We start from the raw sequence: 112,940 nt of genomic DNA, 5'->3' as shown, positions 1-112,940 counted from the left end.
AGTTTTCACTTGACCTCGACCTCATTTCATGGATCAGTGAACAAGGTTAAGTTTTGGTGGTCAAGTCCATATCTCAGATACTATAAGCAATAGGGCTAGTATATTCGGTGTATGGAAGGACTGTAAGGTGTACATGTCCAACTGGCAGGTGTCATCTGACCTTGACCTCATTTTCATGGTTCAGTGGTTATAGTTAAATTTTTGTGTTTTGGTCTGTTTTTGTCGAGCCTTCGACTTTAGTCGAAAAAGCGAGACTAAGCGATCCTACATTCCGTCGTCGTCGGCGTCGTCGTCGTCGGCGGCGTCCACAAATATTCACTCTGTGGTTAAAGTTTTTGAAATTTTAATAACTTTCTTAAACTATACTGAATTTCTACCAAACTTGGACAGAAGCTTATTTATGATCATAAGAAAGTATCCAGAAGTAAATTTTGTAAAAATAAAATTCCATTTTTTCCGTATTTTACTTATAAATGGACTTAGTTTTTCTGCGAGGAAACATTACATTCACTCTGTGGTTAAAGTTTTTAAAATTTTAATAACTTTCATAAACTATCCTTGATTTGTACCAAACTTGGACAGAAGCTTGTTTATGATCATAAGATAGTATCAAGAAGAAAATTTTGTAAAAATAAATTTCCACTTTTCCGTATTTTACTTATAAATGGACTTAGTTTTTCTGCAAGGAAACATTACATTCACTCTGTGGTCAAAGTTTTTTAAAATTTTAATAACTTTCATAAACTATCCTGGATTTCTACCAAACTTAGACAAAAGCTTGTTTCTGATCATAAGATATTATTCAGAAGTAAATTTTGTAAAAAAAAAATTCACTTTTTCCGTATTTTACTTATAAATGGACTTAGTTTTTCTTCCAGTTAACATTACATACAGTCTGCAGTTAAAGTTTATAAAACATTTATTAGATTCATAAACTATCCTGGATTTTTTACCAAACTTGGAAGCTTCTTTCAATCAAAAGACAGTATCGAGAGGGAAATTTTTATTGATGTTTTTCCTCATTTTTGTTGAGTCTGCGATTAACAGCAAAAGTAGGCGAGACACTGGGTTCCGTGGAACCCTTACGAATTTTTCTCATACCATATGCAATAGGTCTATTATATTTGTTGTATGGAATGATTGTTAAGTGTACATGCCTAGCGGGCAGATGTCATGTGACCATGACCTCATTTTCATGGTTCAGTGGTCAAAGTTAAGTTTTTGAGTTTTGGTCTTTTTATCTAATGCTATATGCCATAGGTCAACTATATTTGGTGTATGGAAATATTTTATGATCTTTATGTCAGTCGAGCAGGTTTTATTTAACCGTGACCTCATTTTCACGGTTCATTGCATAGTGTTAAGTTTTTGTGTTTTGGTCTATTTTTCTTAAACTATAAGTAATGTGTCAACTATATATGCTGTATAGAAGCATTGTTAGATGCATGTACCTGTCTGCCTGGCATGGTTCATCTGACCTGGACCTCTTTTTGAAGGTTCATTGGTCTTTGTTTAGTTATTTTGGTTAATGTTAAGTTTATGTGACAGCTGTACTAAAACTTAGCTTTATACTTAGGACTATCAACATAATATCAATGATTAGTATAGAAGGCGAGACATTTCAGCGTGTGCACTCTTGTTAATAATTCCTTGATATGAAAAAAACGTTACCTGATGTAAGCGTTTCTTTTGTTTACATTGAATATGACGTCATAACTTAAAGAACTTTACAGCTAAATCCCTAACAACAGAACCAAAATCAGTAACGTTTCTTTTATCAACATGTTTGAATAAAAACAATAACTCATACAGACTGCGTCCCTATTCACAGGTTATGCCTGCCTCATATTAGTTCAACTACCCACGAAGCCCACGAATAATAATAAATCCACAGTAATATGAATAAGTTTCTTTTTAGTTGCACATTTTTATACCTACAGCACAGTTTGTTTTCTTCTTTGAAAATTACTTGTAGTTCGACCAAAAGGGACAGAATAATCAGAAATGATGGTGGAGACCAAACGACAGAAGCTGAAGATTCTTTGCTAATTAAAACCAGGTTTTATCCACCATTTTCTAAGTATGAAATGCCTGTTCCAAGTCAGGAATATGACTGGTGGTTTTTCCATTTGATTTAATACGGACTATCCATTTTGAATTTTCCCCAGAGTTTGGTTTTGTTCGGATTTTACTCTTTGTAATCAACTTTAATTAATAAAGGCTCTGCTAAATGGCTTCGATTTTACACCATCTATTAAAATAATAGCATTATCCTTCAGTTTCTGAAAGAGGAATTATTGTGACAATGATGGTTTTTCTAGTGTTGATAAATTAGGATATAAGAATGATACAAAACATTTAGGTTGAACAGATAGAAAATGTGGTATGAGTGCCAATGAGACAACTCTACATCCAAGTCACAATTTGTAAGAGTAAACCATTATAGGTCAAAGTACAGTCTTCAACACCAACTAGACCACTTTCAAATATATGCCCTTTCTTGTTAATTTTCTGTCAACAAGGTATGTGTTACTAAATCATAGTAAGAACCAATTGTTTGATGACTACATTAATAAAATTGAGAATGAAAATAGGGAATAAGTCAGAGACAACAACCTGACCAAAGAGCAGATAACAGTGATGCCACCAAGGGGTCTTCAATGCAGCGATAAAATCCTGCACCTGCATGTGGTCCTCAGCTGGCCCCTAAATAAAATTGTGTACTAGTTCAGTGAAAATGGACTTCACACTAAACTCCAAAACATAAATGAACTAAAATTGAATAACATTCAAAACTAACAAAGGCCAGATGATCCTGACTTGGGACAGGCGTAAAAATTCAGCATAGTTAAACATGTTTTGTGAGATATTAACCCTCCCCATACCTCCAGTCAATGAAGAACTAAGAAACACATAGTAATATGCACAGTAAAACTATGTTTATTTTGCCAATTTGCCTCCTGTCATATGGTGCACCTGTAACTCATTTATAAAAACATGAATGTGTCCCAAGTACACTTGCACTATTATTTTCTATGTTCTGTGGACCATGAAATTGGGGTTAAAAATCTAATTTTGCATTAAAATTAGAAAGAGCATGTCATAGGGAACATGTGTACGAATGGACGGACGAACAGACGAATGCACAGACCAGAAAAAATAATGCCCCTCTACTATCGTTGGTGGGGCATAAAAGATTGTGTCCAGATTGTGTATACAACTAAACTGGACTCTTATAGAGTGGTAGGTTACAGGTTCTATCTATAGATCTAAGGACTTAAAAATAGACAATTGCTGCTTTCCATCAACCATGGGGCATTAAGAATAAGTAATGCCAGAGTTAGAAAAAGTGTACCAGTTAGAAAAATTGTACCAGTTAGAAAAAGTGTACCAGTAGATCAAGACACAGTATACTGAAATACTCAAACATTTACTTAAAGCAGAGACAAGTATACATCTGTCGATACCAAAAGTCAGTGGGTGTTTAGCCGGCTACACAAAATAGTCACTTTTTTAATTAGCGCTAATTTCATAAAGAGTTGTGCTATTTTGTCAGTCTTTACTTAGATTTTACAGTAATTTAATTACGAAAAGAAAGAAATGTAGAAACATTTAAAATATGTTACAACAGAGACATTACAATTGGGTGATACAGATGATTACTTTGTCTAGGTTAAACATTCTACTAGCAATTTGTAAGAATGGTTGGCTGGAGTTGCTTTAGTTGATTTGGTAAAAATGACATTGACTGGCACTACAGCCCTTGCATGGTCTGTCTTGGTCAAATACATATCTTAGCAATATTAAATATAGACTGACCAAACAAAAAAAGGTCAATAACAGATCATAGCAATACAAATATTGATGAAACAAAAATGTTAAAAGTAAATATGGATGCAAAACATTGTTTTGTATGGTATAGGGGTGGGTTGAGATCTCAAAAAACATGTTTAACCTCGCCACACTTTTGCGCCTGTCCTAAGTCAGGAGCCTCTGGCCTGTAGTCTTGTATGATTTTTAATTTTAGTTTCTTGTGTATAATTTGAAGTTTAGTATGACGTCCATTATCACTAGTATAGATATTTGTTAATGGGGCCAGTTGAAGGACGCCTCTGGGTGTGGGAGTTTCTTGCTGCATTGAAGACTTATTGGTGACCTTCTGCTGTTGTCTGTTCTATGGTCGGGATGTTGTCTCTTTGACACATCCCCCATTTCCATTCTCAATTTTATTCATTGGGTGTTGACAACCTTAAAATGAGGAATATGAAAGCCATGATGTATGATGGTCCCTGGGTATTATGGTAATGTTTATGACAAAGTTTTTGCATGGCTTACTGTTGTTTTATCATGCCATATCTTCCCTTTGAATGTTACTATGTGTACTAGTAGTTTTGGCAAAATCTGCACAGAAGCCTAGAGGAAATTTGTCAATTGTTGACCATTTAATTTCATGGTTCACCAATACCTACAAATTCCATGGAAATAGTTGATCAACGAATAATACTGAATCCACAGTAAATTACTTTATATAAGGCCAAATAAAAATATATGTGTGGTTCCAGTTACCCTACCGTCCCTACTTTTTTGTCTTAAAAATAGCATACCCCAAAGACTTTATTGTCATTTTTCATCAACCACTGTTAAAAGTCAGAATGTTGCTCCCATAGACTCCATGTAAAAACATAAAATAAAAAAAAATCTTTACCTTCCTATCCTTACTTATTTTCAGATGTAACTGGAACCACACATACTATTTTATTTGGCCTAAGGCAATACAAGAAACAGCTTTATATAAAATACAGACAACACATTTTATTATTTACAGATGAAGTAACAAATAATAGTACAACTTCTTAATGGTTAAAATAACATTGTAAAACATGATTTTCATCTCATAAAATAATCTCTTCTGGTCAACTTAATGTTATGGTAAAAAATGTCTATTATTATTATACCTTACATATATTTCAAACAATTCTATTGGGTAAAACGTCATCATGTGACATGGAATAATTCAGTTAATTTTCCTTCGATTGCAAGGAAGAACGAATAACCCTAAAAATTTACACCAGTGTTGCACCCTCAATAAAATAATCTTCTTGTGTTGACAATTTTGGATATTCACCTTTTCAACGGGCCATAATTGTATATTGTTTTTTAAAGAAGGGGTCTTGGACCAAAATCTGAACATATTTTCTGGGCAATTTCAACATGCAAGACGTAAATAAAAAAACATTGAGGGTATATAAATAAGACACAGCCAAACAAAAAATATGTGAATTATATTCACCAGGCTAAATATAGAGAAAACATAACAAATATTCAAAAACTGCCTTCAATTAACTATTGCAGTACTTCCTTGGAAACTTTTTCAAAGGGACACAACAGAAATTATATTTCAAACTTTTAGACACAGAACACTAGTAGAGGGTAAAATTTAATTTTAGCTTTTATTTTGTATAAATCAAATACAGAATTAAAACGGTATCAAGGATTTCATAATTTTTGGAGACATCATTGATGAGCAATAATTTACAAGCTAAGAATGCACTAAATATACATTGTGTATATCTAAATTAATAGGAATTTTCAAGTTATATTAATCACTGGCAGGTCTTCTCTGTTAATCTTTGGATTTTGGACAAATATGCCAAGTGATTTGAAAATGGTTATATTTTTTCGAAATATTTTCTGTCTTTGAATAACATATCTATTCTCTTTCTTTAGGACTAATTATTTATAGAATGATTCTTTAAGATGCGATTTGGAAAATATAATTAAGGAACGGACAGATTTTGTTGTAACCATGCCAAAAGGTATAGTCATTGTAAAGTAAAACAGAAAATAAATCGGCCTTGTTAATCATAAACAGGTTGATGTTTAAAGATACAATTTGAAAGATGAAATAAGAAAAGAAACCTTAAGGATGTACTTAGGTGAGGTTTTGGATTCGTGTCAAATGCCCCATAACACCCATTTATTTTTTCATATAAGACTTATTAGCTAATGAATGGTCATTTACCAAAATTTAGAAAATTCTTGATTTTCTTTCTTTTGTTTTGAGACCCAATATACCAATGCAAATATAAGGTAAAAGTCCGAGTCAGCCTTTTCCCGCCACATTTTCAATCTCAAATATCTTGAAAAGGCGGTCCATGACCTAACAATATTTTTAGCTTATTTTAATCCTTAATTAATGCTCTACCAGCTTATAGTATCAATTTTAACTTCTTAATTTATTAATTTTCACCTAACCTCACCTAAGTACATCCTTAAATTTTAAGCCTATTTTCTACATGTTCTCTTTACAGTAAGTCTTATTTTATCAAGTACTGTGGATTCATTATTATTCGTTGGATACCAATTTTCGTGGCTTTAGTAGGTATAGGTGAACCACGAAATTAAATGTTTAACGAATAAAACGTTTTCAATGCAGACTTCAGCAAAACCATGAAATCAATTATCCACGAAAACATGCAAGTTATCCTTAATCCACGAAAACATGCAAGTTATCCTTAATCCACGAAAACATGCAAGTTTTCTTAATCCACGAAAACATGCAAATTTCCTAAATCCACAAAAAGTAGTACCCACGAAAATAAATGAATCCACAGTAACAATTATTAACCAGGAAATACTACAAACTATTCAAAAACTTCGTTCAAATTTTATCGTCTTCAGTATAATTAATTTAATTTTAATTTTGGCACCAATATGAGACTATGATTGTCCTTTTCACTTCATAAAACTTTTTATTTTAAAAATTTCTAACACTAACAAATGTGAAAATGTACATCAAAATTTATATTTACAATAATCAGAATTTTAACTATTAAGTAGTGCATATGATTAGAGCATATACAGGGTTCTCGCTAAGGTGAGTCCATGAGTCCTGGACTCATCAAAATCTGTCTGGACTCACCATTTTCAAAACTGGTGAGTCCACAGATGCATCAAGATTAAAATATTTTGTATAAACTGAACACAGTTAAACACAAATATGAAATATCATCATTTTACAGCAAAAGTTAAAAGTAATCTGAATTTAATGTCATTCTATTGCTCTGTTAGACTAAAATATTACATTATATTTCAATAAAATATCTTCTTCTTGCTGTTAGACTCACCAAGGCCAAAAATGACGAGTCCCTGGACTCGCCCATAAATCCTTAGCGAGAACCCTGATATATAGATGTGTGATAAATGGTTATTTGGCAATTTTTTTCTTCCAACATATAACAATCTATTCTTAACTAACTTTAACCCTACACCTAGGCCTGTAACTATATCTATCAAACTCTTACACAAGCCATGACCCTTAACCTAAAACAACCCCTGACCTACTAGGTATTGCTTTTTGTTAAGTGAACCCTAATCTGACATCATAGATGCCATTTTAAAGTTTGAATTTAGCAAGAATCTATAGGATATATTTGTCAAATAAAACATCTGTTTAACAGTACATATTTCTTAATTAATCTATACACATACAATATGCTTTCAGCACTTGCTTTCATATACGTTTGACACAACTATCACCATGGCTACAACTTGTTCTTTTTTCACAATGGTTATTAAATTTGTTAGGATATATCACAATAGTAAGTTTTTCTGTACATATGTTGTATTTCTTCCACCAATAAATAGACTCTAAAAATCCCTATCCCTGCCACGATTGTTATGTCTGAGGTTTTATACTTATAAAACCTTGTAAATTATCTCCTCTACAGGTTCATTCTAAGTAAGAATATGTTACTTATGGACAAAGTGTGACTTAAACATAAATAAGACAGCTACTCAAAGATACTTTTTTTTCTTTCTAATGTAAGTTTGCTTTAAAATACGGAATCAAGAAGGACAATTAGTTTTTTAAGCGATACATTATTCTTACGTTTCTTTTGTTCTTGGTTCATATTACATTCAATTATATCTAATCATTCAACAAAATGTAAATTAAAACAAAATTTTAATGAGATGCTAGGATTACTAGATTACAAGTAACTTTAAAACTGAATAAAGATAAAATAGAATAAAAGTTTCTAAAGTCTTCAATTTTGGAATTTTTTTATTTTTTTTTATAATTTTTAGAATATATTTCTAGTATTTTTTGCACAAGACATTGTTTTTTCTCTTTGCCGACATAATTATTCAAATGTGCATTTTATCAGCAGTAACCTAACTTATCAGGAGTAATAAAGTATGACATTGTTTTTAATCATGGGAAATAACTGCAAATTAACACTATTGTCAGTATTGGGTAGAATGTCTTAACAGATGTTTAAAAATTTTAAAAGATTAAAAAGTTTTAAAATTCAGTGTCAGAATAAAATAGAGACTGAAGCATCCAAATAGTCACAATAAGGCAGGGACTTTAGAAACAAACAAAATTCATAATATGGTATTAAGGATGTACTTTGGTGAGGTTTTGAAATTTGTGTCAAATGTTCGGACTCCTTGGTGTTTTTCCATACAATACAATGTAAAATATTTTGCCCCATAACGCCCATTTATTTTTTCATATAAGACTTAATCATGTTAATAGCTCATGAAAGGTCATTTACCAAAATTTAAAAAGATTCTTAATTTTCTTTCTTTTGTTTTAAGACCTAATAATACCAATGCAAATATAAGGTAAAAGCCTTTTCCCGCCATTTTTTAAATCTTCAATATCTTGAAAAGGAGGTCCATGACCTATCAATATTTTTAGCTTATTTTTATCCTTAATTGATGCTCCATCAGCTTATATTATCAATTTTAACTTCTTAATTCATTAATTTTCACCTAACCTCACCTAAGTACACCCTTAATATTAAAATTTGCACACTATAAAATAAAAATAAAAATCAATAATAAAACAACACACTTTGCTAAATATTTACACTAACTAAAACAAAAATAAAATCTAAGATACAAATTAAAAATTAAAAAAAAATCATTTTATTATTTGCATTGTCCCTGTAAAAAATAAATGTAGAAAAAAACAATCCTTGTTTAATTCTTTCACTGAGACGAAATCATATTTGATCTATCAGACCTTAACACTATAGTTTATAGTTTATAAAGTGTAAGGATTTTGAGACAACCCTGAAAATCTCTGTAACATTGTCATTGTTAGAAAAACTTAGTTTAACAACATTAATACACATAATTTTGCACCAAATAATGTCATTGCTATTAAATTACAACATCGAGCTATGTGATACTGCATTGAAATGAATACAGCAATTTTGACTTTGTTTGGCGCCAAGACTCAAGAGAAAAAAAATTCTCACAATTTTTTAACATGAACATAATAGAAAATATTTGAAGTCGCAGGCCAAAAGTGTTTGTTTGATTAGGTCAACTGGCACAAATTTGAGGTCAGTAGGATTTAAATTTTCCTGAACTTAAAGTTCATGAACAGGTCAAGTGTTTATGAGGTGTTACAAATTAGCATGCATACTTATAACTTGAATAGTCTTTGAATCAAATCTGATCACATGATTCCAACAACCAAATAAAAATTTGGAATAGACTCTTTATGTATCTATTTTGATCACATGATTCTAACAACTAATTAAAAATCTGGAATGGACTCTTGGTATAATTTTGATCACATGGTTTCTAACAACAAATTCAAATTCCTATAGGGACTCCGTACATATGTTCTTTTCGTTATTTTAACTTCACACATACATAATATCTAAATTTATATAATTATCATTGTTATTGAAGTAGAGAATTGAGATTCTATTCAAAATTTGCTATGTTTTGTGCCTGAAAACCAAAACATTTTAGAAGTCCCAAGTATTTTATTTGGATCAGTTAAATGTATGACTGTTGTCTGCAAAATTATCACAATAAAATACAGTATGTAAAATTAAAGGTCAACATATAATAAGCTAAATCACTTTCACTGGGTGTTTTTATCCATCTGTTCTGTACATACATGTTTGATCTAAGGGCTGTTCCATTAAAACATCAGCAGGACCCAGGGAAGGCACTTTGTCATTTCAACAAGATGTGATTGTCAAATACATTTTTGTAAATTGAAAATGTAAGTGATTTTCTAAAACTGCTTTTATAGGTGATAACCCTAAGTAAAAAATAAAGTGCCTTCCCTGGATACAATGAATGGTTTTTTTTATGAAACAACCCTGAATAAATTATTTTCTTAAAATTTTAACAAATAAGTTAAAAGTTAAATGACATATATACAGATTTTTTATATTATTTTTAAGACTTGATATTTTATTTATCAAATATCAAATTAAAATGTGTTTTTTGACATTGCCTGAAAATGTTCTTAAAAGTATTATTCATAAAAATCTATAATTATTTCTTTAAAAAAAAGAAACAAAAATTAAAACAATATAAATGTTAGAACTATATTTTTTATAAACAAAATTCTAAAATGGGAAAATCAAGCTTTTAAACATTTGCATTAATGAATTTAAAAAAACAAAAATACATACAATTAGAAAATTATCACACAAGGATTAACTTTTATTTACAAAATATTTTCATCTTAAAGATTAAAAATTTCTCTTGACCACATGTTGGGTTCAAATAAAACAAGGCTCACTCCAACTTTAACTACAAAAGTATCACTAAATGGATGGCTTTAATCTTATTGCATTATAATTCATAATTATGGGTAAAAATAAGAATAAAATTATCATAAAATCATCAGTTTCTTCTTACGGAATAACAATTCATAAAACACAGAAAAAACAAATGAATCCCAAATAAAATCATAATAAAATTGTCATAAAACCAATGGTTCCAGACCTTCTTTCACCTGATTATTTCTGAGATTCGAGTAGTTCCTTCATTTCTTTGAAAGTATCGAATAACTGGTCCATAAACAGACTGGAATTTGTACCCTTAGTTGATGTCTTGGACGAGACGTGGAAGAATAACTTCCTGTCTCCCGGAATCATGTACGACACTCCATAGCCGTCATCTGACACAGGACCAAAACCACCTCCAGGACACAGCTAAAATAGAATATGTTACGTCAAAATATAAATAAAATTGGAAATCTATAAATGAATAAATATACACATCATAGATATCAGGCTTGAAATTTTGTACACCAGAAGTGCACTTTTATCTACAAAATAATCATCATTGAAGTTGAAGAGCATTGAGGACACTAATTCTGAGAGGTTTTGAGAATTACAGATAATCTCTTTGTTGGGTAGAAATACTATATTTATCGAAAAATTTCAATGTTTCATTTGCAAATTGAGAAAAAACAGAAAATTGTTTAAAGAGAATGTCGGATTTAATTTTCTGCAGCTTTTGTTTTTGAAATTATATTTCAATTTATGTTGATTTTTATAAATATTTAGTACATACCACATCTTGAAATTCGATATTATTACAGTCAGGACTGGTGGCTATCTGTTGTTGTGGTTGTTGGCTGGTAGACAGGGTCCATGGTATGGTCAGGGCATGCTTCAGAAAATCACATTCCTGACAATAAATTTTTTTAATTATTTATAAAATTTATAAAAAAAAAAACAAGAGTGCACATGCTGAAATGTCTCGCCTTCTATACTAATCATTGATATTATGTTGATAGTCCTAAGTATAAAGCTAAGTTTTAATACAACTGTCACATAAACTTAACATTAACCAAGATGACTAAACAAAAACAAATGAACCTTGAAAATGAGGTCAAGGTCAGATGAACCATGCCAGGCAGACATGTACAGCTAACAATGCTTCTATACAACATATATAGTTGACCTATTACTTGTAGTTTAAGAAAAATAGACCAAAACACAGAAACTTAACACTGTGCAATGAACCTTGAAAATGAGGTCACGGTCAAATAAAACCTGCGCGATTGACATAAAGATCATAAAATATTTCCATACACCAAATATAGATGACCTATGGCATATAGTATTAGATAAAAAGACCAAAACTCAAAAACTTAACTTTGACCACTGAACCATGAAAATGAGGTCAAGGTCACATGACATCTGCCCGCTAGATAGGTACACCTTACAATCATTCCATACAACAAATATAGTAGACCTATTGCATATAGTATGAGAAAAACAGACCAAAACACAAAAATTAACTATAACCACTGAACCATGAAAATAAGGTCGAGGTCAGATGACACCTGCCAGTTGGACATGTACACCTTACAGTCCTTCCATACACCGAATATACTAGCCCTATTGCTTGTAGTATCTGAGATATGGACTTGACTACCATCACTTAACCTTGTTCACTGATCCATGAAATGAGGTCGAGGTCAAGTGAAAACGGTCTGACAGACATGAGGACCTTTCAAGGTACGCACATATCAAATATAGTTATCCTATTACTTATAATAAGAGAGAATTCAACATTACAAAAAATCTGAACTTTTTTTTCAAGTGGTCACTTAACCATGAAAATGAGGTCAAGGACATTGGACATGTGACTGACAGAAACTTCGTAACATGAGGCATCTATATACAAAGTATGAAGCATCCAGGTCTTCCACCTTCTAAAATATAAAGCTTTTAAAAAGTTAGCTAACACTGCCGCCGCCGCCGGATCACTATCCCTATGTCGAGCTTTCTGCAACAAAAGTTGCAGGCTCGACAAAAAATTGATGAGGTCTAGAAAGGCCTCACTTGCACAATTTTGTGTGAGCCAAATAAACAAATAATTAATTCTGATATAAACTTAGTTGAGGGCCACACTGATTTTATGTTGAAGCAATAAAAGCACTGTTCCTTTGCTTTTTGTGTTTTTTTCCAGCTGTGCATGTATTTATTTCTCTTGTGTCATAGATGGATACCCCATATTCCATGATTTTATATTATCATTTTATTTCTCTTGTGTCATAGATGGATACCCCATATTCCATGATTTTATATTATCATTTTATTTCTCTTGTGTCATAGATGGATACCCCATATTCCATGATTTTATATTATCATTTTATTTCTCTTGTGTCATAGATGGATACCCCATATTCCATGATTTTATATTATCATTTTATTTCTCTTGTGTCATAGATGGATACCCCATATTCCATGATTTTATATTATCATTTTATTTCTCTTGTGTCATAGATGGATACCACATATTCCATGATTTCATATTATCATTTTAAAATTATAGAAGTAGATTGATTGATTGTTGGTTGCTTTACGCCGCATTAGCACAAAAAGGCTATATCGCGGCGATATAGAACAAGAAAAATTTATGATGTTGTAAAGGGTCTCACTTGCACAATTTTGTGCGATCTAAATAACCAAATAAATAATTCTGATACAACATAGTTGTTTGCCTCACTATGATTTTGAGATGAAGTAAAGCTCTGTTCCTTTGCTTTTTGTGTGTTTCTTTGCTTTGCATGTACTGGTTTTGTGCCATGGATGGATACCCAATATCCTTTGATTTTATATATGCCATACATAATAGGGTTTTAAGTTTTGATGCCAGGAAAACATTGAGGGTATTTCTGTATTATATTGAAAATTCTAAAAAGTAAAATCACAAAAATACTGAACTTAGAGGAAAATCAATTTGAAAAGTCCATAATCACATGGCAAAATCAAATAACAAAACGCATCAAAAACGAATGGACAACAACTGTCATATTACTGACTTGGTACAGGCATTTTCAAATGTAGAAAATGGTGGATTAAACCTGGTTTTATAGCGCTAACCCTCTCACTTTGATGACAGTCTCATAAAATTCTGTTATATTTACATTGATGCGTAACTAAACAGACACAATAAATAAAATATTCTCTTATGTTTGACATGTTATCTATTTCCCAGACTAAAAAATATTTCTCATATCTAAATGAACAAGGACATACAATTTTGATTTTTTTGTTTTTTTTGTTTTACTAATTTTTAAACCAGTGAGGCGTATAGGATAAACCAGGTATTGTTATTTAGTTTACATTTTCAAAATTTGATTTGTAGAAGTAACTTTAAATTTTTCAGTTTGTAAGTTTTCATTTGTATGAGCGCCAAAATTTTTCATGAAATTTCATGGAATTTCAAATTTATACATTTTTTCAAGCTCTTAGGCCAACTAAAATTAATTAGTAGATTTTCATCCAAATTTTTGAAAAAAATGGGGCGGGTGGGAGGATTTTATTTTTTAAATTTTATTTCATATGAAACCCTTTTGCATGTTTTGTGACGAGTTTTTCATATAAGTGTAATAAGCTTATATCATGTATTGTTAAGGCCGTACAGTGGCCTATAGTTGTTAATGTCTGTGTCATTTTGGTCTTTTGTGGATAGTTGTCTCATTGGCAATCCTATCACATCTTCTTTTTTATATACACAAGTATGAGGAATCTTACATAATTTTTCAAATTCTTAAATAAATATATCTAATTGCGGCTTTAAAAACTTAACAACAAAAACGTGTGAGAAATACTCTCTTCAGTTAGACTACCTACACCAAATGTATTTGGGTTTCTAAACAATGGTTTGTATTCCCATAAAATGAAGCAAATGCATTGGTATGCAACACAATTATGAGTACAGAATAAAATGAAAACTCAGAGAGTGTTGAAAATAGAATCCGGGTCCGTTCGCGCCCATTCACGTTCGCACCCGATCACGTTCGCGCCTTTTCACTTTCGCACCCTTCACGTTCGCGCCCAATTTTTATTGGTTTTGTGTTTGATAACTTTATAACCAAGTTTTGGCAATTGTATTCCTAATAGTATATTTGTTGTCATTCTCTCAAAATAAAGTGACACAACGTGTTTTTTGTGTTGAATAAATCTTAATCACGTTTTGGATAGTGTATTGTTAAAATATTTCTAATCATTGTTTCTAAATAAAGTGAGATTCTGACGACCGAGATTTTTGGGTGGAATAAATCTTAAATATTAATCAATTTTGTTTAGTGTATTGCTATAATTTTTAATTTAATTGTTTCAGATCAAAGGAGCCAATCTGTCAAAAAACAATTATCTTTTGTGTTTTTCATTTAAAATTTTCAATGTTTTACTCATACGAAACTAAATACATGCAGTATTTACATCAAGGCAATTTAAAACAACAATCATGATTAAGATTTTCTAATTATTCAACTAGAACTTGATTTTAAATTGGGTGCGAAAGTGCGAGGTGCGAACATGTATTGGGCGCGAACGGACCTGATACCTTGAAAATAATAGGGTTGGTACTTTATATGCAAGATGAAAATATAATTATCATGTAAAACATGAACTTAATAATAAAAAAAAAGTTGTTGTTTAATGACTCTTTTTGGGTGTATTGGGACATTTGCTGTTTGTCAACATAAAAAAACCAGCCATGGGTAAAATAAAGGGCTTGCATAAATAAAATGCATATGTTAGTCGACTTTTTAATTTCAATAAACGGTCATAAATCTGACAAGTTCGTGCTTGTATTTCAATATCTATAATCCAGTCATGTTTTCTGTATCAATGGTTTCCACGAATCTTGCGCTTTGGGTATCATTTACAGTTTAAATTTCCTGAGACAAAGTCATTGCATAAATAAAAAAGTCCGCAGTTTTCTAATCACAGAAATTTGTGACATACCGCGATTTGCAGTCTTGGAAACAGCGTGTTTCTCTTAACACCAATATTTCACGTCATTCTCGTTATCAATCTTTACTCTCGGAAGATGATGTTGTCATCATAGAGCAGCAGAAAGGTCGACTTAATCATTTTTGTTAGATTTACTTGAGGTACAAAACCGAAATTTGAAACAGGAAGCTTTGAGGATGAAACGAAATTTTAACGGTTACCGGTAAGGGAATGAACGAAATCCGGAAATCGTAAATTTTATAAAATAAAAAAATTCGGGGCGGGACGATTTCAGAGGGGCGGGCGGGGATGAAAATCTATCAATTAATTTTAATTGGCCTTACATAATATTTATTTTTGTAATGCATTAGAAATAATAATAACAGAACTGTAGGTGAAGTTTTGTAATCATCAAATTTGCAACACTTAAACTATAGTAATGTTATTCCTTAATTGATCAGGCTATTCCAGAAAATTTTTTATGGGGGGTTGGAATGCACATTATATTAATAATACATGGGTGATGGGTATCAGAGTAGCTTTTCACACTATAATGCACTATAAGTCTCAATTACAATTGTCTGGGTGGCGGGTGCTGACAAAAAGTGCCTTCCAACCCCCCATACATTTTTTTCTGGAATAGCCCTCAATTGATGCCTTCTGAATATCAAGTAGCAAATATTTTATGCATTGATATTAATATTTTAAATTGAAGCAGCTATACATTAATAAGTAATTATCTTTACTAAAACTTACGTATCCCATTCCTTTACTGACAACATATAAGGCAAAGAGATGGCGATCGATAGCTTTTCCATTCATGGCATCACGGTACTGAGTCTGATGGATCTCACAGGCACGTTTTAACAGAGTGATCTTCTCTTGGGCAGATTTATCTTTGTCAAAGTATGCTCTGAAAAAGGGTAGGTGAAACATCGTCTATAAAACAAGGCTGAAAATGTGGCAAGTAAGAAATTCATTGAAAAAAAATTCAGCAAAAAATATTTTACTATAATATTCAATTTATCAAAAATTCAGCACATAATATGACTTGTCAAATTTATATTGTATAATTTTCTCTTAAGGAGGCTCGCGGGTATAAAAATTCAGCAAAAAATATCTTTTTTAACTCATCGGTGACCTATATTTTTTATTATTGTTTTCAAACAAGCTGTACATAAACTAAAAAATTGTAAAATTTAAGCGGTTTCTGTAATTTAGTTCTTTTTTTTATTTCGATCAGAAAAAAAGGACATCAACAAAAATGTATGCTTTTTTCGGAGGCAGATTGTGAGCTTAAATGAATGGAGACCCCATATCTTTATTTTATACTGCAATCAGCTATTTTACTATACAGATAAAGCTATATGTATAAACGTAAGCTTTATACGTCAATGACCTCAACTAACCTTTAAGCCCCGCCTACTTACCAGAACTACTGTATTTCATCAACAACATCACGTCACAACCATGACAACGTGTAGTAACAATGGTCAAACTTTTATTAATTTTAAACTTGTTATGTCTTCAGATTGGTAATTTATATACCATGTTTATCAAATGTTATTAATTAAGTTCATTTTCCCTTTTAAATTCATTAAAATGTCAATGTCTTACCGCCTGGACTACGCTCATAGGGAAATACCCCAAAATGGTACCCCAAGAGGGAAATTCCAAACGCTTTTTTTTAACAATATATGTTACATATTTAAAAAAAAAAAAAATTAAATTTTGTATCGATTTCAGTATAAAAACAATATACGTACAGTCGGAAACCAGGTTGAAATAGAACAAAAGAATTGAAGCTCTCTATTAGAGAAGGCGATAAATGTTTACTGTATTGTTTACTATAGTGACAAATTTTTAAAAAGTTAATAGAAACAAACAAAACTGCAATTTTCTTCTCAATTACGAGGTGTTTTATTTCAAAAACACCATTTGCATAAGTTTTCAATTTATCTAGTACATAGTTAAGCAGAACAGTTAGATATCAAGTCGACGACATGGGTATCTTTCAAGTTGGATGACAAAAATGCATAACCTCCGATTTTTTTGAAAAAATTACCACGGACGGAAAAGATATCAATCTATTAGTTCAGTAATTTTCGTGTCTGCCCTTCCATTATGTGACTGAAGAAAAAATTCCAAAAAATAGGTAACAATTGTATCGAAAAGAGAAAATCGAGTGAACCTTTTTATGTTAGGGCGTGTTTGAGTTGAGTATTTTGTCTTGATATCGTTCAAAGTAAGAATATTTCATACATCGTCTCGCTTCAGATTCTATCATTTTTATAAATTAAAGCTACAGGTTGACTTTATAACACAAAAAAATAACAGTACTAAAAGATGAAATATATGGGTCAAGTGAAATACCTATCTAATGAGTCACACAAACAGGGAAGGTGTGTTCGAATAGCTATTTTTTTTTTCTGAAAGTACTTGACGACAGTCTTACAAATCTTCATTTCTTAATCAACCTCTCTTTCAGATGATTCCAGGAGATAAAAGATATAGTTCAAAGTGAGCTATATTTGTTTATTTTATTTTCAATCAGTATGATTTTTGTAAAACAGTTGAATCTCCATTAATTTTCTCTTGACAAACAAATTTTGACTCTGATTTTTATACATACCTGACAAATTCAGTAGATTCTGATGTCACAGATCTGACTGTGTCAGTCCTCCCCAGTAAGTACAATCTAGTCATGGATGACTCATATGTCAAAGCAAATTTCCCAGCATTCCTATAATAAGTCAGTTGAAGAGCCATCTGTATGTAGGCATCAGGACTGATCTGAAAAAAGGGAGGTAATAGCTCTTAAAGTAAGAAGATGTGGTAGGATTGTCAATGAATCAACTTTGCTACAGAGACAACTGGTGTAGCAGTTATCAACAAGTAAAACTTCAAGCTACTGCTCACAGATGATACCCCCCACCCAAATATTTTGGCAAACAGGAATTTGTTGAGTGATGAATCTAAAAACCCATCACATGGTATAGCTGACTTATATTAACCTTGAAACCAAATATCAGAAATCCTTGTATTAAACTTCCTAAGACAAATGTGAAGAAAATTTTCAAGTTGTCTACTCATGTGTAAAATGATATGAGTGTTCCATTAACAGGAAGTTGCTTATGGCTGTATGGTATAAAACTTCACTTATGGTTACAGACGTCTGTTGTTTGTCATTACATATAGCCATAATTTCAAATATAACCCCCATACTTTTGATTTAAAATTTAATTGTACAGGCAAGAGATAACACTATTAAAATTGAACAGCCTCGAGAAAAAAAATAACCATTAAAGAACTCCAGTAATTATATTCAAATTTCAAAACATAATTATTATGTCTTACCTTGCATGATTTCATAAATCCTTTGCCATAAAGATTGAATTCCTTCACAATGAGATCTATATCATTTATATTCTGTAAATAAGATATATAAATATACCAACAAATTATTTATCGTCATGATAAATCTCAAAACCATAGATGTTAGAATTAATCACAAAGATACAGTATATATAATTCATAGAAAAAAAATGGGGAATGTGTCCATGGGACACAGATGGATGATGCCCCCACTTGCATGTAAGATTGCAATGAGACATTACTCAACAACAGTAAAATGCCACTACCAAAATTCAAAATTGATCTGTGTTTTGTGGTACATGTAATAAACATTGTTTATAAGTTTCATAACATTTGCTTGAGCCAAACTTAAGATAAAAATGGAAACGAAAACTTCAGAAATTTTTCCTTTTGTAAAGGGGCATAACTCTAGAATGGTTAAATACGCTACCCAAATTCAAAGATGATCTGTGTTTTGTGGTGATAAGTATTGTGTATAAGTTTTATAAAAATTTATTTGAGGCAAACTAAAGTAAGAGATCGGAAAGGAAAAAAATCAGAAAGTTTTACATTTGTAAAGGGACATAACTCCAGAATGGTATACATAATGCTACCCAAATGATCTGTGTTTTGTGGTAATAAGCATTATGTATAAGTGTCATAACATTTGGATGTGGCAAACTAAAGTTAAAGAACGAAAACGAAAAGTTCAGCAATTTTTCCATTTGTAAAGGAGCATAAATCTAGAATGGTAAAAGTGACGCAACCCAAATTCATATTTGTTCAGTGTTTTATGGTAGTTAACATTGCGTATAAGTTTCATAACATTTGGTTGTTGCAAACTGAAGTTAAAGAACGGAAAGCAATTTTGGGACATACAGACGTATGCACTGACAGACAAATTAAATTTTTAAGAAGTAAATCACAACAAATGTTGCTGACCTCACAGTCACATGACAAAATTATGTTTTCGATAGACCAAAACTTCAGCAAATCAGAAGATTAGTCACATTCAAAATTAAATTATCAAATTATAACTGGGCAAAATTTGCTAATTGCTGAAATGACAACTGAACTATATACAGTAATGTTTTTATACCTGAGTAACAGTTAACTGAGCAGATTTTATGGAAGCAGCCAAATCATTGGTCATCTCCCAGACAAGTTTCTGTGGCTTCACAAATGATTGCTGGGTATCACTTTCTATAAAATGGCCTTTCTCATCAAAACCACACAGGTGTAGTGATCTAAAAAAAAAACAGTACAAGATTAAAGTTATTCTTCGATTTTCAAAGGAGTAGGTCCAGTAAGGGCCGATTTCGGCCTCAATTTTCAAGTTCATCTAACGAAAGATTTTAGACACTTTTTAAACACCTGAATGTCTATTTCAATTGATTCAATTAGTTTATGTGAAAGATTTTAACTGATTAAGTCATTAAAAACGCTCCTATTCAAGCTTAAATATTAAAAATCTATCAAATATGCCAAAAATCGTCACTTTTCAGATAGTTTTTGTCAAAAATGAAAGTGGCCGCATCCGTGTTCATCCTCAACCTTTATATATATTGTGTATTATCATTAAATACAACTTACATTACAATATTATGAATGAACACGAATGCGGCCACTTTTATTTAAGACGGAAACCATCTAAAATTTAACTAAAATGCTAAAATTGTGAAGATTTCAGTAATTTAGCATGACTTAATGATGCTAGTACCCAATATATGTGCATTGCATTGTAAAAAAGAGCCCACAATTATGTAGCAGAAGCATTCTTCTTTTCAATGAATATCTTAACGATTACATTTTCACAATTTTCTAAAACAGCTACATTTTGGGGCCAAAAAGGGGTCTTACTGAACCTACTCCTTTAAACGTTACTTTTGAAAATATTTTTTAAGATACTGTCAAGTGAAAATGAGTAAGTGTCTCGTTCTTAAAATGTGCATATCATAATTCATCCTATTGAACATAAATTAAGCCGTAAGTTTTCACATTTGAATTGTTTTGTATTTGTTTTTTTCCAGGACTATGCAGAATGTGCTTTTCTCATTGTTGAAGGTGGTACAGTAACATAAATATAGACCTGAAAGAAGTATATTGACTGAGGACAATATATCCATATTGACCTCACACAAAGGTTATAATTGTTATATTATTCATTTCCGATCATATTTGTATAAAAATTGTCAGTGTAATATCTACAGTAATTTGATTTTGTTGGAATTTTACAGATATCATATTGTCTCCTATTTTTGATGATTTTTTTTGTAAATCTTATTTTTTAAAGATTTTTTTCTTTAAATAATCGATCGTAAATATACACTTTTTAAAAGTTTTTAACATTATATGAAATTCATTACATGACGTCACAAAGTAATATATAGGTTTTTAGATATTCTAAAAATAACCGTGCTTTTTGCTATCTGCCGTTTTCTCTCTACCTTCGAAAATATAGTTTAACATGTGACTATCCCTGAACGAATCAAATTAGCTAAAATATACAAATTAATAATATATTTAATTATCTCTCCTTGAGGTCTGACTGGTACTATTATACTTCTTCATACACTTGCTTAAAAGTTTCATTGAAATCCATTTAATTGAACTGAAGTTGCACAATATTCTACTCTAGTCTTATTTTTAGGAGGGGTCACCGTGCTGCCCAGTGGGAGTAGGGGAGGGGTGTTAACAGTTGTAAAGAACTTACTCCTCAGTCCTTGTACTCAGCTAGATGTGCCAAAACTGGAGCATCAACATAGGAATGTTCACAATTGAGTCCCATTCTACTGTTAGAGGGTGGGGGAGGGGTGTAGACAGATTTTAAGTACTTACTCCTCAGTCATATTGTACTCAGCTAGATGTGCCAACACTGGAGCGTCAGCATAGGAATGTTCACAATTGAGTCCCATTCTACCGTTAGGGAAGGTGATCAGGTTGAGGGACTTGTCAAACCAGATTGACTTTCCATCACCACACATTAAAAACTTGGCACGGCTAGAAAAATCATCTCTGTTTTCATGGTGAAGAGTTATCTAAAACAAATTAAAACAAATAATTTATGACACAGAGATATGTCTTGCCAGTAAGTAATTTTGCTAGTATACTGCAAATCTTGTAATATTTTATAACATGTAAGCTTTGCAAAAGTGTCAAAGTTTATGGAGCATGACTTAGCAGATAATACCAAATAATCTCCATGGAAATGACACATCCCAATCTAATTTTCTTGTTCTGTCTATCATGTCAATGCTTCCTAAACTATCCTGTTTAATCACAGATGATAATGGGTATGTTCCTTTTGTTGTAACTACTATCACTTCCCCTTTTCCCAAATGTGACCTACCAAATCTTATTACTGGCATTGTACTAACATGAGCAACACGACGGGTGCCACATGTAGAGCAGGATCTGCCTACCCTTCCAGAGCACATGAGATCACCCCCAGTTTTTGGTGGGGTTCGTGTTGATCAGTTTTCAATTTTCTTAGTTGTGTTTTGTGTACTATTAGTTTGTCTTTTGGTCTTTTTTCTTTTTATGCCATTGGGTTGTCAGTTTATTTTAACTTATGAGTCTGAATGTCCTTTTGGTATCTTTCGCCACAACTTATGAGTCTGAATGTCCTTTTGGTATCTTTGCCACAACTTATGAGTCTGAATGTCCTTTTGGTATCTTTCGCCACAACTTATGAGTCTGAATGTCCTTTTGGTATCTTATGAGTCTGAATGTCCTTTTGGTATCTTTCGCCACTCTCTTAATAAATAATGTACAATAAAATAACTATTTTTGTATTTAGTGAGTCATTATTGCAACCTATAAGAATTTATCAACCCTGTTATGATTTTCATTTTTAATGTGATTCCAAATATCAGAGTCCCTATATGTTTATACTTACACAGAATATAGCTGATTCGACAATATCTAATGAGTCTTTATTGACACCTGTGGAGAACTGGTCAGCTCTGACTTTGGCCCATGTTGGACGTTCTATTCCTATTAATATCAGAGTCCTTATATGTTTATACTTACACAGAATATAGCTGATTCGACAATATCTAATGAGTCTTTATTGACACCTGTGGAGAACTGGTCAGCCCTGACTTTGGCCCATGTTGGACGTTCTATTCCTGTTAATGATCAGAGTCCCTATATATTTATACTTACCCAGAATATAGCTGATTCGACAATATCTAACGAGTTTTTATTGACACCTGTGGAGAACTGGTCAGCCCTGACTTTGGTCCATGTTGGACGTTCTATTCCTATTTATGATCAGAGTCCCTATATGTTTATACTTACACAAAATATAGCTGATTCAACAATATCTAATGAGTCTTTATTGACACCTGTGGAGAACTGGTCAGCCCTGACTTTGGCCCATGTTGGATGTTCTATTCCTGTTAATGATCAGAGTCCCTATATGTTTATACTTACACAGAATATAGCTGATTCGACAATATCTAATGAGTCTTTATTGACACCTGTGGAGAACTGGTCAGCCCTGACTATGGCTCATGTTGGACGTTCTATTCCTATTTATGATCAGAGCCCCTATATATGTTTATACTTACACAGAATATAGCTGATTCGACAATATCTAATGAGTCTTTATTGACACCTGTGGAGAACTGGTCAGCCCTGACTATGGCCCATGTTGGACGTTCTATTCCTATTTATGATCAGAGCCCTATATATGTTTATACTTACACAGAATATAGCTGATTCGACAATATCTAATGAGTCTTTATTGACACCTGTGGAGAACTGGTCAGCCATGACTTTGGCCCATGTTGGACGTTCTATTCCTGTTAATGATCAGAGTCCCTATATGTTTATACTTACACAGAATATAGCTGATTCGACAATATCTAATGAGTCTTTATTGACACCTGTGGAGAACTGGTCAGCCCTGACTTTGGCCCATGTTGGACGTTCTATTCCTGTTAAGGCTGGTATAGATTTCTCAGAGTCTGATATACTATCTGATTAAAATAAGGAGAAAATATTATTAAAATATTCCCTCAGGTAAAGTTGACCTTTGCTGGATTGATGATTCTTTGTTGGTCATATAGCTCATTGTTTAAGCCTTTATACATCATTAGCTTTCAACTTTTAGAGTTTTAAGTGTTCCTGATGAAGCTCATGGCAGATTTTATAATAAGAAAAGGAATTGCTGAAACTGTGAAACAGACTGTGTAATGAAGTAATGCATTAAGTTATTTAATAAAATGTGTCTTTCTGAGAAAAATAAAAATAAAATTGCACTGTGTTTTTGTTTCTTTTAGATTTTGAGGGTTTTCAATTTAAAAATGTTGGACATGGAAAAGACATTGTGACATACTTGTCTGACATCTAGCTTATTTGGAATGGAATTTTAACGAATAAGTGGAGCATAATAACATGGACTTATATCTTAATAAAAAGTCGTCTTTTGTGTTTTAATCATAATTTTAAGGCAGATTTTTTATTGTAAAAGACTAAAAAAGGTAATAAAAAATAATATTGCGAACGTCACGTCTACTCCGTCCATTGTGGTATGTCACGATCACAATTTTGTTGTTGGTTCTCAGACAGCCCATTGCAGTTATTTCTATCTCGAGTTTTATAAATAATTGAAAACCCAATCCCTATTAAATTTTGATGACGTAGGGGGGTCAAAAGAGGAATCAATATCATTGGCTGATTTGGTTTTTTTTGCGAACGTTACTGCTCTACGTTTCCGTCCAAAACAGTGTCACGTGAGCAATATCTATTTAGATTTGTAACTCTCCTGTATAGGAGTTACAATTTTGCCCTTTGCAGAAAAGGACACAGAGTCAGTTCTCTCACAGAATGGGGAAACAAAGAAGGTAAGTTGTCTGTAATATCATTATATAAGGACCTTGTATGTATTCCGTCCATCAAAGCAACATTCGCATCAAATCAATGAATCATGTTATGTCATGATAATATCGCATGAAGAAACTTTAGTTGCGGTTTTTCATCTCCCAACTACATTTGACCATATTTTACATACAGTTGAGTCTTCTCGTTCATCGAAGGACATGTAATGTACATTTCTTTTAATAATTTGATGCGAACGGTATAGTATGAACATATTTTTATGTAGCTATTGTTATTTTGGGACAGTTTTTCAAAAAGTGTTGGGATCATCGTTCTCAGTCTGAACAGTAAACATGTACATACATTCGATATTCAGGGGATTCAGGGGTATCTCAGCATAATCATGGGTAATCAGTTTAAGAAGATGGTGACTTGAACTGATTTAGCTAAAATTAAAATTATGACAACATATCTTTAATTAATATACTGAAAGCATTTAGCAAACAATAATGTAATGATTGAAGTAAATTTGAAGACAGTACTTCAACAGATTCTCAAAATATTAAAAATCATTCACTTTTTAAATTGTATACCAGTAATATTTTCAATTTATTATCTTTCAGATGAAGCCCTCTAGAACTAACACCACCAGAACTTACAGAGACAGAAAACATGTTTTAAACAATAAAATATTTAGCTTCTAAAGGCATTTAGAAGTATTTTAGATTTTTGAATGCAGATGCATCATGCTTTAAATGGGGAGGCAAGCTGTTCTGAAGACTACAAAAGACTTTCTTTACCACAATCCATGGTGAGGCATTGATCACTATGGTCTATACATTTTCACTATGCGAATTTGATGATTCTTCTGTTTAATGTTTCTGGCAGAACATGATACAGGCATTTTGGCTTATGCTTCATAATTAATCCATATACCCCTTTTAATTTTGAGTGTGAAAGGTAAAAGGTTAAATCCCCAGCTGGATAAAACAAAAGAAATTAAAATTGGTCTTTGCTTCTCTTCCAAGCATACAGCATCTATGAGAAGGAGCAACGGCTAGATCAGAAATATAGGCTACAGAGTCGGTGTTATGTGTTAAATTAGAAAATTCTGTTCAGTGTGTCGGTCTAGCACAGAGCAGCGACCATATATCTATTGACTTGTTCTCATCCTGTTGTGCACCTGGTTGCCACTAGTACTGTACATATAAAAAGTAAAATCACAAAAATACTGAACTCAGAGGAAAATTCAAAACCCTAATCAAATGGCGAAATCAAATGATAAAACACATCAAACGAATGGACAACAACTGTCATATTCCTGACTTGGTACAGGCATTTCCTGTTTGAATGGTTTTACACTAGTCATTTTTTGGGCCCTTTAAAGCTTGCTGTTTGGTGTGAGCCAAGGCTCCGTGTTGAAGACCATACTTTGACCTATAATGATTAACTTTTATAAATTGTGACTTGGATGGAGAGTTGTCTCATTGGCACTCATACCACATCTTCTTATAACTATGTGCAAGATGCTGAATATCTTCCTTAACCTATTACCTCTCAGAATCAGTATTGGTTTTATTGCAGGTAAAAAAGCTTTAAACCAAAATTAATGAAACTTGGACAAGGGTACAAAAGAAGAAAATGTGGGTATCCCTGTTTCCTTGGCAATCATTCAATTATCTCTTACATTATTACTCCTTTTTTGAAGAAATACGCCCTACTGATATTAAATTTTCAGAAAATATAAATTTTTTTCATGAAATGCCGTTATAACTCAATAGGGTTATTAAGAGAAAAATAACATACATATGAACTGTTGACTAAAAATTAAAAAACTGTAATAACATATGTATGTTACATGTTTCAAAGGGCTAATATGCATCATTGGTTTTGTTAAAATGTGTACAAGTTCTATTGATATTATTATTGTTTTTATGTATACTAAACTATAGAAAGATATTTAACAGTTCATAGTTTGCCAATCATGCATAGTACACCTATGTTGTTTCAGAAAAAATATGCCTGTAATAACTGAAGGGCGTTATTACAGCTTCTCTACATCACTTCAAAGCATTTGCTCAGACATTCATCTTACTTAATCACAATGTATTTTAATTTATTGTAAGAAATAATTATCAAAGCATGTAATGAGGTTCTGCACAAGCTTCCCAGTAATTCCAAAGTGTCTCACATAATAAGTTACATTCCTTTAATAACTGAGCCTTGTTAGGCCAACTAAAATTAATTAGTAGATTTTCATCCAAATTTTTGAAAAAAATGGGGCGGGTGGGAGGATTTTATTTTTTAATTTTTATTTCAAAATTTGAAACTGGAAGTTTGGAAGGAAACACAATTTTTGACGGTTACTGGAAACGGAGATGAACAAATCCGGAAATCAAAATTTTTTCAAAATAACAAAAATCGGGGTGGGACGATTTCAGAGGGGCGGGCGGGGATGAAAATCTACCAATTAATTTTAACAGCTAAGTTTATCCCTTAAAAGCCTTGTCTCATTGACTATGTATTTAGTTTATACTGCACAAAGTTTCAAGAACTCCCAAGTGTCCACTAAAATTTAAATTTTATGATTTATTTACAAATAACAAACATATGTTATTACAGATTTAGAAAATTTAAGGAATAAAAAGTAGACAACTCATAAAAATATCTGTAATTACACATGTAAGATATTTTCTCTAATAACCCTATAGAGTTAATATATCCCTGACTGTCTATTATATTTTATCATGAAAGTAGAAGACAGAACACAATACGGTAAAATCTGTCTTACAGCTGATATCTATATGAAAGTAGGCGACAGAACACAATACCGTAAAATCTGTCTTACAGCTGATATCTATATGAGATATCAAAATACGAGTTCTTATTTAAATTGCAATTCTCACCAACTCGCATTGTTCACATTAATAAAAACCTCGCAATAATTTCTGAATTTACAGTTATTTATAATTAACATTCTATTTTTAACTTACCTAATTCTGAATCAGCATCCTCTATGATCCATTGTAGAAGTTTTTCTATATTCTTGGCTTCTAAAATTTTCCCCTGATTGTCATATACATCTATTTTATACATATGCCCTTTCCTATATACTACTAAATGCTGAAAAAGAGGCAAATATAGCTCATGTGTATAACGAATACGAATACCAATACTTTATTCAACCAATTAGTGGCCCATAAAGGACATGTTACATAATGATTACAAATAGACATAAGACTAAGTAAAAATACAAAAACAATAAAAAAAAAACCAATAACAATAATCATTATTAATGCCAATGATAATACAGATTAAACTATAACAGTTGTTGTCTTATAGTTAAACATCTATAACAAATTAAAGCCATAGTGTTGCATATTTCTTCATGTTAACATGAAAGGTGCCAAATAATTTTCTGTATTTACATTTTTTAAATTATTACATATTTTTAAAGCATAATTCAACATTACTTGTCCTTGATGTTGACAAGTATAATGAACTTTATTGTAGCAGACATAAGATAGATATTTTTCAGTAATTTACTTTGTAAGCGTGTAAGCGTGTAAACTGAAAACCTCTAATCAAAACAAAATTGATTATTGATTTTAATAGCAACACAAAAAAGCACTATAAACAAGAATGTTTCCATAGTACATGGATGCCCCACTCGCACTATCATTTTCTATGTTCAGTGGACTGTGAAATTTGGATCAAAACTCTAATTTGGCATTAAAATTAAAAAGATAATATCATAGAGAACATGTGTATTAAGGTTTAAGTTAATTGGACTTTAACTTCATCAAAAACTACCTTGACCAAAAACTTTAACCTGAAGTGGGACAGACAAACAAACGGACGACGAACAGATGAAGGAACGGATGGACGAACGAACAAACGCATAGACCGAAAACATAATGCCCTTAGGTGGGGCATAAAAAACTCATCAAAGATACATTGTACCAGGCTTATATTTTTGTACACCAGACCATGTTTCGTCTAAAAAAGACTCATAAGTGACACTCAAATCAAAACGTTAAAAAGACCAAATAATTTTCGAAGTTGAAGAGCAATGAGGTCCAAATATACCAAAACTTTTGCCAGGTTTGATAAGTAAAGCTTTATTTTTGCTGCCAATTTAATGAAGCTATAGAACATGGAGAAAACCACCTATCTTTAGCAGAAAAAACTGACAGTCCTATTCATGTGGGATCAAAAGTGGGGTTTGAACTCACAACCTCTGTGTTTTTGATATCTTCTTAGACACATGTGGAGCAGGATCTGCTTACCCTTCCGGAGCACCTGAGATCACCCCCAGTTTTTGGTGGAGTTCATGTTGCTCAGTCTTTAGTTTTCTATGTTGTGTTTTGTGTACTATTGTTTGTCTGTTTTTCGTATTCTTTTTTAGCCATGGCATTGTCAATTTATATTCGACTTATGAGTTTGAATGTCCCTTTGGTATCTTTCGCCTCTCTTTATTGACCACTAATCCACCAAAGCTCTATGATGTCCATATTGAAAACAAAACTGTAAATTCAAAAAAAAAAATGCATTTTTGACATCTTTTAAATATAGCAGGAAAAAAATATTTCCTATGATAAGATTTTTACTTACTTTAGATAAAGCTGTATCTACATGGTATAATGTGTCATTGTCTTCACCTGGTATTCTAAAAAAAGAAATACACAAATAGTCATTTTGAATTGGGTATTTACACTCATAGAATGATCCAGATGTTTGACAAGGGGTGTAATTGTCACAAAACAGAAGATATCTGACGGAGGTGCTATACTGAGCAAAAAGTTTGTTGGATGATTTAATGCTAAAATTAAATTCAAATCCCCCCTGAATCCGTCACTGACACTACAACACAGGTAGACTTAGTCATTTCTACCTAACTATGCCTGAAGTAAGGAGTATGAAATTTATTGGAGTTATAAACTGACAAGTGTACCATTTGTATTTTGGAACACGAACAGACATACAATTGTGCTATACTCTTCATTAATTCAACAACACTATAATAAAAAATCTTTGCTTTTATTTTAAAGCCCTCTTTTTCTAATTCTGCAAAGTGCCTTCAACAAATCTCTGAACAAAAAAGAAATTTCATATCCTAATTTAATAAAATGCTTCGCTGAGCACAGCCTGATATGACCGCAGAGGTTGAACCCTGAACAGTTGGGGCAAATTTGGACTCAATATTCAAGCTTGATACTAAATAAAATTGAGAATGGAAATGGGGAATGTATCAAAGAGACAACAACCCGACCATACAAAAAACAACAGCAGAAGGTCACCAACAGGTCTTCAATGTAACGAGAAATTCCCTCACCAGGAGGCGTCCTTCAGCTGGCCCCTAAACAAATATATACTAGTTCAGTGATAATGAACGCTATACTAATTTCCAAATGGTACACAAGAAACTAAAATTAAAATACTACAAGACTAACAAAGACCAGAGGTTCCTGACTTGGGACAGGCGCAAAAATGAGGCGGGGTTAAACATGTTTATGAGATCTCAACCCTCCCCTATACCTCTAGCCAATGTAGAAAAGTAACAATACGTACATTTAAAATTCAATTCAAGAGAATGTAGAAAAGTAACAATACGTACATTTAAAATTCAATTCAAGAGAAGTCCGAGTCTGATGTCAGAAGACTGTCTAAATTTGGATTGTGATCATACTTTTGACATAATATAGGTTTCTGATACAAAATAATTGTGGTCAAAGATCTTAAAACTCTATTATGCAATATTGTGCAATTGAAGATTTGAAAATTTTTGAGGAAAAAAAATATGAACCCCTTAATAAAATTTGAAAAAAAAATCCCCCATCAATTTTTTTACCCCCCTCCCCTTGTTGCAATTACCCCCAAACTCAATCCCAGCCTTCTTTTTGTAGTATGAAACCTTGTAGTACAATTTTAGAGAGATCCATACACTTAAACAAAGTTATAGTCTGGAAACTAGAAAAAATGCTTGTTTTTGGCCCCTTTCACCTTCATGTTTGAGGCAATTACCCCCAAAACCAATCCCACTCTTCCCTTTGTGATATGGAACATTGTGGTACAATGTTAGAGAGATCCATACACTTACACATAAGTAATTGTCCAGACCCTACAAAAATGCTTGTTTTTGGTCCCTTATTCCTAAACTGTTCTTCTGGTAAAATTTCATGGAGATCCATTCACTTAAACTAAAGTTATTGTCCAGAAACCAAATGTGTCTTCTGACGAAGACGACAACGACATCATAGCATTATTCGAACCCCAAAAAAATTTTTGCAGTCGTATAAAAATTTGTGCTGTAGAAAAAAAAGCTCTCACACTGACTAAGCCATACAAACAGAAATGTTACTACTAATTGACTGTGCAGGGGAGGTAACTGCTAACACCACAATACATTTTTGAATTGTCCGTCCTCTTAACCATGGAGATTTATCCTCATGAATACTGTAAAATAGGAAATTTCGCTAGGGCTTCATTTTGTGAATTAAGATAAAATCAAAAAAAATATCCATTCATAAATCTAATCCTTGAGAGGGATCAGAATAAGGGTCCATAAAAGCACAAAAAAAAATAATTGGCAAATTAAATCGTGAGGCCATCCTTAACAATTTTTTTGTTTGATGTTGTCTACCCATGCTTTGTAGGTAGGAAAGGAGGCATATTTCTTTTTTTTTAGCCAACAACATGTTTAAGATAATAAACAATGTAACAAAAAATTTGAAACGAGTTGTGTCATTAAAATTTTCAGGTAGGCTGCTTTTTTGGCGAATGGGTAGGCATCATGAAACAATCTTATTTTTATTTTTGGCCTGAAGTTTAAATTCTGTGGAATATGTTACATGTTATGTATATGTATGGTCGTATGTGTTTTGTAGTTGTCATGAGAGTTGTGTACTTTTGTGTAATGATGCACTTATCACATGCTGTTATCTGGCTCTTCTCAATAAACGTGCCATGGCAATAGATGTGTTTTTGTTGCTCTCAAACAAATATAAACTTAGCGGCATGGGGAGGCAAGTATATGTCCCCCCATATACGTAATATGGTGAAGGAACCAGGCAATACCTTGTTGTAGAGAAAACTCTCTCGTACTGGGCCATGCAGACAGGGATGGTCCTGCGTATCAACAAAGGTTCTAACTTTTCTCTGTCTATTAACTGTTTAAATTTCAGATACTGGTAGGCAGCATTGGCTGTTCTGTAATATAACAAAAACAATGTGTAAGAAAGACTTAAACGTGGCAATGTAAAAAATAAGCTTTAATATAGATAAACTTTATATTTCCTACCGATGTCCCTAATGAAAAATATTACAGTTTTGAAATAACCTCATTCTACTTTTTCAAATAACTTTTCTTGTTTTGCTTTTAAGATCTAAAGAATAAATAGTTATTCTTTTTCTCTATTTTCCAATTTGAGAGGCTAAATGAGGCTCAGGCAGTTAGTTTACTCATTTGAATTGTTTTTTACTTGTCATTTTGGGCCTTTTATAGCTGACTATGAAGTATAGGTTTTGCTCATTGCTGAAGGTCGTACTGTGACCTATTTAGTTGTTAATTTCTATGTAATTTAGTCTCTTATGAAGAGTTGTCTTATTGCCAATCATACCAAATCTTCTTATTTTTATTTCTAATACATGTTTTTAAATGATTTTTTATTTAGAGTTCCTTGAAAAACAGTTTCAAGTAAACAAAGGTTGAGCACATACTCATAATTTTGAAAGGCGTGAAAGACTGTTTTTTCTAATTTTCCAAATTCAAGGGCCAAACAGAGTTTTACACTGGTGCCAGGTAGACCTGAAACTTGAGGTAAAGCATATAATCCATCTTACCTTGCAGTTTGGAATGTAGTAGGCATGAAGTAACTCTGGTCCATTATATAGTAATTACTGTTAATAGGCAGGGGACTTCTTCCCATTAAATAAACATACTTTTCCCTGTAAATAAAATAAATATACTTTTTCACTATTTCCAATTCATATTAAAATCTTACTTGTCCTTTTTGTTTGTTTTTCAATTGAACCAAGCCTTCTATTAGAAATTGGAACAGTTTGTGTCTTTAAAGTCCAGTACATGTACCAGTATTATAAAAAAGTTTGCAATATTCAATTAGTCAATTAAGGAAGCTGGCTTGTGATGTTTTGGATTTTTTGTCAGATTTTCGGAATCCTCTGTTTTTATCCATTTGAATGCCTTGAAAAAATTTGCCCGGTGACCCCCATTTTTCTTTTTGAAATTCTTTAGCATGTATAATGATAAGACATCTGTAAAAGTCTTATAAAATTTTAATTACTTTTTAACAGTTTTTGAGAACGTCAACTTGTCAATGATAAAGCTATGAAAAGTCAAGAGAGAATATTTTCCCGCCAAAATTTCAAAGGCTAATATCTTGAAAACAAGCACGGTGACCTATATATTTTTTTTGCTCTTTGGATTCCTTTATTAATCCCCTATCTATATAAACCTGTGTCTTGAAAAGTTAATTACTTTGAAACTGAGAAGCGAACTCCCTTAACATAAACCAAGCAAGTTGGTTTTCTCTTTTGAATTGTTTCACATTCTTTCATACTCCGACCTTTTATAGTTAACTATAGAGCATAGGTTTTCTCATTGATGAAGACCCTAAGTTAACCTTAAAATTTTAAATCATTGTACTTTTGTCTCTGGTATATAGTTGTCTTATTGGCAATCTTGTAGGATGATTTATGAAATTTGTGGTATAGAAGTGATGTGACACTGACTGTCTATAGATTTTTAAGACAATTCAGAGCTTGACATATTGTATCTGTGACACTTTTCTACTGTCAACTTCTAAATCTTTTTTGTTTTTTCCTGTCATCGGGTTGTTAACTCTTTGACATATAGATATAAGAAGATGTGGTAAGAGTGCCTATTATATGCCTATTAAACATTGCCTTTTATGATTAGTTTTTTTGCTTGGCCTTAATAACCTTACCACCAGTCAGTGACATAGTTCTGTGACCACCATGACTTCAGCATCAAAACTCTCTGTAATTTATGTGCCAAACTCTTTTCAAACTCTTCAGCATTCTTACATATACTCTTCCACTCTTTGGAATCTTCGTCATACAAGGGGCGTAGAGATTTGAGCAGTCTACTGAGTGTTTCCTGAACTGTTGGGACTGGCATTCTAGGTAGACTTCGTTGGCAGCTGTATAAGCTTGGACTATAACCACTGACTACTTTAACCATAACTCCCCATAGTATAGTACTGTATGATTGTGTTTTAGGTTGTTCGTCTGAAGAAATTATCAGTAAATCCACAAAATGAAGTGTATGTTTATAGAGTTATCTCCCCTTGTATCATGATCTGTGTTCACATTGATACCATATGTATAGTGTTGATTCATTCATGTTTGTGAGTATTAATTTTCATGGTTTGAGGTAAACTTGGAAATTTGTGTATATTCAATTTTGTGGTTTTGGCAGTCTGCATGAATTCCTTTAGAAAATTTGTTGAAATCTGTTTAAAATTTAAATTTGCGGTTCACCTGAACCCACCAAGTCCAAGAATATTAATGAATCCATAGTAATAAATTCAGCAAGATTGAGTGGTACTCTTAGAGTTGTTCAGCTTATAGAATTTAATATGCATATGTGAATAAAAATAGTATTTTTTTCCAATAGAATTATCTCCCCTAATAATAAATGATTTTAATTGTTAATTGCTTAAAGTTCAGTGGCAATTATCTCTTGCATATTGTGGATGGACCTTACAATGGAAGTGGTGTATTAACATTGGTAGATTAGTAAAATTTATAATAAAATTCAGTAAGATTGAGTCTAATAATAAATTAATTATTAAGTTTTATTTGGTTTCTATAATTATCTCCCCTTGATGTTAAATTGTACAGGTAACAGGATATAGGTAAATATCAGGGAGGAAATAAATATAGTACTCACACATCCAACCTCTGTAGGCAAGAAGTCCTCTCAACATGAACCGCCTCGCATACAGAAGGACGAGGAAAAACACAAAACCAACAACTGCAGAAACTATGATGGATTTCAGGATTAATGGACAACCTGTAAATAGATTATAATAATAATAATAATAATAATAATTCTTTATTTAAAGAGGGTTACACAGTTAGCCATAAAGCTAATCTTCCCTGAGGCCCTCATGAAATACAATGACATATAACAAACAATTACAAAATATCAAACAAACACACATACATGAATAATGCAATAAAAAATTGTTATGAAATATTCAATTTTCAAAACAGGTAAAAGTTACAAATTCATATATATGACATATATAGTGTTGTTCCTCATTTAAAATACAGCTATTAGGACAGTGACAATATAGTTTGAATTGCATTTCATGTATGTTTATATAATATGATACCAAAAAAAATAATTTAAACAGTGTAACATTCATTAATTTACTTATGAAGTGATGTTCCAATAATTATTGATTACAACCATAAATTGATTGATTATTGAAATTTTCAATTAACTGTTTATAATTTTCAATCAATTGGTTACAATTTAAAGTAACTGTAAAGAATGTCTTAAACCATATATATACTAAACATTGTATACAAGTATTCCATAATTATTATTCTACTTAAATAATATCTAATATGCACAAGTAATCATAAACAAGAATGTGTCCCCAGTACAAGGATGCCCCATCCACACTATCATTTTTTTACGTTAAATGGACCCTGAAAATGAGGGGAAATCACTAATTTGGCATTAAAATTAGAAAGATCATATCATAGGGAACATGAGTACTAAGTTTCAAGTTGATTGGACTTCAACTCCATAAACTACCTTGACAGAAAACTTTAACCTATAGCGGGACAGAGGAAAGGGGCAAACGAACAGACATACATCCAGACCACAAAACATAAAAAAAGTGTCACTAAATTTCTAAATTATTTGCATATAAATCTAAGTTGATTATTACCTACAAACTCATATGCAGGCTGTCGATTATTCTGATTATTCATTTAAAATTAAAATAGACAACTTTCAAGTTCTATTCATTTCCATCAAAAACTTTGGTTTTAGTGAATGTCATATGTTGGTTTTAGGGGCTTTGTCACTTACGTTCTAATGTTGAGCGAGTGGTTGGAAAACTATAATGCTATATTGTACGAATTATTTGTCAAATTGAATTCTCAAAATTAACGATCAACACTGCTGTCATTATGGAATTGTGATTAAGTACCTACAACCATTATTTCTTGTTTATCCTGCACAATGACGATCACAAAGATGCTTCATTATTGTTAATAGTGCAAGGATACAGGCGATCCCCTCTTTCTGGTAAATGACTTCATAAAGGCGCCTATAATTGATATTTTTTTTCGTTGAAGGATAAACTAGAAAGTGGTCTATTGATTCATCAGAATAATCAAAAACATGTCTCAGTTCAATTTTAAAGCATGAAAGGGAGAAAATTAATTAAGTATGTACCTTTAGGAATATAATATAAGTGTTACATACATGGTAATAGGGATACAATATTAAAAACATGTACCTTGGGGAATATATAAGTAAGCAGGTAGTATAAGAAGTCTAGCATTGATAGGTCTGACTAAATCCCAGTCACCAAGCATGCACACAGACAGACAAAGTACCATGAAACCAAGGTTCCATATAGAGGCTGGCCATGTTCCATTCTTGAGAAGATTTCTGAAATTAGATCAAATTACATCCTTTCATTTTCATTGTAATTAATTAAATATGGTACAGGACAGATCAGAGTCCAAATTTGTTACACCATTTGCTTGTTTTGTTTAGAGATTTTAGAGTACAAATGTAGATGCTTAGGGCTCATGTTACTGGAAAATTAGGGCAAGAACAAAAGAAGTTGTTTTCCCTTAGAACTATCAACTTGCTTTTCCTGCCAAGACAAAACTTGGAAAGTGATATTTAGTTGCCCTGTTTTTAAACTGTCAGAGATGTTTTTTATCAGTAATTTTAATTTTCATCAAGTTGCAACAATTTTTTATTCAAAAGTAAAGAAATTCTTAGACAAAGACAACTTTATTCTTAAACAAAAATAGAAAGCATATATATATATTTGACATTGTAAATTGTAGACAAAAAAAAAATTTGATGGAAAAAACTTTTTCATCTAATTATTTCCTGGTGATGATGATGGCCATACTTGGCAAAAGATTCAGACATAAAATAACCTTAAATAGCTATGTATATTTGTTTTTATATACATTATATATGCTCTCTGTAAACATGGTAAACTTAAACTAAGCCAAGAAGTTTTCATGCATAGTGATATGATATTTTTTGTATAAATCAGGTCATGACCTGCATTTTGACATTAAGGGGTTGAAAATTAGGGTGACAACCCTACATTTTGACCTTTTCATAAAACATTGATTGGATATCCTATTTCATAAAACTCAACTATGAAAGTGGTGCTTATTCTAATGGAAATTTAAGGTGGTACCTAACACTACAGGGAGATAACTCTGTAATATCAGCTTAACGTTTTAATTACGTTGCGTTGTGAAGGCAATATAAAGCTTCTCAATGATCAAAATTAGTGTTAGTCAAACTGCTATATAACCAGTGTAATTTTTCTGATAAAACGCTTGGTTCAATTTTTTTCAATTTTTTATATTTTTGTTAAAGGGTCAAAATAAATACTTTGTAAAAATTTTATGAAAATTAAACGAGCCAAATTAATTTTAGTGAAAGTGTTGGGTACCACCTTAAATGTCTTTTTTCCACAAGTGAAACCTCTAACAATTTGTTGCTAAGATAATAACAAAGTAATTGGATATCTTTAGCCTGTTTGGATACATAATATCCCCATTGCATTTCCATTCTAAAATCTAAATATATGGAGTTTTGGTTTATGTTGAAAACTTCCTATTCGTTAATAACAAAATTAATGACAACTCAGACAACTTGCGATCAAATTCCAAACAAATATTTATGTAGCCTCGGGGTTTTCTATCGAAAATAGACCTGGTCCTATAAAATCTCCGAACAATTGATCTTCGCCATTCTCTAAATATGTCTTCTTGGTATTCCTCCCCTGATTGGAGTTGGTGGACCCTTGGTTCTTTCGCTGCAGAACACGCTTCTGCCATTTAGCTGTTTGTAGACAAGTGTTCAAACCGCAATTAGTTTTTGTTGTCTGCTAGCTAAGTGCTTGTTTGATAGATTTACACAAGAAACGAATTATTCAAAACTAAAAATATTGTACTCTGTGTTGTCTTTAAATTATTTAAATACATGTTTTGTATTTCAAATTTCTAGGTTTCGAATATTTTTTCTATAATAAATTAGGATAAATCAATTAATGATCTATGCAATGGATAATAATTCCCTTCATTCGTTTTTACATTTCTGTAAATCTAGAAAATATAAAACTGAACATAAATTGTTACAACCCGATGAATAGAGCGTTTGAATAATACATATTGAAACCTTCAAGATTAAGCTTTTAAAAGAGAAACTTATTCATAGAAATATACTCTCGACACCAAATGAAATCGTTCAGAAATGTATTTTGAATCAAATCTCTCTGCATCCTATTGAAATCAAAACATAAAACAAAATTAAAAATCAAGATTAATATCACAGTTTGAAGCAGTTTATTGTCTGAAACCCAGATCATAACAGGCGGAGACTTTACATAGTCACGTGACCACACCAAAACAAGGAGCTGGTAATCGGGGAACATCCGATTACACTGTGATTCCCTGTTCACAGACAAAGCAAGGAAAAGATCAGTGATCACATTATAAAATCGAAGTATTTAACTAGCTTGAGCAACACTCTCTAAACTGTAGTTTATCATATAGCACTAGGTAATTGATTTTGCAGTATTTAAATGCGGTTCACCTTAAAAAGCCGCCATTATGGTGATTGATTACTTCATGTACACCATGTGTATTTTTGAATATGTTTTATGTTGCATGAATTTCCTTCATTTTTATTTTTTCATTTTTTTTCTTATCTTAAGTATTTAGAATATTTAATAAAACATACTTTTTAGTAACAAATTAATTGAAAATATATACATGTAATGACAGTTTGAGAACATCATTATGCAGAAGATGCAACTCAATTCACAGGACTCAGGTGGAATCTGGGTTTGTTCGCCCTGATTCACAATCGCCCTAGTACCTGATTTTTTTTCAATTGTTTCCAGTCACATAATACTAAATAAGTTAAAGTTTGTTGAATAATTGACAGAATATTATTGCCGCAATCTGATCAATAATCAATCGATTCATCATTTTCCCTAAATGATATGCAGAGTAGAGTATTGGAATACAATGACAATGTATTTATCTTTATTGATATTTTGTTCTCAGTCAATCACCAATGTATGCAGTTATAACTATGACTAGTCATCTAGTCTGAGAGTATAATAATAAACAGATAAATGAACATGTAAATCCGTATAATGATTTACAGTTTGTTCATCATTGTTTTTCTTAATTTCAAGCTGAATATTTTATCAAAAAAACAAAAAAACATTTGTTGTTAAGGCCACACCAATTTAATTTCTTGTTCTACGGATTTTTGGGCGAAGCTTCAAAAGTAAAGGCGAGCGATTATATTTTTTTTTGTTAACATAAAATAGTAGGTTTTGACAATATTAAAACTTGATTTATCACTTGTACTTTGGCATTTCTTTAATTTATGAAGTATTTTTCCCCGTTCACCAATAAATAATTGAATAATTAGATTTGGTATATGTATGTGTGCCAATTAATGAGACAATTCTCCATCTAAGTCATAATCAGGTTGGGAACAACCCCTCTATTTTATAAATATCCTTTTTATGAGGGGTCAATATAAGTTGCAATATATTTTTTTGTAAATAAAACTTTTTAGTACAAAAGAGCTCATATTTTCCTAAAGAACTATATATATCTATCTGGTATTAAATGGTCAAAACATGCCCAAGAATTTTGTAATATTCCTGGACTTAGGCCATGTTAACACATTTACTTTAATATTTTACTTAACCCACAAAATATTGATGATATAAAAAATATATGCCATTACATACAATTATGCTTTGAATCTTTGTAATTTTATTCATTTAACCTTGATTTGATATTTTGTCATACATAATATATATTTATTTATGTGATGTAATATCATGTTAATGTGGGGGAAGACATCATTATACTTGTATTGATTTTCCTGATTTAATAAAAACTTGAAACTTGAAACTTTAATATTATTCAAAATAAGTGGACCCCTCTTTAAGAATAGTAATGTTGTTTAAAATATGATGTACTTCTCCTCTTTTTAAGTAAATTTTTTTAAGTTCTTCAAAGGATTTGTATAGTAACACTATGCAAATCCTTGGTATTTCTTTTTTTTTTTTCAACAGTAAAATAACCCCATATGTGCTCTGTCTGAGGGATAATAGCAAATACAGGTCATAGTATGTACGGCCGGGCTTTGACCCAGACCAAACAGCAAGCTATAAGGGACCCCAAACTGATTATAAGTGTACACAATTCAAACAGGAAAACCAACGATCTAATTTATATATTATATATACAAACGGGAAAATACCAAATAATATTTATGAACATCAACCAACGATATCTTACTGCTGAACGACAGGCCCCTGAATCAATCAGACAGGTGCATAAACATGCAGGGGTATGGATAGTTTTGTATCGCCAGCATATTGCAGTTGAAGGCATTTCTTTCCGAAGTTCTTTGAAGTTTATTACTAACAACGAACATATTTTGATAGGGAATGTAAGTAAGGGGGAAGGAAACCAATGTTTTGTTCTGTACAGGTAATTTCTTCTGTTTTCTATTTATATCAGAGCACTCCCATTTGGGATAAATGGGTTTCATGCTGAATCAAATATTATCACAGACATTGACACAGTGTACTTGGGTGCTTATATGTTTAAAATCGTTATAAATACAGGTTAGATTGTGATTATAAAAACAAGTACAAATATCTGTTAATAATTTTTACAAGAAAACGGTGCGGGAAATGGACACAATTACATTTCCGGATGCGGGAAGCGGGAATATAAAAAAAATAAAAAAACTCTACTTTGAAAAAAATAGGTGCGGGCAGGTCCGTCGAACAAGGTATTAAATTGGTGTGGCCTTATTTATTTAATCCATCAAAAGACAAGTATCACAATAATCAATGTTCCAAATCCTAAACAAGCCATAAACTTTTAGATTTTTCCATAAATTTCAAGAATATTATACAATTACTGTCTTTTGATGAAAAATGTAAATATGTGGTTTTATTGACGTGTGAAAAACTGATATTCACTGAGGCCATGGGCCGAGGTTAGCAGTTTTTCAAAAGTCAATTAAACCACGTACATGTATTTACCGAAACAAAAGACAGTTATCATGGTAATTGTTTTATTTCATATTCCGAGAGCAATGTATATTATGGAAAATATTTATGCAAACCAATTGCACATCGAACGTTTTTTACCAAAACTATACACGTAAAATCATTCAACGTTTTGCGTGGTGAATATACTTTTCCGCAGGTGAATATGCTTATTTATTCACAATCCAATTCATATAGAGAAACCTACTAAACTTTTAGCAATATTGAATAAACATTTGTATTCCATAGAAATATCTGAATAATTTTAATTTAACTTCAATGCCCTGAATATTGATATTTTTTTAGAAGGGCGAACAGAATCTATGGGCGAATGAACTCAGGGCGAACCGACCCAGAGTTAGCATATTATTAGGGCGAACGGACCTGATACCATGGATACCACTCAGGAGTATTAAGATCAAATCCAACTATCACAGTAGAGCCTCTCAGGAATAGAGAGACATTCTTGAACATGTTGAAGAGCATGAAAGAGAAGCTCTACAGGGATAGTCATGTTGGACACATTTATACACCGCTAAGATTCAAATTTGTGCTCAATTTTGAAAAAATTCCTGAGAAAATGTTCATATTTTAATTTTATAGTTAGTACTGTTACTGCATCATGTACATAAACCCCTGAACAATAACAGCATGCTTCAAATATTGTTAATATGTGTATTTTACCACATCTTCCTATATCATGTATATCTATTTTAAAATATCACCTGATCAACATGCATATACTATTTCAATCCCAGGGCCGAGTGTCAATCAGAATAGGCAGCTTCAATTGTACAGTATTGGTGCCAATCAGTTATTTGATAGACATTTTTAGCTATAATAGTGCAAATTTATTGTCCAAATTAACTGACACAACAAATGACAGTGATATTGAACAATGGTTTTATGTGCTGTTGCTGGATGCAAAAGTAAACATTCAAGGAATGGTGAATTAAGTTTTTTTCGATTTCCAAATAACCCGCAGATCAGGAAGACATGGATAGATTTTTGTAACAAAATTGATTTCATACCAAATGTGAATCAAAGACTTTGTTCTGCACACTTTTCTAATTCATGTTACGATCGTTATGATCGTGACCCCATTGTGATTAGAAATCTGGGTAGCCTTTTCGAGAGGACAAAACTCCGGCAAGATGCGGTGCCAGATATTCCATTTATCCAACAGACAAAACCTAAGCAAAGACTACTACTTCCAAACATGCCAAAGAAGAGAGCTTACGAGCAGCAGATAGAAGTTGAGGTAATAGAAAGCTTCATCTTGGCGTATATTTAGTTTCATCTCTGAAGCTTATTATACATTTATAATTGGTTTATATTTGCTCAATTTGTATTGCCAAACATTTCTAAAATTTGGGACTTATCTAGGAAACTACCAACAACACTGTCTATGCAGAAAAGAACTCAACATCATCCAGTTTGAGACATTTTCTTGACTTGGAACCAATGACTTCATTACGCTTGACTGTTAATATAATGAACTTTCTATGTAACTTGTGTAAAAAAAATCATTGATTATGACAAGTGCTGGATTTTTTATCTAAAAAATGCAGATTGATCAGGTTTTGACCCCAAAGGTATATACATTTGTAGTTCGTTTCTGTGTGTGTTACATTTTAAATGTTGTGTTTCTGTTGTGTTGTAGTTCTCTATTATTTGATTTAAGTAACAAAGTTTCCCTCTATTTTAGTTTGTAACCCAGATTTGTTTTTTCTCCATCGATTCATGAATTTTGAACAGGGGTATACTACTGATGCCTTTATATACAAATGATATATGAAATATCATGTTTACAGTTTTTTTTATTTATTTTATTTTTTTTTATTTTGTTACATCTTCTATAAGTGTCCATGCCCAAGACCGTACTTTGATCTATAATGGCTTACTTTTACAAATTGTGTTTTGGATGAGAGAGTTGTCTCATTGCAATTTGCACTCATATACCACATCTTCTGATATCTATGGTCCTCCATGGCCAATTGATTGCATTTTGCCCTGGAAAAAAAATCACACAATGCAAATAACTTTATAACACAATGACCTATGACAGTTTTTCCCTTGAAAGCCTCAGTTCTATATAAAAAAAAACGTATTTACTTCCATACCTGTCCGCTCTCAAAATTAAACATAAAATTGAGAATGGAAATAGGGAATGTGTCAAAGAAGCAACAACCCTACCATAGAAAAGACAACAGTAGCTAGAAGGTCACCAACAGGTCTTCAATGCAGAGAGAAATTCCCGCACACGGAGACGTCCTTCAGCTGGCCCCTAAACCAGTCAAGGGTCTAACTTTAATAAGTTATTAGAGAAAAATAACATACATGTTGTTATTGTGGGCTAAAATATCAAACAACTGTAATAACATGTGTATTTTACATGTTTCAAAGGGAAAATATACAACCTTTATTTTGTTAAATTTTTCTCAAGTTCTATTGATATTATAATTTTCTTTATGTATACTAATCTTTGCAAAGATATAACAGCTCATAGTTTACCAATCATGCATAGTACACCTATGTTATTACAGAAAATATATTCCTGCAATAACAAAAGATTCCAAGAGTCTCATTTACTCTCATATAGTAAGTTACAAAAAAAAATGTACATGCTTGTAATAACTAAGCCTAGTTATAACGGCATAGTTATTACAGCTTAGTTTGCCCTTAAAGGCCTTGTCTCATTGATTTACCATTGTTGATCAAAATTGTATTCATGGAATTATAAAATTAGTTATCAAGGTAATATATTAAGCTACTGCGCAAAGTTTTAAGAATTTATGATATATTTTATTGATATTAAACGTATGTTATTACAGATTAAGGAAAAAAAGAGTAGACAACTCATGAAAGTGTCTGTAATAACACATGCATGTTATTTCTCTGATAACTTATTTAAGTTAGACCCTTGACTGTAAACAAATATATATATACTAGTTCAGTGATAATGAACATGATTGCATTGAGGTCGAGGAAGAAAAAGTCAGATCATACATGTGTCATAGCACTTACCAATTTTTTCAGTTGAGTTTTAGAATATATATACATGTAGAATAGAATACATGTCATGCATATATATACAGAGCCTTATTTTTCTATATTCCATAACATATATATATATATATACATGATATATATATATATACATGATATACATGATATATGTAATTTCCTACAAATATTCACAATTTTGAAGCATTTTCACTTGCTGTATAAAATTGTTAAAAATTACAAGTTTTGAGTTTCATTTTACATGATTTAAGATCATTCATATCATCATTGTCTTTGTACAATGTATTTGTTATATGTTTATTATTAATTAATCAAATGTAAAGCAATACCCTCTATTACATGTACATAAATTGCTTCATTCCCACTATTTTTCTATTAATTATGTTCATTAATCATGTTAATTAATTGAATTGTATTAACCCTTTTGATAATATACATTGTTGAAGGCCGTACAGTGACCTATAGTTGTTAATTTCTGTGTCATTTGGTCTCTTGTGGAGAGTTGTTGCATTGGCAATTATACCACATCTTCTTTTTTACATTTATCATTGTTTATTGCTATAAACAAATTTTATAACAATAAATATATCAATAGATAAACATATAATCAACAAAAACAAATTCAGAAATTATTGCAAGGTTTTTATTATATTCAAATGAAAGAAAATTGCAATAATCATTAATAATAAGAACTCGCATCAGGGATGATTCCAGGTGTTTTCAAATGGGTCCCTTGAATATCAAATTGGAAATTTTTTATGCATACAATCTAATACGAAACAATATCATTTTCCTGTAAAAACGGAAAATGAATATTAAGTTAATTTCACTTGTATACTGATTGAAAAAATTATTGGATTCAGACTAGGGAAGTTGTAATACATGAGAATATCATTGCATATGATGCACTATCATCTTAACTTTGGTAAACGAGGCCTATTACAAAAACATATATACCACAAGTACTAGCTAACATAAACCTATGGCAAGCGGTTTAGCTATTTATTCGAATTTCAAATTATCTGATAATATATAAGATATCTTATGTAATATATAAGATATCTGATGTAATATATAAGATATCTCATGTAATATATAAGATATCTCATATAATATATAAGATTTATTTAAGATATCTTAAAGTATATGAAATATCTTACAAATATGTTTTGTATAAGATATCTTATCATATACTTAGACTAAATAACATATGATTTTTACTGTATGATAATAGCATTAAATTAACGTAAATTCCATATTTTTCGAATTGGTGTTTAGCGGGCTGATATGAAAAGTGTATCACATGCTTGATTGTTATCCCATGCCTTTCCGTAACGTTATCACATGGCATTCCGGTGATACTCGGCAAATTCCGGAAAATACACCTCAATGCTACGTTTTCAGTGAAAAACATTAAGAAATAGTGTACAACACAATTATTTAGATACTGAAAAGTATACTGTGTAAAATAATAACAAAAAATAAATAAAAAATAAAAAAAACAAACAAACAAATTATTGAATAAATGCATTCTTTATAAGTTTCAAACATAATTTAGAAAGTTACTTTGAAAAGGTTGACTTTTCCAAACAGTGCTCACTATGTATATTGTGATAATACATGCGATATGAAAAATGCCATGTAATAATCTGATATTATATAATTTGGATATCATATTAAGAAAATTATATGAAATATCTTATAATTTATACGATATCTTTAATAATATTTCTTATAATATATAAGATATCATAAATAATATTTGTTATAAGATATCTTATATAGAATAGATATCTTATGTAATATAGAAGATAACTTATATCGATTTTAAAATATATATATACTGCAGCTGTGCTATTTGAGCAGTCAAATTGCATTGACCGTATATTCATATGTGATATACAGTCACTGACCGTATATCACCTTGTTTATGACGTTGACAATGTGTTTCCGTAGAGTTTTATTTATGACGTCAATAAAACATACAGGTTCGCGGCAATTTTACGTTGTCCGCTCACAATTAAAGAATGACGGTTTTTACCCTAAATACTTCATTTTGAACAGTTATAAGAGTTGCAGTATATAAAGAATAACCATACATTGTCTCGAAATATCAATCTGTTATTTGTACTCGGCTCGAAACAAGTAGAAATGCTCGGCACAGCCTCGCTTTCTACCTGTTTCTAAGCCTTGTACACATAACATTGATATTTCGAGACAATGTATGGTTATTCTATATATATCTTACATATACTTTATATAAGATATCTTACAAATATACTTTATATAAGGTATCTTATAAATATACTTTATAAAGATATCTTACAAATTTACTTTATATAAGATATCTTATATAGTTTATAAGATATCTTATATAATTTATAAGATATCTGATAATATCAGATTATTACATGGCATTTTTCATATCGCATGTATTATCAGCCCTAGGTTCAATATCAGCCGCATGGCTCGAGGACTGATATTGACCGAGGGCTGATAATACATGCGATACGAAAAATGACATGTTAAGATCTTTTTATCATATGCTTCAACAGTAGAGAAAAATAACAGATTCATATATTGATCTTTCTACGTGGTTCCCGAAAAGAAGTTGAAAGAGTAAAAAGTTCACGGACGTCGGACCAAAAATTTGATACATTCAATATGAAATCTTTCTATCACATGCCTCAACAGAGAAAAAATCATTTAAATATTGACGAATTGACAAAAAATAATTCAACAATATGCATCATGAACATTGTTAGGAAAAGTCAACTTTTTTAAAGTAACTTTCTAATTTATGTTTCAGAAAAACTTAAAAACTGCATTTATTTAATATTTTTTTTTTTTAATTTAATTTAATCATTTTACACAATATACTTTCCACTATTCAAATAATTGTTTTGTACACTACTTTGTAATGTTTTTCACTGAAAACGTAGCATTGAGGTGTATTTTCCGGAATTTGCCGAGTATCACCAGAATGCCATGTGATAACGTTACGGAAAGGCATGTGATAACAATCGAAGCATGTGATAAACGTTTCATATCAGCCCGCTAAGCACCAATTCGGAAAATATGGAAAATACTTTAATTTAATGCTATTATCATACGGTAAAAATCATATGTTATTTAGTCTAAGTATATGATAATGAAAATTATATGAGATAACTTATAAACTATAAGATATCTCATAAATTATTTAAGATATCTCGTGAACTATATAAGATATCTTATAAACTTTATGAGATATCTTTCAAACTATATCAAATATCTAATGAACTATTATATAAGATATCTTATAAGTTAATGAGATATCTTGAAGTTAGATTTAATAGAAAAATGGCTTGCCATATTAACCAGTGAAAAAAAGCACCCATTGGGTAATTTTTCAACAGATCATCTTTATTTACCTTGATTTAAATGTATTTCAAATAGAACTGGCCAATTGTTGAGTTCAGAAAAGCAATTACAAAAGTATATATATTTAATTGATAAGATATTTAAAGCAATTGAACCAGTGAACTTTAAAATTATTTGGATCATTTTCATATCTTTTGAAACAGTTCCAAAATGATGACATCGTATTTCAGGGGGGTCTCATTTCACGAATGGTCTATCTTCAACATTATTTTCAAAAACGTTCAAACTTTTGTCTTTTGCTGAAAAAAGAGCAAAATATAAAATAATTTCCTTTACAAAACAAGTTTTAATCAAATTACATAACTGGATCTGCTGGGCAATCTGCTTTTATCATTAAAGTTCCTTCATCAATGTTATATCAAAATTTGAATTTGGTCTTTGTCGAGGTCTGTTTTGACACCCATTTTGACAAAAAGCATATTTTTGATCAACCTGCTGAGCGATCTACTTTTACGAGACCGAATTTCCCATAACATTTTAACTTCAATTGAATCCGGCCGCCAAAATTGTTTACCTCATGTTGACATAATTAAATTAAATCGTTGTTAATAAAATGCGATCATAGTCAGCATTCTTATCCGGATTTTACTAGGTTTTGACGACAAACTATGAAAAATTAAAGTTGCCGTAATAGGTGACGGAAACTTTTCCGGAAATACCAATTTTTGATTTATTTTCCTCAATTGGGAATTTATATTTACAAACATTTTTCTGGGGCCGCTGGCCGATTTAAGGGCCGTTAAGCGGCCCTAAACAATATAGTGGAATCATCCCTGCGCATACTAGTATGTTGTACTGATATCTGACACTTATATATATTTCCCTAAAAGTGCAATAACCAACTAAAATTGAGAATGGAAATGGGGAATGTAGCTAAGAGACAACAACCCGACCATAGAGCAGACAACAGCAGGTCACCAACAGGTCTTCAATGCAACAAGAAATTCCCGCACCCGGAGGCGTCCTTCAGCTGGCCCCTAAACAAATATGTACTAGTTCAGTGATAATGGACGCCATACTTAACTCCAAATTGTACACAAGAAACTAAAAGTTAAAATAATACAAGACTAACAAAGGCCAGAGGCTCCTGACTTGGGACAGGCACAAAAATGCGACGGGGTTAAACAAGTTATATAAGTCCATTCTTCCAAAATCCATATTAAACTCCAGCATGTCTAGCAATAATTTCAGAATTTACAGTAAAGTTATACATGTTATATAAGTTGTCATTTATCTCCCTTTTATCAACTCTTCAATGTCTGATTTCAGAGTAAAGCTTCCAAAACGACCATGCCGGTGAAGAGAAATGCCACCAGGAGTCGTAGGACAATGGGCATTGAGCTCTTTATGGAATGTACTGAGGAGGCTTTGTCCCCAAGTCAGATCACTGCACAGCAAGTGGCAAGATATCAATATGACCAAGCCATTGCCCAAGTTAGAGATGCTCAAGCCAAGGCAAGGATAGGCAAAGCTACAATTATAAACAAAGTTGACAATGTTGGCAAAGTATCGCCTCAAGTTACTCAAAAGGCAACTCCTGCATTGAAAACTCAATCACCAATTGCAAAAGAACCAGGTATGAATTTACACATTGATTTTTATGTTGATATATATATCAGAATATTGGCCCCTACATATATCAATCTGGATTTTTTTTAGCTAAACTAAACGTTAAAATTGAGAATGGAAATGGGGAATGTGTCAAAGAGACAACAACCCGATCATAGAAAAAACAACAGCAGAAGGTCACCAACAGGTCTTCAATGTAGCTAGAAATTCCCTCACCTGGAGACGTCCTTCAGCTGGCCCCTTAACAAATATTTACTAGTTTGGTCAAACTTCCAACATATTCATTTGTGTTGATCCGCAGTTATCTCAAAATATTTCTGTGGATCTGCTGACTTTGAGATACATGTAATGACAACGACAATAATTCTTGATTTTAAGAGGGTTACACAGTTAGCTATGAAACTAATCTTCCCTGAAGAGTGAACTGTATTGGAAAAATTATTTTGATTTCAATATCTTAGAATAAATTTATGATTTTAATTGTTAAATTTGGTTTGAAAGAATTAAGCTATCAACCATGTCTACAGTCATTAACGGTGTACAAGTGAACATGACAAGTAAGCTATCAACCATGTCTACGGTCATTGACTGTGTACAAGTGAACATGACAAGTAAGCTATCAACCATGTCTACGGTCATTGACGGTGTACAAGTGAACATGACAAGTAAGCTATCAACCATGTCTACGGTCATTGACGGTGTACAAGTTCACATGACAAGTAAGCTATCAACCATGTCTACGGTCATTGACTGTGTACAAGTGAACATGACAAGTAAGCTATCAACCATGTCTACGGTCATTGACGGTGTACAAGTGAACATGACAAGTAAGCTATCAACCATGTCTACGGTCATTGACTGTGTACAAGTGAACATGACAAGTAAGCTATCAACCATGTCTACGGTCATTGACGGTGTACAAGTGAACATGACAAGTAAGCTATCAACCATGTCTACGGTCATTGACGGTGTACAAGTGAACATGACAAGTAAGCTATCAACCATGTCTACGGTCATTGACGGTGTACAAGTGAACATGACAAGTAAGCTATCAACCATGTCTACGGTCATTGACGGTGTACAAGTGAACATGACAAGTAAGCTATCAACCATGTCTACGGTCATTGACGGTGTACAAGTGAACATGACAAGTAAGCTATCAACCATGTCTACGGTCATTGACGGTGTACAAGTGAACATGACAAGTAAGCTATCAACCATGTCTACGGTCATTGACGGTGTACAAGTGAACATGACAAGTAAGCTATCAACCATGTCTACGGTCATTGACTGTGTACAAGTGAACATGACAAGTAAGCTATCAACCATGTTTACGGTCATTGATGGTGAACAAGTGAACATGACAAGTAAGCTATCAACCATGTTTATGGTCATTGACGGTGTACAAGTGAACATGACAAATCAAAATCAACATAATCTAAAGTGTAGTTTGAGACGACTCTGCTCAACTTTAAAAAAAAAATAATTCATAATTAACAAATTTTCAGAACGTTCTTCTAGTCCGGATATTATATTTGTTGGAGAAACACCAGCGTCCAAGCCCCGACAACCTGTACAACAGCCACAGCCATTAACCCAACCACAACAACAACAACAAGTGTACAAACTAGTCAATGTCAGCCAGACAAACCAAGGTCAACTGGGACAATGGACGATGAAACCAGTGGCTAATGTTATGGTGAGTAAAAATTGGTTTATACCAAATAGATAAATTATTATTAAAATGGATAAAGATAAATCAAGAAGGACAATTCAAACAGAAATTATCTGTGTCAGCCATTGTTATAACTATCCACTCAGACAGAAATGATCAATATTGTCAAAATGAGACATGATATGATTGCTCTTGTCATGATTATCCACAAAAACCAAAACCAGAGCTGTGAACATGCCTATTTATGTCACTTATTAACTTGCAGCTGTGATATTTTTTTCCTATTCATGCTTTACGGTCCTTTGATTTGTTTCAGTCATTAAAAATAACATGTTTTTGTTCTATTTTTAGCCTCAACAACAGCAGGCATTTATTAGACCAATGCAACAAGGTATGATCACATATGACTTATATGTCTGTAAAAACCTGGACTGGATTTTATAAATTTATAAAATTACATGGGTAAAATAGGCATATTTTGAATGTGATAAATATATGTTATTTAAAAATAAGACTTGGTAGCTGCCAGCTGACACCAAAAGACTTTAGCAACTAAATGTCATTATTCAGCCTTCAACAAAAATCAAAACCTATACCTTACAAGTTCATCAAAAGGCCATAACAGGTTGACTAATAAAAAATACAAAGTTGTGAGAGATAAAAACACTGGTATTATTTAAGGTGGTACCTAACACTACAGGGAGATAACTCTGTAAAGTCAGCTTAATGTTTTAATTACGTTGTGTTGTAAAGGGAATATTAAGCTTCTCAATGATCAAAATTGGTGTGTGTCAAACTGCTATATAACCAGTGTAATTTTTCTGACAAAACGGTTGGTTCAAAACTTTTTAAATTTTTACATTTTTGTTAAAGGGTTAAAGTAAATACTCTGACAAAATTTTATGAAAATTAAACGAGACAAATTAATTTTAGTGAAAGTATTGGGTACCACGGTCTACCACCTTAAGTACAAAACAAGAAAAAAAATTAAAGAATATGACAACTAACAACTGACAACAGCCACTGTATTACAGGCATGGTTAATAATTTTACCAATTATATCTCACAAAGATAAAGATTTACACATCATGCATAGTTTCTGGAATCAAAAAAGAATTCAAATCATGCATACTATGTGTAACAGTGGGTATTTCTATTTTAATAAGGGATGTAAAATGACTAAACCAAATGGCATTTTAGATTTCTTAAATAGATATTTCACATAAAAAAATAACACTTTATTAATTGGTGTCTAAATATAAAAAAGATGTGGTATGATTGCCAATGAGACAATGCTCCACAAGAGACCAAATGACACAGAAATTAACAATTATAGGTCACCGTACGGCCTTCAACAATCAGCAAAGCCCATATCACATAGTCAGCTATAAAAGGCCCCGAAATGACAATATAAAACAATTCAAACAAGAAAACTAACGGCCTTATTTATGTACAAAAAATTAACAAAAAACAAATATGTAACACATAAACAAACTACAACCACTGAATTACAGGCACATACATACAGAATGATTTTACCTTCTCAAGAATTCTGAAAACTAAAACTGTAGAAGCCATTGATTTGTTTTCATACAACTATACATTTACAGTGCAACAGGTTGGTCAGCCTGTCAGTGGTACAATGGGAATGGGGTACAAACGGCCAGCAAATTTCCAACAAGATCAACTGGCCAAGAAAAAACCAAGGCGACCAGGCGAGGTGGATGAATATGGTAGAAAAAGACCTTTTGAGAGTGATGAAAGTGGTAAGTGCATTATGGGTATTTTGTTTCATCATTTGAAGATATATAGGAAATGAATGCTTTAGTTGTCTCTTATTTTTTGTGCTTTGCTTGTAGTATATGAATATGGAGATTCTTTGTAGTTATTGCAAGTATAACATTATTTTAAAACCTTGAAATAATTTTAATATTTTTAAATAGTGATTGCAATGCTATTAAATACATTGCATTTGCATTTTAAATTCAACATGACTTGGCATAGCTCCAGTAAAACACTTTTAGGGGGCTTCCGTGTATAAATCAATTTTATTTTAAATATATATAGGATTTTGCTATTTTTTTCTATAAATAAACTTTATCCTATATTTAATAGAAAAATTAAATAAAAATATGGGGTCACCGATTAAAATGGGTCACCGATGAGTTAATAAGAGATATTTCAATTTTAATGCAAGAAAATGGCAATTTTCATCAAAGGGAGATAATTTGGATCTTTTTCAATGATATATAACATTTTAAAAGACATTTGGGGCCAAGACAAATTGATTTTTGTACCATATAATAAAGTAACATTGCAGAAGAAAATCTTATTATAAGAAATCAGTCATCATAAAACCCATACAAGTAATGTTAAAACTTTGATGAAACACAGTTTTTTCATAAATCAACGACAACGTAATCATAAAACCTAAAGAAAGTACTGAACCTGAGAGTAAAATTGTGAGACAGTTCTAAGTTCTAGACACTATAGCAAAGTTGTAAGTTATGAGTTTGGCCATATTAGTTGATATTCTGAAAATATAACATTGGGGCGCAAAGGAAAGATCAGATTTTTCAAAAAATTGACACAAATGCAATGCTCCACGTTTTAGTTTCAAGTTAGGTTAATAAGACAGCTTTTAGATGATTCTTTTTAGGTGTTAGGCTTTGTATTTGTCCTTATTAGCAAGAAAAAACTATGTGCAGGCGTATTCAATTTTAAAAAATAATGCTCTCTAAGCTTTTTGAAATTTACAAATTTTATTTCAATTATTTCTGTTTATATACAGAAGTGAGAGCTTATCCTACTTAAATCAATTACTTTCTTAACCATTCATGGAATTTCCAATACTTAGATAGAAGCTCATTAATAATCAAAAGACAGAATCAAAAGCAAATTATATAAAAGAATAAGCAATCATGTTTTAGTGATTACCTCTATAATTAACCAAATTTTTCCCTGGGCCCTTCTCTAAATCGGCCTATGATAATGTTCTGTACAACACTATGACTTAAACATTTAAGGAATTGAACATTCTGTCACTGTGTATGTCAGCATGTGCTTGCATGTATTTTCTCATCATTTGCCACCATTGAATTTTTAGATAAGAGTCCAGATATATGTGTCGATGGTAAGTTCCTGCATCCTAATGTCTTTCACCATGTTCACTGTGGGACATCCCTCTATCTTCTAACAGCTGGATTACTTGAGTTTGTACAAAAAAAAAGCCAACGAAGTGAAGTTTGTTATGTGAACCATCCATTTAAAATGTAATATTTGTTATTACTAGTCAATAAAATCATAGGACTGGTTACATACACCTGTTTGATAGCTGGTTGTTATGTTAACAATACTTTTTTTGTTGGCTAATTAATAATATATGTTTGTTCTATTTAAACAGGCAAATATAGTTTTCATGCACTAAGAACATACTCAAATAGTTCAGCTGTAATGGAAAGCTCCTTTCTTTGTTAATTATTAAGATTAATCATTCCATTCCTGATTATTGTGGACTCATCCTGATTCATTTGGTTACAGATTTGATTTGATTTGTGGGATTAGGTGAACCATTTATTTAAGTGTTCGATTTAATTGTAAATTTCCTATAGACTTGTATGGAGAAAAAACCCACAAATTCCTATTTGATGGGTACTCAAGGATCTACAGTGATCAAACTATGATGAAATTTTATATATATTTGCAAACATTTCTTAAATTTAGTGAAATATTTCTAAAGGCTATCTAATAAAAATTCCACCCCTAACATATTTCATGAAAATTTCCTTGTTTTAATGACAAAGCAGCTGTGTTTCTGCATGAACAGTTGTTGTATGATGTTTAGTTTGCATGACTACTCGAATTTTTATTATAACATTGTGCACTGGAACATTTGATAGCTAGAAAGACTAGAATGTTCTTCATGGTATATCCTAGTCTACATGCTCTAGGAGGGGGTATGGCTATATTGCAAATCTGTTGTCTGACTCTTTGTCTAAAATTGAGAATGAAACTGTATGTCCAACAGATATCTTTGTCACTTAAATGAACAGAGTTATTTGCTTAGCAACTTAATAGTTTTTTATGTGAGTACATCCCTTTTTGATGTCTGGGTATACTTAAGTAAAACAATCTTTGATAAATGCCATTAAAATCATGCTCAGCTAATTTAATATGAAATTAGGAGATGTTGCATCATTGCAAATGTAAAAACTATTCTTTTGGTTTTTGTGATTAATGATTATATATATACCAATCATAATTGAGAAAAACTCTTAAGTGATATATCATGTATTTCAAGCAAAGCAAAAAAACATTATATATATATTTTCATCTGAAGCTCAAGTTTTGTAAGAGATTGATTGAGTTTAAAAGTCTTCCTACACTTTCCAAGGTTTGTCCATTCAATTTAGTAGTTTTAATTTTCTACATAAAAAAAATGCCTGTATCTAGTTGGAAATTTGGCAGTTGTACATGTTATCCATTCGTTTGATGTGTTTGAGCTTTTGGTTTTGCTGTTTGATATGGGACTTACTGTTTTGAATATTCTCTGGCTTTTTGTATTTTTGTGATAATTTACTTTTTATTTACCTGTCAATTATTATCTAATTACAGGTAATTGGGTTCCATTAGATGAATATTACTATGGCAAGATGGAAGGTGACCCTACATATGAAGAGGAGAAAGGAGAATTCAGGTTCAAGGTTTGTAGCCATGGTTACAGGGGTAGATTTAATGCTGATTTTAGAAATCCCCAATACAAGATTGAAAAAAAGATTTTATAGCTAAAAAAGAGGGGCAGTCAAACTCATAAATCAAAAATAAACTGACAACGCCATGGCTAAAAAATGAAAAGACAGACAAATACTAGTACACAATACACAACAAGGAAAACTAAATTTTTCTCAAAGATATAGTTTACAATTTTATTATGTATTCTGTTTTGAATGTATTTTATTTCTTTCTCTTTTCAGTGCTGGTATTGTAACAAGATGTTGTACAACAATGTCAAGGCCATGATGCACATTCAAGGTCACATTGACAGCAGTAAACAACAGAATATTGACCTCAGTGACCTTACTCAATGTAAACACTGCTACAAACAATTTGATACACCATTTGAAATGCAGACCCATGTGGATAAGGTTTGTAAATATTTATACTTTGACTTCAGATAAACTTTTGACCTTATTTAAGGATGTACACCTCTGAGGAGCCAAAAATTTCTAGAATTAAACTTTTTTTCTTAACCTGATTTTTGGGTTTATAAGACTGTAACAAAATAATTAATGAAGAAAAAATCATATGGTGGTGCACTTCTTTTTTTGCTACAGCCCTTTGAAAATGCTCAATTTTGATGATTTTCCCATTTTTCATCGATTTTTACCTATTTTGGGGCTATTATCGTGAAAAAAATCACAGTTCCACAATTAAACTTTTTCTCATACTTTCTATAAAGATGAAATGGACCAATCTGAATAAATTTTACTTAAAAAAACTATAGGTAGGTTTTAATATAAGAAAGTTTTATCATATTTTGAGGCTTTTTTGTGTAAAATTTACTATGCTGTCAATTTTGTATTTTTGTGATTTTTCTAAATTTTAAGAACAAAATGCATATTATTTAAGTTTTTTTGTTATAAATGATTGAAAAAATACATTTCTTAGAAATTTGAAAAGACAAAAATGATATGGGATGTACATGGTTCTTGTAAAATCATTTTTTGTACCCCTCACCCATTTTCTCAAAATTTTGGCTAAAAATACTGACTTGTTTGGTGGTAAAATTTAAAAACAGGATTACTCAAAAACCATTCATTGTAAATACACAATTTTTTCACAGAGTTGTGTTTGATTATAACATTTTAAAAATTCATTAATACTTTCCACTTGTATCACATGTGTTGGAAATAATTCAAGAACGAGATTTCAACGAGACTGAATGAGACTGAAAAGTCAGAAGAATACATCCTTAAGGAATGACTGTAATATTTTTTCTGTCTATGAAGAAATAACATAAAAAATGTGGTGCACACTGAATAACGCGCATAGCGGGTTATTTAACAGTGTGCACCACATTTTTTATGTTATTTCGAATAGACAGAAAAAATATTACAGTCATTTCTTATAATTTAATTCTAAATTCCATTTTAAACCGTAGAAAACCATGAAAAAACGTTGATGACGTCACGGTCACATGACTAAATTATGTCTGGGCTCATAACAAAATAACGTCAGCCAATCAGAAGACGCGTTACATCCAAAATTAAATTATACAAATATAACAATAAGGAGTTGTGGTATGATTGCCATTGAGACAATTTCCACCAAAGTTCAAATGAGAGGTTGTAAGCAATTAAAGACAACTATACAGCCTTCAACAATGAGAAAAATCGTTTTCTCTACCGTAGACATAACAAAATTACATTCACTGATTCAGATGCAGCCTGTTGAAGAGTTTTATCATAAAATCTCTAATGTCATTCCTTAAAATTAATAATTGAACTACAGTGAATAATTATTTTATTCGAGGTTACCAATTTTCTTGGTATTGTATGGATGGCTTTATCCATAAATTTAAGAATCCAACGAAATGTAATAACAGTTGTCCAAATCAAGATATGGAAAGATCCAGAAGAAGGTTTGACTCCATAAAAACAAAAATATAAAAAAGAAGATGTGGTATGATTGCCAATGAGACAACTATCCACAAAAGACCAAAATGACACAGACATTAACAACTATAGGTCACCGTATGGCCTTCAACAATGAGCAAAGCCCATACCGCATAGTTAGCTATAAAAGGCCCCAATAAGACAATGTAAAACAGTTCAAACAAGAAAACTAACGGCCTTATTTATGTAAAAAAATGAACGAAAAACAAATATATGTAACACATAAACAAACGACAACCACTGAATGACAGGCTCCCGAAAAGAACTTTTAACAATTTACTTTCAGTTTTAATAAAAAATTAGATTTGATTGATGAAAGTCTGTCTTCTGGTAATGATATGACGAGTTGAAACTTTTCTAGAAAACTACTAAACAGCAAATATTTAATAGTTGCAGTGGGTATGCACTTTTTTTTTTATCTTTCAGACACCTAAATCCTGTTTTCTGAAACTTAATTAAAAGTCATGATTCTTCAAAAAGAAATATATTAACATTTTATTTTAAACTTTTCAGGTACATATGAGCAACACAAATGTCTTGCTATGTCGTATATGTGAACGTGACCATGAGTCTCGCCAGGCACTCACAAACCACATGAGACAAAACCACAATGCTTGTGAGATGCCATATACATGTCAGCTATGTAAATTTAGATCATCTATGTACAGTGATGTTGTCGACCATTTTAAAAAGGTAAAAAGTTAAATAATTGGATACAAATGGAGTACATCACAATGAATGTCAGATATCTTAGGTTCTAGTTTGTCTAACTCAAAGATAATTTCAAAAAGAAGGAAGATAGCTTCATGTGCACATGCTGTTCCTTTTGATGTATTCTACAACTATTGTAAATCAACTACCAAACTGATTTTATGAAACTTGAATATTTAGTCAGTATATACATTCAAAATTTGCACAAGCCACAATTAAACTTTCATTCAGTTATGGTGTTAAAACCATCCTATATAACATGTTTAAAGAATACATGTAGTATTTATAATTTGACAATTCACTTCACACCTTTGATTGAATAGAGAATATTAATTCCTCTAAAGCAAAAATTTCAATAAAAACAGTACAAAGGAAAAGAAAGACGGAAAAAAAGAACCCTAGGCCTATGGGAACTAACTTTAAGGTGGATGGAGGAAAAGAGTTGTGACGCAATGGAAATTATGTTTGATGCATATCTTATTTTTCACCTCGATTACCCGTGTGCTGCCTAAAAATAAAACGCTGTAAATAAATACGATAAATAATATATTCCTGTGAAAATAAAATAATCATTTATATTTGTTTTCCTATGTATATATTCAATTATTTTATATTTCAGAAACACGATAGTTCCCAGCATTTACTGTGTTTATACTGCCTTCGTGCTTTTCTTGTCAAATTTGTCTCCCAAGGTTGGGGCACCACACAGACATATTATGGACATTTGTTAAAACATCAGTCTAAGGCTCAAACTAAAAAATGTGGTCTGTGTAGACTGACATTCTTCAACTCTTCTGAAGTCAAGGCCCATAAACTGAAACATCATGGACCCAATCAGAAGGCAGTGCTAGGTATGATTATACAAAATATTGAGGATAAGTTAATAAAAGAAGCCTGTTATAATTTTAGATTTTGAAAATAGATGTTATTAATAACAGTTAATTCAGAATTTTGTGAAAAAATTGAAAATGGAAACATGTCAAAGAGACATCAACCTCACCAAATAGCAAAAAACATCCTAAGGTTACCAATGGTTCTTCAACACTGTGAGAAAATCACGCTCCTAGAAACAGGCTTCAGGCTTAAATTAAAATATTGTTTGTTTGCCCTTTACCGACTGACCCTATTAATTTGTTCCGCCTGAAAATCTTTAATTTGTATTTACCAATAAGATTTTATTTTATTTTATTTTTTCGTTCCTACCAAAAATCTTATATTTGTGTTTCCTGCTCAATACTTTTTTACCGGAATCCTTGGGTTTTATCTTTTCCATATACGGTCTAGTCCGTTTGGTATCATGTGAGCATTTGACATGAACACTTGCATTTAGAGTTTCAAAGCTTTTGTTTGAAATTGATGTGGAAAGCTTTGAAATCATGATATGATGAACATTTCTGTGTCTTTATACTTGAAGAGCAGGGTTCATTAAAATAAAAGTTTGTCCAATACAAAATTATCAAAGTGTGTACAAATTATTTTGTAAACGGACGTTGTATCCCATGTAGTGATCGCCTTTGGTGATCTGTAGATCAGGATGATTATGTTAACAATGCATTCAAACAACATTGATAAATTATTTATATCTGACATTAACAAAAGGTCTGTAAAGTTGAGAATATTTGGCAGTAAAATTGCCAAGTTTTTCCATACAGATTATTTATAAATCCGATGTAAAATATGTGACAACTGAGTTTCAAGTCTTGTAGCATTTTTATTGGAAACACAGACACACACGAAAATTTAAACACTCTATGGACTTTTTCTATAGTAATGTACATGCCTTCCCGGTCATATTTTACCAGGACAAAGTTATCTCTTACAGAAAATCTTTAGGTCGAGGTAAGCGTACAAGGTACATAGTACAGAATATTAGTGTAAGTTAAAACTCTTAAAAGTTCCAGGCATATAAACGTTGAGAATATGCCGCACAGCTCTATATTTTGATATTTGAAAACAAAATAGTAGTGCATTTGAATTAACTTAACATTCTACATGATTGTACACAAAAGCATTTAAACAATAGCAATACAAACAAAAATGACATCATGCAGGTTTTGTATCTATAAAATAAAATATTATACCTTCCTGTCTACCCATGACAAAAAATGTACCGAGCTAAGTTATATTTGGGAAAGAAAATGAAAATAGTTTACCTACCTACATACCCTGTTTCAAACAATATTTTAATTTAGGCCTCAACTAAACACAAATGTGAACTAGTTCAAAGAAAATGGATGTGGCACTAAACTTCAAACATTTATTTTTTCAAGTTTTGAACAATATCATGATTATTCAAAAGTGTGCAAAAAATATCCAAGAAACGCTGTCAAGACAAATTATGTTAACATTAATTTTAAGTGTTGAGTTTAATCTTTGCAACACTTATCCAATGGCAATTTTCACAATAATATAACCATCACAAAAAATTTTAATTTACAGTAAACAAGTCTGTTTATTTGTAGGAACCTCAGCACACAGCAGCAAACAAGACCAAGTATTAATAAAAGTGCCATCATCATCACACAATCAGCATGGAGTCAAATCTTTAAATGCACCATCTGTTAGTAAAGTCTTGGACTTTGGAGGGACAACGTTTCCAGGAGAGGTCCATTATTATAACTGCTTCGAATGTAAAATGTCCATGGGAACACATGATCATTATAGGTATGTTTTTAGTAAACTCTTGGACTTTGGAGGGACAATATTTCCTCTTTAATAGGAAGGCACTTTGTATACCCCTGCGAAGGCAGAGAAGCATTAAGTCGCACACACCCACCCTCTTCCATCTGTATGTCCCAAAATTGTAATTCATTCCCTAACTTATGTTTGCCTCAACTAAATGTTATGAAACTAATACACAATGCTTATTACCACCAAACACAAATCTAAATTGAACTTGGGTGGCGTCATTATTCCGGATACCAGAGTTAATGTCCCTAAAAAATGGAAAATATGGTAAATTTGCAGTTTCCACACTCTAACCAAATGTTATAAAACTTATACACAATGCTGATTACCACCAAACACAGATCAAGATCGAACAAGTCACTTTTGCTGTACCTTTGTTAAATGAAAAATTGCAGAATTTGCCATAAATTTACACAGTAATATTTTTGTGATGAATTTAAAATTTACAGAAAGTATGTGGAGTGTTCAATGTGTCGATTTGCTACCATCTGCAGTATAGCTTACGCTAATCATATGATGGGATTCCACTCAGGTCAAATGTCAAGTCTTAACCTCAACATTCCGTGGGAACGAAGGATGCCCAAACCTATGTACTGTTTATGTGGCTTCAGTAGTCGCTATGGCAACAAGATTGGTAAGATTGAAATTAAGGTCAAAGGTTATGTCTCAATCTGACATTTGATCAGAAAGAAAAATGCAAGTAATTTTTAACAGCAAATTGAGTAATTTTATCCTTGCTTCTCCAGCTAATTAACAATTTTTTGTTTTAATTCAAGTTCTGTTCAAGCAAACCAACCACTCTATGGCTTTAAGGAGTTTTTGGTCCTCAATGCTTTTCAACTACACACTTTATTTTGCCTTTTTGACTTCTTTGATTCGAGCATCACTGATGAGTCTTTTGTAGAAAAAATGTGCGTCTTGCGCAAAAACCAAATTAAAATCCTGGTATCTATGATGAGTTTATTTATAAGTGTTATTTATTATATTTTATCCCTTCTGTTACAGCTTAACAAAACCATTGTATTTCCTAATGCCAGTTATTTGATCCTTTGATCCTAATCTAAGTTGTCTCCCCTTTTCTGTTACTTAATTTGATTTAATCCTAGCTATTTTTTGTCCTAACCAAAGTTATCTCCCCTTTTCTTTTACTTAATGTATGTTATAATCCTAGCTATTTTCTGTCCTAACCTAAGTTATCTCCCTTTTCTGTTTTCAATTGTTCCATCTTGTGTTCTGTATGAAGAGTTCATGTTATGAGTTATCTCCCCTTTCTGTTACAACTAACCACCTGGTGTTCTGTATGAAGAGTTCGTGTTATAACCTAAGTTATCTCCCCTTTCTGTTACAACTAACCACCTGGTGTTCTGTATGAAGAGTTCGTGTTATAACCTAAGTTATCTCTTCTTTCTGTTATAGCTAACCACCTGGTGTTCTGTATGAAGAGTTCATGTTATGAGAATCGACCAGAGCCTGGAACAGAGTGCTACAGAGAAGAGGGTAATTCTGATATTAACTTATAATTACATAACTAATCAATTAAAAAAAAAGATGAAATTTTTTTTTAATTTAAAATCAAGCAATTATACGGGCGCATTGCTTTGGCATCAATTTTTAAAAAATCTTATCTTTATCTTTGTGATAACTGTTTATTATTATGATCACACAAACGATAGATAGCTTATCATATGCATCATATTTAAAATCATTTAAGTGTACCACTAAACTTGCGAAGCCAGTCTAACAACTGAAAAGGACAGAATTATAACTTTACTATAAGAGTATAATGCTGTGTCTTACAATTTTACTCTTTTTAAATATGTAAGAGAACTGTGTTTGAACATACCTTGTATGGTTTATGATGACTGATTTCTGAGGAATATGTTTTATTATGCAAAAAACAAAACCTATCTGTATCATAAAAATTCTTTTTTTTTTTAATTTTTTTTTTTATCAATTTCTTATATTATTTACCTGCATTTACCTGTATTATTGATGCAAATGAAAGATGTTTTTGGCACAAATGAAATGCCAATTGCCCAAATGCAAAGCATCGAATTATACAATACAATATTCTTTATTTTAGTACCTTTATATGACCCAATGATAGTCATCCTTTCATTTTTGAAATCAATTTGATTCAAAAATTTTCCTTTGAAAAACGGCATGTAAAAAATTATAGTAGTCTCACAGAAAAGTCTTCACGAAAAAAAGTTGTTCAATAAAATGTTACTGGGTAGGAAACATTTGTATTGGTCCTTTTGATTACATGATAAGACTGGTTTGTTATGACTAAGGATTGTTGAAAAGATTGAGCAAAACAAATTACAACAAAATTGCTATAGATAACATGTTGATTTGCATTTCACACAGCACTAATGATATAAAGGAAGCTATCACATATTGGCTCGAATTGAACAGCAAGCTATAAAGGGTCCAAAATGACTAGCCTTTAACAATTCAAACAGGAAAACCAAATGTTGAGTCTAAATAAAAAAAGAGAAACAAGGTACACTTATTAACCACATCAACAAATGACAACCACAGAACAACAGGCTCCTGATTTAGGACAGGTGCAGCTTGAAATATACAATGTATGTTGTGGCAACCTTTTTACACTTACATTGCAAAACAAGGGGGGACTTTTACTTAATTAAATTATTCATTTGAAACTGATCAATATTGATATTTATTTATCTTTATAGAAGAAGAGGACCCTCGACATAAACCAGGAGCCTCATTACTGGATGCATTAGGTCTAGTGAAGAGGAGGACCATTACTCCTAGTAAGTATTACAATCAGGATAGAGTATAGGTCCTTTTAGATTTTGAAAAAAACTGAGGGCTGTTCCAATAAAACATGGCACCAAGGAAGGCACTTTAAAAATGGGGTTACAACCCATACTGGCAAATTCAAATTCCTTCATATTTTCTCTATGCAAAAACATAGAAGAGATTTAGAAGTGTCTTCCATGGCTCCTATGAATATTTTATAGAACCGCCTTAATTCAGATTATGACATTTAAGTTCAATTTTCCTACCAATTGAATTTATATATTTTATCGTCTGTAAAAGAGATGTACCATAACACCAAATGAGTTTTAATTTAAGGATTTTTTCTTTTAAATAAAGATATATTTATATATATCATAGAAATACAACTTTTTTAACAATTTTTTTTCAATTTTTTAGACTGAAATACAAGGGTAGATAACTCAAAAGAATTTAATTTTGCAATGGATGACATTGTATAGTTTTTAAGAAGCAATAACATAAAGCACATTCATCCAATTTTTCTTTATTTTGATTTTTTGAAAATATTTAAAGAAAGCTAGCTGAAAATTTATGAATATCAATAATGTTGTCATTTTTATAAATTTCCTGTTTACAAAAAACTAAGGATTTTCTTATCCAGGCATAGATTACCTTAGCTGTATTTGGCACAACTTTTTGGAATTTTAGATCCTCATTGCTCTTCAACTTTGTACTTGTTTGGCTTTATAAATATTTTGATATGAGTGTCACTGATGAGTCCTATGTAGACGAAATGAGTGTCTGGCATACTAAATTATAATTCTGGTACTTTTGATAATTATTAATAACTAGCCTTCAATTTCTAAGATACAAAATAATGGTTTTGACCCTGATTTCACAGTTTACACAACTTATGCTTCAACAATTTTTGAAAAAGAATGAAATCAGATATGAGGCATATGGAATTGAAATATTTATGCATCAATCTTTTTAACCCAAACGACATCTACAAGTATTCTATGACATGATCTGGACTGCTACCATGTTCTTTTTTCATCTTTTTATAATTAACCCTGTTAACTGTATTTGTCTGTAGGATCTGGGGAAGGAGGTAAGATCAGCAGCTTCTGTGCGTTTGTGTGAATGTATTTTCATTAATAAATCATAGATTTAAAGCGCACTGATTAATGGGCCGTCTCAAAAACAGTTTTGTTTTATTCTAATCCAAGTGGAAGTGTAAGACAGAAGTTGATGCTACATAAACAAAAAGTTGGATTTTTGTAACATTTAACTTTTAATTTGAAAGATAAAATCCACAAGTTATACATGTGAAATTTTATTTATTCTGGACAAAATAATTACAGTTATAAATAATGAGATGGTCCCCAAAGCTTTGCTTTTGCTTATATCATGTATATATTAATGTACAAGTATGCACAACTTTTGATATTGTAATGTGTAGCCAGCATGCTGAATGCATTTACATTTGTTGTAATCCTTTGCTGTGTGCACAACTCTTTTGGTGTAACATGTATAAGCAGATGCTTATCACAAATTTTCCAGGATATGCATAAAATATTTGCCACTGGATATTACCGTTAGCAAAGAAAATCAATTATTGTTTGAAAATGAAGGGATAAGTAAATGAAACACATTAAGACTAAAAGAAAAGGACCAGCACTTATCTTCTTGTTTAGTTTCCTCAATTTTCCATGGAGCAAAACCTTGCACCTTATTTCAAGTTTTAAGTGTAAGATGGCCCCTAGCATCATGTATCATTTATTCAAACCTTTCTTAAATGATGACCTATGGTTTGAAGATATACACAAATGCTTGGTGATATCATAATATGCTTCACTATGTATGCTGGAAGCTTTAAGTACAGAAGTTAAAAGATTAATAAACCCTTTGTGCAATAAAATTGACTATGGATGTTAGTTTTGTTTCTTAAACCGTTTTTTTTTTCTGAGCAAGACTTTTTTCCTGAGTGGCCAATTTTTATGTATTGATGTTCAGGATTTAATCTTTTTTTTTGTAGTTCAAGCATATTTATTTATAGTGGATTGGGAAACAAGTTTTGCAACTTATATTAATCCCTTACCACTTTGCGTTTTTTTTTTTGTATTTTTATGTCAGACATAACATTTGTAGTCCTATTCAAATTTTCTGTAATCAGAAATAATTGAACATTAATTATGAGCTGCGAGTGTACTTTTAATTTTAATTTTGAAACGCTTGTTGTCTTTTCCATAATAAAAATGATTAAATTAAGCATGCTTATTATTTATATGATTATTAGCTGAGTGCTTTGATAGTTTTTATTACAAACGCTTGAGCTTGTCATGACATAAATATGTCAATATTACTGAAGTGCTGCTTATATACATTAAACAGTTCAAGAACACATTGGAACTTCTTGCATCTGTATTATTGTAATTGATGTACTAGGCTTACCTTTAATCATGTTTATTCTATTCTTTTTGATACAAAAAAAGGATATTAAATTAATTTGTTGTAATTGTTTACTTCAAAATTTCTTAAGGTGGTACCTAACACTGCAGTGAGATAACTCTGTAAAATCAGCTAAACATTTTAATTACGGTGTGTTGTTAAGGGAAAATTAAGCTTTTCAAAGATAAAAATAAGTTTTTGTCAAACTGCTATATAACCAGTGTAATTTTTCTGATAAAACGGTTGGTTCAAATTTTTTGAAATTTTTATATTTTTTTCAAAGGGTCAAAGTAAATACTTTGTCAAAATTTTAAGAAAATCAAACGAGCCAAATTAATTTTAGTTAAAGTGTTGGGTACCACCTTAAGTTTGAATAAGATCCGCAACTGTCTAAGAGCTGTCATAATCATATTATCTTAACAAAAAACACATAAGAAAATAAAAATTAAAAGAGAAGCTGACAGCCTGACAGCCTGACACACAAAGGTACTCAAAACACAACATAAAAAACCACAACTGAGTAACATGAACTTCACTAAAAACTAGAAGTGATCTCAGGTATTCTGGAAGTGTAAGCAGATTCTGCTCCACATATGGCACCTGTCATATGTTGCTCAAAAGGTGTCAGAGCTACACTCAAACTGGTAGTCAAGTATATATTACTAATTAGTATTGGGGGGGGGAGAAAGTAAAACTATTGTTGTGGACAAATATACTATTCCTAAAGTATTAAAAATGATACAAAAAACTTTAAATCCTACCAATTGAATAGTTTTGGTAGTTCTCTGAATTTTGCCCAAGTATTGTAGATGCATAAAACAGAATAAAGAGTAATATCAAATAAGTAATCATTGATTTAAGAATATGTGTTCCGTGTTAACAAATAATACCAAAAGTTTCCTTGTAACATATGATGTACACTAAATCTTGGGGATTTGGTCAATTCTACCAGCCAATGGTGGGAGTGAGCACAAAGTGGACCAAAAACTATATGGCAATCGAAAAACACATGCCATTTCTGTTCATTTTACATTGAACATACAAGTCGTGTCTGAGTTCAGTTTTTTCAATCAAATATCTTTTTTCAAAATCTGAGATTAAATTTCTGTAATCAAGAGAAGTTCTGTCCATTGTAGTCAGTTATAATTGACTAATTCCACTTGACCTATAATGTACTGGTACCTTTAAAATTAAATGTATATATATGTATTTTACAGTGTACCCTAAATCAGCTGAGACTTCCCCTGTAGAAGACAGCAAACCAGGTCCATGGGATCCAGCCTATGTACCACCAGAACTCCAGGGCTCACAGAACAGGAAGACCGTCAAGTTAAAGGACACTATTACACCTTCTAAACATTCAATCTATAGAGGGGTAAGAAAATGTTCCTCCTTTTAATAGCAAGAATATTTTTTTCAAAAACAACATGTACTGTGAATTCATTTATTTTCATGGTAATCAATGGATTAAGGAATTTGCTGTGTGGTTCCAACTATATTTTTTTAACACAAATGTAACAGCCACTATATTGACATTTAAGAATTGAATGCTTCTTTTTGTAAATTTATTGGGGTGTAAAAGCGTTGACCGAAGTACATTTTGTATGAATTCCGCGCTTCATTTTAAAAATGTACGCACGGTCAACGCTTTTACAGCCCTATAAAGTTACACAAAGAAGCATTCAATACTTATAATTACATTTTTTAGCTATGATTATGAAAACACGAATTTGATTTTATTATTTAATTCACCTGTGCACTTTATTGTTGGAGCACGTGTTATCATGAATGAAAAGTTGTATTGAGCAATGCAACTGCTTACGGAATAACACGTGATGTGCAGTTAGCCAATCAGAATTAAACATTATAATGAAAGATACATCTAATGTAATTATTTGGAAATACAAATGTTTGGCACATCACCTAATGCCCAGCTACCTATATTTGTGTATTTTTTATAATAATATTTGACCCTATAGGGAAAATCAGAGAACTCTCTTTTTGTCAGGAAACACTGACAAATTAAAAAATAATATCCACAGTGATCTGTGTCCACACTTTCTTTCTTTCTTTTTTTTTTATATTAAGTGTGGTTTTTTCAACTTTTGTTTAGTTACTCATTATTTATTTCCACACTTATAACACCAAGGTTTTGTTGTAAATATTTTAAACAAAGATTATAATGGTCTCATCCAAACTAATCATATTTAACTAACATGTTCATGGATATTTAATTTTGTAATCTTGTTGAAGTCTGCATACATGTCTTTAAAAAAAATTGTTATTCATTAAACTTGTAATTTTGTGGTTGACCTGTACCCGTGAATTTTTTTTTAAACTGACTTAATCTTCCACATTTAAAGTTGTTCAGCAACTTCAACAACAATTCATTTGTTGTAACTGCAACCATATTCTTTAAAGTGTTGCTGACCTGTACCCGTGAAATTAAATTATAATCCAAAGAATAATGATAAAGCCACAGTTTTTAACATATTAGAGAACCCATACTGACAACTATGGCAAAAAAAAATGTGAAAACAAATTACAGTTTTTAAAAAACAAAACATTAAACAATTAAGACTAAAAATGCTTTGTGAACATGTGTTCCAGAAGGGTAAACCAACAGATCCTGCTTCACATGTTGCAGTTGTCGTGTTTCTCATACAAGTAAAATTCTGTGACAAGTCTAATTCGGTAAGAATGTACAGTAAATCAACAATTGGATAGACTGTTTTTTTTTGAAAGACTAACAAATTACAAGCGAGAATAAAAACATAAACCTGTGTATTTAAACTTTCTAAACTGACTGAGCTTAGAATAAATATAGTTATCTCCTAAATAACATCCATTTCCTTAAATTGATATTAAATAAATTTCATGAAATTTTTTATAATTCTTTTCAGATGCCAAAGTCAAAATGTAAGAAAACCTTGGAAATGGATATCAACAATTCAGATAAAGCTAGTACTTCTCACAAGGGAGGTAATTTAGAGGAAGCTGGAACTTCTCACAAGGGAGATAATTTAGAGGAAGCTGGAACTTCTCACAATGGAGATAATTCTGATAAAACTGAAGAGAAGCTTTTAGCTGATGAAGGAAGGGACAGTGAAGATAAATTTGAAAATGTTGAAAATCAAAGAGCTGAAAGTACTAAAGACAAAGCTGAAGCAGAAAGAAAAGAAAATGAACTGCTTGATTTTGACAATGAAAACGACGGTGCTGAAAGTGGAGATGAAAATAAAATCAATGAAATTATAGATGCTTTAGATGAAGATGAACTGTTGCAAGAGGAAAATGAACAAGTTAGTGACGAAAATGTGACATTAGCAAAGGAAAGTGATTGTGAAAAAGTAGATGAAAATAATCTAAAAGAAAGTTCTAATGAAAAGGATGAAAAAATTCAAATTTTAAGTGAAAAAGATGAAAATTTAGCAGATAATTCTGGTGATGTGAAAAGTCCGAATGATAATATAGAATCAAGTTCTGATGGTGTCAAAAGTCCTACAAACAATTCAGATGACAAAGAGAAAAGTGACAATTTGAAAGGAGATGAGAAAGACGATGAACATATTGATTCTGAGAAACAAGCTGCAACAGATGAGAAAAGTGAAGTTGCAGAAGAATCTTCATCAAAAGATAAAATAGATGAAACTGAATCTAATGAAAAAGATGACAATTCAAAAATTGAAGATGATTCAGAAAAACAATTAAAAGATGAATCCACTCTGGAAAAGGATGAAATTGTTGATGAATTGTCATCAGAATGCAAGTTAGATGCAATCAATGAAGATAAAAATGTAGATGATACTGAATCAGAAAAAGATGTCAGTGAAAAAGTGAATATTGATGAATCTACCAATCCAGACATTGAAATGAAAGATGAATTATCATCACAGAATAAAATAGATGAAAACGAATCAGAAAGTAAAGAAGTGGTTCAAAGTGAATCAGAAAATAAAGAAGTGAATCATAGTGAATTACAACAAAAAGAAGTGGTTCATAGTGAATTAGAAGAAAAAGAAGTGGTTCATAGTGAATTAGAACAAAAAGAAGTGGTTCAAAGTGAATCAGAGCAAACAGAGGAATCAGGACAGGAAACAGCATATGAAACAATAAATGTTGAAAAGGAAAGCCAAGAACCTCATTCAAGTCATAAATTGTCTGAAACAGGAAGTGAAAATAAGGGAGATAATGCTAGTACAAAAGAAATTAAAAGTTCTCCAAAAGTTGAAGATTCAAAGGTAAGAGTTAAGTCTCTTTAAATATCTGAGATACATTATGCATACTTGTTTTATTATTTTAACTTTTCTATGCATGGTGCTTAGTTTCTTTGCCATTATTTGTATTGGAATTATATTATATCACAGGAAAATGACCAAATCCCCATGAATATACATGAAATACATGTAACTGCCACTTGATGTTAAGGAAGCACAAATCAATCAATCTGACACACATAAATTTTTGAATTCCTCAGAAATAAGGTATGGCTATATGTATGCTCTGATAGGCAACTTGTCTAGTCACTTGGCAAAAAAATGGTGGATAGGTTGGGATTTCTTTCTTCAAATTCACAATCCGTTTATTAATTAACCACCAGTTTTAATGACATGCTATTTACCTTTCAGACATCACACCATCAATCTGATGATAAAAGATACCATGGCAGCAGGTCACATGACCATAGATCAGATAGTCACAGATCACATGATAACAGAAGGTCACATGATGATAGGAGGTCACATGATGACAGGAGGTCTTATGATGACAGACGGTCACATGATAGACAATACCATGACGATAGGTCATACCACCACCAGGGGGGAAGATATGATGATAGGAGTAGACACAGACATCAAGATAATAGGTATGATCCTTAAGTGCAGAATCAAATAAGTCAATCCTGCAACTGTTGGCCCTTGGTCATGTTAGTGGTTTACTCAGGGATAAATGGTCTTATCTGTGCAGGGTTTTTTGGTGCATCAGGGACATCTTTTTTCTGCACACTGAAAAATAACATTGATTTTTTTTCCTAAAAATCGAGTACTAAAACTTCGCCCTCTCTTCCAGTCTGATACGAATTCCTATTCGAATGGATACTAAAAAAGTACACAGGTTAATATAATAGTACAGTTTTTTTCTCCATCTACAAAACTGGTGCCCATAAATCTACAGTATGCGGTACATTCACTACAGCCCCAGGCCATTTATTAGGAGGCGGTACCCGGTACTTTTACCCTCCTATGCTATTGACAAGTACCGCCTAAATGTAGGAATTTTTATATAAGATATTCATGGAATAAACTGAAAAGTACCACCTAGAAACATGGAAAGTACCAGTCAACATGAAAGATAATGAAACCCCTGCAGCCCATGTGGATCATTTCCATGAATCTACAGTCATGACAGTATAGGGTACATTCACTACAACCCATGTGGATCATTTACATGAATCTACAGTATGGGGTACATTCACTACAGCCGATGTGGATCATTTCCATGAATCTACAGTATGGGGTACATTCACTACAACCGATGTGGATCATTTACATGAATCTACAGTATGGGGTACATTCACTACAGCCCATGTGGATCATATCCAAGAATCTACAGTATGGGGTACATTCACTACAGCCCATGTGGATCATTTACATGAATCTACAGTATGGGGTACATTCACTACAGCTGATGTTGATCATTTCCATGAATCTACAGTATGGGGTACATTCACTACAGCTGATGTTGATCATTTCCATGAATCTACAGTATGGGGTACATTCACTACAACCGATGTGGATCATTTCCATGAATCTACAGTATGGGGTACATTCACTACAGCTGATGTTGATCATTTACATGAATCTACAGTATGGGGTACATTCACTACAGCCCATGTGGATCATTTCCATGAATCTACAGTATGGGGTACATTCACTACAGCCCATGTGGATCATTTCCATGAATCTACAGTATGGGGTACATTCACTACAGCCCATGTGGATCATTTCCATGAATCTACAGTATGGGGTACATTCACTACAGCCCATGTGGATCATTTCCATGAATCTACAGTATGGGGTACATTCACTACAACCGATGTGGATCATTTCCATGAATCTACAGTATGGGGTATATTCACTACAGCTGATGTTGATCATTTACATGAATCTACAGTATGGGGTACATTCACTACAACCGATGTGGATCATTTCCATGAATCTACAGTATGGGGTACATTCACTACAGCCCATGTGGATCATTTCCATGAATCTACAGTATGGGGTACATTCACTACAGCTGATGTTGATCATTTCCATGAATCTACAGTATGGGGTACATTCACTACAACCGATGTGGATCATTTCCATGAATCTACAGTATGGGGTACATTCACTACAGCCCATGTGGATCATTTCCATGAATCTACAGTATGGGGTACATTCACTACAACCGATGTGGATCATTTCCATGAATCTACAGTATGGGGTATATTCACTACAGCCCATGTGGATCATTTCCATGAATCTACAGTATGGGGTACATTCACTACAGCCCATGTGGATCATATCCAAGAATCTACAGTATGGGGTATATTCACTACAGCCCATGTGGATCATTTCCATGAATCTACAGTATGGGGTACATTCACTACAACCGATGTGGATCATTTCCATGAATCTACAGTATGGGGTACATTCACTACAGCCCATGTGGATCATATCCAAGAATCTACAGTATGGGGTATATTCACTACAACCCATGTGGATCATTTACATGAATCTACAGTATGGGGTACATTCACTACAGCCCATGTGGATCATTTCCATGAATCTACAGTATGGGGTACATTCACTACAGCTGATGTTGATCATTTACATGAATCTACAGTATGGGGTACATTCACTACAGCCCATGTGGATCATATCCAAGAATCTACAGTATGGGGTACATTCACTACAGCCCATGTGGATCATATCCAAGAATCTACAGTATGGGGTACATTCACTACAGCCCATGTGGATCATTTACATGAATCTACAGTATGGGGTACATTCACTACAACCGATGTGGATCATTTACATGAATCTACAGTATGGGGTACATTCACTACAGCTGATGTGGATCATTTCCATGAATCTACAGTATGGGGTACATTCACTACAGCCCATGTGGATCATTTCCATGAATCTACAGTATGGGGTACATTCACTACAGCCCATGTGGATCATTTCCATGAATCTACAGTATGGGGTACATTCACTACAGCCCATGTGGATCATTTCCATGAATCTACAGTATGGGGTACATTCACTACAGCCCATGTGGATCATTTCCATGAATCTACAGTATGGGGTACATTCACTACAGCCCATGTGGATCATTTCCATGAATCTACAGTATGGGGTACATTCAATACAGCCCATGTGGATCATTTCCATGAATCTACAGTATGGGGTACATTCACTACAGCCCATGTGGATCATTTCCATGAATCTACAGTATGGGGTACATTCACTACAGCCCATGTGGATCATTTCCATGAATCTACAGTATGGGGTACATTCACTACAGCCCATGTGGATCATTTCCATGAATCTACAGTATGGGGTACATTCACTACAGCCCATGTGGATCATTTCCATGAATCTACAGTATGGGGTACATTCACTACAGCCCATGTGGATCATTTCCATGAATCTACAGTATGGGGTACATTCACTACAGCCCATGTGGATCATTTCCATGAATCTACAGTATGGGGTACATTCACTACAGCCCATGTGGATCATTTCCATGAATCTACAGTATGGGGTACATTCACTACAGCCCATGTGGATCATTTCCATGAATCTACAGTATGGGGTACATTCACTACAGCTGATGTTGATCATTTACATGAATCTACAGTATGGGGTACATTCACTACAGCCCATGTGGATCATATCCAAGAATCTACAGTATGGGGTACATTCACTACAGCCCATGTGGATCATATCCAAGAATCTACAGTATGGGGTACATTCACTACAGCCCATGTGGATCATTTACATGAATCTACAGTATGGGGTACATTCACTACAACCGATGTGGATCATTTACATGAATCTACAGTATGGGGTACATTCACTACAGCTGATGTTGATCATTTCCATGAATCTACAGTATGGGGTACATTCACTACAGCCCATGGGGATCATTTACATGAATCTACAGTATGGGGTACATTCACTACAGCCCATATGGATCATTTACATGAATCTACAGTATGGGGTACATTCACTACAGCCCATGTTGATCATATCCAAGAATCTACAGTATGGGGTACATTCACTACAGCCCATGTGGATCATATCCAAGAATCTACAGTATGGGGTACATTCACTACAGCCCATGTGGATCATTTACATGAATCTACAGTATGGGGTACATTCACTACAGCCCATGTGGATCATATCCAAGAATCTACAGTATGGGGTACATTCACTACAGCCCATGTGGATCATTTACATGAATCTACAGTATGGGGTACATTCACTACAACCGATGTGGATCATTTACATGAATCTACAGTATGGGGTACATTCACTACAGCTGATGTTGATCATTTCCATGAATCTACAGTATGGGGTACATTCACTACAGCCCATGTGGATCATTTCCATGAATCTACAGTATGGGGTACATTCACTACAGCCGATGTGGATCATTTACATGAATCTACAGTATGGGGTACATTCACTACAGCCCATGTGGATCATTTCCATGAATCTACAGTATGGGGTATATTCACTACAGCCCATGTGGATCATTTCCATGAATCTACAGTATGGGGTACATTCACTACAGCCCATGTGGATCATTTCCATGAATCTACAGTATGGGGTACATTCACTACAGCTGATGTTGATCATTTACATGAATCTACAGTATGGGGTACATTCACTACAGCCCATGTGGATCATATCCAAGAATCTACAGTATGGGGTACATTCACTACAGCCCATGTGGATCATATCCAAGAATCTACAGTATGGGGTACATTCACTACAGCCCATGTGGATCATTTACATGAATCTACAGTATGGGGTACATTCACTACAACCGATGTGGATCATTTACATGAATCTACAGTATGGGGTACATTCACTACAGCTGATGTTGATCATTTCCATGAATCTACAGCATGGGGTACATTCACTACAGCCCATGTGGATCATTTACATGAATCTACAGTATGGGGTACATTCACTACAGCCCATGTGGATCATATCCAAGAATCTACAGTATGGGGTACATTCACTACAGCCCATGTGGATCATTTACATGAATCTACAGTATGGGGTACATTCACTACAACCGATGTGGATCATTTACATGAATCTACAGTATGGGGTACATTCACTACAGCTGATGTTGATCATTTCCATGAATCTACAGTATGGGGTACATTCACTACAGCCCATGTGGATCATTTCCATGAATCTACAGTATGGGGTATATTCACTACAGCCCATGTGGATCATTTCCATGAATCTACAGTATGGGGTACATTCACTACAGCTGATGTTGATCATTTCCATGAATCTACAGTATGGGGTACATTCACTACAGCCCATGTGGATCATTTCCATGAATCTACAGTATGGGGTATATTCACTACAGCCGATGTGGATCATTTCCATGAATCTACAGTATGGGGTACATTCACTACAACCCATGTGGATCATTTCCATGAATCTACAGTATGGGGTACATTCACTACAGCTGATGTTGATCATTTACATGAATCTACAGTATGGGGTACATTCACTACAGCCCATGTGGATCATATCCAAGAATCTACAGTATGGGGTACATTCACTACAGCCCATGTGGATCATTTACATGAATCTACAGTATGGGGTACATTCACTACAACCGATGTGGATCATTTCCATGAATCTACAGTATGGGGTACATTCACTACAGCTGATGTTGATCATTTACATGAATCTACAGTATGGGGTACATTCACTACAGCCCATGTGGATCATATCCAAGAATCTACAGTATGGGGTACATTCACTACAGCCCATGTGGATCATATCCAAGAATCTACAGTATGGGGTACATTCACTACAGCCCATGTGGATCATATCCAAGAATCTACAGTATGGGGTACATTCACTACAGCCCATGTGGATCATTTACATGAATCTACAGTATGGGGTACATTCACTACAACCGATGTGGATCATTTACATGAATCTACAGTATGGGGTACATTCACTACAGCTGATGTTGATCATTTCCATGAATCTACAGTATGGGGTACATTCACTACAGCCCATGTAGATCATTTCCATGAATCTACAGTATGGGGTACATTCACTACAGCCCATGTAGATCATTTCCATGAATCTACAGTATGGGGTACATTCACTACAGCCCATGTGGATCATATCCAAGAATCTACAGTATGGGGTACATTCACTACAGCCCATGTGGATCATATCCAAGAATCTACAGTATGGGGTACATTCACTACAGCCCATGTTGATCATATCCATGAATCTACAGCATGGGGTACATTCACTACAGCCCATGTGGATCATTTCCATGAATCTACAGTATGGGGTATATTCACTACAGCCCATGTGGATCATTTCCATGAATCTACAGTATGGGGTACATTCACTACAGCTGATGTTGATCATTTCCATGAATCTACAGTATGGGGTACATTCACTACAGCCCATGTGGATCATATCCAAGAATCTACAGTATGGGGTACATTCACTACAGCCCATGTGGATCATTTCCATGAATCTACAGTATGGGGTATATTCACTACAGCCCATGTGGATCATTTCCATGAATCTACAGTATGGGGTACATTCACTACAGCTGATGTTGATCATTTCCATGAATCTACAGTATGGGGTACATTCACTACAGCCCATGTGGATCATTTACAAGAATCTACAGTATGGGGTACATTCACTACAGCCCATGTGGATCATATCCAAGAATCTACAGTATGGGGTACATTCACTACAGCCCATGTTGATCATTTCCATGAATCTACAGTATGGGGTACATTCACTACAGCCCATGTGGATCATTTCCATGAATCTACAGTATGGGGTACATTCACTACAGCTGATGTTGATCATTTACATGAATCTACAGTATGGGGTACATTCACTACAGCCCATGTGGATCATATCCAAGAATCTACAGTATGGGGTACATTCACTACAGCCCATGTGGATCATATCCAAGAATCTACAGTATGGGGTACATTCACTACAGCCCATGTGGATCATTTACATGAATCTACAGTATGGGGTACATTCACTACAACCGATGTGGATCATTTACATGAATCTACAGTATGGGGTACATTCACTACAGCCCATGTGGATCATATCCAAGAATCTACAGTATGGGGTACATTCACTACAGCCCATGTGGATCATATCCAAGAATCTACAGTATGGGGTATATTCACTACAGCCCATGTGGATCATTTCCATGAATCTACAGTATGGGGTACATTCACTACAGCCCATATGGATCATTTACATGAATCTACAGTATGGGGTACATTCACTACAGCCCATGTTGATCATATCCAAGAATCTACAGTATGGGGTACATTCACTACAGCCCATGTGGATCATATCCAAGAATCTACAGTATGGGGTACATTCACTACAGCCCATGTGGATCATTTACATGAATCTACAGTATGGGGTACATTCACTACAACCGATGTGGATCATTTACATGAATCTACAGTATGGGGTACATTCACTACAGCCCATGTGGATCATTTCCATGAATCTACAGTATGGGGTACATTCACTACAGCCCATGTGGATCATTTCCATGAATCTACAGTATGGGGCACATTCACTACAGCTGATGTTGATCATTTCCATGAATCTACAGTATGGGGTACATTCACTACAACCGATGTGGATCATTTCCATGAATCTACAGTATGGGGTACATTCACTACAACCGATGTGGATCATTTCCATGAATCTACAGTATGGGGTACATTCACTACAGCCCATGTGGATCATATCCATGAATCTACAGTATGGGGTACATTCACTACAGCCCATGTGGATCATATCCAAGAATCTACAGTATGGGGTACATTCACTACAGCCCATGTGGATCATTTACATGAATCTACAGTATGGGGTACATTCACTACAACCGATGTGGATCATTTCCATGAATCTACAGTATGGGGTATATTCACTACAGCCCATGTGGATCATTTACATGAATCTACAGTATGGGGTACATTCACTACAGCTGATGTTGATCATTTCCATGAATCTACAGTATGGGGTACATTCACTACAGCCCATGTGGATCATTTCCATGAATCTACAGTATGGGGTACATTCACTACAGCTGATGTTGATCATTTCCATGAATCTACAGTATGGGGTACATTCACTACAGCCCATGTGGATCATTTCCATGAATCTACAGTATGGGGTACATTCACTACAGCCCATGTGGATCATATCCAAGAATCTACAGTATGGGGTATATTCACTACAGCCCATGTGGATCATTTCCATGAATCTACAGTATAGGGTACATTCACTACAACCCATGTGGATCATTTACATGAATCTACAGTATGGGGTACATTCACTTCAGCCCATGTGGATCATTTCCATTAAAAAATATGAATTGAACTTCTGAATACAATATCTTTTTTTTTCAATCTAAAGAAAGTTTTAAGTACGTAGCACAGGGTTTTCACTAGGAATTTTTCATGGTGAGTCCTGGGACTCATCACTTTTATAAATGGTGAGTCCCAAAAGATTTTGATGAGTCCAGGATGCATGTAATTTTTTGTGTTATAATATAATGAAATATGACGAAATACAAATTAAACGATGCGTGTTGGGTTGGTAGTTTTTATTGTATCAATAAAATTATGACCTGTAACAATGCTTAATAGTTATTGTTCAAAATATATACACGAAACAGACTTCTTTCTGGGTCTGTCATATTCCGGATGTGGCACCACATTGAAAAAAATGTTGGTTTGCCAAAGCCAGAGTTCCATAAAAAAGATTGGGGAGATAGATAGTGTTTTATTTTATTTTTCTTTAATATGAATGGACTATTATAATAATAAACTCAGGTTAAAGAGTTTGTCTGGTGATTTTTAGTTATCAAAATTTAAATTACAAAAAAATATATATAACTTTACAAATTAATCCCTTCCCCTCTACACCCTTTTCCCAATTAGATTAGTGTAGATTGAATTATATACACCAAGTTTAACTATTTTCATGGCACTACCATATCAGCTGTTTATTTTAAATGTCTATAAATATCCAGACAGAGTTGTCTGTTATTTAGGTGTTTTCCCATGTATTTTTCCCGCCTAAAATGATCATGTGACATGTTTGTCAACAAAAGAAAACATTTGGTCAGGGAATTCATTTGATTTCTGGATTATTCTGCTTTTTATAATTTAGTTTGGATTTATATTCATTCCATTTAAGGTACAGTCAAGCATTTGTATTTAAAAAATAGTTTGCAAACTATTTTTACTTTTATTTTGACAAATGTCTCATGATCGTTCATTGGCTTGTTCAACCATGCAGACAATGTAAATTATGCAAATTATAAATCTATCAGCTGTCAAAAATATTGATCTACGCATCACATTGATGTTTTGACATCGACTTCCGGTTTAGTTTCTTGTCAAAACAACGGCTCAAAACAATGTTGTATCATAAATCTTCTAGGCAAAACGGTGTTTCTGGGACTCGGGGGGGATACAATCAGGACGCGTCCCAGGGACTCACGGGTTTAAAAAATGACGCGTCTAGTTCGATTTCCATGCGTCCAGGACGCGTATACGCGTCTTAACGAGAACCCTGGTAGCAGTTGGTTAGATGGATAAAAATTTCTTAAAAACTAGATAGTCAGCTGTATTTCTTATGATTTCTTCATCTTTGTATGACAACAATGTAATTACCTGAATATTTTTCCTTCATTTCATCAATTTTTATATATTTACAGAAAGTTATGTTTATTCTTTCTAGGAGTAATGATCGTGGATATCATGACAACAGAGGTTACAATGATCAACGTGACAACAGAGATCATTATAGAGATGACAGACGACACCACAACAGAGGTCATAATCAAGGTCGTGGTGGATATGGAGGTGGGGGTTACCATGGTTACAGATGATCTGTGTTTTAAACATTTAATTGAGCTTAAAGATCAGTATCAAAGTTATGGTGCTTTTAGTTACCATTGCAGCTAACATAAAACAGATTTATAGAATTTACATTTTGAAATATGTCAAATATGCAGATCGTTGAATGGCTGTAAATGGCTGCTGTCTATGATTTCATGTAACACTGCTGTTACAAGATAAAAAGAAGTGGAGACAATTTTACAAAATACCCATAATGCAGTTTAATTTGTATACTTTTATGAAGTCTATGCATGATAGTTCTGAACAAAATGATATAAATATGGTTTGTGAGTCTGTTAGAGTGACTCAATGACAGTTGAGCGATGTTTAATCATATCAGTCAAGAGGGCAAACACAGGAGTAATCTTTTGGTGTATATATTATCCCACATCTCAGTTATTTCTTACCTGTACCAGATTTCAGGTTGTACATAAGGCTTAAATTAAAATATTGTTTGTTTGCAGTTTACCGACCGACCCTTGAAAATCCTCCCGACTGTGAAAATTTTATTGCTTTAAATTTGAAGAAATTTTTTTTAATACTCCTATTGACGCAATCCGGAACTTTGGGTCCTTTCCGGAAATGATTTAAAGTCTGGGTCAATGACGCATTTCAAGTTCGGTTTTTCTTTGCTTCCCGTCAAGCATTCATGTGACCATTTAATGATAAAGCACATGGAAATTGTTTTTATTAAAAATACACTCTTTAATACATTGTCTTATAAATCTTTAATATCAAAATTTTTCTGATGAAAATACTCTACTCATGAAAACATTCTAGTCAAGAAGCATACATGTCTGAATATATTTCTTTAAAACAGTTCTAGTCATAATGACATTCATTGTTTATAAGTGTTCCAGTATTTAATAATTATACCATATTTTATGTCATAAATTGGATAATGACACTATGTTAAAGTTTCAGTTTTGGTTAAAAATTTTTTTATCTGAAAATGCCTGTTCATTTGATGTTGGTTTTCAGCATGTCCAGTGTTTGTTGTTTTAAAATGTTTTTTTTTCTTCACAAGAAACTTGGTTTAGTGTAACTGCTTGTTTAAACTGTATTTTGGCTGATAAAATAAAATATTTTTCCTACCTACCGACCCTTCAGTCTGAAGGTACAGTCGGAAAACAGCAAACAAACATATTTTTAAGGTTGGCCTAAGCAGTAAATTGTACAGATTTTTTTACATCCCAACCTATGAAAGTATGGGGACATTATGTTTGACGGTCTGTCTGTCTGTCAGTTACTTACCATGTTAATTATTTGAGTTCATGTAGTTCCCATGTTATTGTGGTCATATAAACTTGAATCTTAGTACATCATCATGTGATTTTTTAAAGACATATGCCAAAAAGGAATAAACTCATTTTTTTGTGGTTCACTGAACATTTAAATGAAAGTCCATATTCTTGTTTCATTTATGTTTATGTAAATTAGGTAAAGCGATGCATGAATTAGGTTGTTGAAAGTTGTACAAAGAGACAGGAATTTTAAATTTTACTCCTTTAAATAATATCATTTTCTGCTCCATTAACAATGTTAACCAGATGTGTAAAATGCTCTTTACACATGATATTTGAGGTTGTTAAATTCAAAATATTATAGCCAAAACTTTTCAATGGCCTTCATGTAATAAAACAGTTGTAGTCTTTAAATTATGTAGTTTCTATTACCATTTTAGGTATTAAACATCCTCAGGTCAGTTTCTATTTAATACTGTAAACCAACTTGTTTTCAAGAGTATTTTATTTCGCCTTTTAACCTTTCTAGTCTACTTCCCAATTTTTTATTTCACTTGATGTTATTTAGTAAGAAAAGACCCAAATCTTACATATTAGCAAAAGTATGTATTCGCGTTATTTTTCTACTCACAAAAGTCCCGAAAATAAATCGCTAAATAAGATAAGTTGGTTTACAATGATTGCTTACAGGTATATCAGACGATATATTAAACAAAATATGAAGTTAATTTATTTCACCTATCCTTAAGATTATAAATATGATTCCATTTCAATATAAAATTATTTTTTTAGATAAAAAACTTGTAAACATATATAAAAACCATGAAAATTGTTAAGCCATTAAATTTACATGTTTAAAGTATTTGACTCTGTTGTGAATACTAAGCAATAGTGTCTGGTTTTGTTTTTTATAATATTGTTAAAGACATTTTCATTTTTCATTTCGTCATCGATTATCTGTTTTGTGTATACCTTTTTTATCATGTAAATTGTATAAGAAAATTAAAGATACAAATGAATATTTCTGTTGTGGTTTTTTTTAGTCCCCTACAGACGAAGTCTTAGGGGACTTTTGGTTTGCACTCTGTTCGTCTGTCTGTTCATCCGTCAGTCCGGCAAACAGTTTTCCAGACTTTTTTTCTTCATGCTTGAAGATATTGATTTGATATTTGGTGTATTATTATATCATGCATGACAAGTTACAGGTCAAGGTCCTTTTTCACGATTTAAGCTGTTCTCCTTGTTCTGTTAAAGCCCTTTCTCTAGAATTAAATTTTGATGAAATACTTATCATTAGATTTCAAAGGGAAATAACTAATTTTTAGCTCAAAGACCTTTTCTCATTACTTGGTGTCCCTCCTTGTGTGTCGTCTGTCCTTAACTTTTACAAAAATATTCTATGAAATTACAAGGCCAAATTTAACCAAACTTGGGTACAATCATCATTGGAGTATATAGTTTAAAAAATGTGTGCGATGGCCAGCCCAAGCAAGAAAACAAGGATACTAATCTGGAAGCAACTGCTATGATTTTTCCTTGGACAGGAACAAGACAAATCAATACTAATATAAACTACACATCTTTATTCTTAAATCATCTAACATCAACTAACTCAAAAACAGATTACGAGTCCAACCTTACATCCTAATAACCTGACCTCGAACTGGATTCAACCGTACAACATAACACAATGGGGTAAATTATTTGCCTGAAGTGTAATAGAAGTGTATATCTAATAGTAGAGCTATATTGTAATCACCTTGTCTGCATCCTTTCTTCCAAGAAATATTTTTGTCACATTTTTCTCAGACCTTCATATTTGTTCACCAGTTGTAAGGTTTGATTGACTGCAAGTGTGCAACTGAATAGTACCGCAGGAGAGTGAATCAAGGGTTTTCTTTTTTAATTCATCACATGAAAATGAATCAAGTGGGCACAGTTGTATATAACCACATGAAAGCGAAACAAGGTTTCTTTACCTTTGGTCATTTGCCACATACAGATTTCTTTACCTTTGGTCATATGCCACAGACGGCTTCTCTTACCTCTTGTCATAATACCAAATGCTTTCCATAACTCAGCCAAATGACAAATGCAATTCCCCTTACCTTATGCCATATTCGGTAATTTGACAGTTGCACCGACGGCTATATCAAGGTAGACATATTTCCTTGCAATGATGACCAGACAATTACTAATTATCATACCTTTAACGGGTTGTCTCACCTTTGATTATACGTTGTCTGGATAATTTATTTTGGGAAATGCTGAAGTTTGTTACCTTGTAAGCTTAAAAATTAAACCTGAACTTTTGCACTTCTGTTTTGTTGAATTCCCTTATTGGAACCCTTCACATTATTTTAAAACTTTCATAAAATTGTGAATGGAAATGGAGAATGTGTCAAAGAGACAACAACCCGACCATAGAAAAGACAACAGCAGAAGGTCACTAACAGGTCTTCAATGTAGCGAGAAATTCCCGCGCCCGGAAGCGTCCTTCAGCTAGCCCCTAAATAAATACATACTAGTTCAGTGATAATGAACGCCATACTAAACTCCAAATTGTACACAAGAAACTAAAATTAAAATAATTCACGACTATCAAAGGCCAGATGCGGCAGGGTTGAACATGTTTATGATTGTTACGTATATTTGTGTTTATAGGGTTTCATTTCCAGTGTGTCTGATGTATACTAGGGCATTTAACAATACCAGTATAATGTATGAATAAGTAAATGTGGTATTATAGTTTATGAGACAATTCTCCACCAGGGACCAACTGACATAGAAGTTTACAATTATAGAACAATTTCAATAGTATATATCTTATATGTTTGGCCTTAATTAAATGTAGAATGCAAATTTCGAAACATTAGTCAGCAAGAACTTGACAATATATAGACAATTGCCTAATTCGTTAGACTGCTTAAGACCATTACTCTCATATAAATAGTTGTTCCTTTGCTATACGAATTATTTTTGTATTTATCTAGTATCCAAGCAATCCCACGGCTGGATCACCATTGTGTGTTCGACTTATTTACAAGTATTGCGATGTTCCTTCCATAGGTCACAGATTCTTTTCGGATACTCTGGCTTCTTCCACAAATAACCCCTGTGATATACCTATTAAATAGTCTAAGCTTTATACCATGTATATTTTATTATGTATATAATATTCCACTTTAACGAGATTAAGGTGGTTCCTAACACTACATAGAGATAAATCTGCAAAAATCAGATAAACGTTTGAATTACGTTGTTTTGTTAAGGGAATATTAAGCATCTCAATAATCAAGATTAGTGTTTGTCAAACTGCTATATAACCATCGACATTTTTCTGATAAAATTGTTGGTTCATTTTTTATGCCCCACCTACGATAGTAGAGGGGCATTATGTTTTCTGGTCTGTGCCTCCGTTCGTCCGTCCGGTTAAAGTTTTTGGTCGAGGTAGTTTTTGATGAAGCTGAAGTCCAATCAACTTGAAACTTAATACACATGTTCTGATCTTTCTAATTTTAATGCCAAATTATAGTTTTGACCCCAATTTCATGGTCCACTGAACATAGAAAATGATAGTGCAAAGTTCAGGTTAAAGTTTTTGGTCAAGGTAGTTTTTGATGAAGTTAAAGTTACATCAACTTGAAACTTAGTACACATGTTCCCTATAATATGATCTTTCTAATTTTAATTCCAAATTAAAGTTTTGACCCCATTTTCACGGTCCACTGAACATAGAAAATGATAGTGGGAGTGGGGCATCCGTGTACTATGGACACATTCTTGTTTTTTAATATTAATCAAGGTGTTGGATACCACCTTACAGTCAAATTATTTCTGCAACAACAACTCTACCAGAGGAGAGGGAGGTTACTAGGAACTTATTACTGTTTTCTTTGAACCTAATACCCCATGGTTTCACTGTCCCAATGTCGTCACATGGAATTATTCTGATCAGTTTTCCTGATGCTGAAATTTGATGTATATTACTCGATTTGTTAGAACAAATGTAAAGGTTTCCATGGAAATCCATATCTATTCCTCTCGGACCGGCCAACTTTTGATTTTTGCAGAGACATATAATACATTGTATTATATGTCTCTGATTTTTGTAAGTAAATTGTTTCGTACCACCGTCTGTAAAAACCACGCTACTCGGTCCATCGGCATAAACGTATCTGTTGCTTCCATACGCACATATATAAAACGTATTGCCATTTGTTTTTGTTTCTTTAATTTTCTGACCGTTTGACGCATTTAACCACACAATGTATTTATCACATGCAGTGACGAATTGGTTATTTGAATTCATATAACTACTATATACATTTCCATGAAATACACTAAACAAGTTATGTGCATAGTCTTAAAATGAAAAGAAGTCAATTTTTTATGACTGTCAGTGGTGTGATGCAGACTATTTCGACTTTTAAGTCGAAACAATTTAGCACTGATAGAACGCATATGTTTGTTAGTCCATCAATCAATCATAAAATGCAAACATATGTGCATGTGAAGAAAATTATATTCAGAACTCGGTTACAAAATGGAGTGACTGTTTTAAACTTAAATTAGATTTGTTTAGAGGAAACACTATTTTGGATATAAAGTTAGAAAGGATAAAATCACAAACATACTGGAAAAATTCAAAACGGAAAGTCCCTAATCAAATGGCAAAATCAAATGATAAAACACATAAAACGAATGGACAACAACTGTCATATTCCTGACTTGGTACAGGCATTTTCAAATGTAGATCACACTTGTGTTCAAAAACAAATTTATGTGCATTCAATGAATTTCTGCTACCTTAACTTTTCCAAATGAGACTGATGTAACAAGAAATATATTACTGTGTGATTTGAACCTGTGTCCACTATCTAATTACTTCACGAGGAATTCTTCTTGTATGATCTCTTGATGACTTAATTTGATTGATATTGATTGTACTTAGTGAACAAATGTAGTGGTTTCCCTTGTAAATTGCATCAAGTGTCTGGTCTATGTTCATCGTTTGATTTTTAAAGGTATATGTTTAATACACAAGCGTAGTAGGTCTTGCTTGTTCATTTGCTGCAAATCTATATCTTTAACTTCCATTGACACAAAGTGACCACGTTGTTGCTTTTTGTCCGCAATTTGCTTATTGTCCGCTTTTGCTTTTTGTCCGATAATTTTGCTTTTTGTCCGTTTCGCTTTTTGTCCGATAATTTTGCTTTTTGTCCGACACTTTTGCTTTTTGTTCGTTGCTTTTTGTCCGTTTTGCCTTTTTAGCTCACCTGGACCAGTTGGTTAAGTGAGATTTTCTCATCACTTGACATCCTTCGTCGTCGTTTACTTTCAGAAAATTTCAAACTGATGACAAAATTTAAGCAAATATAGCCACAATCATGCTTAGGTTATCTAGTTTCAAAAAAGTATCCGATGACCCCGCTCAATAATCAAGATGGCCGCCATGTCTATAAATAGAACATTGTGGTAAAATGTAGATTTTGGATTATATCTCTAAAACCAAAGCATTTAGAGCCTTGGATAAAAATTTTCATCATTTCAAGATCTATTTGCCTGAGATTTTTCAGTTATATTAGACAACGCGTTTTGGGGCTGCTGCCCCTGATATTTAATTAGCATTTTTAAGTTTAAATTTGATTGGAGTTTTATTTTAAAGTCATTATAACGAGTAAGCTTACTTGTTATAACGACTTAACTAACAACACAGCTAACTTGTTTTAACGACTTAACTAACGCGTTTAAAGTAGATTTATGGTATACCGCCATATTGGATAGCACAATCACATTACAAAATCGGTCTAGTTAATTGCCCAAATCTACAAATTTGGAGACAGATTAAATGCAATTTATTTGATAGACTTTTATTCATATAAAGGTTTTTTGAATTATTCAAAATATTTAAACAGATTTCATTAATTTTTGTTTTCAGAATTATTTTTTTCAAATGAGCCATTTAAGGGGAGATAACTCTTTTAGTAAAAAATTATACTGGACTAATAGGGATTTTTTAAATTTTCAATTGAAGCAAGAAAACGGGTTCGGTGACATTATTTTTTATTTTCATTTTCTTAAAACATATAATAAAACCTATCTTCTCACACTTTATTTCAAAATTCGATCTCATAGAAATTTTTTTATGCACACAAATGTGTTTTTTCATCAACAACTTAAACTAAAACAGAACTAAATTTAGGCAATTTTCTACGACTCATAGCATAAAAAATAGCACGGTGACCCATGCTTTTTATTAAATGTTTGAAAAACGCATAGTAAAATCTTCTTTTATGCAAATTATAAGAAAATTCTGTCTCAAAAAGTTTATACTTATGATATACCTTAAACCACTTGACTAACTTGTTTCCTTAAAAACTAATTATTGTAAATACACAATTGTTATGTGATGTTTGATAATAATATAATGATTAAATTTGTTGCTTTTAGATGACAATGCATGGTTTCTGACGAAAACATTTATAACGGCCGAATTAAAAGTTTTGTCTTGGCTAATATAAAAAAAAATCATGATAAAAACTGAAATGCATGTGCGGAAAAACGCACAAACGCATTATAAAAATGTTTATTCAGGACAATAAGGGAGGGACAAAGGATACCAAGGGACAGTCAACTTATATCCAAAAACAAAATAGCAGAACTATATCTGAACTACCACCAATGAAGGTTGTAAAATATTATAGGTGGTACTTAATGCTTTACGTAGTGTTCTGTTTATCTTTTTTTGTCGTTATGACTTAGAATTGCACCAAAATGATGGAATTATCCTTTAACGAAAACATCTCCTGAAAAGCCATTCGTTGATGGCTAAATGCTATTTATTTCTGAAATCTAAATTTTGTTTCGCTGTTCTGCGTGTTCAGGATGTTACATGCAGCTAACATATTGGTAAGACAATTGAAAAAAAATACTGGTTTGTATAAAATTTGCGCAAAAGTAAACGAAAGAAAGCCGCTGGAATGCAGTCCTGGTCTCAGATAAACACATTTAAAAAATGACAGTCAACATGAACTAAAAGCGCGAGTCCAACACTTGCTTTTTCGAAAACAAAATCTATATTCAAAATGATGATCTATAATAAAAAAAAATGAATATGAAAATTTACAATTCAAACAATAGATCGATATGAAACAAAAGTGTTTCATTATCATTTTCGGCTGCAATGGGTATATGAAACATCCAATGTCGAATTATCAACATTGATCCAAAACAAAGAATTTTTCTGTCATGTTGTGCAACGAAATCTCTACTGCACATGGTAGATGTAGTGACAACACTAGATGTTTAATAGTATCCCGCGAAAAGTCTGACTTTGGTTCACGAAGGTAGCAAATTGTCTGTGTTACCATCGCTGACAGCTTTTTGTACACGTATAAGATATTTTGTTGGATAACAGATATATTTTTTTACGCCGGACAGCCATTAAAACTAAGAAAAGATTGCCATATGCTCTTTGTTAATTTCCATGAAACTGATATAGCCTCAAATGTTTTACCATGAACACCAATGGATACTCGTGTCAATTTGAAAGGCACGCGGAATCAATACCAGAGACGTTTAAGACAAATGCACCGATCCTGCTGGGCGTTTGTTGCTTTATATTTCGATTGACATGGCCTATAATTAAAAGGTTCCTTTTGAGGATTTGTGGATTATTTGGTCTACTGTAGAGGGTTAATATACAGTCTACAAACAATTGCATCCATGGAAAAGACTCCTTAAATTACGCCCCAAATTGTTTGCTACTAGTTGTTAGAAAGACCTTGCGTATAGTCTGTTGTTTGCTGAAGTTTCTTTACATAAGGGCGTGCCATTCATGACATAAGCTAAACTACTTTACATGTCGAAAGTAAAAGCAAGCAAAAAGGCATACTTGAGTTAAAAAACGTTCGAACTAGAATTACGTCCGTTCAAATAACCCTGTACTTCACATCTGTTCCAAAAAACTATCAAACGAAAAGTATTCGACATTAGTCTTAACAGTCATCATTTTAACCAACTATGTATAGTTCTAATAATAATAAACTAGAGGCTCCAAATAGCCTTTGTGATCACCTGGGTCTATGTGCATATTATATGCACATAGACCCAGTTATTCAACAAAGGACACTCTCTAACATTGGACACAAGAATATATTTCATGACAGAATCTGTTTTGTTGGTCTTGTATTGCTGATCATGGGATGTTTAGATTCCTTCTATCTTGTTTAGTTTTGCTTAAAACACAAAAGTCTTAAGAGGATAAAAAAAAAACTCATTTAAGGGCAATTACTTCTATAAAGATTCACAGTCTACTTAACTTTGTCGACAACATTTGACTTGTTAGTAGATCTTTTGTTGCTGATCATTTTTGTGATTTAAAGTGTATCTTAATCTATTTTAATTTTCTATAATATGTGACAAAACTAGAAGATAGGTGAAAATCTTCTTTAAGGTGGTATGGAAGTTTAGATTAAAAATGATATAATTTGCTAAAACGTAGTTTATATTGTGAAATAATCAAAAATTAAACATACATGAAAGGTCACCGAGCATTTTGCGCAAGCTACAGGTTGTGACAAAATGACACAATTTGTATGACCGCGTTGAAGTACGTCCATTATTCATTTTCTATTATTCAAAATTCAATAATGAATAATGAAATAGTTCAGTATTCACTATTCAACGTGTTAAAAGTGAGGAATAATGAATAATGAAATACAATAATATTTTTTGACTTTGACACTATATCCTGTATTACTGAATTCGTAATTTTGGTTTTATCTAAAAAATATTCAAATTAATATCAGACAAAAAAATCAAACCACTCTTTGAATTTTTTAGCTTTGTTTATGTATCTAGTTTCGGATGAAAAACTAGAGGGTTTTCCCAACTATTTTTAACAGAAACTTGGTTTAATGTATGAACAACCTGAATACCATAAATATATCAAAATTCAAATACTTTACGTTGTTTTTTTTATTATTTTCACCAGACCTTTACTATTCCTCATCACTTGATTATAGATATGACATGTCCATTGTACAGCAATGACCATTACAGGGGTTACGGAGGACCAAAATGTCAAAATACGCGTGAAAATTAAGAAATAGTCAATTTTGAATAATGAAATGGATTATTTTAATAATCGAATTGGCTGCTGTGGCCCTTCAACCCCTATTTACACATGTACCTTATACCTTTTACATAAGCTTATTATTAGAGGAGCAAAAGGTATATAGTTTTTTTCTGCTTAGATTTAAGATAGTAGAAGTCATGTAGATTCTTTTAGAAAATGCACTATCTCCCCTAAAAATGACAATTTAAAAAATAAAGGCAACAGTAGTATACCACTGTTCAAAACTCGTAAATCTATGGACAAAAAAACAAAATCGGGGTAACAAACCAAAACTGAGGGAATTCACACTAAAATATAAGAGAAAAACAAACAACACAACGTAAAAATGTTACACACACAGAAACGAACAATGGCCATTTTCCTGACTTGGTACAGGACATTTTTAAAGAAAAAAATGGTGGGTTGAACCTGATTTTGTTGCATGCCAAACCTCGCACTTTAATGGCAATGTTAAATATAACATTAAAAATCAAACAAATAAAATCTACGCTTGTAAAAATATTAACATTTATCAGTTCAATTATTATAAAATTGTTCTTTTAAATGAAAATTAACATTAATTAGATATCTGCATTTCTGCATCAAATTTTGCTACAATGATTAAACATTAGACCTTAGGTTTTTGTATAATATACAACCCAAGAATGCGAAGGACACTACATTTAAAAGGCAATAACTCTAATTAGTTGTCACCTTCATATTGTCTATAATGTAGACCTTGAAGATATAAGGTAAAAAAAAAGCCCCCCCCAAAAATAAAAAAAAAAAATGGTCAAAATCATCATCAATGGACATTATCTGTTAACAGGAGTCGATTAACGATTTCGATTAGTTGTCTCATTTGTAGAACCGATCTTGCTGATCCCCATCAAGTTTTTCTGTATCTATTATGATTTTCAAGATAGTATGCTCAAAAGTTTGTCATTTTAGGGCAATTCATCCTATAATATTAAAATGGAAAATGAGTCCATGGGACACAGATAATGCCCCCGCTTGCATATAACTTTAGAAAGGTACATAACTTTATAACGACAAAAATGACTACTACTAAAATTTGCTTGAGGCCGTTAGTTTTCTCGTTTCAATTGTTTTACATTGTCATTTTGATGCCTTTTATAGCTGACTATACGGTATGACTTCGATCATTGTTGAAGGCCGTACGGTGACCTATTGTTCTTAATTTCTGTGTCATTCAGTCTCATGTTGAGAGTTGTCTCATTGGCAATCATACCACATCTTCTTTTTTTATAATAAGTTAAGAAACACAAACGATAAACTCAGTATTTTCCCCATATCTATAGGTCATTAGAAGAAAAGTGAGGCCACCAAAATTCCTACTTGACCTGTGTTTTGTGGTATACTCATTGCATATAAGCTTCATACCATTTTTTGAAAGCAAATTACAGTTAAAGAACGAATATAAAAAGTTCAGCAGTTTTTCCATTTCTAAACTCTAGAGCAGTAAAAGTGACGCCATCAAAATTCAAACATGATCTGGGATATATGCTAATAAGCATTGCGTTTAAGGTGGTATGGGAGTCTAAAATAGAATGATACAATTTGTTCATACTTTGCCAAAACGTAGTATCTATTGATATATGTTCAAAAATAAAATAAGAATAATAGGTCACCGCGTATTCTCTAAAGCTACAGGTTGTGACAAAATGACATATTTTAAATGGATTATACAGGAAAAAATACCATTTTGTGATTAAAAACTAAACAAAATGATAGAATTGTAAAATAAATTACGAAAAGATAGCTTTCAGAAGATGCAGTGAGAATATCAAAAGAAAACATAGGGTCATCGTACGGCTAAAATACAAAATATGAAAGTCCAGTAGTTTCCTTCAGAAAAAGCAATTTAAGAGTTATCTCCACTTAATATGCCAATTTTAAAACATTTATAAACAACCAAATATTATCTACATTTGTAAAAATATGAATATTTATAAGTTATTTTCTTATAAATTGGTTCTTTTAAATGAAAATTCACATTTAATGTCTGCATTCCTGCATCAAATTTTGCTAACTTGATAGAAAATCTGGACCTTAGGTTCTCTATTTTTCACAATCAAAGATGGCGAAAGACATTAAATACCACCCTAAATTTCATAACATTGGGTTGGGGCGAACTATAGTTAGAGAATGGAAACCTATTTTGGACGTCATCTGACAGTTTTGACAATTGGTAGAGCTCAACATCCTGCTGTTGGCCATCTTGGTTGGTAAGCGAGGTAATCAGACATATTTTTTTTAACTAAGATACCCAAAATGATGATTTTTCGAAGTTCAAAATAAAACCTGCAAAAATATTCACGTTTTTATATCGGACATAAAGCAACTGAAATCGGCGGACAAAAAGCAAAACAAACCAAGTGCAACGGACAAAAAGCATCAGTGTCGGACAAAAAGCAAAATTATCGGACAAAAAGCAAAACGGACAAAAAGCAAAACGGACAAAAAGCAATGGACAAAAAGCAAAAGTGTCGGACAAAAAGCAAAACTATCGGACAAAAGGCAAAAGTGGACAAAAGCATCATATCACCACGTGTCACTACTTGTTTTTACTGCATCAACTGACTGTTTATGAGGGTTTGGATGGGGTTATATGATTAAGAATAATTCCCTAAAAAGTGAAGATTAGAGAATAACGGGCAAAAAAATGAAGATTAGAGAAATGCGAGGTCTAATTTTTTGAAGATTAGAGAAAGAAGGGGTTATTGTTTTGAAGATTAGAGAAAAAAGGGGTGAAAATTAAATGTTTACAAAATAACAGACCACCCCCATCCAGACCCTCGTTTATATCATTCACTACTAGAAATTAAAGAAATAACAGACAGGGCTTACTTCGTCTCATTTTAGACTATTTCTAGCATATTCATAATAAAATTACGATGATAAAATTTAGTAGATGTTTTGACTAGTTTGTGATATCGAAAACCCTGGTGTAATAATTTTTCAGTAATACATAAATTTCTCTCGCTAAAATCTAATACGGGGTTACATACACGAGCGAATCGTACAAGTTGAGATATATAAACAGCATACGATGGTGAGAAGGGAACGTCACCATCTAGAAATAGATAATTAACGATAGGAAATGAAAAATCATCTCTTTTATAATAAACTTTTGTATTAAGCTTCCCGTTAATGATATAGATAACAAGACCGAGGAAAGGGCAGTGGTCATTGTTAGTATTAGCTTTATTTAAAGTAAGTTCAAGAGGATAAATTTCTTTAGTATACATACTGAAGTCGTCATCATTGAGAGCCAATATATCATCCAAACATCTAAAAGTATTATTAAATTTTTGTATCAAATGTTATTTCGATGGGTCTTTGCTAATTTTAGTCATAAATTGTAACTCATAACAATACAAAAACAGGTCCGCAATAAGTGGGGCACAGTAAGTCCCCATTGGAAGTCCAATAACTTGACGATATACGGAATCCCAAAAGCAAACAAATATTTATCAAGTAAAAATTCAAGCGCATATATAGTATCAAATCATGTCCAATTGACATAGTTCTTTTGTTTATTGCTACTAAAAAATTACCTAAAAGAATTTGAACATATGTACTCTCATCCTGACTTTTTAAATGCCCAGTTAATTAGGGATGTGGTTTTTTTTCTTAATAAAAATATGAGGCAAAGTGGTATATAGGGTAGAAAAATCAAAACTTTGAACAGATTCAAAATCACCAATATATGCATGCAATTTGTCAAGTATTTCCAACGAGTTTTTTACACTCCAAAAGTAATTAATTCCACTATTTTCAAAGGCCATATTTGAACAATTTATTATCAGGTTTTTCATTGTACCAAGTGTACTAGTAAGTAGAATAGACAATTTAGTAGTGGAACAATAGCTTGAAGATGAAATAAATATATATGGGTAATAAAGGTTTTTTGTGAAGCTTCGGAAGCCAATACATAGTTGGGACTTTCATTGCATTTGGTTCTGCTTGTAAAGAAGTAGCTAAAAGTTTGTGTTTGTTATAGATGTCGTTTTCTGAAATTAAAGTCAGTTGAAATGTTGGTGAATTCGTGATTTCCTATATGCCTATTTGCTTATCTTTGTTGACATATTTGCTTGTTTTGGTAGTGATAAAGATTGAAGCACAGTGTTGACTGCTGTACCCATACTTTTGACATGTTTACCTATTATGTCTGGTCGTTTTGTCCACACGCTGTTGTCATTAAAATGGAATTCTATGCGACTGTCATTCGGGTGAGAGGTTTAGCTAGATGTAGAGTCAAGTTTGATCCATCAATTTCTACATAAGAAAATGTATGTGCCATGTCAGGAAATTGTCCATTTGTTTGATGTGTTTGCACTTTTGACTTTGCCATTTGCTTGGAGACTTTTCATTTGGAATTTTCCTCGGAGTTCGGTATTTTTTTTCTACTTGTTTTTGCCATTTAACCAAACAATATTTCTGCCATATGTAAACATATTATTTTTATTAACATCTCAATACTAGAACAGGAACTATGATTTCTTTATAAGCACAGCAAAGAAATCATAGTTCATCTGAAGGAATTAAAAAATATGACCGTTTTTACACGCCAAAATCTACTATGAGTTTAGACAAACTGATGCATCTAGGAAAGTTTCAAGGCATATCAGGACCTAGGTATATAGAAGTTATATGAAGTCTATGTTTCAGATATTTAATAACTTACCTGGATTTCGACATGCATTTTCTTCCAGTCTGCAGAAGATAGCAAAATAAACAAACACACAAGTTTCATTTGATACGGTTTACTCAGTTACACTGTTTAAATAACCTTTTGTTTAGAGGTGTCTATTGTCAATCTATTGTCCATTTAAATCAATACTACTCACACCATCAATTAATAGAGGGGGGCTTTTCAAACGTTTTCCCAACTTAGTTTATTTTTTAACCTTCTGCAGGAATGAAAAAAAAATGAATAGCACAATTCAGAAAGGAGGACTGGAAGACATTTGTAATCTTCTATAATTTCAGAAACAACATTAGCACTGTGTTGCTTACTTGAAGTGGAAGGAGCTGGTATATAAGAACCAAGAAGAAAATTCTGTAGACCAGTAGTGCAGATGGCTATGTAATTAAGTGCGACTTGTATAGATAGATAATTGGCTGAGGTTTGACGACCATGTTTCTTAGCGACCACCTCATTGTAAAGCTTAAACATTTTTGAATAGTAAGAGCACTCATTGCAGCTTGCCTTTTTCCTCCAGGCATCCCCTCTTTGCTGCTCTGGACTTAAATCCCATGATATGATCCCTGTGTACATAGGGGATATTTGTCTGTGTTCTATGAAAACCTCATTCCACATCTGTTCAACTTCATAGATCCGAAGGAGTCGAAAACTATTTTTCTCTGACCTAAAGTTGAAAAATGTGTCAAAAATTGGTGTGAATTATTTTTTTATTTGTCAAAACTAATGTTTGGAAAATGTGAAAATAATTCTAAAAATATATATAGGCTAGAACTTTAAAAATAATTATAATCCTAGCTTGCATTTTCTTCAGATGTCACATTTTAAGTTGTTTATAAGTGGCTTTTTAAGCAAGTTTAATTATTTTTGAAAGCTTAATAACAGAATAAGTATTTTTACCCTGTTTTTGTTTCATTTTCAACCCATTTTTGAACTTCTGTTTTTGTTGGAGGCTTGGCTGTAGACAGCAAGCGTCTTTGTAGAGGCAGGAATTACTTGAACATTCTTTTTATGAACAGACTTAGTCACTAAGTCATACAAGTCTTTCGGTAGTCTCACCAATTTGCCTCTTTCAGTAGATAAAGTCTTATTTCTGTACCTTTTCCCCTTATAATATGGCTTGTTTCCTTTCTGAAATGTGTATTTCCTTAGACGCCATTGGATCATTGTTATTGTAAGAATGGTTTGAAATGCACTTTATTCCAGTATTTTGATATTTAAACGTCAAATATAGGACCTCACAACTAAACAATCATGAATGACTAAGTTTTTTTTTTATATCTGATGGTACTAAAGGTAAATCACGATGTAAGATTTTTTTATATAAATCATATACAAATCATCATGATGGCTTATCCCATTATTTTGTAATTTGACAAGTTCATTTAATTTCACCTCTCTTCATTTAATTTTTTATCAGTGCTGATTGTGAGCTATAACATAAACAGAAAGAAAAGATAAGATGTATGTTTTTGCTTGGTACAGTACATAAAGAAGACAAAATCTGTACAAAATAAACAGATTGTAGAAAAACAATTAACCATGATTCAAATAACTATTACACCAAGGAACAAGAAAAACACAAATATATAATGAGTTTATTATTAATAAACTCATTATATATATTTGTGTTTTTCTAAAGTAGACAAAAAATAATAATAATTTGAATACAAAAAAAAAATCTAGTGAAAAGGGAAAAAACACATCTTGCCGCAAACAGGGTATAGTTACTAGAAATACTATAAAAAAATAATAATGAATAAACTACCATTGTAACTTAGTATTTTCTATTAGTTACATAAATAACAACAAGAATATTTTGACACAAAAATGGAGTTTGAAAGTACAGTATAGGTTGCACTTTGTAAATCACGTGCAAAGTATTTTTTTTTTTAATTAAGACTTGGAGAATTAAATGGATATAGATAAATTGCTATTTATTTAACTTATTTTTAGGGAGAAATGGAACACATTTGGATGTTGAGTCAAATTTAATGGAAAAATTCAGAGCGATCCTGCAATGTTTATAAATGGCCATGGAGGACAGTAAAACTTAAATATATGTCCCACAGCTATATGTTTTTATTAATGCAAAAAAAAAAGTAGTACATGTCTCCTTTCCAGGGAAATATAACATTATCCTCGAAACTTCCTAAATGACTGTATATGCAATTTAGGCAGTTCCTATGGAAAATTGCATTACTGGCTTTACACAAGTGTAACCTGAACCACAGAATGCATTTAAAATATAATTATCTAGGTCCAGCCTTAAACTTTCGCAAGTGCACAGGTTTCATTTTTTAATATGTCATTTCATACCAATAAAGGCAACAGTAGTATACCGCTGTTCGAAATTCATCAATCGATTGAGAAAAAAAAAACAAATCCGGGTTACAAACTAAAACTGAGGGAACACATCAAATATAAGAGGAGAACTTCGACACAACAGAAACACAACACTAAAATGTAACACACACAGAAACGAACTATAATATAACAATGGCTATTTTCCAATACCATGCATGGGATATCAAGAAAGAAATTCGGAAAATGTGGAAAGTGCATTTTGCAAGTTATACACTGTTTACACTAAGGACTATATTCGTAGACAACGAAAACCGTTAATCGTCCGTTCGAGCTATCGGGTAAAGTTTGACCACAGCTTAAGCTTTTGAAATGAATTCCGATATATGTGTGCTTTGTAAAGAAAATTACCCTAAATGATTGGATGTGAAGTACCTGCAGAACGTATCTGATTCAGTTGTTTGTATGTTGATTTATATTTACGAATGAAGCTTGTATCGATGACAATATTTAGTAAATGTTATGACTAGTTTGTGATATCGAAAACCCCGGTGTAATGATAAACTGTATTGACTGTTTTTGTTATCATATGGTCGACCATCAGGCTGAAGGTCGCTTTGAATTTTTACAGCAGGATCAAACATCAAAAGTGTGTTTGTGTTGAAACTACATATAAAACGTCTTAAATGAATATTCAACTTATTGTCTTGTCATTGTTATCTCCTGCATCAACGGTAAGACGAGTTTCCACTTCGCAATCTTCGGACCAAATAATCTGTAGAAGAATTGGGTGGCTTATTCAAATGTCTCTGTCTAAGATTAAACATGCTTATTTCACTTTGTGATTTAACTTTTTCGTTATCTGTTTTTGTAATTGCGTCAATTGTAGAGTCACTAATAGACTCCAGCTTTACAGTCTGTTGTTGATTCACAACTCTTATTTCACCTAGGGATTTTACAGTTTCTTGGAAATCTCCTACGAGACGGTTTCTTTCGAATAGAAATGACCTTTCATCAAAGGCCGATGTAACTTTTTCAATTTCAGATTCGATTTTTTCTTTCATCGGAATCAATTTATTAAACTCAATCAAACACTGAATGTCGGACCCATCTGTTTTACATGTACTCAATATCTTGTGCCAGTTATTAACGGTCGACTTTAAGCTGGTTATTTCACTTAGCCTGTCTGTAAGTTCTGTTATTATCACTTTCTTTTTTGTGGTTAACTCTTCTTTTGTAGCGTTTTCTAATTTGTTGACGTTTTCGATTATTTCTCTCCTCAACTTTTCAATTTCTGAGAATATATTGTTCTCCAAAAGTGCCACGCTTGCAACATTTTCCTCTGTGTCTTGCATAGACTTTTCAAGCATATTTTCCCACTGCATAACAAGCTCTATAAATTCGGCCATCTTCTCGGATTCTCTCATACCGACTGCAGCTTCTTCTATTACAACGACTGTTTCGCATTTACGATGTTTTACTGTTGCACAAACAGTGCAACATGGTTTAGAATGATCTACACAAAAAATCTCGACATATTTATCCGAATGGGTATCGCATGTAACCAATCCAGAAACAGCTGTTTTCTGGCCTTCTTGAACCTCTTGTAATGTCAGAATTTTATGCTTTGAAGACATTTTAAACTTACGATGGCAGTTTTCACAGACAGAACACAGTGCTTCCTGACATACAGAACACCATGACACAGCCTTCTGCTGAACATTGCTAAGTTCGCATGCGTTGCATAACTTTTCTAATTTCTGTATTGCTTGTCGGTCAATCATCGATATGATTAAATGATTGTTCGGAAGCTCCTCCGCCCAAATGTCTGGATTGCCCCCAATAGATACAAATGTTCTACAAACTGGACATCTAAAACCTTTATTATTATTTTCCTTAACAGTGGATGACTGGATGTATGTATGAATGCATAACTTACAGAATGTATGAAGACATGGCAAATATTTAGGATGTTTAAAGATCTGTAGACATATACTACAAGTCAGCAGGTCGTCTTTTTCTTCCCCGATATCTAACGGTGCAGTCGCCATTTTGCCACATTTAAGCTTCCTGATGAAAGAAATTTTTATCTTTAAGTTATATTTAGATATCAATATATCGAACTTCAAACGTGATAAAGCTTGTGTTGATTTGAAACGTTTCAATTTAGGCGACATGTACTTCTTGTATTTTAATTTGCACGGTGCTCCGTTTCTATGCAAGTTTTTTTTTTGTTTTTCTTTCGAAATCTGACTATAAAGCTATAAACATAACAGGTAATTCGCAACATAAGACAAAACAATTAATAAAATTATTATGTTGCTAAAAATTAAAAAAAAGTATGCAACAAAATTGTCGGTAAAATTAATATCTATTTTACAAAAAAGAATCTAGTCAAAATAGCAAAAACATATATATAGCTACTGGAGGAGGTTCGAAGTAACCATCACGTAAAAGAAATAGTAGACAAAGCCATTGGCTAAAACATAAACTTTCATATCTAAACAATCTTCATAGGAGAAAATTGAGAATTTAGCAACAAGAACACTACCAAATGTTGTTGATAATTTTAGGGAAGAATAGATAATCAGTGCTAAATAATGTTTAAAACTTGAAAATGGGGAAGGTCGCAACTTAACACATACAAGTGCACTGTTCTATACCCTTAAGAACCTAAGACGATCTAAGAATACGTTTTAAATTAATACCGATATTGTTGTGTGTGATGCTATACGAATGATGAATTCAACATGATAATAATTTCCAACGAAAACCGCTTTGTCATTCCTAGGCTAATCACCTCTCTAGTCACGTCTGCAAATATATATATGTATATTGCATTAGGAGAAAACAAATAAATAATTTCCTCTGCATGGAGTTTGATCTCACTAAATCTATCATAAATTATCTTTAATTAATATCATGGGGTAGCTTAATAAGTTGTTTTGACTACAAACATGTAGGCATCGTTGCTATAACAAAAGTTGTTTTATAAACTAATAGATAATTCTTTTAACAGAATATAAGTTTGAACAGATAACGTCCTAAATTGTTTTTTTTTTCTCTTTTTGTTTAACAAGTTATACAACTTTATATATTGATGTTTGTGCTATAAAATGTGTTAGTTACTGGATGCTAAGCAGGCTAATATCTATTGCATAAACAGATACCAACAACATGCCATTCATTAAAGACACAGTTGCAAATTTAAAGTCTTATATTTTATTTAAGATAAGTGGTATATAAGATTTATGAACAACTATACTTAACGTTCAAAACAAATATGACTAAAGGTACAAAATTTAGCATCGTACCTTTTAAGTTTGTTCATATTTTATTTTAGGCTATCATAAACATTGATTATGCAGCATTCCTGTTGAAGGCCTTGTCTACTCTTTGGTGCATGCTTACCTTTATGGTTTATTTTCTTCAAATAAGTTGGGACCAATTAAAATCGACGACATCAATGTATATGCTGTTACAATGACGTATGATTAAGTAACAGTCTTTAATCAATTTCACACGGAATACGTCAAGTTGGTCAAGGCCGATAACCTTTCAAGTCACGTTCGCAATTAATTTTGTATGAAAGAAAAGTGAAACTAATGAAAGCGTTTAAAAGTCAATATTTAATATATTATTCAAATGAATTCATTGATTGACTTTCCCATTTCAAATATAGATATTTCTAGTTAGCAATTATATTTTTTAGAACGTGGAAAAGTGCATACGTGCATCAATTTTATTGATGATACAACATAGAGCTGCGCTTTCGATCTATGACAAAGCATCTTTTTTATTGTTTCGTTAAAAAATAAAGACAAAACACACAAAGTCCATCTTAAAAATTTTAAATGGCTTTACAAATCAAGGTTAACTGATTTTATGGTTGCATTTTCATTTTCTTGTTTTTCTCCCGCGAGGGTATGTGTCTATGCATATGGTGTTAATCAGACATCTATAAAACGTGTGGGAAATAAACAAGAGCCAATACAAAATCACAAGTCACAGAACGTAGACAACATCATTAACTTTTAACAGATATAAACCAAAACAAGATTGTACGTTTTAAAATCCCCCCGCGTGAGAAACACACGAGAAGATGTGTCATAAAATAATTAACTTCCAATACCGGTACTTTCATTTGTAGGTTCAATCGCGGTGCAAAACAATCATCAAAACAGACGTATATATTATTTTGTTTATATATAAAAATAAGAGGATGTTTTATGATTGCCATTGAGACAACTCTTCTTCTGACACTAAATGTTAACAACTGTAGGTCACCATACGAACTTTACCAATAAGCAAATCACATACCGCATAGTCAGCTATCAAAAGGCCCGAAATGACAAATTAAAAAAAAAAAATGCCCAGACAAAAACTAACAGCATGATTTTTGTGCAATGCAATAAATGAAAAGCAAATATGATTTATAGCAACAAACGCCAATCACTGAATTACAGGTTCCTTGTTCTGTTATTGGAATTATATGACTTGTGTTTGGTCATCATTTTATGAAATAACTTATTTTGTTGTTATGAAATGTAAAAATCATTCAAGTTTCTCAAATTGACATCTAATTTATTAACCAGATTTCGAACTGTTTCAATAACTACGTTCCTAATTAAGTTGTCTACATGATACTTATTAGTTGCAATTAAATCTGAATTAAGCATATAACGTTACACTCTGTCTTATTCTGAAGTATATGCGTTATGCATGTTTGCCTCTTATTTTAGTTTATTCTCCCTAAGCATCTAAGAGTTATTAAAGTCTGTACACAACAGGTGCTCTTAACTTTATAACTGTTGTTTTCAAATAATCTGTAATAGGATTAAGGGCTTGCGGTAACATGAAACAAGCGATAATCTTTAATAATCTAATTAAAAGTTAATCAAATCTTTACAGTAGATTTGTCACTTTGTAAGAGGATTAAATTTTAATCCGGTTTGATTTTTTATTTAAAAATAAGTCACGTTCACATAGCTGAACTTTGTATGCCACGTTCAAGTGAAATATAAATTGTTCAAACTTATATAGTTTATTCTAGTCCTTTTCATACATTGAACCATTACACAAAATACTTTCATATAATTAAGAAAATAATTAACCACAAACGATATTTCAAAACAGTTCATAGCATGTCTAGGGGCAAATATTGCATATAGTCATAGGAGAAAGGTGTTTAGGATTGTAACATGCTTATGTATGTATTACATGTGTGTCTTTACATGTGTGTCTTTAAACCGGTTTTTACGTCCCTATAATTTAATTTTGGATGTAACTCGTCTTCTGATTGGCTGACGTTATTTTGTTATCAGCCCATAGACATAATTTAGTCATGTGACCGTGACGTCATCAACGTTTTTTATGGTTTTCTACGGTTTAAAATGGAATTTAAAATTAAATTATAAGAAATGACTGTAATATTGTTTCTGTCTATTCGAAATAACATAAAAAATGTGGTGCACACTGTTAAATAACCCGCTTCGCGCGTTATTCAGTGTGCATCAATTTTTTTATTTTATTTCGTCATAGACAGAAAAATTATTACAGTCATCCCTTAATTATTGTACGGTATTTGTTAATGTATTGAATGAACGTTTTTGTTAACCTCCAGAACGAGAAAAAAAAATGGATGGACTGACATTTCCAGGAACCATTTATCATCATATTCATATCCGTATTTCATACATGAGCGTTTTCATGTGCAACTTCCGAGTTAGTAGCATCGTCAGTACTATTAGTTGTTATATAAGATAGTCTGTCAATAAACAACTTGCATCTGGTAGGAACGATTTAGAGCTGACACAGTGTGTGAACTTATATGTAATGTTGATGAGTATATGTTGACTTTTAGACAACCAAAACAGTACCAATAGTCCTTTGGATTTTGAATCTGCATATTGTAAAAGGTTATAATAAAGTGGTGTTGGTATGTTATTAGATGAAGCAATGCATATTATGATTTTAAACTCAGTATACTCAAAACATCGATATTGCAAAGTATTTTAGGGAAGTACCAGTTTTCGGGTTCGTCCAATGACGAGCATTAGCGAAGTCGAAAGTTCTAATAAATGAAGAATAAAGAAATGTGTATTCAGCTTTCACCATTTAACTTACCGAACATTTTTTTTTGGAGAACATGGCGTTTAAAAATTTAAAGCATCAAATGTGATCAAGGCAACCCGAATGCGGGAGTTACTCGCTGCATTGAAGCTCTATGGTCCGGTTGTTGTCTCTCTGACACATTCCCCATTTCCATTCTCAATTTTATAACTTTAACGTACCGATTTACATAATGAAGTACATAATGAAACGACAATATTCATATACTATTACTCAAGGTTAAACATGCCATAATTCTGTCAAATGAATATTAACTAGTTAATAATTCTTTATATCTGATGGCCCGATGACTTCCTATGATAAATTTCAGCATACATTATTATTTTGCTTTGATTTCAAATATCAAAATACAATTTTGATGACATGCAAAGCATGACTTTAATATCATAATACCATTAAGAAAATGATAAAATCTATGTTATATAATAAAATTGATATAATGCTATTTTGAATGCAGCAGATGCGTATTTTGACAATGCAAGGCTCTTCGGTGATGATCGAGGTCAATATATTTGAATGTTTGGAAAAACAGTTGAGTTGTAAGCTCTTGCTTACAAATGATATCAATAGGGCATAAAGCGACGAACGCGAAACTGCATCAGAACGGTATAGAATATTGACACGAAGCTTGCTTTCAAATTTCCTTAAGCTCTGATTCGTAAATTCTGGGAAATATAACAATCAATTTTATACCACCAACAATGGGAAAGAAACAGGAGGAAGAATACGAGCAATAGATATGAAAACGCATCATATGTATAGTATACTCACATAAAGCTCTAAATTGTATTACTTGAAAAAATGCAACAAGAGTTTCATTGGACGAACAGACGGACGGACAAACACAATTATTAATCTCGGACCAGACCGAGGATGTTAATATGATACTGAGTATACATGTGATACACCAATGATTAAATCAAGTACAAAGGAGTCCTAGTGTGGTGGTTAAAACCTTGAGAAAATGCCCAATCGCACAAATAATGTTTCATGCGAACGTGACGATGTGCCCAAGATAATGGGTCGATAACTCTGTGATGACTTGCGCTTTCATTCATAATGAAAACAAATTAAAATACGATATCCCACTGATAACAGGTATATATTTCTTTAAAATCTCTAAGTGCATCGAACATTTAATTTTATGTTTACATTTTAATAAATTTCTTGAATGGAATAGTAAAATGATCCTATTAACATTTAAAAAATCAGCATTTTTGCACGGGTGAATTCTTTTTACATTCACTATTAAGATAAAAATATGAATTTTTATTATGAAATTAAAAATAGATAAATAATGATATAACTGGAAAAAAGGCTCGTATTACATATAACCGTGCAATTTGACTGCTTTTACTTAAACGATAAAAACACGAATTTAAAGTTTATTTTAAACGCGATCTTATGGCATAATTCAGTAACAATAAAGGCGCGTTGTGTCTAAATAAAACTTATCAGTAAAACTTAAATCAAAACATTTTGAAGGCCTTATTTTCTTCAGCATTAAAAATCAAAAGATCCAATAAGTATGACAAATCTGGTTTAGACAACCTTTTCTGGGAACAGAACAATCTTATGAATGATTTTTCCATTTCATAAACAATAAAATCTTTTTTTAACGAGATGGAGACCAAACACTGGATTCTTCAGTAGCATCTACACAAATCAAAGTAATGACGAACATTTAATTTTTCAAAAACAGTCCGGTGAACAACAAATTAAGAAATCCTTAATAATTTGCCACGTTTAAAAATAAAACAAAATTATTGTTGTTGAAAGCTCATATTACATACAAACATCCCATTTTGATGTTGTTAGCAGCAAAGAACTAGTTTGATATTTGAATTGCTATCCTTTTGACGTACATATATCCACGGAGATTGTAGCCTTTTGACTGTTTTCGCTCGTTGGTCAGGTTTATGTCTTTTTGGCAAATTCCTATATCCATTTTCGCTTTTATCCAATTTACAGTGTGCATGAAATCAATTAATTGTCAAGTACTATCGAAAGCAGCTTCTTGTATTGTAACACAGTTTATCATATAATGAAAATGTTTGAAATAATGACCATCACGCTTCGCCTACATATATCTTCTTTTTAGTTTTGAAGGAATCGTGAATCCTCGGGTTCTACTGTAATAACACTGTAATAATACTATGGTAATACTACAAACCTTGAAAATGTTGGAGTCATGAATTCAAAAGGTTGGTGCAAACATTACAAGGACAGAAAGTACATCAGTATGTTATCAGTTTGTTGTGAAGCAATAACATCTTTATAGCTTGCTGTTCGGTGTGAGCCAAGACCGTTCATTGGCCTATAAAGGTTTACTTTTACAAATTGTGACATGAGAGAGTTGTCTCATTAGCACTAATACAACATCTTCTTATATCTCATGTATCTATACACAGGAGAACTATTTCAATTCGATTAAAACATGTCTTGTTTGACAAATAATTAATACGAACTTTTAACCCTAAATTGTCAATGTAAACAGCCCAGCGACATTCAGGTGTTTTAATATTAAAGCAATGGTTTTTTTTTACTTATATATTTATTGATTTAGCTTTTCTCAACCTCCAGTGGCAAGTATTTCATTCATACTCATGACGAGAACAAATCAACATAAATAAACAATAAATACAACGGCTAAGTTCTGGATATCAGGTCGACCTTGTTGTAGGGTGCAGACGGATTGGACCTACCACTGAAAATTGAGAAAATGCTGGACAAGGATACTCTCCCTAAACTTGACGTCAGATTGAACGTTCCCATTTCGTGACTGCTTATTTATAAATTCCCGCACTGCATTGATTTTTTGGAATGCTAAGAAAATGAGAGAATTTTTAAACCTTCGCAATAAAGGTTATAAAATTTACTCATTCAACTAATTGATCACAACCGATTTTAATTGAAAAGAAGGATAACTTTTAAAAAACGAATATAAACCATTCAATGTTTTTATATAAAGTATCTCGCTTAAAAAAATCTCTCATTTTATATCTTTAGTTTATTTTACAAAACCTGTAAAAATATGTTTTATTTTAATCGTTTAAATGAAAGAATAAGCAGTATTATTTATACCTATAGAGGTTATTTTTTGTCTTTCGCATGTTTATACTTCTGATGGTAAATGTACCATGATCGTTTTCATCTACAAATTCGTAGCCCAGTCGAATTGGGCATTGACTACTCAGGGTATTGTTTTCAAGGTAAACCAACTGTAGCATATTAATCTATTGTAATAAAAATTCATAATATCTAATATTTGTTTATTTAGCCAACAAAGTCCTTATATTTGTCTAAAGTAACATTCGTTTATAGTGGAAATTGTTATAACGTTAAATAAGCTTCAATTAAAAATTGCTTGCTAGTCTCTCTGTCATTAATATTAGCTAACTCTTGTTAATTTTCCAATCTATCTATTAAGAAGGGAAGAGAATTAACTCGATTTTCATTTATAGTCTTTTTCAAAAATGATGAACGGTTCTTTAAATTGGTAGGTAATCATTTTAAACGTTTCAAATTTATGAAATTATATTCTTACATCAATGTTTTCGATACAGTAATAACAAAAACAAAAATATATTGAATTGATACATTTTGTAATTATTCAAAATTATATCAGAAACCTATACTTAATTATAAAATAATGAACCTGTTAAAGGGAGACAATATTCGAATAACTTTTTTTCGAATCGGCACATAATACAAAGGAATGTCACTCTTGCATACAAATGGCACATCAATATTATTAATTAACTGTGCATTCGTGCGCCACCTTCAATGAAGATTCTAAATTATAAATATAACCAAAAGTTGTTAATCTATTGGATAGTGAAGACTAATGAAAGCTTACCCACTGTAAAAATATTTCTTTGAAACTTTTTTTAAACTTCCTCAGAAAAATGCTCGAGCCACTTGACTTTCATAGCTCATAATTATCGTTTTTACACAATATTTTAATGAAGTAGTTAGAGATTATTTGCGTCTCAAAGTGTAAGACGCAATAAAAATCGTATGCTTGCATCATCTTATCCAAATACAGATTTAATTAAGTCCTGAACATTTCGACATTTGTTTATTTATTTTTAAAAATACCGGTGTGTAACAAAACACAAGTACATGCTAAGATCCCGATATCGTCAGGTAAATATGCTAAACCAAGCTGACTTCAATCTGAATTATTTCATGGAAAACTGTACCATGATAAAAAAAATACCAATAACTTCAGCGTTTTCTGTGGACACAAAAAGATAGAAACATATTAAAAAAATAGGAGTTTTGTTTAAGGTCACTCGGTTGCGGTACTTATTAAACTTTTTGCTACAGGTGATTTTAGTCCGTCGTCTGAAAGACAAATATCTTTCATTAAATATACCCTGTTTAGAATCGTTTTAATGAAAAACGATACTTAAATACATAATAATTATATGCGAAAAGCCAGTTAGTGCATTTTAACAAATGATTCATCGAATTTATTTAAAATATAAAAAGTGAAACTTTATATTAATGGACATTTAGTTTTAACAAGTATATAATGGATAACTTATTTATTATAAATGTCTATATATGAGTAGTTTACTACAATAATAGCAAGTCATTGTTTTCTCATGACAATGTTTGTTAATATGGGCCAATTGGTCACGTTCACACATGACAATAAAGATCGCAAGTGACCTTGATTGTCGATACAGATAAACTTTTATGCATTCGTACAAAAATAATGGACTCGTTGAAGTGGTACAAATGAGGTTAAATTGATATACACTATAATTAAACGATACTGTGTAATTATTTGGTCATATATACCAAAAAGATTTCCAAATAGATTATCACTTAATCTTTTGTTTGTTAGTGTGTAAGTGTATGTGGGGATGTTTTTTTATAGTTTTGATTCGGAACAGAATTGAAAAAAGTATGTGTTTATAAGAAAACCAGTATAAGTTATTTACAAAAGTTTTGTATCTATCGATGGAAATATTTTTATTCAAGTTTGTCCCGTACAGATGAAGACTACTCTTAAAAACGGACTTTCTTCATTTGAAGTACACCGCATTCTAAAAATTGCATAAAAACAAGGCCGACAATGAATCTACTTCCAATGGTTGCGAGATGCATAAATACCCATGCAGCCAATTCAGATCGAAAAGAGGACAATAAATGCGATGACCCATTTGAATGTCATACTCTCTTCACGTTAAAGAACCATGGACAATAATATCTCATGTTTTTTCGCCAATGGACGTTAATCAAGCACACAACCTTCAAACAATCAATCAGTTGTTAATTTCCCTGGTTGCTATTTAATACAGCAGAAGTTGTTGATAACCAAAAAGTTTATAAAATTAACGTCTGGAGTACGACAATTAACCCATTTCAGCTGATTATTTTTTTCTTCATTGTCATTCCCAGAGTTAGTTCTTTCTTTCATTTTGAAAACATGATCTATGTTCTCTGGTATGATTGATACATTGAAGGCCATTGTCTTCATCTCATGATCAGTTTCACAAATCTGTTAACTTTCTTTTCATTATTGATAGTGAATATATATAAATACCTTCAAACTTTGAGATTTTTTACGGCGCCATTTTGAATTTAGACGCCATTTGATTAATTGTGTATTTCACGAAAATGAAAAAAATATTTATTGACATGTCTTACATGTATTTCATTAAATCTGTGGTATCTACTGAAATATTGCATATTGGTAGACTTCATCAAATGTTTGATATTGTAGTCCCTGTACCTTATGTCAGCCATCTTTAATTTGGCGGCCATTATTGATTTTTTTCCTGGCTCCATATCTCAATTTTGTTTACCCCCTTAATCTTTCATTGTGCCAAGATTCATGCTTTTACCATAAATTGTGTTCAATTATTCTTATATCCGCTGGACTATCTGTACTGTTCCTCAAGATCAAAGGGAAAATCGTCGTGTTACAGAGATTTACCATGTATCATTTATGAAGTCGATTCAGAAATATTATTTTAATTTATACCTTTATTGTAATTTTCAAATTATTATGGTTAAATATAACTGATGGTTTATTATGGTTAAACGTATAACTAATGGTTTATTATATATTATAAATTTAAATTCAATCAATTTTCGTAAAGTGCAAGTCATGACCTTAATCATCACGTTCACACCATGTCGTTTTTCTAGGTCGAGATTTATAATTTGATTGTAAGTCGATATAATTAAGGTGTAATAACACCATTATTTCCCCCTATTAGCCTTTGTTAAATTTGCACTTTTAAAAAAATTGTACAGGATTTATCTTTTTTTCAAATAAAGAAATACTTGGCCTGAGTACCGTTTTATCCTGTCCAGTACTATAGAAAAAAAATCACATAACATTGAATTGCATTTAAGAACATAACCATCACTGAAAGCTAACCAATCCCTCTAATTTAACCTGTGTACAAGCTTTAGTAACCATGTAACCTCAAGTTTCCAAAATGTTCTATAGAAACCCTAAATAAAAAATAATGGTGCTTTGAAATACCCAAGATATATGTTTATGACCCAGAAATGTTTTACTGCAATAAAATGTAGGATTAATGAGGAGGGGCAATTGGGGGTCTGTGAACATGTTAACAACACCTCGATTTGGGTAAAAACAGTTAACAAAAAAATGCAAAAATGCTGATAACAAAGTGGTTTAAAAGCGATCTCAGATAACAGTTAACAACATCTAGAAAAAGGCCAAAAAGAGGTTAACATAAAAAGGTATTGCCCTTATTAATTAGCCGCAACTGTCAAATTCAAGGGAATATTTTTTTCGACATATTTCTTGATGTGACACACTATGATTAGGTGGTATTACACCTTAACAATGGAACCACAAGGACTATTATACATAGCCATGTCCGGTCGAAACGAGGACATTAATTTCTAATGAGGTTAAAGACGAGTGCCTCGCTCTCTGCTAATTATTTAAGCCTATATCAAGTCCAAATTTCTGCCAAAAAATCAATATCCCTATTTTTTTTAAAAGGTTTTCCGAATTGTAAACCTTTCATAGCGTGGAACACCTTTTTAGACGACCTAATGCATTAAATGTTAATTTGTTTTCCTATTATGCATAACACATTTGCCACGGGTCATTAAACAAACAACAATCAATCATATTATAAAATGAGGGAAAATACCAACAGCCACCAACAAAAAAGAAAAAAACATAAACAAAAAGAAAAACAACGAAAAGACCAACAACAATCGCTTACTTCATGACATACTAGCCAATGAAAACATCAAACACAGAGCATTCAATTAGATATTCATATTTAAAACACATGAGTCTAAGTGCTACAAAATATTAAGTAAGCATTCAAAAGTCGAAGACAATGAATATATCAAAAGCTTGAAGTTAGGTATTTGTTTTCATATTATCATTGTCATCGTCATCTCTGTTTACAATTTCTTTCTGGAACAATAGTTTGCGAAGAGGTTGGTCTGATATTGGTCCAGAGAAAAATTGTAAACAAATCCCGAGGGTGCCAAAAACAGACAGTAACACGGAAAATCGTCATCTCCTTGTAAGTGAAGTGTGACTAAGGATTTGTATTTCAAAGGGATTGTAGTTGTGCCATTAATTTATATCACTCTCATCTCTATTTTGTATTCTTACAGGAACATTTAATGACATTTTTATGACTTCAAACTTTAGAATTATTTACTATATTCTTTTCTGTACTTACAAGATTTCAGATTATGTTTGAATATTTAAACATATAAATATATATCACTAGACTTATGAACATAAAGTCTCTGACACGGATGTTTTACAAAATATATATGCAGGTATATATCAATAATACACTCGAAATAGACCGCCTATCACGATAAAGTGTGCACAACAGAACAGTTTAGGAGGTGAACATTTAAAATAGTGTCATCACGTAAGTCAAAACTGCTTCGCTCTTGCTCTTGTCCAAGACAAGCTCATCAGAGATACTAATCTTTGCATTTTGTGCGCCAGACGCGCATTTCGCCTCAACGATTCAACTGATTCAAACTCTTCTGAACATGTTTATTACAATACATCGTCAAAATAGTTTTGCAGTTACGATATCCATTTTACTGCACCGATGCAAATTTCAACCCGTAACTATTCCTTTCTCTATCTTCTGACATGCTGTTGTCTTTTTATCTACCGTAAATCGCAGCTGCATTCCACCAAAATACTTCTTTATTTGATCTGGAATGTGGTAGTGATCCATTGCCATCTTTATCCATTTGTGTGGAACTTATCAATATGCTTTTGCAAGGTCTAATTATACTTCTGCTAAATTCTTCTTTCCAGTGAGTCTTTGCCTCATTTATAAGTTGGTTAAGAACACTAGTATGTTCTACACATCATGAAAAATCGTTCTACATAGATGTATTGATGTAGCTATTCTCTACCATATATTGCGTCATCCTGTTCGCCAATACAGAGAAGTAGATTCCCCCTCTACGCTCAACAATGAAATTGTCCTAAACTGTGACATCTTTTTCCTTTTGGTACAAAACACCCTGCTGCCTTCTGCCAGCTTTCAGGATGGTTCCTTTTGCCATGGTGTTCAGCATAGCTGCCATAGTTTTCTAAGTATCTTTTGGCATTTCTTTTCTTCTAGACTTTGTATGGTACACCACTGTAATCAGGTGCTGATTTTGTTCTTGCCGTTTTACCACCTCACAAACCCTCTTCCATGTTATTTCCTTCGTTTCAAATTCTATTGTTGGTTGTTCTTCAACTCTTGGGCAATATCTTAAAAGTGTATCTCTTCTTTGTCTGAGTGTGTTTTATGCCTATACGTTTCTATTTCTTCCATACTACAATGCAGATGCCCTGTTCTTTCTTCAACCGACAGTGTTTTGTGTAGATGTATGGATTCTTGATATAAAGTTTACTCTATTTTTCGCTTTCTTCTTATAACAATTTTTGGTTGTATATAAATATAAGAAGATATGACATGAGTGCCAATGAGACAACGGAATCCAAGTAACAATTTATAAAAGTAAACCATTATACTTAGTAGGTCAAGTGTACACTAGTATTCTGTATTATTGTATAGCAATATAATATTTCCCACAGAAAGTAACCAAAAGTTAGCGTGCAATAAATTCCAATATTGCACTAG

General features: G+C 32.3%; 3 protein-coding genes across 8 annotated transcripts; 1 reads left to right on the top strand and 2 right to left on the bottom strand.

Moving 5' to 3' along the window:
• Positions 1 to 4,786: 4,786 nt before the first annotated feature.
• Positions 4,787 to 37,895, bottom strand: LOC143051850 (carnitine O-palmitoyltransferase 1, liver isoform-like). Its single transcript, XM_076224839.1, has 16 exons — positions 37,690 to 37,895; positions 36,233 to 36,387; positions 34,642 to 34,764; positions 33,674 to 33,977; positions 32,550 to 32,654; positions 31,785 to 31,916; positions 29,322 to 29,376; positions 27,701 to 27,830; positions 23,727 to 23,866; positions 21,720 to 21,919; positions 19,981 to 20,128; positions 18,885 to 18,956; positions 18,160 to 18,320; positions 16,284 to 16,440; positions 11,344 to 11,460; positions 4,787 to 10,979 (listed from the first exon to the last, which is right to left on the bottom strand). Exons 1-16 carry the CDS (start codon positions 37,812 to 37,814, stop codon positions 10,785 to 10,787), a joined length of 2,319 nt encoding a protein of 772 aa, XP_076080954.1. The 5' UTR covers positions 37,815 to 37,895; the 3' UTR covers positions 4,787 to 10,784.
• Positions 37,896 to 38,287: 392 nt separating this feature from the next.
• Positions 38,288 to 82,544, top strand: LOC143051847 (uncharacterized). Of its 6 annotated transcripts, XM_076224824.1 has the most exons (22): positions 38,288 to 38,537; positions 41,830 to 42,332; positions 48,791 to 49,097; positions 50,599 to 50,789; positions 51,117 to 51,156; positions 52,376 to 52,531; positions 53,872 to 53,898; positions 55,380 to 55,468; positions 55,739 to 55,909; positions 57,953 to 58,132; positions 58,770 to 59,001; positions 60,613 to 60,814; positions 61,288 to 61,472; positions 62,255 to 62,335; positions 63,541 to 63,621; positions 64,686 to 64,700; positions 67,258 to 67,415; positions 68,944 to 69,022; positions 69,059 to 70,281; positions 70,669 to 70,907; positions 80,119 to 80,714; positions 81,445 to 82,544. In XM_076224824.1, the coding sequence occupies exons 2-21, from the start codon at positions 41,970 to 41,972 to the stop codon at positions 80,267 to 80,269; spliced, it is 4,170 nt and encodes a 1,389-aa protein (XP_076080939.1). In that variant the 5' UTR covers positions 38,288 to 38,537; positions 41,830 to 41,969; the 3' UTR covers positions 80,270 to 80,714; positions 81,445 to 82,544. The 6 variants fall into 6 exon arrangements, with proteins under 6 accessions (XP_076080939.1, XP_076080936.1, XP_076080941.1 ...); XM_076224821.1 differs by having other exon boundaries at positions 38,289 to 38,537; positions 68,944 to 70,281; XM_076224826.1 differs by lacking the exon at positions 41,830 to 42,332 and having other exon boundaries at positions 38,291 to 38,481; positions 68,944 to 70,281.
• Positions 82,545 to 98,405: 15,861 nt separating this feature from the next.
• LOC143051046 (uncharacterized) lies at positions 98,406 to 99,588 on the bottom strand. Its single transcript, XM_076224104.1, has one exon. The coding sequence runs from the start codon at positions 99,459 to 99,461 to the stop codon at positions 98,406 to 98,408; it is 1,056 nt and encodes a 351-aa protein (XP_076080219.1). The 5' UTR covers positions 99,462 to 99,588.
• Between the last annotated feature and the right edge of the window lie 13,352 nt (positions 99,589 to 112,940).

Source organism: Mytilus galloprovincialis, chromosome 11, assembly GCF_965363235.1.
Source record: "Mytilus galloprovincialis chromosome 11, xbMytGall1.hap1.1, whole genome shotgun sequence".
NCBI classification, from domain to species: Eukaryota; Metazoa; Mollusca; class Bivalvia; order Mytilida; family Mytilidae; genus Mytilus; species Mytilus galloprovincialis.
The sequence above is the reverse complement of the archived record's forward strand: the minus strand, read 5'-3'. Positions and strand labels throughout refer to the sequence as shown.

Bases quoted from the DNA above. Each gene is read 5' to 3' on its own strand.
- LOC143051850 (XM_076224839.1), bottom strand. From the start codon at position 37,814: ATGGCAGAAGCGTGTTCTGCAGCGAAAGAACCAAGGGTCCACCAACTC. The intron at 31,917-32,549 runs GTAAGATGGATT...GTTATATTACAG, and splicing joins ACTACATTCCAAACTGCAAG to AACAGCCAATGCTGCCTACC. The intron at 11,461-16,283 runs GTAAGTTTTAGT...ATTTATTGTCAG, and splicing joins TCAGTAAAGGAATGGGATAC to GAATGTGATTTTCTGAAGCA.
- LOC143051847 (XM_076224821.1), top strand. From the start codon at position 41,970: ATGGTTTTATGTGCTGTTGCTGGATGCAAAAGTAAACATTCAAGGAAT. The intron at 55,910-57,952 runs GTTTGTAAATAT...TAAACTTTTCAG, and splicing joins TGCAGACCCATGTGGATAAG to GTACATATGAGCAACACAAA. The intron at 60,815-61,287 runs GTATGTTTTTAG...TAAAATTTACAG, and splicing joins GGAACACATGATCATTATAG to AAAGTATGTGGAGTGTTCAA.
- LOC143051046 (XM_076224104.1), bottom strand. From the start codon at position 99,461: ATGATTGACCGACAAGCAATACAGAAATTAGAAAAGTTATGCAACGCA.